Genomic DNA, 114954 nt, shown 5'->3' with positions numbered 1-114954 from the left:
CAGTCTTGGGTTTTTCTTGTGCTTTGCTCCTGGTACTCTTAGGGGAAAGGTGTCTCAAACTCTTTTCTTTCAGAATGAGAAATGCTTTAAAATCCAGAATAACTGCACTCACAGTTAGATTATACCCATCTGTTCTTTTGTTAGCATTTCCCTTAGCTGAAATAGCACTTTTAAAAAATATATTTATAGAATACAGTCATAACCCTCTCTTTGTTTAGCCTAACCATGCTGGCTCAGCTCTTTCTCTCCCCTGTAAGATTTCTCCAACCCTGGACATTTTCAGCACTTTTTTGCACCTGTTTCTGTTTGAATTAAGCTTTCTTAAGTTAACAGGTATTCCGGCTGTACTCAGTGTTCCTGACGAAGACTGTTAGCAACAATACTTCCAACAAAGTTTCTGGAAGTATCTTGACTGAGGCAGCCGGATACATTTAAGCCCATTTCTGTTAGATGTAATAAGTGGAAATTTCAGCAAGAGTCCCATTGACTTCAGTGGGTGAACTTGTTTCTCCTGAACAGTGAGTCAGCTTTCTTTTCTCCCCCCAGTGTCCAGATTTCATTCTGCAGTAAAAATATAATTTCCCCAACTAATAAAAATTTGGAAAATAACAAAAGCTAGCAATATGTATTTGCACATAATTATGAAATGAAAAATTGTAGTATTTATAACAGGTACTGGTAAGACAGTTTTCTGAGAACTTATATTAAACTACTTGAATGAAAAATACATCTTTTAAAATTGAGGAATAGATTCTTTGACCAGCTTTAATAACAATATACCCAAAAGATTTATCAGAAATGAGAATAAAAATTACTCTATTTCACATGAAAGAATTCAGATTTATCTGCTGCTGGATGCTGTATTTGGCATGAATTGCAAACTTGCAGAAGGACGGAGGAGTTGATCAAAAGATCCAGAAAATTTATGTGGGTAACTGAAGCCAATCTATTTGGCAAAACATACAGATAATGTTACTGTCATGTTTTGTTATTTTGGAAAACTTGCAATATCAAAGAATAAGTTTGTATTCAGTAAATTGGAAGCAGCAAGTCATAATAAAAAGGTATTCTCCCTAGGAAGAAATAAGCAGAGAAGATGCAGGATTTAAGGCTGCAGAGAATCTGCTTTACTACACTCACAGTACAAGTTCTGGAATTTAAAAATTGTGCATCCGTCTGCCACACTGGCACTTTCTCAAAAGTGACAGATGACACTTGGTAACAATTTGATAGACCTCAAATTAATATGTACCTTCTTGATTCTTTTGAATACTATGCTCTTTGGAGCATGTCCCTAAATGGAGGCATCTCAAAATGCCAATAACACCTGGAAGGCTGGTGAGTATGCTTGCTACTTTTGTTTAGAAGCAACTGTGTATTAATCAAACATAGTTTCCCAGTCAAGAACATTGAAAAGATAGTCCAGCTACAGAACACTAATAACAGGATGAATCAACGTCTATGGGAATTTTTCAATCAGCAGCAACATACATGGTTAAAACAGACTAAGTTCATGTTTAATATTTTTATGACCAAGTCATGCTTCTGCTTACTGCCACTAATCATACTGTAAATCAGAACTGGGCTTGGATATGCTTGCAAGGAGCTTTGAACACTTTTTAAAGACAGATACTTTAAATGAAAGTCTCCCATATTTCCTTCTCTGACAGTTATCCCATCTAATCAATAGACAGGATTAAAAGCATCACCATTTCTTCTAAACTCAAGCTGGTATATACAGTGCTGCAATTGCCAATACTAATTAACATTTCTGCCAGCTGTTTGCTGGCAGAATGAGTAGCATTTAACAGAGAACCAAATTATTCTCAGACCAAAAATTATGAACTAGGGTTTCCTTTTTGATGAAGAAAATTTCTTGTTGCCAGATGCTTCACGTCTGAAATAACTACTAAACACAGCCAAGATTTAAGTCATTAAGTCTTTTCTCATAACCTCTTCACAAAGCATTTTTAGTCAATGTCTTTTCCCTATTAAAACTTTACATGTAATTGGGACCCCAGACAGTTGAAGTTGGGTTATGGGGAAGTTGAAGCCAAACCAGAGCCACAACACTCAAGCTCTGGACTCTCTCAATGTATAGGTGTATATATGCATACAAGTACAAGATTTGGGGTTGGCACCCTCTTTTTCTTTTTTTTTTTTTAAAGAAGTCAGTTATCTTGCCTGTTTTATTTTATAGTTACTTTCCTCCTTTTACTTTTGTAGGCACAAGGTAAGCAAAAATGGAAAACACTATTCCTATAATGAAGGATACAATCAAACACTATCACGAGAAGAAAATGAAGAAACTGTTTCACCATGAGAAGCACATGGTGCATGGTTTTGTGGGAGTCTTTCAATAGCTGTCCACCTCATTTAACTAAGTAAATAAATCCTGTTTTACTTCCTTTCCCACTTATATTCTAACCATCACATTAGCTTCAACTTCATAGAGACACAAAGAGCTAAGCTAGTGTTGGTAACTACAGTCATCATTGCAGTAATAAAAGCAATGCTTATTATAGAGGTATTCACCAGAAAAAGAGAACATCTGAGCTCATATGGATTTAAGAACCACTAATTCAGGCTGTACAATTACCTGACCTGTGGCTTAAAAATGACAGAAAGAGAATCAAAAGCCACATGCCTTCAGTTTTTGGACAACCAGAAGGGATTACATATTTAATTTTAACTTATTTTTTGTTTGGGTCTAATGAGAAGGGCTTTCTGAATGTTTTTGAAAACACACTTTAAATCTTTAGTTTCTTTTATGTCTGAAACATTTTGAAACCAAGTGTTTCATTTACAAAACTTCGGACTATCATTTTTATGTTGCTTTTCTGCAATATTTACTTTGGCCAAAAACTTTGACCTATACAAGCACGTATTTATGAAATGTTTTCATTCAAAGTTTCTTGAACACAGTTCTGACCAAGATGTTTGTCCTAGTCTGTTTTAATTTCACTTATTCCTTTCTAGAGAAGAGCAGTGTCCAGGCATCAACATTCAGATCCACAAGCCATGCAAGAGCTCCAGAGATGAAAGGATTCTACTGAGTTGCTTGGCAAGTCACTCCCCTCTCCCAGTTTCTATCTAATGGCACAAATATTTGCTCTCTTGCATCATACCCAGGGCTTGAAAGAGCACTTTGGGTGTGCAGCACCAGACTGAGAAGGGAAAAAGCTGTCAGAGAAGCTGGCTGCCTTTGGCAGCTTTTAGTCTCTGCTCCCTGGAAAATCATGCATAGTGGTGGGAAACACTGAAAGAGAAATTTCAGAAGGCAGCAAGAAGACAAAGTTCCTGTGCATCATCTGTTCATTTAGAGAGACTACTTTGTTCACACCATGCCCTACCGCAATTTCTTATAGTGGAATTAAATAGTTAATTGAACAGTGTTTTTTTTAACTGTAATTATCTCAAAGCAAAAAAAAGCCAGCATAGAGTTACCACATGCTTTTTACTTTCTTGGACAGAACTGGTTTGTCTAGCAGAAAGACCCATGTGTATTCCTTTTCATTTCTTTCAATTAGCTGCTGTTTCTCTCCATGGCTACCAGCATTTAGCTGAATAGACATCATTCATTCAACTGACAGTGAAGTGAGAAATGCCATTTACTTTTGCTGTAACTGACATGATCCCTACTTAAAGCTACATCTTTTAAGGCATTCTGTCCTTCCTACTGAAGAGACAGCTTACACTCAGGCTCTAACTCTCACACAATAAAACTGAAGTGATAGATTTTTTTCCCATTAGGTAGGATGTTTAAACAGAACTTCACTACATATGGAGCACAAAACCCATTGACTTTTGGTGGCATTTGGACAGAAAGGCATTTCTGGGGAATTCCACCTATAATTATTTTTTTCTGCTATGCTACAGAATAATTATGAATCTTTGGGGGAAAAATACAAGCACTCAGGAAAACAAACAACTGAACAAGAGCCCCAGGAGATTTTTGAAAGAAAACAAGCTACTTTTGGAATAGGTGTTCTGAACAATTACTTCTCTATTTGAAAGCTTTCAAATACTTCATGACCTGTGATTTAAGGTGTCTCCCTCCAGTTCCAAAAGAACACACACCTGCATCACAACACCCAAGAGAATTAGCCCACCAGTGATGTCAGGTATCACAGGAGCAAAGACATTTCTCTTTCCTAGAGAGGCCACTGCACAACTAGGGAAACGGGCACAGAGAACATTCTTCCATGGCCTGCCTCTGCTGGCAGAAATGCCCACTGCTGCTCTCAGCTAAGGCTGCTTCTCCTGTAGCATAATGCCATAGCAATGCCTTACAACTATTGAAGCTTTCCAGGTAAGAATATTCTGTCAAATACGTCACCATGCCTACTTCAGTCTGTAATCAGTTTTCAGGCAAGTGACATGCCCTCATCCACTTGTTAAGAATTAAAAACAAATGAAAACCCTTAGAAATTAATTGCACTAGTATCACTTGCCATCCATGTTTGGTGGAGTTTTGATGCATCTTGCAAGTTGCACACCTTACACAGCTGCCTCAGCAGAGCATGAGGAAAAAAAATAAAATCACCTCTGGCTCGCTTAGCATTTTAATTCCTTTGTTAAAAAGGAGAATGATATTTATGCCCAAATTAGGGCATGGTGGAATCTGAAGATAACAGATGTGGGAAATGTAAGTGGCAAGTAGCATGTGTCTATCAGAGCATAAGTCACTCATAACAAATTTTGTTGGCAGGAGCTTAAACACATCATACATTTTAACAGAACACATATTTAAACATGGAATAAATTACTCTAAGCCACAATGTACACACACCACAGGCACAACAAATGGAATCTCCTTTGTATTCAGCAGGTCTAAGCCCCTTCTGCCCCCATTTGCACCATCATTTTCAATTAATTCAGTCTAAAGAATGCCTATGTGAGAAAACTATTGTTAAGTATGAGTACTACAGTACTCGATTCCATGTTTTACAGTACACATGGTTAGACTGTTGTATGTGTAAAGTTGCTGTGAATGAATGTTCATGTGTACAGTTTCTCAGAAGAGCAGGCTCTGACAGACACAGAACTTGCCGTCTTCCCCTCCACAAGTGGGAAAGAGCCACAAGATACCATTCAAGCAAAGCTGCTGGTCACAGGAAATCTAACCATAAAAAGCAAAGAGAATCCAAGCAAAGAAACTTGGCTTCCACTTCTTCCCCCAGATCTTCTAAAAACCAAAGCTTCCACTTGAGATCCAGCAACAGACCCAAAGGATTGTTTTGTTCCTATTTGAGATTGACATTGCTGATATGCAGGGGCTACACATCATCTAGTGATGAAGTTTCATCACCAGCCAGTATTTTACTACGAGAAATCCCTAAATGCTGTTACTCATCTTTATCTCCACCAGTAGCTATCAATAAGCTGCCTTTTCAGCTGAACTACGTCCTTCCTTTCACTCTTCCCTAACTGCAAAAAAAAAAGTGGCTGGGAAGTGGAGGTATTATTTCATTCCATAGCAGATCTCCTCAAGGAGAAGAGTTTAATTGCTATGTTCTTAGACATAGAGATTACTAAATCTGTCAAGATTTCAATTTTCCCAGGGGACAGACTGTTTCATACTACATTTTTTGTATAGGGCCAAGAAAAAAAAAAAAAAAAAAAAAAAAGAGGGCTTGATCTTGCTTAAGGCATCTAGGCATTGTTGTAGAATTAAAAACAAAATAAAATCTAAAGATCTCACTTCTACACATGTCCATTCTGAGGATGCTGCTATCGTGGAATTTTCTAGAGTAAGCAACAGCTGCGATGTATGATCACTGAGAGTGGTATATTTGGCTTTTTTAACAGCCAGTCAGAAAAGCCATCAAAACATGGGGATGAAAGAGCTACACCACCCTGTGCTGTTTACTGGACCAGCTGCTGTTTCTATGTGAGTAAGAGCAATGAGGCCAGCAAGCCCGGACCAGTGCCACATCCCTCCACCTTCCCCACTCAGGAGGAGAGGATAGAGCACTGTCAGAATGTAGATGGGAAAATATCTGCCGTATCACTAATTCTTTGTACCCGATATTCCCCACATACTGTATGTACAGGGACAACAAGACAGAAGAACATCCACAGCACCCTTATAAAAATCACTTACGTTTGTAACACAAGCAAAATTTTAAATCACAATGTTTAGCCCTAGGAGCTAAATAAACAATATTATATATCATTCAGTATTTATAATGATAAGTTTGAAAGATCTTTTCCTCCTCTCAACATCCTTTCAGTCTTATTTTAAAGATTTTTTTTGCCTACAGTTCTTGTGTTTGGTCTGTAGCCAGAAGAAAATATTTTGGGAAAGTGTGAGGCCACTTGGACAAGACATCCCTGGGAAACTGGACTGAAAAAAAGGAGGTGTTGTCACTTGTCACTTCAGAAAAAAATTGCTTTTCTTCTCCCTTTTCTTACACATAGGCATATCTTCAAAGTCTGAGTTGGCAGATAAACTCTAATAATAACTTTTTTTTTTCCCCACTATCTAGGAATCCACAGGATTTTCTCTCGTGAGGAAGCACAGCTTTTGAAGATAATCAAACAATCCAGACCATAACTTATCCATTACAAACAGCTTTGCACCTATCATGTCACTCTGGTATATATAATTTGATAGTAGCATTACGGCTGTTTTCATTCACAGGGGGTTTACTGCATACAGAAACAGCCTGCATGCACTAACATCCAGCTATCAAGAAGACAGAAGCTGCCCAGAGAAACAGACTTCTTCCACATCCATCACCATATTGAAAAATCTATCTCATGAGAAGGAATTTCTACAGTCTGACCAACACACTTGCAAAACATTTGCATGCCCCTGAAAAGCACTTGTGGTTCCCTGGACTGAACACACAGCTATTATAGTGCATCACTGCCCCAGGACACAAAGCACTGAGCCCCAGTTACAGTCACATACAATGTAATTCAAATTTACCTTGTTAAAGACAACAGCTTTCAAGAATCATCTAAAGGTGCCACTCAGTCCTCTCCAGTGTTTAAACACTGCCTGTTAGACCAACACAGAAAGAAAGGCAAAATCTTTCTACTTCTTGACCAAAATACACAGAGCAACTAGCAGGTCTTTCTGCAAGAAGGATAATCTTGAGACTTTCTTTTGGTGATACTTCTGGCATTCAGACACAGGAATAAAGTGGTATTTTCCCTCCAGCCATTTACAGCTATTTGTTGTACTGAGGCTAGGAAAATAACCCCACCACAGACAAGGGAATCAGGTTGGATTGCTATGCATAGAAGCAAAAGCATGTTCCACATCATAGTGTCCAAGCTGAAAAGAATTCACAGTGCATGGGCAAGGAAGCTGAAGGTACAAAACAGATTCAGGCATATGAACTTCTTATTCTTTGTAGCCTTTTTCCTATATATGGCAAATAGATAAAACAAAGACCAGTTCCAATTCCCTTGGAGAGGTTCTCTAGTTAGAGGCCTACACTTCGCATAGTGAAGGGACTCATAGGTGCCAAACTGATAAAGCCAACGCAGATGGGAAATAAGGGCAGGGAACAGCTGCCCCACTAGGCCTAGTCCCAGAGCAACTGGGACATATGGTTCTGTCCACAGCAAGGACAAGCAAGAAGGCAGGGTACACTCAGAAGCCTAAAGCACTGTTTATTTTGTAACTGCGCCACAATATTACATCAGTCTCCCTTACTAACAATATTATTTTGCCCCTGAATACCATTCCCTTACATGCTCAATTTTGTGGTTCAGACTCAACAGCAAGCATCCATATCTAGGTGTAGCTGCACTACAGCTGTGATAGGAACTCTGCAAACGCCTAAAACAGACAGAAGCCCATATGGTTTTCACTCTCACAAATACTTATTGACATAACTGTATTTGCAACATTTTCATTACTGTAACCATTCCTTAAACATATTTTTAAGATCCTTGCCAAGGCTTTTCTTACACTATGTGCTTGCTTGTGTGTATTTTTGTGTACACTTATTTTTATAATAAGTTTTCCAGTGTACAATTCCTTCTGCCTGCCTGATGGTCAGGAATGCCAGTGAGGTGTTTTTTCTTTTTAAAAAACTCTACAAGCCCTTTCAATAACATTCAAATTTAAATTTGGAGGAATTAATCAACTCATTGCTTGCTTCATCAGCTGGTACCCTGCTGTAACACAGCAGAAAGCACAACAATGACAGCAGAGCAGCAAGATCCCAGACTGCAGCAAGAGAGGATTTGCTCAAATGCAACAGCCATGGGCACAGAAATAAGGGAAAGAAGCTGCTAACCTTCAGCAGATCACAGGTATGCAGGGATCTCCAGAAAGATACCCTTGTCTCCAGTGCCAACCCTTACATGAGGTCTGGGAAGGGGTGGATCCTTCCTCCCCCTGCTTCTGGTCACTCATGTGCACTGCTTGCACCTGAGCTCCCCTGGGTTGGCCCTGCCTTCCTCCTAGGTACTCAGTCACTGGTTCAAGCCATGACTTAGCATTTCCACTACACCTGCCTTAAGTCAGGCCTCCTTACGCATCTCTGCATATAAGCAGAAACTTTGAGTTGAAGTCAGACTAGATGACACAGGCCATTTCAAAGGGTGGTAGTTATAGATGCTATCAGGCACTTTGTCTTTTGGTTCACAGACCAAGAGACTTCACCTAGATAGCGGTGGGCATCAGATGGGGCCCATATATTTTGTCTAGAAAAGAGAGAGCTGAGAGGGGGTATAGTGGAGGTCTATAAAATCATGACCATCACAGGAAAATTATGACTGCTCCTCATTGTCTCTTCCACGACAGAACTTTGAGGCATAGTGGTTCAAATTCAAATGCTTAAGGTGGTTCTGAGAGTAAGCATGTAAAGTTAAAAGCATTTAAAAAAATGAAAATCTATTTCAGAAGTACGTGTATGATGCGCTAGTAGCTCTCTGGGGTAAACTGAGCTCTGTGAGTCTTAACAGTATAAATGCTTTTTTACAGCTTTAATTTTTACTTAGGCAAACAAGGGGGATCCCAAACAACAGGTAGCATTGCAGAATTAGACGTCAGTCTGGAACAAGTGCAAACAGAGCTTGAGTTTCGAGGAGTTTTAGAATGTGTAATTAGGCACAGAAAAGTGTATGAGATTTATGAAAGCAAGTTGCAGGAAGCTAGCAGAATTTCAGTAGCTGTATTTGGGATCATTTGAAAACAAGATGGCAAAAAACTTTTATTGGCTAATTTACTTTTTGAAATTATTTAGACACAAATCATCAGATTCTGATGAGCAAGCATTTGATTCCTCAACAAAAAGTAAAAAAGCCCCATGATCCCAGATGTTCTGCTCACTGACAGAACAGATTGCCCAGTAGGATTTCTGGTAGGTCTTCACAAAAATTAGAGCTCCTTCATATACCTGTGCATATACAAGAAGATCTGGCCCACATCTACACAAAGGGAACTTCTAGTGAGAATTTATTTCATCTTTCTCCCCATTTGACCGCTATTTCAGACATCATAGTAGGTTAGTTTAGGTTGTACTCCACGATTATCCAAAAAATAATTCAAACACAATGTGAAACAAACAATAAAACAAACCTTAGAACATTCACGTCAGCCACTGGTGAGGGACTACTCAAAATACTTGAAAGTGGTCTGTGTCATAATGGGAAATGCAACTTTTTTTGTATTCTCAGATATATTTACAGGGTCAGACATCTTCATAGCGTACATGAGAGAGAAAGTGAGATCAAAATGGCAGAGGGAAAGAGGAAAGGAGGGAAGGAGAGACTGAGATAAAACAAATGGATGGGTGGACCATCGGAACTGCCAACCTTTCTCCCAACATTTCTTCTGTTCTCTCTTATCTACAGATTCCACTTCCAGTCTTTTGTGTTGCTATATTTCCCATCTTCTTATCCTTGTATTTTGAATGAAAATTTCTTCCACTCTGTGAAGAACTGTTTCTATTAAAGACATAAGCTGCCCTTCTAGCTTTTTATATAGATCTGTGACTTTCAGTTATGGTCTCCATTGCACGTTCATTGATAAGCTAGGTTTGTTCTTTCCCATTGCTAGTCCTAAAAAGCCTACAGCATGCACTGTTCACCCTTTGGTTCCCTTCAGTCCCTTGCAGAGGCATGTTCTGGGTGCTGCTGCACAGACTCAGTCCCACAGAACCAGCCATGCAACCCCCGTACAAACTGTGCACCTTCACTAGCCCATGAGAACTCTGCTGAGCTCCTGCAGTGTACCATCATCATAGGGAGAAAAGAGAACCCACGCATGGCTCAAATCACTCTGCTTGGTGATTGTGTTGTTTATTTAATGATATTTGTGCTAATTTCATTTGCTACCCATTTGCTTGTGAGTGGCTACCACCTCTCCTTAGTAAAATGGCAAAGAATCAGTTGAGTCAATAGAAAATTTAATTGCAAATACAACTGAAACTTAAAATACACTTTAAAATACCGTAGATTTAAATTGGGATGTATACCTCAGGTTCATGTCTAAATTTATGATATAAATAAATGTGCAACCATTTCTACTTTGTAAAAAAGATGCCAATATTTGCTAATATTTGAAAAAGAAAAACCACCAAATAATTCAACTGAAAAGAAAAATGGTCTAACTTGCATCGAACTGCTAAGAGATCTCTACAAGCTGTCACACACACATACAATAACTGTAGCTGCAGCAGCTTATCGTTTAAAAAATGACAAAGTACTGGATGTATTTCAGAGACAAATGCAGCAACTTTTGCTTTTATTTTTTAATTGCTTACTACCTTCTGATATTGATACCAAATTCCCACTTTACACTTGGACTCTTCACGACCCTAAATGTCATACATGAAAGCCCTAGCTTCACAGTATTCCCTTATCTAGTGAAAGTCATCACACTACTTACTTATGAAGATGCAGGACTCGTACACTAAGCAGGTTTTCTTCTCTAATTAGAAGCAGCAATATAACATCATTAGAATCAAATTTATTATCTAGAACTCTAGAAACTTTCTGTAGATACAGATCAGATTTTAGAGGGAGAGGGTGAGTTATGTCTATTGAAGTTGTTCCAGGAAAAGGAAGGAGGCTGACAGGTAGGAAAGAATTGTTTAAAGATTGCAGCAATATTTTGTTTGTTTCCCAGTTTTCTGGGACTTAGCTGACACTAAAAGATCATGTTAAAGTTTTTGAAATACATTAAGATATAATTTGGGAAAGATCTTACATTTTCTTTTTCTGAGCAACTCTTGTTAAAACTCCTTATTAACAACTCCATGAACAAGGAGTGAGAAATATGTAGACATGGAGACTGGGAACGTCAGCACAAAATAACCATTTATTTTTAAAAAAGATTAATGCAAGCTTGTACTAGTAGAGGAAATAATCTGAAACATAAGGATTGAATATAAGAGAAAACCTGGAAACAGTAATCCTGAATGATTCAGAAGTGAAAATAAATGCTGAATGATTCAGAAGTGAAAATAAATACTGAATGCGGCTGGACAGTGTATAGGAATAACTTAGCCTGTTTAAGGTCAGAATCAATCACTGAACAGACTTCAAGCATTCAGAATTATTCAAAATCACTGAACAGGCTTCGAACATTCAAAATTATTTAACTATTTTTTACGTGACCATACTCCACTTTATGGACTGCACACAATTTTTTTTTGCAGTTAATAAGGGCTTCAAGTACTTGCTATCCAGAGCATGTTATTCGTCATTTCAAGTGCTTGATACTGATTCACACACTGTCTGGATAACTCCCAGTGCAACACAGAAGTCTTTAAAGTTGGCTGCACAAATGTTCCAATGTAAATAAACAGACTAGTTGAGATCCTTCTTCAAATAGTAAAAAAAGAAAGATAGCAAACTGCTATTTGTTGCTCCAAATTTTGATTCTATTTATTTGTTTGCCTCTTCCTCTCTGCAATGCCCTTTTACATGCTTGTGAAGACTGTTAGTTAATGTTCCCCTAAATACTCTCCTTCAACCAAAAAGCCCAAACTCTCCTACTTCCTTGGAGGTCAGAAGCCACAGACCTCTGATTATTCTTCTTGCTGTGTTCTGAATTCTCTCCAATTAGCACACATCTTTCTAGAAGTGAGATGCCTGAAGTAGGACCTTCTCAGCACTGAGAAAAGTATGAATATTTGCTTGTGTAGGAGATGCAGATGCAGAAATTCAGATGCTCTTTATAACTCCCTGAAAGGAGGCTGTAATAAGGTGGGGGGTTGGCCTCTTCTCCCAGGTAATTAGTGATAGGATGAGAGGTAATGGCCTTAAGCTGAGCCAGGGGAGGTTCAGGTTGGATATGAGGAAACATTTCTTCTCAGAAAGAGTGGTCAGGTATTGGTATAGGCTGCCCAGAGAGGTCTATGCTGGTCTTCAAGAAACATGTAGATGTGGCACTGAGGGACATGGCTAGTGGGCATAGTAGTGATGGGTTGACAGTTGGACTAGATGATCTTAGTGGTCTTTTCCAACCTTAACAATTCTATGATTCTATGATTCTGTGCTCCACCTGTGATGGTGTGCTCCCCCAACCCTCCCATCTTCTTTCCTCACCTTCCTCCTTCAGACTGGCCTTACACACAAGGCCTTGCACAGGAAGACAATGATAAGCAATAGTACTGGTAACAACCACAGATCTGTCTCAAATGAGGGGATGCTAGAAGAACTGAAAGCAGACATTTGTTCAACAGTTGAGGACCAACTGAGTATGCATCTAAAAAACAACCTATGACTATGTGTCAAACGTCTTACCCCATAAATAGTGAGCAGCCCAAGAGCCCCCTGAGCTCTTCTGCATGGCAGCAGGCTGCCCAACAGGATCTCCCCTTGAGCAGGGATGCCTCTTGAGGTAATGCCTGTGAAGAGTTCACTTTGACATCACAATGCTTTGCTGATACAGATCCTCCATAATTAACTGTTGTTTTAGGCTTTGTTAGCTTTGCTAAGATCGTATCCTAGATGGATTGCAAGCTTTTTTAGCTTCACTAAGATTATATTTTAGATTGACTATGCACATATAATCCTCTCAACATAAACTGTTGACCAAGTCTGGGACAAAGTCTGGGATCCAGTCACACCTAGGCTCTGTAGTTCAATTTTAGGAAGCAAGGGTGTCCACTCTAAATGACGTGACTCAATGGAAGAGTCTCCTGTATGAGGGGGTTTGCCTTGCCCGCTATGCAGTAAATAATCAAGTGTATGTCACCATCTTAAATCTTGTTAAGTCACTGCCTTATTTACAATTAAGATCCGTTAAATCACTACATTGCTTACATATTATATCAGTAAATATTTTCTAGCTTCTCTCTTACAAGTGCAGTGTAATGTAGTTGTTTACATCCATGACACCATCTAAAAAATACCAGGAACACTAATGTAGGTAAAGGGGGAAGGTAGATTACCAGGAATTATGTGCCATCTCTCTAATAACTCACTACTAAGTCATTCTGCATCAACCCAGTATAGGACAGCTACATATGTTAATGCATACTTTTAAATACACACACTGCCTTTAAATAATTACATAAAAACAATACTCAAAAACTCATTTTCTTACAAAAAAAAGTCATAAATTCTTTCTTCATACATAATATAATTCATTCTCAGTTGTCTTTAGGAATGTGGAAGATGTTATGCCATGAAATGTTATTTGGGGGTACTGAGAAAGTTAAGTATTTATGTTCAGCAAATACCCTTGATCCTCCTTCTGTAGCCAGTATGGGTAGTGCAGATATTTTAAAATGGCATTTTTAAATATAACTGCTCTCCTATTTTACTTACAAACCAATCTACAGATCATGACTGGCTTCTGATTCTCGTTTTTAAGTAAATAAATTAATACACATTCTGGAAGTACCTCCACCAATCAGTCACACTTGGGATACACTGTTCTCTTTTCAACAGATTCAAAGTCAAGTCAAACAAGTAAAAAAATTTCTCAAGGACCCTCCTATTTCCTGTTTCTCACTAGTTTGGAGAAAAATATGCTGAAGTAACATCAGCTCAGATGGGCACATTAAGACTTCTGTTTTGACCAACAAAAAAAGATTATATGGATATAGTTGCTAGAGTTCCTTTTTTTTTTTTTTTTTTGACAGAAGTACTAATGTAAGTCTTACCCAGCCATTCTGATTGGATCATATCTACTTGCAGTGAATATATTGATAAGTTCTGTATGCTGCCTCTTCAAGATTGGCCTTTCTTTACTAGTTCTCTTTCTGTGGTTTTTTGTTTGTTTTTTACGTATGAGGGGAACATACATTTGTTAGCAAAGTTTACAAGTCATTTATCAAGCTTCAGTATCCAGCCTAACACTCATTGTAGGGACCTTATCTACAGAAGATGGGCTCACTGATTTTTTTTAAAAAAATTAAATCCAATATCTCCAAAGTACAGCTACATTTGAATCCTTAAGACAACTCAATACCAAAGTCAGCTGTCATCTTGAAAAGCTTTGAACTTTCGTAGTATTTTTTTCCTAACTTTTTTTTAATCAGCATATTTCTGGAGTGCAATCTGAAATCGGCTTTGTCTTTCTCTTTCTGTGGATTCTTTCACAAACAGAAGCTCTAATCAAGTCATCTTCTCAAGTTCTCATGAACTTCACCCTGAAATTTACCATTTCAGAATCATAAAGCTGGCCTACAAGGACATGGTTGGAAAGGCCTGACAGAAGCTGGACCTCACTACAATGAGGCCTTGAACTGAACACCAGAAAAATCAGAATAAAAGCATTTTTTTGCTAACAGGTTTCACACACTGGTGATGGTTACTGTACTACTTTACCACCTACATTAAAGATGGATGAAAAATTAATATGTTTTTGCTGGGCAGAGGAAATGAGGTTGAGGGTAAGATCAGCGTGTAAGGGGTCAGACAAAATCTGTAACAAATTTTAAAACAGCCTGAAAGAAAAATTGATCTCCTTTAAAAATAAATAAATAAATAAAATGCATTACCTAGCCTTTAAGTTGCCTGCAACTCATTCCAGTTTCATTTCTTTTATTCTCTGTAATTATGGGAATGCTAAAAAATTTCATTCGCTTCAGACAACCTTATGGAAATTTAAAAAAATATTTCCTAAGTCACCTGCATGGAAACAGTATGAGTGTATGTATACAGTATGTATAATCTTACAGCCATGCTGCTTATCTACAGACAAGCAAATATAAGAAAAGATTAGCAAAGGAATACTCTGCTGTGATTTTCTTGCTTCCATAAGACTAAGCAAAAAAATTTGAGTAATACGAAAATGTTCTTAAAGAAAAGTTACGTAGAAAACCAGCTGAAGATTCCAAATCATTAACAAAGTACATGTGACAATGCCCTTCTCATCCAAAACCACACATCACAAAAGCCTGAGAAAGGCTGTAGCCACGGTATTTCCTCTGCCACCAGAAAAGTAGAGAAGCTTGTGAGAAAGACTGTTCATCTGTTCTCATTGTTCCTGAATCAGATGGTATAAATAAGTATCTCCGACTTTGGCTGGTTATCCAAACCAGAAACTGGACAAGCACATACTCCTGGAATTTCTCTGGAATGGTTAGATAGTAGATTTATCATGTTAAGTGTGATAAACAATGGCACATACATGCAAATACAGGATAACAAGTTTGTCAGCATTTTACACCAAAGTCCTCTTCCCTGAACAGAACACTTTTCAGCTACCTCTGTTTTCTTGCATGTTAAGAACATGCAGGTAGGATTTGCCAAATAGCAGCTGACTTGCAGAACGGCCTACTTCTCTGCACAATCAATAGTGTATATCTGATAACTCACTTCTAATCATCTCTGGGAAGAATTGCTCTATAAGTGGTACTGAGAAGCCCAAAGGAGCTACGTGCAGCTGATTCCATTCATTTTTTTAAAAAATGCTTCTTTAGTTGGCATAAACTTCATCTGAGTTCTGTGGGACAAAATGCTTTTGGCTTTGTGCTTATTCAAATGTTAACAGTAACACATAAACATGAAACTGGTTGAGAAAAAGTAATGCTTGGACTCTCCATCCAGTCCAATATAAATAGAAATAAATGTTTTAAGATATGAAGTGCCTGTGCATCTGGATTGAACAGAAAGGCTTTCACAGAACATGCTATGCCTAGAGAAGCTTCCATAGTTGAGTCTGCCTTTTCTTGTTGCATCTGAGTGAGCGACAGATCCCAGCTAGAACAGTTCTTGTACTTTTCTAAATTAAGTCTGAACTGAGCACTCACAGAAATAAAACAATGTCAACCTCTCTATAAATTAAAAATATATATAATACTGAGCTCTGGCTTGGAAATTGGTACTAGAAGTAGTTTGATAAACAGTCTAAAAGTATGCTGGTATAAGAAAGCCCCACTGTTAGCTCAGTGACTTGTGGCAGAGGTCTATGAATCTCCCACAGGAGAATGTAGGGTCTGTACTCACGGTACCGCTCACCTACTTGCTGAGTAGTGGAAGCACGTTCCTGTTACAAAGCTATGACAGTTCTGGATGCTTTATCTCTCTGACTCTGTCTAGTCTGTTCTAGAAAAAGAATTATCTAATTAATCACATACAATATGTTTCTCTTTCACTAAAGCTCCACTTAATTTCTAGGCCAAAGGGAGATGAGAGAAGAGGAAAGCCCTTCTTGCAGGTTGTTGTGTTGCCACCGAAGTCTATCCAACAGGCATACACAAATGAAAACCAAGTTTACTATTATCGTCATAAATGCAAAAGGCCTTGGTTAAGTAGGTAGTGAGCTTACTCTCTTGTCACTTGTTTGTCTAGTGTAACTCACTGCATTACAGTGCACTAGCAAAAGGCTATTAAAGCTTAGAATGGAATTTAAAAAAGCCAACATTGATCTAAGTCCTCAAGTTTTAGTAGGAGCAGATGAACATACAGATAGTGAATCCATGATGTGAAAGGAGACAAGTTAATAAAACCAAGGAGATTATTATAAAATTTGAGGAGTTGTCTTAACAGAATTTCTACAGTTAGAAAAATGCCTTTGACTGTCCAGAACATAATACATAGAAATGATCATTTTGTAAACGTTCTTTCCCAGGAGTGTTTTGAATATTGAAAAGAGCGATGAAACACATCAAAAAAAAAAAGAGCAAAAGTGCCAAGTAGCATTTGGGAATGTATGCAAAAATGCCTATGTGTCTTGAAGTACTGATTCTATATTCCTTTCCTCCTCCTGAAGAATATACTGGCAAGAAAATTTTTACTCAGTGATACACTGATACTTTGAAAAAACTTACGGTTATTGAAATTTACTTGTGTTTGGTATCTCTGCACCAAGAGTGATGGAAAGGATTTCATTCATACTAGAACTTCTTTCAATCTAGTTGTTGCCCAGTGGTAATGATTTCAATGGTTTTCCATGACAAATCTGAGATATAAGCTGAACAGATCACTCAAATGTTGTCTTAATCATCATGTTAGTGCGAACTCAATACCTGCTTGCAGAGTTCATTGCACTTTTGGGTATTCATTAAAGTACTTTTGTCAACGGTTTATGGGCGTTCGGCCCAGTTCCGTGACGAAGGGAACGGGGGACCCACAGGCCCACACCCCGGGAAAAGGGAAGAAGGGTAAGGAGATGGCCCTGAGAGCAAAGAACAGTGGCAACAATCTGAGGAGAAACAAACTAATTTACTAAATAAGATATCGGAATGCAAAACAACACACTATAATACAATATAATTACAATTTAAGCTGATAAATCCAATACAGAGAGAGAGAATGTCCCAAAATCAAGGTAGGCCTTACTCTACTACCGATAATAAGATGGCTGGAGAGCGAGGTGCTGCCAAGATGAGAGATGGGCGGAAAAAGGGACAAGTTCTTGTGATCTGCAAGCTTTTATCTTTTCCCTCTGTCCAGAAATGGTAACAGAGGAGCAAAGTACCCTGGGAAATGTAGTAGTCCTTCTCTTCTGAGAACCAAGTACATTCACTACATGATGTTATGATGTGGAATACCAATAACCGAAAATCATAAAACCATGACAACTTTGTTGTGGGTTTGTTGTTTTTTAAACTTTTATGATTCCTGGGAACAAATTATCATGGTTTAATGTCCACATTAAAAAAGAGTAATGGAAGACTGCCTACAACTTTATATATAGTAAAAATAATGGAATTGATGAAATACTTGCAAATGGCATCAAGCTGACAGGCTGCCTTTGCTAGACACTTCATAGACCACACTCTGATCTATAACAGCAAAGCAAGAACCCTGAAAAAAAGACTGAAGGACTGAAATGCAAGTCCACTGAAATCTTATAAGCACCACCAGTCATATCTGTGTTCTCACTCCTGTTTTGCCATGGTACAACTGAGAGCGGAAGCTGACCTGCATCCTTGATGCAGTATTCTGTGGACAAATAATACTGTGTCTACTCCAACATTAAAATGTGATGTTATTTGAACAAAGTGTGTGTCATTATTATAATGTGCTTTTGGTGTTCTCTGAAAACTGTCCCCTTCCAGAACAATCAGGGCCACTTTAAGTCTCAAAAAATTTACAATTGGTCTTTGAAATTAATTTTGAAAATGACCAAATACACACTTTTTCAGAAAAAACTGTTAAGATGTTTGGGATCAGATTCCTACTGTTTAGTGGTAATAATGCTAGGCAGCTTTATGAAGATAAACAATTTAATTCTGTCTCAATAAGGAGGGTTTTTTTTGTTTGTTTGTTTTTTTGTGCAGAGGGGGAAAGAATTTACTAATGGTGTAATCAAGGTAGCAAAAAAATGTTTGTCATTTCAAAACTAATGAATTGTATAGAGACAAAGTAAGCAGTATCTATGAAATAAGGCTGTAGTAGAGCTGGAGTGGAAAACACCAACATTTAATTCAAATTCTGGTTCACTCCATTGTTAACCTCACTGTCAGTGGAGTAAATATTTCCTTTGATTAGAAATATGTTTTCTCAAGGATGCTATATTTCATTTGAAACAGAGCACAAATTAGCTTCCTAAAATAAAAAACACTCTATAAACTTTTGGCAAAGAGATTTAAAAGAATATATCTTACAGCCAAAACGTATGCCACTTGGCTTCATTAAATAAACTTTCAGGAAACATATTTAAAAGAAAAATACTCAAAATCTACACACAGAATGCATAATACTGCCACCAAGCACATTCTGGTGGAACTGAAGACAAGTCTTATTTAATCCCCAGTCATATGTTGAAAGTTAAGACCTTCATTTGTAATATGTTATTTTTCAGAAATGTACACACTCTTTATTTAAATACATGGACAATTTATCAACTTTGGTTATACTCTGGGCCGGTGCCTCAGACTCTTAAATGCAGGTGAACAGAAAATCAACTAATCTGAACATTTCCAAAGTATCAGGTGAGAAGTCTTGCTCAATATTATTGTCATATAGCATGGGATCATAGATTCATTTTGTTTGGAAAGGACCTCAGGAGGTTTCTAGTCCAATGCCCTCCCTGAGGGAGGGTCAGCAATGAGTTCAGAACAGGCTGCTCAGTGCTTTGTTCAGTCGGTTCTTGAAAACCTCCAAGGATGGAGCCTGCACAGCCTCACTGAGCAACCTGCTCTGTCTACTGTCTTCCCACCATGCATCACTGCAGCGAGCTCCACTCTACCATCTCAATAACCCTCCCATAGGTACTGGGGGGCTTCTGTTTGTTAAATCCTCTCCAAGCCAATTGTTGGCCAAGCTGAATAAGCCCTGCTTCTGCAGTCTCTTCTCACAGATCTAGTGCTCCAGCTCCCAGGACCACCTCAGTGGCCCTCCTCTGGACTTGCTCCAGTTCATTGATATCTTTCCTACACTGGAAGGCTCGAAATTAGACATAGTATTCTAAATGTAGTGTAGTAAGCACTGAGTACAAGGGGATAATCACTTTCCTTAAGCTACTGGCTGTGCTCCTACTCCTGTAGCTCAAAGTAGTGTTGGCCTTCTTTACTGCCAGGGCCCACTGCTGCCTCACATTCAGTTTTCTATCTATTTAGACTCTTCCATATTTTCAGCATCAGTGCAGCCCAGCCAGTGAGTTTCCAACCTTTATACATTCAATCTACCTTATGCTATATCATATACCTTCTAAAAAAGTCAGTCTAAGTAAACATTGCCAAGATAATAAAGCATATTTTTTTCTATTTTGATATGGTGAGCATGAAAATCAGCTAGTGCATCCCAGTGGAAGCCCCAGAGCTGACACTCAGACAAAGGAAGACAGTAAATATAGGACATGAATAATGAAAACAATTGTAAGGTGGATGGATTGATCTAATAATAGTGTTGGGCTGCATTCCCTTTTCAGTGGTGGACACAATACTAAACAGGTAAGACACATGCAGAATGACATCGGTTATGGTTATAGTGTGTTCTGTACCAACCCTTTCCAGTTTTTTCAATTCTGCCTCTATCACATTATGTGGTAAAGAATGAACTCTGTTGTATAGATGAAAACATTGGTTGAGTTTGGCAGGTGTTGCTTCCATACTCACGCTCAGGCCCTGCTACATACTTATCTAGAATGTAAGATCTGCACTTTCAAAATGTATCCTGATTTTGCATCCTACATTTGAATGCCATACAGCAGTTTGTAGCCAGACCACCTAAGCGACCCTAATCTATGGATACAAATTTGAAAGTGGAATTCAGACATTCTTCATGATGTGGAGAACATAAAATGAATTGAAAATTTTTTGCTTTCTCCTCATCCTCCTCTCTAAGTTTGTGAATCTTTACTGTGAAATAGACAATGCTCTAGAAAAACTGCAACTCATTTAACTTAATCACATGTAGCTCTCTAAATGGCAAATATGCTGGAAAGACTTTGGATAGATCTTACAATGATGGAAGCATGACAGAAGGCAGAACGTTTCCTGAAATCACAGGTTAATAAACAATACTGCTGGTCAAGTGGAGAAATCATTTATGTCTCAGGTCCTGCAGTCAAATTAAATAAAAAGAAGAATACATTTCCATGAGGTTAACAGAAATTTACCTGTGAGCTGGTCAGAATATTTTTCTACTAACTAATGTCACAAAAAAATCTTTGAAATGTCTTCCTCTTCTTTAAAGTTTAGGTGTTTTTAATATATAGGTGAAAGTTGTAAGAGTACCTAGAGTTCTATTGCTATATTATCCTGCTTTACATTAGGAGATCTCTCTATATCTATCTGGTTTGTGTTTGACAAAAGTGTTGAAAACTTTATCTCAGTAACTCATCTGCCATCACCATGCCATTTAACTAGATAGAGACCCTCCTCCTTTGACACAACCACTAAACAGCAAGGAGTCACCTACCTGAGCTGTTGCTGCAATACTACATAAATCATGATTTATGCACAATCAAACTCTCCATCCATTCACGTTCATTCTTTCTGCATCCACAGCCAACATATTCAACCACATTTATTTCAGTTGAGCAACACTGAAACTGAGAGTTAATCACTTGGTTCCTTAATTGGAATTAATGTAGGAATTTTGGCGTATCTACTTTTAAAAGACCTAGAATAAAATCTCTCTCACTTATACAGCTGTAGTTTTAACCACCTCTGTTAATAATTATTCCTTACCATACAGTTTGTGTGCCTGAACAAATTTAATTTAATAGAAGACTCTGACTGAAGAGCAAATATACTTAACGTGATTGCAGAAATATAGCAATTATGGTTATAGTTCTGTCCCCACTAGTGAGCTGTAACCTGTTTCATAATCGTAACATGCTACAGGGATACTGTTGGCTATACCAATATTGTAGGTAGTAATACTTCTACCATAAGACAGCTGCAAAGGCTGCCTGGGGGAACCTTGTTGTAGAACCATTGCCAAATCTGCTAAAAGGTAAGAAGGTGTCAGGGCACTCTAACACATCGTCGAAGAGTTCAGAGTTCCCAAATGAATCAAAGTGTATTTCAGGAGATTTTGCAGAGAGCTCTATGTGAAGCCAGAACAAAAATGTTAGCTGAACTATGCCAGATGGTCATCTTGCTCTCTGAACCACCACACAGTATTTCTTAGCTGAGCATGTACAGTTCCTAGAAGTGTGGTAAAATACTCTTTCCAAGTTTAAGGTACTTCCATGAAACTGATTCCTTTACTAAAAGTTCCATTTTGTACAAAAATAATGGACCTACTATCAAACAATGTGAGTACATTATATGGATTTTAGATGGTAGCACAGGCTACCCTGAACAATTCTTGAAAACAAACTAAACCAATCTGGACATTTTAGGGTAAGAATGGAGCAAAAGGACTACACCATTGAAAATACTCTTGGAAGGATAACTTTGTTTTTAAGAAGTAGATAGGGCCTAACAGCTTTAGAAAGTTTGGACATTGTTCTTGGTCTCAGGAACAAGACATGTATCCACACTGAAGTTACTGTCTAGCCTAGGCAACATGCTCTGAAATCTGCTTACTCATGAGACAAACTAAATCAAATTTCCCACAGAGATTTTGGTAAAGCTTTCATCTACTAAAAATCTCATTAGAGAAGACAAGCAATGCAGGGCAGTGACTAGATAATTACATGACTATACCTGACTAGCTCTAGTCTTATCAGGTAGTCTTCCGTATAATTACATCATGGTAGTGCTTTAACAATCATTAACACAGTCTGATAATTTTCATCTGTTTTTACTGAATATTTGTAAAGTGCTTTAAGGATGCCCGAAGGAAAGAACTAAAGAAAAACTTCTTTATTTCTTCTCTTCTAGAAGTACTAAAAGATAAGGTCACCCTTCAGTCTGCCATACAGTAGGACATGTAATCATCTGTGCACAACCAATGGTATTTGAGTTCACTTGAGTATTGACTCACTTCTGAAAAGTGGTACTTAGCACCTGAAGGTAAAGGTCAAAAGCTTAAAGAAAACCATTCTACCGACAGTCCTCTACATTTATGCTTTTGTTTCCAAGAAAAAAAAGTAGCTTGATCTTTAGAAAGTATTGAGCTTAAAAGAAGTATCTATTGATTCTAAAAGGGATATACACAAAGGCCAGCAATTTTCAGATAGTAACAGTCAGTAAATAAGGACATAGGTATCTATTTACTCTCTAATTTCTGAAAATCTTGACCTAGATTTCTGTTAGCACAAAACCAACCAGATGTTAGATAATTCCACTTTATGTGCATTATTTAATCTATCAAACCATCACAAATTGCCCATGCCTGAATTAATTATTGCATAGCCTTATTGCTGTAACTTGCATCCTTTACAACCCTATTCCTGTTATCATTACTTAATGTAGCTTTCCTAAAATCATACTGTAATCTCTTCAGAGAACTCATCTCTTCATAAGAATTGTAAAAATCCATTGAGTGCTGCAGGAATAACAAAATAACATGACTTTTGCTGGTAATTAGTTGCAGGAACATAGAAGTTGTCCTTTCCAACAGCAACCTGATACTTTAGAAACCTTAGCAACTTAGCCAGCCAGTTAACCTTTCAGTTTGACTGTTCTGTCTCAGTCTGCATCACCAAGGTTATGCAGCTATTTCTACCACCTAACACTGATATACAAGTGATTTATAGTTTGAAAAAAAACAAGTAGAATTGCATGCAACTAAAGTTCTCCTGGTCAACTCACTCTCTCTATACCTCTTTTTTCAAAAATGCTAATTATAATCAAGAGAAAAGGAGAAGAAAAATAATGAAGTGAATTTCACCCTGAGTCCATATTAAGAATTAATCTGCATTCTTAGCATAAATATATTAGGACTTGATACCTAGTTTGACTGATAATAACATATATAATCAGATCACAAAATATGGACACAAGTCCACCACTGAGAACAAATTCACAATATTGACACAAGTGCCAAGGTTCTATTAGTATCTCATAATTCTTCACCCAGTGACAACTTTGGCCCTTTAGTGCAAGAAGTGGCATATATTACACTTGATTGTCCATCACATTCTCTACAGTCTTGCTTATCTTAACTCTGTAAGTTCAGATTACCATTCATTTTTCTCCTGGTCTTGCCGAGACTTTAAAGCAGAATGTGCCTCTAGCCTCTCCCTTGATTTTACACCACTGTCCTTCTCTTCCTGATCTATCGTTCTGGCTTTCTCCACTCACACATGTTCCAACATGACACAGACATTACTCATGGATTATGGTAAATTATACCAATAGATGTCCAAATGTCTCATTCAGAAATTTGTGCATATACAGAATCAGTGTATTCCAAATGGGTACAACTGTCTGTTTCACCTCTGGGAGCCAGTGTCTGGACACCGTGCCACTCATTCTTCCATGCCCTGAAAGCAGTGAATGAGTTAAAATGAACAATGAATAATTTTATAAAGAAACCACCAGGAATGCGTATTCCTACTGGTTTGTCTTTTTGGCTACATTTGCCTTTTGAAAATACCAGTTGGGAAAATTGTTTAGAACTCAGACACCCGGAACAATAAAACCACTAAACTAAACTATTAGAAAGTTAGTGTGTAGATGGAACAAGTTACAGCTGCATCAAGGAAAAGCTGGGTAGAACAGCACAAGGGAAACTAAGGAGGGTTCCAGAGTCATGACTGAATAGATACTTGAATATAAAGCAAGCTGTTTATTCATAGTTATTCCTTTTTAGAAAGGGAAACACAAGTGTTTCTGATAACTACTTTGTGTTACTATCTGCTATTACTGTTGAGGTAAAAATCTTTCCGAAAGACTAAGTGAGACCTAGTAGCTTTATAACTGCAACCAGAAGAAAGCGCCAGATTCAGAGAAACAAATACAGTAGAAAATCTTTAGTTAACTAAATCATTTAAAAACAAACAAATAAATCCAACACTATTTCTCCTGTGAATGCCATTCAGCTTCCTTTTCCCCCCTCCTTCTGTCCCCAAAGAGCAAAATCCTACTGTGCAGTGCCTTCTGAAGGCTGGCTGCCTGCTGTCCTTACTGCCCACCTACCGTAGGGAGCAGCTCCTCCCACCTGCGCATAAAAGCCAAGTGCATGCTACCAGCAGCTGATCAGAGCACTTTCTCAGCCCTCCACTGTTTTGAACCAGTGATCTTCTCTCCTTGGATCTTGTACACTCAAGGTAAGATTACTGCTACTTCAGGTTTCTGTTCTAACCAGCTAACGTGAGGAAGTCTTAATGTGAACTCTAGCAATGCCTTGCTGGGTGGTGCTGGCAGGGTGCTTTGCTTTTTTTTTTTTTTTTTTTTTTTTTTTTTTTTAAGATGTAGTGTCATCTGACAGTTAAGTTAGTAACAATCTGTTGTTGTAGCAATGAAATAAAAACAGATCTTGCTGGGAAACACTTTGTGGCTGAAAAATGGTCTCCTCTCCCTTTCTGATAGATTTTTGAAGAGATTAGTATACCCAGACCACTTCTAACAATTTATTATCCCTCTTAGTAGTCTCAGTCCAGTCAAAGTTACAAAAAAAAAAGTACACTTCAGAGCTGCCTTAAGCTTGAAGGAAAAAAAAAGCTTAGTGATATCTCAAAGTGCTGACTCAAGAAAGGAACTTTTTATTATTATAACTGTTGTTATTTACAAGGCAGACGGAGCCAGTTCTGGGAATGACGTGCATCTTCACAGGTTTCACTGCCATTTAAAAAACATGTCATTGAACTTGTGCTCTCACGGGAGCACAGTAGTAAGGCTCATGGAGTTTGCTGTATGGTGTCAAATAAAGTACATGTTTCACAAGCAAAACTCTGCTTCTTGGGACAGACCTCTTATGCCTATGAAATCCATAAATCAGCTTGAATTATATTTTATCAAGTTTGCCTACATAGCTATTTCTAATGCCACAGGAAGGAATAGTTAACTATCTCATGCAGACAGCTGCTGAATAGTTGAAACAGGAAAATGTAAGTGCTTTCAAAACTGCATTTGCACTCCTCTCTGTTCATCTATCATCCTCACAGAGATGAACCTATTAGTGACTAGTACTCTCACGTTGTGCGTCAGTGCACTTTTAACACACAGAATCACCTGTTTAAAGAAATTCCATCACAGAAATCCTGATCATAGAATACCTCTCCAGTGCTCAGAAATGAGAGAGCACGAACTACTAAACACAAGCAGTGAATGCTAACTGTAAGTAGTTTGCTTATACTATATGTAATTCATTCTGTTGTTAGAGTGGTTTTCTTTTAGAAAGCCAAACAATTCTCTTCCTAAATTGACCCTTTGTTCTTTCCCCAAAGAAAAAAGTCTTTTCTAAGAATTATCTCCACGCATGGCTGTACTCACAGTAGCTGCAACTTTTTAAGCTACAGCTCTGTATAACATCAGTAGAATTCTGCTCAAAATGACTTTTCCTGAACACTGTAAGATTTTTCTCTTTATTTCACATGTTATTTGTTGTATCTAATGGAGAAAAGAAAACATTGCCTTCAGCTACTTGCCTGGAAGATTACATAAGTAACTTTTCTAAAAAAAAAAAAAAAGAAAAAAAAAGTAACTATTCAAAACAAAGTACAGTGCTTTCTACAGCAAGATTACTGTAAAACTGTATTTGCATCCAGGTAGTCCATGCAAATTGCCTATAGAAAACATGAGCAAAATCATTGGATTCTGTTCCTATAACAGGTATTCTGTCTCTAAGCTACAAAATTTTACTCCTTAGTTAACACTGGATTTTCATAGTAAACCCCGTTCCATCTCCAAAAATGCCCTTCTTGTAAAACATAGATATGTGGCTCTAAGTGCAAAGCATATAGAATTTACATCTAAAATCTGGCAGTAAAGCCTCATCTTTCATACAGAACTCTAACAGATAAATCAATTTCTATCAGAGCATTTTTCAATTAAAAAATTATTTTAAAATGCATTTGCCACAAGAAATGTGTATATAGCAAAATACCTTTTATTAAAGCCTGCTGTGAAATGTGATGTTTTGGCATTTCAAAAATGGATTGCAGGGCATATTAGGAAAACTCCACTGAAAGGAATGTATCTAATTTAGATCAGAATCTCCTCTGAGCAATTTCTCTCTTAGGCTGAATAGATCATTCAGCTGAGCATCACTTGGCAGGAGGGAATGATGGGGAAACTAAACAGCTCATCTCCCAGAGTACTGAGGTGTCTAGAAATGCCTTTATTGACTTATGTGCTTATCTGAAACTACTTTTTAGGACTGATAGTAAGATAAAAACAACATCACTTTAAAAATAATATTGTAACTATAATAAAAAAATAAAGAAAAAGTGAGTTAGAGGGGGGGAAAAAAAGGAATTCCAATTTTTTTGAGTAATGACCACAATATAAAAAAAAAAAAGTGAAGAAATTATATTAATTTTTCTATTACAGACCAGTCAAGCGTTAAGAAGGCATTCTCAGCCACTTCTCTTGGTGGTGGCATTTAAGGGTTTTTTAGGTGTTCATTTAGGGCACAAGTGCCCGGTGAAATTACTAGCATAATTCCTACTGCTGTTAAAAATGCTAGACTAGATACCTGAAAAAGGTATACCTGTGTAGGCTGAACTACTTAGTCAGTAGCTTGCCATTCCCAATGACTCTGAGACATTCATATCTACATTAATTTATTTTCACCGCCTCTTCATGAAGCAGAGATGTGTTTCCTCTGGCCATTCTGATACTCTGAGGGCTGCCCCAGAAGCAGTGCCTCCTATTTTATTATGTTGTCCATGACATCATAGGCAGATGTTGGTGGTATGGCAGTAGAGGCTGAACCTTTCCACCAGCGTTCCCTTATGTGTTCTTGCTGTGTGACAGATGGCAGCGGAGGGGCAGTCTGACAGAATGGCGTCTGACATGGGAGTGCAGGTGAAGCAAAGGTGTGTCATTAAATTCCTCCATGTGGAAAAAAATGGCAACCATTAACATTCATCAGTGCTTGCTGAACGTTTATGGAGACCAAACAGTGGATGTGAGCACAGTGAGGCAGTGGTATGTTTCAGCAGTGGCAACAGTGACAGTAGATCAACACCTCCACTGGTACAGATGGTTGAGTGTGGCATGCAGGCTCTTCGTCATTACTAGTGAAAACGCACAGCTAATGGTGGTAACTATTTTGAAAAATAGTGTTTTGTATCTGAGACTTTGCTCTGTCAAACAGTGTGATTGTGCTCTTTGTAACTGCTAGTTTCCATGGAAATAAATAGGCATCACTTTCAGGGCTATCTACATAAATACATGGACTGTTTGGCTCATGGTCACAGTGAAAATTCACTGCAGAGCAGAGAGTCAGATTTAGCTCTTCTGGGTTCCAGTCCAGCACTTTAATCCCAAATTTCATTTTGTATTCAGCCTTATAAAGTACACCCCTTTGCAGATGATCTGTCTTTGCATGCCTCCTTAGGGCTAAACAGCAGGGAGAATTTCAATGTCACTTCCTAAGAGAGGTAATTCAATCCTAACACTTTGGATCTTCCTTTGAAATCATTTACAACCCCCTTACTGGGATTTGAAAGTCATTCTTGGAGGGGAAGTAGATAAATAAATAAATAAATGACCTCTCCTTTCTTACCCTCTGTGGTTAGCTGAGACTAGCCCACTCTTGTAAGTATAAGCAAGCACAGACCCACTGCCATGGTCCAGAAAAGGCAGCAACACCGAACTATAGAAGTGCAGTCTTGGTAACACAAGATTGGTCTTCTGAATATTGCATTATCAATAAATAAACAAAATTAACACATACTTATGCTTGATTTCTGAAGTAATTGCCCTACTTGCTTCTGGAGGTCTTGTCTCTCATTCTTCTACATTGAAGATTACCAAAAAGCTTTCCCTGCTCACAGATAAAATAGTGAACGTGTGAGAGGCAACTGGAAAATTAGTAGGATAAAAAAAAAAAGATTAATTGACATACTGCTACCTGCGGTAGGACAGTTGTCATAAGTAAGTGAGAATTTGCAACACAGCATTTCCAGCCCGTTTGCTCTATGTCCTGTTATATATCTCAGGGGAGGAAGGATTACGTTTTATTGCTGAGCTTTAAATATATCCCCATATTTGCCCTTACACTTTTGGCCTTTCAATTATCCTAGCACATGGATTCCTTCCTTCTCCAGAGAGATAATTGTTTTTTTCACTGGTGTCATATTTCTAATAGAGCAATGGTTTTCAGTGGAGTCACTGTAGTGAGGAACAAAAAAAGACAAAAGCATAGCAGTGGCTTGTTCTGTCTTTGATTAAAACCAACAAATATCTGTATTTAACTGTACAGAAGTTTCTTACTTTTACCTCTTCACTGACACAAAATCCTAGCAAGCGTGTATGCTCTTTTTATGGCTTTCCCTCCAGAAGAAAGTGACTTCTTTTCTTTATGCTAAGAGAATTCTGCTTCAGCAAAAGTTGTGAGTTTAAAAAGATAATGTTGAGTCCTGGTTCTGAAGCCTTTTGTGGGTCTTGTGCAATAACTGTGCCTATTCTTTGTACACATCAGTAAGCAATTGTGCTTGGTCTCCCCATACTCCTGAAATGTTGGATGTGTTTCTGTAATTGTCTTGATTTGTAATGAATTTAATGTCTCATAATTGCACTGCAGGCGATTAATACCACTGTGCAATCTAGGGACATCTTTTGATTATTAAATCTTCATGCAAGCCCACATTTCATAGCAAAGGCAAGACAAATGTAAGTCTGTTGCTTCTTGGATGGCAGGTGAAACTGTTGAGGGATGACACATAATGGAGTGAGTGAGAATCAGTGCCCTCTTTTGGTTAGAAAAAAATATATAAAGGAGCCCTATGAGAGTGTTTATCAGTTCCCTCTGCTGGCTACAAAGCCCACAGCCAGATAGATGAGCAGCTGTGTTTGTGGAGGCGAAGGTCTTAAGTTCTATTCCCAGTGCTGTGTGCATGCGGTAAACTGATGACTGTAGTGTCTATGCGTGTATGTGGACATCATTCTTCATAGAATCTCATCAGAAACTATACTGAGTTCAACATGAGGGCACTCAAAAATAATACAGAGTTCCTGGGAGGTAAGAAATTTTCCACTTAGAATCTGAGAAGTGTGCTAGCAGCTACACCATTCATAACATTACACAATGAGAGCAAGAGCATCCTTCTGTTATGCATCATACTCTACATTCAGATTCACACCTTGCTTTTTCCACCTCTTCAAGACAAGCATGCCTGTGCTCATTCAGTTTAGAGATAGCTGGTCAGTTATTACACATATTCACAGCAAGAACACCATAATTACAAAAAAAAAAAGAAAAAAAAAAAAGAGGTATTAAGAAGACCACAAAAAAAGAAAAGAAAATCCGGCAAAAAAAAAAAACCTGCAAAAATAAGCTATATAGATCTTTTAGGGAAAGGCCTGTGTAATCTGGTTATGCAACTGGTAAAACAGGTTGTGTAATTTATGCAACTTCTCTGAAACAAAAATTGAAATTGAAAAACTAAAATATATTGCAAACCTAAGAGGGAGTTTTTATTTTAAATAAACATCTATACCACTAAAAATGAAAAGTTCCTGAGTCAGGTATCCAAGTTCACTTCAACTCTTGGAAATTTCTCACAGCAACATATAAAGATACGCAAATCTACCCTATTAAAGGCAGAATGAGTCAGAACTAGTAGTCTGACATACTAGAAAACAAATGGATATTAAAAGTCAGATTTCTGAAACATCCGCAGTATGTTTCCTGCTAACTAAAAAAGGAACCACTCTTTGTAGATCAAGATACTGCTGTATTCTTGTTTCAGAAGGGAAAGTAAGAAGTGGACAGATAGTACTCTGAAGAGTTGCACAGGGTCCTTCAAGCAAAGCATTTGACCGCTTCCAAAATTAAAATTCCAGAGAGCAAATCAAGGTTCTAACACAACCCCATGTTAAGAGGTGAAGCAACAACATACATACATATAATACAATACAGTCACTGAAATGGAGATGCGAGGTGCTTACATTGTTTTTCATTTACTTGATATAATTTTCAGCTGGACAGAATGATGATTGCACAGTCACAGGGACACTCAAACCAAATACGTACAACTTACCACTGAAGAAATCTAGCAGTCAAGTCTGTTTACGCCAGCAAAGGTCTTACCTCTGTTCTGTTCTTCCGTTCTTCCCACCATGTGTGGAGCTCCAGTGAATGTAGAATGTCAGAACAAGGATCTTTTATGTAGCTCAGAGACCAGAATTTTTCTTCCAGTTTGCCTTTAGAAAAAAAAAGAAAAAGGAGAAGAAAGTGTTCATATATTTCTCAGCAAATGAATAAGGTGAACTTAGTCCAACTCTTCGATGACGGACATTAATATAAAACACACAACTGGGACCTCTGTTGGCAAATCTCAGCAAAAAAAAAGTCAGAAAGTTGTTAATTTAGGTCAAAATTGAGAAATAAAAGCAGGCTTGGAAGAGAAATTTATGCTGCCAACACTGATATCTGTCACCTGTACTACGGATAAAGAGCAAATAAGCTAAGAGTAGTTAAGCAAATACACTCCACAAGCGCTAGCATTCACACAAAATGTATTTTAGAAAATGAAGGAAAAAAGACAACACTCAGTACTTATTTGCTTTCAGTCAGTGGCTTGAATTGAATTTACCATAGTAGCACATCACATTGTTCACTGCAGAAAAGTGCAAAGCTTAGGCCTTTAGGAGTAAGTCTCTTGTGCTTTACTGGTTCCAAAAATGTCAGTGCTTGTCAAAGTGTTTTTGAAATAAAACCAAAAGCATGTTAATAAAGTGAACTTTCCAAGACAATGCTGGCCAAAACCGATTCTTAGATTTCTTTTCAGTAACAAACTGCCTCTGCGGTTGCTGAACTGATAGGGAGGAGAATTTAAAGGGCCAAAGCCAAATTCAGGTCAGCTCAAAGAGGGTGAAAAAATAAAATAAAAAATAGAGCTCTCAAACGGAGCACAACCCTCCAATGAATCAAAAGATTTTTGCTGAGGGTGAGCAGAGCTTAGCAAAATCCAGCTGAGCTTTCAAAAACTTCTGTAATCATTGTTAGTCTCCTCTTGGAGGTATTTTGAGACTGGAATACTTGTCCAGTTGGAGAGGTGCTGCTGTAGGTTACTGGACAAGGCTTGGTACTTATGTAATTTGGGACTCACAAGCTGAACATCAGCTCACAAGATCTACCCCGCTTATTTATTAATTCCCTAAAAAAATTAACAAGGCAACAAATGGATTGTCCCATCCTACCCTGACCTTCCTGAAAAATAGCTCCAGAAATAGGCTCTGGTGAAGAATGAAGGTATTCACAATGAAACGAGTTCCTGCTGCGTGCACAAGCTGCCTGCAAGTCTGGATGGTGAGATCTCTCAATTGCTTGGCTGTATGCGCATCTGTAGCAGCAGCTTCTGTCTCCCACAGAAGAGTCCTACAGTAGCTGGATGCTCTGCGCCGCTTACAGGAATCCCTGCTGTCCCCCAGCCCCAACCAGTACAGCTGACATTAGGAGGCCTGTGCAGTACAGCTCAAGTCGACACTGCAGGGGTGATTTCTTAGTTCCTGCTCTCAGGAACTCCTACAGGCTACTATTATCTTTGGGGATCTAAGCATAACGCGTTACCTCAGGGAACACGGAAAGCATTTTAAGATTGCTCTCTAAGCTTGCATTACCAGCCACAGCTAAAATTTTGTTCATAATATCCTGGTAGTAAAAACATACATTAACATCCAAGCCTGATTCTTGATTGAAGATTCATTTTCCAGCAGTAAAGTTTTTATTTTTGTACTGGTATAAAATTATCAGATGACTTTAAAGCTTTAGTTTGAAGGAAATCCACTCTGCTTTGCTTTTTTAATGTCACGAGCACTGCCTTTTGGTTGCTTGAGAGCAATCTAAAACAAGTTGCAAACAGTATCTAAAATCTAACCTACTTGTTTGTTTTGGCACATGACTCTCAGGGCACATCTCTGTCCCACAGACAGGCCAAGATGGCTCTTAGATTCAAATTTCGAGCACAAAAACTGCCTTTCATTGAGTTTAGAATTAACTTGCAATGAATATTTTTTATTCTTCTTTTGAAACCCCCTATTTTCAACATCACATCTGTCACTCGTATGTCGAATGCTCTCAAGAACTCAATACAAAAGGTCTGTGAAACACAAGTTAAACAAATTTAATTTGCAACTGCTCAGAGACATTTTCTCTGCTACTCTTGCTTTTAACTTTCTATTAACTGTTCACGTCAGGAAAACAAGAGTCTGAAAAATAAACAAATGGAAGTCTGTTGTATTTTCAGCGTTCCATTCATCACACATATTGATAGCCAGAACTTTAGCGTGATGGATGCTCACAACATCCAGCCTTAACCCTCAGTAATAGTGACTGTCCTTCGAACACAGTGACCAGGTGTACGAGACCAGGAGCAGCTACTTCAGCCCCCTCTGAGGCTGACTGAGGAGGTTACCTGCTGCTCCACAGGGCACGCTGGGCTCGGGGGTTGCAGCCCTCCTTCCCTTTTGTGCATTCCCCTCCCTGCTGCCCAGCACCGTGGGGACAGGTATTTCAGCCTGCTCAAATATGAAACATCTTAGAGGCCTCCAAAAGGACACAAACTGTCATACCTGAAGCCCCAAAGCTCTCAAGGTGGTGTTTCGTGAAGCTGACTCAACCTGCTAGCCTGCACTTCAAAAAAACAAACAAACAGAAGGACCCAAATAATCCAAAACAACAACAAAAAACCTACTTTTGTCTGAAACACTGCGCCATGAGCGGCTGTAAAGTACCTGCCCCCCCACCCCCTCAGCAGCAGGATGTCCCCACTACCATTAATTGCCATTAACGGGCAGAGTGCGGCACCAGGGCATCCCGCCCTCAGCAGCCTGCGGGCAGGGCCTGGGCACCGGGCAGCCCCTGCCAGTCAGAGCAGACCCTGCGTGTTGTGTTCACGCCTTCTGTCTCCCGTTGTTGTGCTGCGGTGGGGTCAGTGCCACGTCTGCCCGCAGGCGGTCAGAAAAGTGATGTGGAGCCTGCCCTTCCCTTTCCCAAAAGGAGGGGCAAGGGTTGGGGAGCGCAGAAACTCCCTGCGGCCCAGTCAGCTGAGGAGTGTTTATGGAAACAATGCATTTGAGGTTTTTTGGGTTTGGGAGATACAGCTCAGGGCTTCGCTTCTGCGTGCCAGCCCTCGGTGCCCCTCGGTGAAGGATCTGGGCAGCATTAGCGCGCACAGATGCTGACAGTGCTGGAAGGCCAAAATGGGGGAGGAGAAGGAGGTAAAGCTCCTCTGTCAGCTGGAAAGAAAATGTCGCATCCTGTGAGAGGGCCGCTCCAGCACGCACAGCGGGAGGCACGGGGCCTTTCAGATTTCCCCCATCTGGAGGCAAAATTGAGGCCACTGTGAATTTGAAAGTAAACAAAAATTAAAATGTCCATTTCAAAGTCTAGGTTCTTTGGTGCAAAAACCAGAAAAACCCCAAAATAACACTGTATGTGGGTATGCACTCTGTAAGGAGAGCAGCCAATCTTTTAAAGTTGAAATCTGCAAACCCCAAAACTCCTACATGAACCACCAGACACTTTTTGTCTGGTGTGAGGATAGGAAACGATAAAACTGCTGTATTCAAAGGCAGGGAGGAGGGAAACAGCTGCATGGAACAGCTTTATCATTTCTTTCCAAAGAAAATTGCCCACCCTGTATTGCTTGACGCAAAGGTTTTTCAAGGTGCATCATTTTGATATATTTGTTACATCCCCTAGCATGGAGGAGTCCTGACTCACTCTTGGGAGTTTAAGGCAAATAAGGAGCAGCAGTTCCTGAACTTGACGGTCTGTAAATCTTGCATACAGTAAAGCTGATTCCTGGATCCTGCTCTATTCCCTTTAACAGGCTCCTTCTTACATAGATGATTGGTATGTCTGGAAAGATATGACACTACAAACACTTCACCTCCGTCTCCTGACTGCAGGAGCATCCAAGAACATCACCTACACTAGATTAATGAATTTATCCTTAAAAGCACCCTGGCAACGTCACTCTCATTTAAGAAGAAATTGAGGCACAGAGAAATTTGCTGGTGTAGCATTCCAAGGGACAAGCCAGATTCTCAAGTGTCTTCCCATCACGATGGGGGCTTGTGAGAGAGCTCGGTTCCTACAAGGGCACCTCAACGAGAACCAGATTTTCAGGAGTGTTCAGCACCCAGTAGCTCTCACAATGGCACTTGCAGCCAAATTTTCTGAAAAGTTCCTTTGATCATCTGGCCGCTGCCTCAGTGGAAGCAGAAAGCTTTTGAAAAACCTGATCCTGTTTGTGGGTGCTGAGCACTTTTCAAAATTCTTGCTTAAGTGACCCAGCCAAGGATGCAGACTAAAATTTGAACAGACCTCACTTTCCTTAATCCCCAGGCCAGTGAATTAACCACAGGCGTATCCTTCCATCCTCAGCAAAGAAAGAATAGGCACTAGTTGGGGCAGGAATCAAAATGCCAAATAGCTGCCAGTACCCATGCCTGCCAAGAAAAATGCCCAGATACCTGTGGGCAAACCAGACAGCCACATTTTGGTACCTTCCTGAGAAGGGATTATTCTTAATAGCACTGCCAGAGTCTGGCAACCTGAATTATGCTCTTTCCAGATGTACCTATTTCTTTCTGGGATAAAACTCTTGTGAACATGCCCTCACTCAGGCACACCCTCCCTGCTCTTCAGTAAAAACAGCAGCTATCCAAACACTCTGCTGTCTCCATTATTCGCAGAGAGCCAGGCACACTTGGGCAAGACACCAGTATTTTGTGTAATTATTAAGAAGCAGTGGTCGCGTCAGTGAAGATTCTTTTTTTCATTGAATATTTCATTCATTTCTGAGCATAAGCAACCACTTAGCTGCAGTTGTGCTAGATGCAGAGGAGGAAACACATGCTATTCTTGGCTGGACTGTACCTCTGTGGGAAGCAGCAGCAGCCTCCTTACAAGAGCCTCTGTTGACTGCATGATTTAGCTATACTTGTGACTGTCCCAAACTTCAAGTAAGGACGTGCCTCCACGTTCTGAGAACCATCAAATATGAATGTATACAAAACACCCAAAGCCAGTCTGGATCCTTCATCTTATACTCTGTTCAACTGAGGCCCATTTGCAAACAACACTCTCCAAAGCCATGAGTTCAAGGCTACTTTAGAAATTCCTCTCTGGGCTGACCACTTGAGATGCTGTCACTCAGCATCAGCTTATTGGGCTGAGTATCACAGGACCCCACCTTAGCGTCATGCTTTCATTAAGTGCTGCCTCATCCCTGGCCCAAGCTTTCAGACCACCTCCCAAGTCAGTCTCTAACCAGTCTGCTAATAAGAAGATAAGGCACTCAGTCTGTCGTGGTTTTAAGGAAGCAGAAATATCACATGCTGACTATTGAATGAAAACATTTACAGAGAAATAGTTTTGTAAAACAGCTCTGACTAAGCTGTTGCTTAGGATTGAACTCAAGCTATGTAAGCCAAAAAATGCAGCTGCATCTTTTCTAGCTGAACCTAGGAACAGCTACGTGTACTGGAAAAACCTTTGACTAAAGAAAAAAAAATTAAGGATACAGTCCTAATAAAGGACTATATCTTGAAGCAAGTGTGAGCATTTGTTTCCTGTTCTGTGGGGTCTTATACCTGCAGTGAAGAAAAAAAAGTGATGGCTGTGGTCTACACTTTAATTGCTAAATGACAGTGCTTTCACTTCATTCTGACATCTGTTGCAGTTACTATTGTAATAACAATTACAATCAGAAGCTGGACTTCAGAGCAATACCACAGGCAAATTTTACAGCCTCAAATTTACAAACAGAAAAACTGAGGTAGAAAGGGATGAGCTCATGCAGCATGTTTATGCAGGCAGTTAATTGTACATGTTTTACTGCAGAAAGTTTTAGGCAATACCACTGAAAGGACTTAGATTACAATTAGTAATTCTGTGGGCCTTCAATATTTGTCAGCAAATTTAAGACTAGAACTTGCCACTTTTTTCCTCTCCTTTTTTTATTTTTAAGTTGGTCTGTTTTGTTTTTAACTCTCTTGTCTCATCCTTGGAAGAAGCTGGGGCATTGCTGAGGTTTTATTTGTGAAGAAAACAAACAAACAAATGAACAGAAAACCTGGTGCCCATTGAGGGCCCAGGTCAAGAAGTCTGTCTTAGGTGTTATCTCCTCTGAACTCAAAAACTAGCAATGGTTCAAACAAGGTCTTAGTCCGGATACCAGCAAGGTGACCAGGTCACAGTCCACTTGTAAAAGGACTGGGGATTGTGACGCTAGTGCTGAGGTACCAAAAATGGCCTAGGGAGAAGGCCACTGTGTTTGACAGGCCAAGCCTGGTGAGCCTTTAAGCAGAGCGAGCAAATGTACCCACACTGGCAGGAAAGGGCACAAACGTCAGTGAAAGCTAATGAAGAATGACCCTACAGTTCGCCTGTACTGGAGCCAAGGACTTCTACTGCCAGGCTCTTGCATTTTCTTTACAGTTCCAGGCACTCTAGCACTGATTTTTCCACCTGGTCTTAAGGGCAGTTTGGGGCTTCTGTCTTTGGTATCAACAAAGCAGAATGGAGACTCAAAACTGGAGCACTCAACCTGCAGGTAATTGATCTCCTTGTGAGATACTGTTACTCGGGGAAAGTTATGTTTCTCTCTAATTTTGTCTAGAAATTCCCTCCAGGAAATGGAAACTACAACTAATACATCTGTTTTCAACAAAGAGCTGTAGTTTTGAATTGATGTATCTTGAGAAAAAAGTTTTGCTTTGAAATAACTGCTGATTTATTTGGGAAATAATTATAAACTATAACCACATAGAAGTGGAATAGCATTCTTTTTTTTTGTGCCCAGGAAGACTGTCACTTGAAACCAGTGCCTACTGATGCAGGTATTAAAAGAACTTGAGTCTCATTCTTAACCCAGAACAGCATTATAGAAAGCTGTACTTCTGTAAACTACACAGCTCGGCCTCCCTGAAGAGTTTGCCAGCCTTTACAGATTTACCCATGACAAAGCAAAACAATTGCCAAGCCCGGCTGAATTTATACAGCTAAATAAATCATTTTTCAAGTGTTTAAATATCATTGTGATTGTGAAAAGATGAAATGTGCTGTATATCATCTCTCCAAAACCAGAAGGAGTTATATTATAAATAAACAGAGTTTGCTTGGTATTAGGGACATAGGAAATTCCATTCAAGAACAGACAAATGGCACATCTTGTCTGGTATCCTGCATCTGGCACAGGCCTGTAGCAGATGCTTAAAATATTTGGCTCTCTTGGTTCCAGTCTCCTCCGTTCCACCTACCACCAATGTTATAAATCACACGGTTTTGCTAACCTCTGGTGAGAGTATTTTTCCTGCTCACTTGTATAATGTGGGAGTCGGAAGCACGGGCCAGATAATTACATATCTGCCCTGTGTGATAGTTGTTACTGTGGCCGGTGCTGAAACTTGGCTGAGCCCTGGTTCTGCCTTTTCCAGAACATATGTGGTGTTACTGCCTGCATTGCCTAAGTACTCAAACCAAGGAGTGCACAAGCAATGACTATGCTTGGCTCCAGAGACTGGGGGAGGCGATCCTCTCTCTTATCTGCCCATAGCCAGCAAGCATACTCATCACTTCTAGGCTGTCATTAATCACCTGCCCTCTTACTGTAAGGGCATTGCCACCAAACTGCTCCTCACTACTAATGACAAATATCCTGGCATGACCTTCTTAGCAGCTTTTATAATGTAAGGCATGATGACCAAAAATTAAATTAGTTTATTGTCTATCCAGCAGATTTTGCTTTTGTTCCATCTTTATTGCATTGGTTTTCAAAATATGGTTCACCCAACCGCATCTCACCTAACACAGGCTCCTCTCTTTAGAAGCCTGGTTCTTCTGATTGTTGTCACTGATATATGTGTACACCTGAAAAAAAAGCTTGTGGAACTCATCCTTGCCACAAATATGCTTACCAAAATTTCCCTTTATTTTCTACAATCTTCTTCATAACCAACATGAATTCAATGGCACAGTCTGTTAAAGATCTCTGAAAAAAAAAAAAGAAAAGAAAAAAAAAGAAAAAAAAAGCCAAACCTTTCCATTTGAAAAATTTTGTGTTTTTTTTTTTAAATTCTGTTAATTTCATTGCACCCACTTTGTGTTCCCATGTGAGATAAAGAAGGGTTTTAAAAAAAGGCTAAATAGAATTTATGACTATGTGTAACTCCCAGGTGAAGTTCTCTCATGACATCTTACAAAAGCAACAGGAAGAGAGTGGCAGCTCTAGAAATTATAGCCTAATGTCTAGGCTATATTGTTCAAAAATAGAAATTATAAGTGTCACTGAGTTTGAGGGTATTGTCTCCACAGTTACTGAGCACTGCTGTTCTTAAGGAATATCATAAGAAATCTTTACATCTTAATAAGGGAAAATTTAATCCTGATGGTGGACCCAGACTGTTGGGTATCATTTCAGATGCTGGCTTTCTCCAAGCTCAAAGATTATCTGATTTTGGCTTCATCCTACCAAACATAACTTTCAGTGTTAAAGGTGTAAATCTAGACCAGACCTTTGATCCAGCAACCCCAAATGTGTGCCTGTCTCAGCCACAAACCACGGACTTTGCACTGCCAATCTTCCTGAAAGAACTGAACACATTAAAGCTATCAAGCAGAAGTTTGCATCCTTTAACATGCTCCAAATCAAATATGCATTTGGAAACAGCTGGGCTCAATACTAGCAGGAGCTCCGTGACTTTCTGCACTTCTCCTGTTGTACAATAAGAGTGACTTCTAGAATATCTGTCTTGCTTCACTCAGGAACAGAAGTAGAGTTTTTTAAGGCAGACGAATGAGTCAGCCACTTGCTCCAAATAAACGGTAATGGTGTTCCAAGTTTCCTAGACAGCTTCAAAAACTACATAGAGCAATTCAGCTGCTTCATATATTGGGTTATGCGCCTCAAATTTAAGACAACACAAAATCACATGCCTTTTAATCCAAGTAAAAGTTGCATTACCCACAGCAGTCCAAAGCCACCTCATTTTGTCTCTGTCCTCTACTTACATGCTACTCATCTTGCTTCTGCCATTTTCAGGAGCAAAAGCAGCACCCATTATAGTAAAGAAAAGCAGCTGAGACTCCCAGCCTGCCACAGCTATGCTAAATAATACTAAGAATATTAGTGATTGTGATTGCATATGTCCATTTGTATAACAAGAATGTTAATATTTTGCTTTCTGAAGAGATGTCAACCTTAACTAACGTAACAGTGACATACAGGGCATGAATTAAAGCTTTAACAGTGCAGTAAAATAGAGTATCAATTTGGATAAATAACTGTAAGGAGATATATAAAACTACAAAAATAATTTCTTTACCTCAAAATTTGCCTTAACAAGAAACATAACTCCTTCCTGCCTCAAGAAAGCTGAATACACTGACTCATGTCTTCAAGTGTTATGGCAAATTTGTTCTTTTATAATGTGCAGTAGTCTAGCTTTGAACTTTTGATTTTTGGAAAAGGCAGAGCGGAAAAATGTTTTCATGGGAGAGGAGTGCACATTCCAGAACTGTCAACTGTTATTCGTTGAGGGGGGAGAAAAAAAATCTGCTTAGGTTTTAGGGTTTGGTTGATGCAATTTGTTGTTTTCTGTTGTTGGTTTTGTGTCCCTCTACAGTGAAAAATTTCAGTTTTCACCCTCATTTTTCCAGCTTCCACTTCTTCAAATCTTTGAATAGTTATTATTTGTAGTATACAAAGTAGTCCACTGAGAAAATAACTTACAGCTTGCTGTGAGTTACAGAGCTATGCACAAGCATCATGTGGGAATGAAGACAAATTTTACTCATAAAAATGAAATAAAAGAAAATGTGAGCCGTTCATGGTGTCTTTGTAACCTGAGCAACAGTTTTAAACACAATTTTCTCTGCTGTCTCCTGTTTAACTTTTGATTACTTCAAAAATATTAAAATAGAAAAATAAAATAAACTTTCTGTAGTTTATTTATTCAACTACAGTAAAAAATATTTCTCTGATGTTCTGAATATTTTGAAAATTATTAATGTACATTCTTTCTTTCCTTCCTTTCCAGAAACAGAAGAAAGTGCAGACAGTCAGAGCCCTTCTCATTTGATACTCAGCACTACTATGTTCTCTTCATTACCGGATGTCAAGTCTCAATATCAGAACAGCTACAGTGAAGTACTCTCCTATTAAGCCGAGGTAATTTTCTTCCTAACAATTTTTTTTTAAGCATCACGGAAGTCTTCTGTTCCCTGCCAACAACATTTTTTCTGGGGAGAGCATTTTGCTGTGAAGTGTAGCATCAGTCAACCTAAAAGACTGAAACACTGACACTTTCACTACCAGGCAGGCAGATTTAAGCCCCACTTGTTATTACAAATTTAGCAATAGTGCATTATGAGCACATGGATTTGGGTTTGGAAACCAATTGAAAGTGTCCATTCCTTTCCCTTCATAAATAGAATATTGACATGATAGATGCAACATTCTGGATTCATGGCCTGTCAGAAGACTACTGTATAACCACTATGGATATGTCAGAGACTACGTTTCGTGTTGCACTGGCATTAAGAGCTAAAGTCACTGAGGAGAGAGAGAAAAATTAATGAAGAACTCTAATACTGGAACAATTAATAAGTCTTTCAGAGTTTCATTTCCTGGGGAAAATTATTGGCTTTTTTTGAAAAGCCAATTTTATTTCTATTATTGAAAGAATCAGTCTTGTCAGAAGTTCTGAGACAGAAGGAAGAAGCTACATGAAAATACCAGTCCTAAGCCAGATGAGGAGAAAAATCCTCCATGTCCAAAGCCAGCTGTCAGGGTATTCTTTGGGGAGAGAGATCACCTGGTTCTCAGGCACTTGCACACTGAGATAAGGTTCTGCTTAGTGGGATGGACATTCCTACTTCAGGTTATTTTATAACTATTGTTCACTCAGCATGAAAAACTGCATTCATGAGAGCTTACCAGGCCCTGGCCGGCAGCATCAAGTTTCCTCCCAAGAACAGAATCGTGCAGTGTGGGGCCAATGTGATCAAAGTCAGCAACACAACATGCAACTAGAAGGCATCAGTTTACTAAACTGTATTCCAAAAATAAGAGGTGGCTTCTGTTGAAACTTGTCTAAGAATGCAGAGATGCAGTTAGTGTTGGAACTAGACTACACAGCAAACATTTTCAGAAAGATTTACACCTTCACACAGCTTCACTGTTTCCCCTCCTTTCCTTGTACATCAGTAGTCAAGACACTGGCAGTGTTCTCTCTGTTGCCCTAGTAGAAATGTGCATCTTTCACAATGTAAGATTGTGAAAAAGTTTCTAGAAATGCACACCAATGTAGCTGAATCAGAAAAACAAGTGGTAAACTGAATCAGAAAAACAAAACAAATCAATAGTTTAAATAATTAATTGTTTTAGGTGAGGGTCAAGTAAATGTGATACTATATAAACATCAGTGCAGAAAAGGGAAAAAGAGAAAAATACAAATGTAGGTGCGTAGGGAGATTCTTATTAGTATCTCTAACAAAGTTGCCTCTACATTTGCTTTCGAAGCAATGAAATTCTATTATAGGGCAGTAACCAACGTGGCACATAATTTTTTGAGGTCATTTAAAGCTTGCCTGTTAAGCAAACATTACTCTGAATTTTCGTCCAAGGATTCATATTTCCTGTATACTTGCAGCAATTTTTTGTCCTATCTGTCTCCTAAACCATCATTTTCAACCACTGACAAATTGTTTGCCTAAAACCAGAACTCTCCTTGCATTGCCTTTCTGTTATTAATATTCTTTAAGCTACTTTTCAGCTTCCACTCAAGACTTGCTGCAGTAGTTTTTCTTTTTGTGGAAGTCCGCTGTACTTTACCACGGATCTCAACTGAACTAGAATGCACATAATGTCACGTGAACTCTAAAAAGACAGTATAGTTTAATGTACCCAAAATAGGTTGAATCAGGAGTTTTAAGAGTAATCAAAATCATATTTTTACTAGCTAGTAGAGCCAATAAGCCACTGAAGCTCTATATACTTTCCCACATAGCACAGAATACACCAATTTCAGTATCCATAGCAAACTGTAAAAGCATCCCAGTAAAACAACATGCATTTTCAGACTTTTATCAATTTTTATGACCTTCTTAGCACATAGTAGAAATCTTGAAGGACCTCCTACTGGGCAGTATTATGTATGGGAGAAGTATTTATTGCCCATATTCTTTAGGTGAAACACATGCACTTGCATGCTGATATGTATTTATGTATTAAATCATGTAAGTTTTTAGTAAAGTTTGATGCTAAATATTTTAGACCAACTTACAGTCTTTGGTAATGCCAGTAGAAAGGCAAGTTATTCCACATGCATGAATATAACTGATAAGTGCAATAGGAAGTTTCTTATAATGTTAACTGTGCACATATGTCTTTACAGAACTTGTATTTAGAACCAGTCTGTATTGAAACTGCGGTCCCTGACAGCAGAATATAAATCTTTGTCTTTTTTTTTTTTTTTTTTTTTTTTGTTACTGGCTTTCTTTTCACTGCTGACTACAAAGGCTTCTGTATCGATATAACTGGAAGTTTTCTGAATGGCAGCCAATGTATAAGCAGAGTCAACAGCAATGATTCAAGGCATTCTTTTTTTAAGCATTACTATATTAAGTATTCAAAGGCCATACAGGCAAGAAATTAGTCCCCATCCTGTGAGATGGAAATATTGCTCACCTCTTTGCAAAACTGCAGGCACATGAAATCCAAGTGACTGAACCAAAGCTAAATGCTTTCCTCATCTCAGAAAGGTGGCACCATGCAGTTCAGCTGAGTTGTGGCTACCTGAAAAAGGGAAGGATTTGGCCACCTATGCCTGAAATGAGACATTTTAAACTTCTTCTAACCACAGCATAGGTTCTGTGAAGCTGAATGATTTCACAATGCTGAGTTATTTCCCACGTTTCTTTGTTGCTCCAGTAAAGTAAAAAAATGCAGGAACTGCAAAGTCATATGATCCATGGAAGAGAGAACAATGTGGTTTCTAAGAAAAATATTTATTACCAAGCAAGCTGTATTGATTTATTAAATGACAGCTTCTCATCAGAGTGTTTGTTTATGTGGTGCTTGAAACCACAATGGTTATATAAAGCCAGGACATTATTTGTTTAAAGCCATCCACTTGTGTTTTTCGTAATAGAAATATCAGTGCATGACAATGCCAGGTTTGCAGAAGCTCATCCAGGAATAAACTCCTGAAAAACTATTTTTTTCCTAGAGCATCCGCTAAGCCAGTGCAGGCGCTGCATCTCACTGCTAGTCTTCTAACGTTAGATTTATAGGATGTTATAATTAACAACAGGTGGCAGGGAGCACTGTGTACACGGCGAACAAACTGAAAAGACTAGCAGCAAAGGAGACACTTATGAATCATCAAAACTTTTTCCTGGATAAACTCAAGTAGTAATCCTGGTAGGTTTTATAGCTTTTTATTTTTTTTCAGTTCCTCACTCCTCACCCCATTTCCCTTTTTTATGTCAGAGGTTAAGGCCAACTCTATATCCTACAGCATTTCTCTTTACATCACTTATCTTTTCCACTTCTACATTTACCTATCCATCAACTCAGATGAGTTACACTTCCCTATCACTGAGCACATCTTGGAGAACTACAGACAAGTCCATACACAAAATTTTTAAATGATGCAGATTTTTTGTGTCTCCAGTTTTCCAGCTCTCTCAAACTCATATTCTGCACACAAAAAAAAAGAAACAAAACAAAACAAAACAAAACAACAAAACAACAAAATAACACAGGAAAATAGAAGGTTCAATTAAAGATACACACAGCCTCCACATCAGTTTCAAGAAACTGGATCTTCAGCTTAGGACTGAAAAGGGAGGGAGAAAAATACTGAGATGTGTGAGTGGGCAAAATAAAAATATATCCTAAATTAGTTTTCATCTGTGTAGTTAAACAAATGCCATTCTTTTTACATAGTTATTTCTGATGCGAGAATGTAAGTGAAGGATGGTGTGCTGGGAAAGGCTTTATTGACTCAATCAGAGGAGGACTCATATCTCAAATCTACCAATTGATCCAACTTTCATGAGTCATTTCCAACGTACTAACCTGGGGTGAACAAGACTTTCACAAGATAGTCACATGTTGTAATATAATGATTATAAGAAGGTGCTTGTATTCGGCTTTTATTTTTTTAAACGGGAAAAACAGTATTTTGGATAATTGGCTATATATCCTCACTGAGTAGAAAATACTTTATATGCATTAAGTCATATGAAAATACAAATAGAAATGTTCAAACAGGAAAAAAAAGAAACAGTATTTGTAGTATAGAAGGGATTTGAGATTTTTACTGAGACATTCCACATTCTTGCCAATATAGTTCCCTGAGTTCCTCTACAAATAACTCTGATGCATGAGATTAGTTTCTACTAAAGCCTTTTTAGGGTGTTTCTTCCCTTCCCTTACCTCCTGTCCCCACCCCTCCAAGTACACTCGAGTCGTTAACCTTAGAGTTCTTAGCATGACTGCATTAGAGAGTAATGACAATTATTCTTGCTTTTTGCTACCAGGCTGCCAACATGAACACAGAGTGGTAAAAGTCTGAGTTCTTTACAGTGTAGGGAGCTAAAACTCTCAGAGAACTATTCACATTGAATTCAGAAGAACACATTCATTTTTTCTGAACATATGGGACCATTTTAGCCAAGGGCTGAGTATTAGTACCTGGGAGAATCTAGGCTGTGACAATGCTACATAGGTGTGCATTTACTAACACATTTACGTACACCTCCATAATGGAAATCAATCAGTTTTAGTGGGTATGCTTTATAATTCTACAAGTGGACTACTTCTCTCAAATCCACCAGCAGATATTAAGTTGTGTGCTTATTCAGTGCAGCCCAAACTGGCAGCAGTGTTTTGGATAAAACATTGCCAATTGGGAGTCTCAATTGACTTTTGCAGAACTGCTTTAATGCCTAGCAGTGATTGTTGTAAAGATGAAGTTATCCCGCTAGTCGCAGACTTTGCATTGGATTAAAATTCACATAGCAGTATTAATCTATAGCTGAGACACTAGTTGCCCAAGGGATAACTTGTTACTCTGGATAATTAATCAGAGGTGATGGGAAATTTTTCTTAATGTTCTTGATAATCTCCAGGGCATCATCCATGAGTGAAATGTTGGCCTCACTGAAGTGGAAAGCAAGTTTCATCAGTAAGGAGGGGAGGCCAAGAGTTTTCTCACAAAGCACTTAACGACCTGGTGTCATCTGGCAAAGTTTCTCTGCTCCGTCCTTTTTTCGACTTGGAGAAATAGCTCATTTCTATTACATATTTCATATGCATACATACCAAGACCCCTGTTTTGGTAACCATAGACATTTTAAGGAAGGTTCTACACATTCTTTAGGGTAAATAGTTTGTAAAGGGCTTGGATCTATATCCAAATAAAGTCTGTCAGTTCTGTGTGCTTGAAATCACATCCTCAATAGGAAAACATTTCTGCAGAGGCAGAAGGAAGGTAAATAAGACTGTCTAGAATGCTTGGAGATTCAAGCACTTCACTTAAAACAGCCCAAAGACTATTGCTCTGTAGAGTGAAGCTAGCCTCAGAGATAATTTTTATTTATTTTTTAAACAAATAAAACCTTCCCTCTCTTTATCAGATATCCAAAGTTAGAGATTGAATTACTGGGTTATTCAAAATAATCACTTTTTAAAAAATATTTTTTTTCTTTTATTATTTCTTCCAGAAACATTTTATTTTTGAGACTAGCCATAGATTTTAGAACTTATGTATGTAGAGACCAAAATGAGGTGTGTTTTTCTTATTGATGTGCTTCAGTACAGTTAAACTTTTGCTGGATGGCAGTAGAAGAAATTTAAAAAAAAAACTGAAAGTATTTTCAATTCAAAAGAAGAATCCTCCCCAGTCCAAGGCTGTCAGATTTTTGTTTTAAACTCTTCAGTGATTTAGACAAATGCTAAATCCGATTGAAACTGACTTGGCAATTTATTTCCTCTAGTCAGCTCTTTCAGGTGTGGTTTATTTATCCTAAATCTGAGAGATGAATTAGCACTTGGCATTTTTATTAGCTATTCATTGGTTTAGCCATCCTTGCTCTAAAACCAGTATTTTTCTCAGCTGTATCTATTTAAAATAGAGGTATTTTAAGAAATGTAAAATAAATACATAAAATAATGGAATCATGGAAGTTATATACTAGACAGAAGTAAAATTCTCAGCTATAGTTTGACTGATTTTTCATTTGTATGTTGTAAAAACATACAAAATGTTTTCAAATGAGTAACTGCTGAACACAGCCAGATATTGATGTATAGATTTTGCCAAGCTCATGAAGAGAGCTATAAGCTTTGCATTCATTCTTTGATTGTCCCCTGGTTCAGTAAATTTGACTCAGATAAGAGCACACCATGTTACTGCTGAATGCTCTCATTTTGAGCGCTTCATGACAGTTTCAATGTAGCAGGAACTAACCAAATGCTTATTTTTTCATATTGCTTAGCAGCACCATGAATTCTAGTATGGACATTTCAACAGGCTTATTTCTCATTATGACTAACTCAAGTTCTCTATAAAAAGTTCTCAAAGGTATGAGCACTTATGAATACAGCAAAAGTAGCTGGATTTCTGCATTAACTGCTGCCGTGAAAGTCTATAATTCACTGTAATATCTCCAGTCGGGAAGAGAGATATTGCAGGTGGGTACCTAGGTAGATGTGTTTGTTAACACTGTTTCTTTCTTCCAAATGGAAATTAGAACTGGTATTTTGCTTTTACAATGAGCTGTTTCCTAAATTACTCACTAAGGAAGATAAGACGTTTTCGGGGTAAGGTTAACACATGTGGCAATGTCTACATTTCTACACAGGACTTGGATATAGGATCTGTATCTGTATTATTCAGGCACTTAACTTCCACTGAGCAGGAGTCAGGCCACCCACAGCTTGTGTAAGTCTTACAAGTTCTTTTCATATGCCTTAGTTTCCCATTTGTCAAAACACATTTACAGCACGCCCTTTAACATCGGGGTTAGGATGGTAAACTGATTATAGTTCGTAGAGTAATGACATGCTGAAGGCTGTTCACTAATACTAAATGAATGCAAGGATAGAACTATATGATTTCTGCCATAAAGAACTTGCAGTCATACTACTAAATTGCAAGAGACTTTTACACTGCCTACCTGAGCTGTTTACATGTCCCATGATCCTGATCCAAAACAGCCATGCGTACTCCAGCCAGTGGAGTCACTGTTGCTGGCATGAATCTTTCATTTGAATTCTTTTAAACTGGGATAGAACTATCTGCTGGTATTTAACCTTTAATTTGTTGAACTGAATCTTTTACTTATGGAAATGTGCACATGTGCCTGCACACATGATAACACATAAAAAAAGTTTTTTTGGGGAAAAGGCACAATAAAACATCTCAAGTAAAATAAAAGACGATATTGAAACAATACAATCTATGCTGTATTTTTTCTATAAGAATAAGAGATAGGAAAGATGAAGGCTCTTTGCAAGAGTGAATTATCATAAACCTTGTAGTGAATGGCACAACACTAAAACCACCCAGCAAAAATATCCTCTGTGCTTCTGTTCCCTTATTAAATGAATGTGAACTAAATCAGCTAAAGACCATACTGGTGGTGTATGCTTGCCTTAAAATAAACCCTGCTCACACCAGCTCAAATCCATATAGACATTTTCACTTACTGACATTACTTCAAGAAAAATCTGTCATGGCAAAGGAGTGAAGGAGAAAACCAGTAACATATTGAAGACATTTAAATTCTGTAAAGTACCGGTGAAAAGTCACTTTACTGTGATCTTCACATTCCACAGCAATTTTGGCTTGCTTATGTGTCAGCCAAATAATTTGGCTTGAACAGAAGCTACAGTTTTATTCTTTTCAAATACTATACTCTGGTAATGTATTTATTTCCTTTCAATCTTGCCACTATATTTCCACAACACGTACTTCATAGGCAAATTTTATAAAAGGCATCACACAAGTTTACAAATGAATAAACAAGGAAGACAGATACTTCCTACTCTAACTTCTTTTGATTTTCAAACCAAATTTTTTTCTCATTATCAGAAGCCAATGTGCATTGCCTTGAAACATTCTACTCTTGTGAAATCAGAGATGCCCTTTGTGTTGGTCTACAGAGATTGTGTCGGCATTTTCTAGAAAATTAATATTTATGATGAATTATGTATTTCACTTAAAAAAAATAAAAAACCATTCTGTTTAAAGGCCAGGCAACTCAGCAACTTCCCTTTATGCTAAATGTTGTTATGGAATATTGAGCAGCAGTTATTTTTTACAAACTTACTGCTTCTTGCAAAAGATATAAACATTTCCATGAAATCAGTAAAATATCCACAAAACCAGGAAACAACCCATTAGCCTTCCCTTTAATGAGAACATGTAACTGGTCACCATCTCTTGGGACTTTGGTTGTACGAGAGTTTCTCTAGAATGTATTTGAATAGCACTTCTTTGGACACAACTTCCATAGACATACTATGTTGCCATTTACTCTAAGGTGTGAAATTTAAGAACTGGACAAAAGAAATCAATCACACTCACTCATCAGGATAATTTGAATTCAGTGGTGCGTTATAATCAGCCCATCTTCTACTTTTGGCAGAGCTCCAATAATAGTTTTCTGGGACATGACAGCAGGACCATCAGATAAATGCCAAGCCTTCACAGCAGGAACCCGTCCATATTATTTCTCTCAAACTCGCTGAGGTCTTCTTGCTCAGGACTGATTGCAAACAACACAAACCCACCAATCCTCCTCTCTGTTTGGCGTATCAGAGTATTGGCAGTTCTCATCTTTCAAATGTAGGAAAACATAACACTGTTTTGTGAGTCATAAGACAAAAAGATTTTGGTAGTTATCTACTGATGTTCAAACCATTGGGCTGATATTTTACAAGCTTTAGTCCATGTTTTATTTCAAAATGAAAGCCATAGTTCTCACAGGATCTGAACTTATATTAAATTTTCACCATTTAAGGCTTGGCAGCATTGGCACAGTTGCCTTTAAAAAACTCTTATTTAAAGTACAGACCAGAACAAGCAATGAACAGATCTGCTCATGTAATGAATGCAGTCAGGAGAAGTAATTCACACTCAGAAGTTCAGACTGAGACTTCAGTTACAAAGTCCTACTGCCCCCAAAACTCTGCAGGTGTACGCTGCAGGTGTCTGTTGCATAAACCAGCTGTAACTTTTGATACTACACTTAGCAGATCTGGTAAGCAGAGTAAGTTACACGAAAGGTTAGCATTTGATGAGCCTTGGGACTGATGGATCAAAAATAATTCTCTTTTAAAAGAAATAATTCCCAGTTTACAATATTTTGGAAATAAGTGGGAAAAAAAAAAGCATCTACACAGATCTGGATTATTTTCAGACAAGTTAAAGATGGAAAATAATTAGATCATGCAGCCCATTTCCCTGCCAATGCAATATTGTTCTCTGCAGTACATATTCTAGTGCTTAGGTTTTGTTGTTGTCTGAAGTCCCTTGGAAAGGGAGATTCCAGCATTTCCTTTGGACACATGCTGGCACATTACCAGGGAGGCTTTTCCTTTCCTGTTTAGCCAAGCATTCCCTGTTCCTTCATTTTGCCCTCCTTATTTCTTCTTCCACTAATGAACTCTTTTTCCTCCTTGGTACCAACACCCTTCAGGAATCCAGAGAGGATGCTTTGCCAACAGGAATACAAGTTCCCGAAAAAAGGATATTCCATATTATGGAACTCCATCACAAATGATTTTAGGAGAACATTCCTGTAGCCTCCTTTTGTTTACTTCCAGATGGGAAGAACACATCTGGAAAGTGCTTCAGCACCTTTCAACATCTTTAATGCAATAATTCTTCAGTATAAACTTCAGGGAGAGTATTTGTTAAACCCAAAGCTTGATCATCTCAGATCAAGTTAGGATTGCTGGAAGTGAGTCCCACTCTGAGATGTAACTTCACATACACCACATAACTTGCAATTTGTCCTTTTAAATAAGTGGCCTGTAGAAAGAGCAGAAAAATACAGAGATGTTCTTGGACGAGTGGGGACAGAATACAAAGTCAGCTATCTGTGCTGTATGAATGTACTCAGGACAGCAGTGTAGAACATTCACATGGAACAATTACAATCATGCTATACATGCAGTAGCTAATGCATACTCATTCCAGGCAGTTCTGTTATTAACAGAGGGAAAACTTACTACCATTCAGCAGCCTGTTTGCAAGCTAAGTAACCCTTATGTATGTTTGTGAAGAGCTCCTTCTGTAGTTCCCACAAAAGCTGTGGCTCACAAGGAACCACAGGCCAAAGACGGCCTGCTTATTTTCAGACATTTAAAGAGTCAGGTCAAGGCAGGAATTTAACTGTGGTTTGCTAAATGGAAGCATCTTCTTGTTAAAGTTGTCAGATTGAGTTACACAGCCTTCTAACATAAGCAGTCCAAGTCTGCTACCTTGACGAAACACTGTAGTATAGGTCATAATAAATGTCATTCCTGAGCAACAAGTTTAATTTTGCCTTCTACAGGCCTAGCCAGAGGACTCGGGAATATTTTCTTAGAAGAACAACAAATGTTAAATATTTTTGTGTTCAGATTTGAGCAGGTGGATTTCTTAGTTGTTGGCTATGCAAAACAATTTGCACAACAGAAGAAATAGGTAAGTTTCCATTACCTAATTCAAAAGACAGGACAAATATAAATGAAAAATGAAAAAATTTGATTGTAAATCTGTCCGCCTCCTTGAAGGAATAGAAATATTCTTGGACGTGTCCTCTCTTTTGACGCATTTAAACTGATTACAAATAGAAGGGCAAAAGTGGAGCATTAGTTCCTCCAAACTGCCTCAGTCCCCAAGGAACTTTCTCTTAAGTTCCCCAGACCACACTGCTGAGCATGGTGAAAGACTGTAAACATGTTCTTGGGACTGTATATCTAACATCTCCTAAAAGAGACCATTAGTGCTAAAGCAGAAGTGATTTGTGCAAGGTAACACTGTCAGAGGGTACCTACCTTCAGGTGGATAAAACTTGTCACCAGCACCAATAGAATCCCTCCTGCCAAGGCCTTGACTGGATGAGAGCAGCCATATAATGCAACAGCTCCATGCAGTGCTCCCTCTGGCAGCCCATTCCCTGGGGACAGGCAGAGGAGGCCCGTAGGGCACATTGTGGCTCCTCTGCTTAGCAGTAAGTTTAGGTTCTCCATTTGGTGGGAGAGAGCCCTTTCCCACTGAACAGTAAAAAGAGAGAGTCTGGGAAGGCACTGGAAAACTTGTCCCAGTTGCTCTGTGAAAGAGCAAGCTTCTTCCATTCCACAAAGCACTTCTGATAACAAACGATAAAGCAGCCTAAGTTAAATTTTATCTATGCTCTGACAACCAGTCAAGTGAAGATCAACCATATACTTTACTTGAAAGTCATTTATGGATGGGGTTACACTTTGGGCAAGCCCTGTTAGGGTTCAAGTTAGCTTCAGAGTAAAGATGGCACAGTATTGCCTCAGAGTCTTTAGGATCTACCCAGTATTCTCTATCAGCAGTGTTTTGTCCTAAGCTCAAAAGAAAAAAAAATCTTTCTGTTGAATCAACAGTCACAGCAACCAGCAAAAATAATATATATTAAAAAAAAATACCTTCTTCATTAGAGTAATGCATGTAAATTAACTCCTGTAATACTTCTTACCTATTCTGTTAAATGCATAGTCAAACAGAAAACGTACTAATAGAAGCGCAATTCGCCTCAAAATTCAGAGAGGGAGGAGAAATCAGATTTGAGAATTTCTACACTCTATGAACACCAGAATGGTCAGATATTTGTTGTAACTTGTGCAAGGTGCATAAAATTGGGAGGAGTTTTTTTAGGCATTTGCATCACTTTCACTCCAATCCAAAAAAAGTGAAAGCTCCTTTTTCCTCGATCTAGACTCTTACACTCACACAAATCAAAGAAAAGAAAATAAAAAGCAACAACACCCCTCCCCACCCCCCCCCCCACACACACCAAATACACTGCAACCAAAGAATTTGGCAAGAAAAAAACACAAAGATATGGATGAGTAACATTAAACTAGCCAATTTGCATCCTAGCACATCCGAGCTAGACAGAGCTCTTTTAAAGAGCCAAGCTCTTTTCCTCCTCCTACAAGGAAAGAACATTTTCTTGTGTTACATTTCCTGTTTTCCTTTCATTGTTCTAGATAGGGATGGTTCTTCTTCTAGTCAGGGCAGATTATTCCACAGCCTATGGTACTGCTTTGATAAATGCAGAGGAAGAGAAAGCTTCCGAAGTCCAAATTCCCACGAATAAGCATAGCAGGCATCTTAGGCATACCTTGTAACAGTTTCCAAGTTCATTGATAACATTGCCTTTAAACAGTCCAGCCAAAAGGATGAAACTGTAAATACAGTGGAGTGTAATTAACTTTTTAATTTTGCAATGTCTAAAGTAACTTCTCTATAATGCAATTATGTTGTTCTTGGAAAGACCTACTGCAGAGCCAGATTACGCTCTATTTCATTCCCTTTCCAGTCAGAAGAAGAATCCCTATTCCTCAGCCAGAACACTTGCCTTTTAACTTCAGGAACTTCATGGCTCAATATTCACATGTGTGAAAACCACCTTCCTTAATAAGCCTTGAGGGGTTTACATTCAACAGAACAACTGAAAACCTCTGTGGCTCAGCAGTTGTTAGCCTGTGTCTGCCAACAGAAGCCAGCTTGACATAAACCATTTCCATTTCAGCTTCATTTGCTATTTCTTACAGTTTGTCTCTCAGCCGCAACCTCATCCCAGTTCTGTTAGTTGCTCCACATCATGGAGGCCAACTCACTGGAAATGCAGCACCTGGCAGGCAGGTAGTGCTATGAATGCTGACAAAAACTCACCATCACTCATGCTGTGCACTGGTTCGGGGCAAACTGCTTCCTCTGGTATTACAGTAACACCACTGAAACCACAGCTTGCCCACCTCTGTACACACCAGCACAGACCTTTGAGTGTAAAACAACAGATGATGGCACCCATCTGTGAGGGACAGAGGACAAGTTCTGTTCGTGGAGGTCATAGCCAAGTCTTCCAACAAGAAACATAAATGAATTTTTAACTCCCTGCAAAGCAAACATGGTCTTAGTCACTGATGACATTCGGCCTCTCCTCTGTCAAATCTGATGTTTAGTCTCTGCAAGCTGCATAACAACTGCTAATATAAATATGCAGCCCCACTAGTGAGTCCTCTGCTTCCACTTCTGCTCCCCTCCCCATTCATGCTCTCAAGAGAGTTTCTCCAAAATAAAGAAAGAAAGAAACATAGCAGCTTTTTTGATATGTACAAAAGGGACCTCCGTTTTGTATCTTCTTTCATTAATTTACCAAAGCTCATTCAATATGTAATAATACCATCCAATGATTTTAGTGTGAATGGTAGTATTTAGCATGACACAATCAGTCTCTGCAGAAGAAAGTAACTTCCTCAGACCGGAGAATGGCTAATTGCATAGTGCTCTGACCCCTTCTTTGTGTTGTCTGATAAGGGCACTCCACCAGAGTCTTCCACAGAAGGATGTATCTTCCAAGCAGTTTGCTTTCTCTTCTTTAAGAGGGTTTTGAGAAACCAAATAACTGAAGAGAATAAATGAGCAGAAGCATAAAGGCCTGAACTCCAAATCATAGAATCACGGAATCATGGAATCATGGAATCATGGAATCATGGAATCATAGAATCATAGAATCATAGAATGGCTTGGGTTGGAAGGGACCTGAAAGACCATCCAGTTCCAACCCCCCTGCTGTGAGCAGGGTTGCCAACCACCAGATCAGGCAGCCCAGGAACCCAACAAGCCTGGCCTTGAACTCCTCCAGGGATGGGGCACCTACAACTTCTCTGGGCAGCCTGTGCCAGTTCCTTATCACTCTCTGAGTGAAGAATTTCTTCCTAATTTCTTTCAAACCTTTTTTCACAGTAGTAAATTGTCACCTGTCTAATTATTATTATTATTATTATTATTATTATTATTATTATTATTATTATTATTATTATCTACATGTCAAAATTATATATGTAGTTGAGTATTTTGTAGATAAGGTATATGGCTTCTTAGAACAACTTTACTATGGTAAGATCTGCCGAGCATTTCAAATGAAATGCTTCCTCTAAACTATGTCTAAATTCTTCTATTACAGTCTACATTTATTTTATTAGTTTGGTAGGGGAACCAAGTTTCTGCTTTTCTTACGAGCATCTCATGGAAAGAGTCCAATGCAGTAAGAAACATATCAAAATCATCAACAAGAAGGCTTTATTATTTTGTAATTTATTTCCTGCAGTTAATTCCTTAGCTGATTTATCTGATTTCTGACTGATTTCACAGGTCACTCGACTTGCCAACACATTTTTGCTTTAAGTCACTTCCTTGCCAGTCCAAATGGAGAAATAAAAGGTCTTCATAAAGAGAACAAGCCTATCTTTCAGTCTTCCTGCCTCCACTGCTGAATACAAGACAGGATAGGAAAAGAAACTATTACAGGCAGTAAAAGGGGCATGCATACTTCTTATACATATGCACGCATTCTCTGTAGTCCATGAAGGAGACAGTTTAATGAGTAGAATTCTAGGAAATATTTCAAAACCAGTAATACTGGACTCTTTGTCCATGGATCAGGACTTATTTGTAGTACTCGAAATACATACAAGAAGATAGCCCCTGAACTAAAAGGCTATATTTTCTGAACTAGATCTTCCATTTCTCCTCTTTCAGTTCTCCTCTTTTGCCAGTGTGCTTTACAAACCCATCAACACTAAAACCCATGCAGGAAAATAAGGACAAGTCTTCTCGTATTTAAAACAAAATACTCTGTTACTAGATACTTGGGTTATTTCTCATTATAAATGTAGCCAAAAAGACAAAAGTGCAGATCCCACCACAAGCGCTCCCTGAGACAAGGAAGCTTCTTAATAATGTGATAGGTGCAGATGAGACAATGCCTTTCAATTCCTTTGCTGAGACACCATTCTACAATCAACAACCTTAGAAAAATTTAGCATTTATTTATTTCTGCCTTGATGTAATTTTGCTTTGCTCACAAAATAGTCTGCTTTATTTGCATCCCTAAGATCTTACATTTAATAAAGGATAAATCAATGGTAATTTTAAATATTAACTCAATTAGGGTGTTTATATGGGGTCTTTGCACAATGTTTATAAGATAAAGTTTGAAGTAAAACTCAGACATGTTCTGTTTCTGATTTGTACCACAAAACTTGCAGTGCAGCTAGGAAACATACTTCAGTGAGTCACATCTTGGAAAAGAAACAGATAAATGGCTAAAAATGCAATAATGGTAGGCTATCAGGAAATAAACAGTAACTGAGCTAATAGACTTGTTTGTCATCCTGCTCACGACCACTTCTAGTCCATGTTTAGTACGAGACTTCAACCATCCCACTAAAGAAAGCCAGTTATTACTCTTGATGATATGACACCCATAACAAAGGCAGAAAAAGAACTGGAATAAAAGTTCTGCCAAGTAAGGGTATAAAGGCTGAGATTCTAGAAAGACGGGAATGTATAATTTCAGCCTTTAGCTCATCAATTACCTTTAACATTTTCTTTCACATCTCAGAGTTCCCTGCAAACATAATGAACACCTACCAGTGCTTTAGTCTCCTAAAATAGGTGGCATTATACCAGTTTCCCTGTGTGAAACTGAAATTGAAAGGGTGTAATTCCCTACAAACATAGAAGAGCAAAAGTGGAGATGATAAGTGCTAACAACTCTGCTGGTATCATTATACTTTTAGAGCCGCCTTCTTTTTCTAGGTGTAAGCATTATACATTCACATATAAATGCCAAAGAAAAGAAGAGGTCACACTAAGTAATGAAATATAACTTATTTGTCAAAATGAAATTCCTTACCGTGTTCAAAAAAATATTTCCCTTTAACTTTCCATCTCATCCTTACTTTTCAGCTAGGATCAGAACAGTGGAGGAAGTTATAGTCCAGTTCCTCTGTAAAGCAAAGGCGTAGGTTAAGTCCTGTGAGCAAAACACTGGCAGCATTTGCCTCTGAACTTTTCCTGTTCCTTTAAATTTTAAACTCATTCCCACAGCTGGAAAGCTTTTGAGTTAGGGCTTCAGCTTTTGTCAGGAGAAATATTGCCTTTATTCATCTGTGTTACCTCAAGACGGGGTTTCCCACCTTGTAGAGGCTGGATCAGGAGCAGGACCAAAATAATTCTTACCTGAAGCAACCTCTTAAAATATATTAAAAAAAACAGCTGTTCAATTCTTCCATTATATTTGCAAGTTTTTTTTTTACTCGGGTACAATACTGACATCTCTTCAGTGTTGCTAGAAATTTATTTTGAAGCAGAAACAAAAGGATAGATGTCCAATGGGCCATTTGATTTATTGCAGTAACCCTCTTTTAAATGCAGTGTTAAACTGATCATGTGTATAAAATTTAAATATTTTGATTCTGTGGAAAGGTTTAAAGGAATAAGTGATACACATTTGCTTTTCTAATTACAACTCTATGTTTTAAAAGAATAAGTTGTTTTTAAAAAATGCTGTATCTCTGTATAGTATGTGCAAGCTATACTAAGAGTTTACTTCGGAGAGAAGAGTGAGAAGACATACCCTCCAGGCTAGATAGCAAAAGCTTTGGCATCTCTAAAGTGGATCCGGAATGTTTCTACACATAGGTGTGATTCAAAACAGTATACACACATTTCCAACAGCAAGATTTGTGATTCCTCACCATCCTACCAAAAATGCTAAAGGAGTCTGATAGCTTGTACACTATCTTGGCTGAGCCTGTGTTCACTGATGCCAGATGTTATTCCTAGTGTACTCAGCCTCTTACATGGATTTCAGGACTTTGTATCCAAGAAGTCCCTAATGCTTTTGTGGAAAGTGTTATTCTTGAGGAGTACTGCATGCAAGGCTTACATTTCATTTTATGATCTTTTATAGAAAGCAAAGTTTATCTCAGTATGCTGTTTCTTTGCCAATCCATCTATTTATGTACTCCTTCCACCCCAAAATAATATTCAAGTTCACAGGGCAATACAAGTTTCAAACTGAGAGAGGTCTAAAAGACAATTCTATCCTTGCACAAGTTCCTGAAAATCAGTGGGTGAGCAGTGGGTAGAGAAAACTTGGCAACATGACCACAGAGGGAAAGACAGATGAGATTCATCTGTTAGTCATTCAGTTTGGCCTCAGGAAAGTAAAGAATGTAAATCCAGAAGAAAACAGAATTCATTGGTTTTGCTGCTGACATAGAACTTTGGACAATCCAGTTGTGTGATACAGTAAAGGAACCATTTGGGATCCAAATGTTTTACCCATCCTCACCATAGCACATCAGGAACACATGTTGCCTGGGTACAAGTCAGATGTTAAGACAAGCACAGAATTTGTGGAAGAACAGTCTCATCATTTGTCTTTCCCACTGCACTTTTGGTTTTCTCCCTCTTCCTAAAATCCCATTTAGTAACATATAGTAATCTGTGAGATAACTTAAAGCATCTTGGATGTAAAATGAACCAGTTGACAGAAAAACAGGGAAACTATGCTTCTAGGCTACCCATATCCCATTGAAATTAAAATGGATGCTAGTATAATGCTATTGTCTGGCAAGATGACTGTGTGCTAAATTTACTCAAGGGAAAAGGTGAAGGAATCACTGCTCTCTTGCCAAAGAAATATTTGACAAACAGAAAAATGCTATACAGGTAGTAGGAATCTGAAAGTTCGCCATGCAGTTTACTATATTTACTATCATTAAAATATCTGATTCTATTACACAATTTTTTATTTACTTCCACTCATACAGCTTAAAGATTAAGCAAAATGAATAACAGAATGCCTTACAAAATAATAGAACATTCTTTAAAATGTTGAAGTTTACCAGTTTGGAAATAAACAATTGTCAGAGTTTTGCCAGACTACAGGAAAAAGATGTTACCAAGTGGTCTCCACACTGTCATCATCTCTTTGTAGCAATATGTACCTTCCCCTTTAGCACAAACCCAGAGTCCCCTCTGTTTTGCCTTTGTCATTCGGAATCTACATCCACTGTAGACACGTTTCAGGCTTTGTAATTTTCAAACAATTGTATTAAGTCCTCACACTTTTAATAAAATATGAAAGCCACCCTCATGGGACTCAGCTTTTCCCCTCTGCCCTCAGCCAACACTCCTACTTTAAAAGAGAGCTTTGCTTAAGGTGGACATTCAGGCACAGGCACCCTTCACAGTATCCACAAGTGCTTTTCCCAAGAATGCAATTTCATTTCAGGAAACAATATTGAGAAGCGGGGAACTATGCTTTTTAAACTCTCTCTTTAAAAAATAGAAACATCATAATTACAAATGTTAAAAATGAATTTGTTGTTATTAAACCCAAAGGAGAAGAGGAAAGGAAGAGATACAACAAATCAAGGCATGTCAAGAGTCCTTGGTGCAACATGTCTCTGTGTTTTGTAAATGCACCTCTATAACACAGAAAAACACGGGAAACACCCAGCAGGTTACTTGGCCTGTAGGAACTGACATTAGGGACTCCTCAGAGTAGGAACACAGCATGTTCTCAGCCCCAAAATAAACAGAGCAAGTAAGCATAAGAGCAAGTTTACTGTGCTCTGTATTCTGCAGCCATCTGCTGAGCTGACACTGGTAATGTTTGTGAAGTTGGTATGCCATCAAAATCTATAAAGCTCTTAACCAACATCAAAGCTGTTTCTTCTATCTTTTCAAAAACTATTGCATTTGGGTTACACTTAGTTCATATCGTTCAGATTTATTTCCAGACTTCCTGAAACATGAGGGTCATAAGCAGATTTACTAATCTGATCCACTGATCCCAAGAGATGAGGATCTAAGTATTACTTTTGTGACACCTCTGCCTTGATTTTATTTGGATACGAGATGGGGAAAAAATGTATGTATATATCCATGTTACATGGTACAGAGAACCAAACGGCTGGCTAATGATTTTGGAAATGGTTAAATAAGTGCAACACCCCCCAAAAAATCCAGAACTTTTTAAGGGGCCTAGAGATACACAAAAAGCAGGGGCATAGGGTCATCTGTCAACATTTTTACAAACAGAAAATAATTTCCGATAACTTGGAATACATTTTACACACAAGAAATTATTTGGCTTTCCATTCCTGTTTATTCATACACATTTAAGTTACTAGTAACTAAAGAAGTTCATTTCATAGGCACAGAGTTACAGCATACATCTCTAAGTATTAAAAGAAAAATGATTCCTCAATGAGGTCTGTTCGCTTGTTTGATTTATTGTTTTTCCAAATTGTATGGCATAAAATGTTATTAGCACAAATCTTTATAACAATATATACATGTATATGTATGCACTTGCTATTACTTTCCCCTGTGAAGGATTATAATTAAACAACAATGCAAACCCACCTCAAAAGACTCAGTATTCCTTCTAGTTCAGAAACTTATTCTGCCTCTTTGAGAGTGGCAGGAAGGAAAAAAAGTATGAAAAAAAATGTACCATGAATCCAGAATACCAGACAGGAGAAGCAAGTACAATAAAGCTGCAGCCAGCTCCAGAATAGCCCCCCTAGGGCTGTAGCTGCTTTGTTCTACCAGTAATGAAGAGAAAACAACAACAAAAAAGCATAGTGGGGGGAAAAAGTCTTCTTGTCACAGTCTTTCCAGCTCCTTAGCCATTTGGTATTTTTCATTATGCATTACATGTCCTCAAGAGAATATTTGATTTTGCAGTTCTTACTTAGAAACAGAAAAGTGCACATGTAGACTTTTTCTACAATGACAAATGTACATACTGCATCATAAAGTCTCAGAAACCAGAGTAAACAAGAAGAACCCAAATCTCCTAGATAAAAACATACATTTACATACAAATACAAGCACAAATTGTCAAAAAAATCCTTTGGCTTCTAGCATCTGAATCATTTGCAATGATAGGGAGATGGCAATAATCAATCATAGAAAAACAGTTGAGAGAAAGGTTAAGTGAGACAAGGTTGCATGTTATTTGAGAGGCTTAGGTTTGTAAGAGAGGAATTAGCAAGCGTTTTCTATCACTGCAATACCTCTTTGAGATTTCTATGATGTGCAACTTTCTTCCTGCGTCTTTGGTTTTCACAGCTTGTTTTTGTTATTACATTCACTATCAAGAACAATTTTTGCTTTTTTTTTGAAGGCAAACTTTGAAATTTGAACAAAGTAATGGATTAGTGCTGTATTTTCGCATCCCACATTCCTGTGTTAAGAATGTGCTTGAATCCAGGAAGCTAGTCACGTTCACATGAACTCCACTGACTGGAGAAGAGCTGGTCCCAATACATATGGGTATTAATTATTTTCTTAGCACCTACATTTTCTTCTGAAGCCAGACTGACTGAAAAATACCTGCAAGATAGATTAGTATTATCCGCGCATGGTTATTACCGTTCATGAAGTATTACTGTCCATGTTATCTTAGTAATAATGAATATATGCTAAAAATTCAGCTTACTTGTTTGCATATGATAGAAAATCTATAGCTAGGCATTATAACATCTAGTTCCTAACCCCAATACATAAATACTGAGTGCCTAAACTAACATATTCAAATCCATACAAGACCACAAAATGCTGAGAAACAAATCTTTCTCAAGTCTCTAGAAAGTTTCTGATGCTCAGAGCTTCTGAAAAGAAGATTGCTTACTAGAGGCCAAGTTTTAGGCATTGACATTTGGAAAATGTTGGCCAAAGCTGCTTGGTTAAGCTCCAGGGATCTTGTTGAAGGAGTTCATAAACATGAAGCAAACAAGCAGTCATTGTGTGGGCTGAAGAACACTCTTTGAGATGCACACAAAAGGACTATTTTGATTAAAGGATGTGATACCAAGTCAACATTAGCTTGAGGTTGCCAAGAGGAGGCCACCAGATGACTGACAAATGCAAATGCACCCTTAGCAGATGTTTCTCATTTCTGTGTATTATTCTTCAAGCATCACAAGTTTTGTTTCTCCCACTACATGGGTTAAATGCCCAAAGTCCTTTATAACATACTTCAGGACTCAATTTAGACATTCTTAGAAGAATTTTTAGAAAAGGCCCAGATGCTCTGTGTTCTGCTTAACTGTTATTTGACCCTTTTCTTTTTCTTTTGTAGCAAATCATTCTTCCCTTCTAAATTTTTCAGGCAGTATTCTTGCAAAAGCAGAGATTTCCCATTACTCATCATAGCTTTTACCCTTTTTTTTTTAACTGAAGACACTATTTCTCTGTTGTCTAATCCCCATAATTCAAGACCACTTGCCATTTTAGCTACGATCTTGATAACAGTGATAATAAAATTGATGCAGTTGTTAAACACGGGATTATGATTACAGAATTCTTCAACAATCTTTAGTTTAGTTATATCTTACTTTTCACTTGAACAATCACTGCTAAGTTATAAAGCTGATTTCCATTTTCGTTCTTGCAGTCAGTTGTTCACTGTTTGTGGGCACATTTGTTTAACTGCTTCAAGTTCCACATAGATCAGGTGACTAAAGTTCAAGGAGTGTTTAGACATGGCTCTCAGATATAGGGTTTGAATTTTGGGTGGTCCTTTATCTAGCCAGGAGTTGGACTCAATGATCCTTTTAGGCCCCTTCCAACTCAGCATATTCTATGATTCTGTGATTCCGTGAAGAAGTATTTTCAAAGGAGACAGTGATTCTGGATATTTGGTTTTCCACAGGTGCCCAACTGCAGACTATGCAGCAAGGCCAGCCCTTCACCAACTGCTGAACACTCATTTCTGAGAATAAGATTGCTTTAAAGTGTCTCAAACTGAGCATTAATCTGTTTTCAAAACTTACATAGGCAAAAGACATCATCATCTGTGTGAGGTATAATACTAGGGTTTGTATTAAAAACCTTAGAGAAGCTGAGACCAAAATGTTCACTGCTTTGGAAAACCAAGTTGCAATTTTCTGTTTGTGACAGCATCATCAATTGCTTTGGAAGTTATGGCATTCTAGAACCAGTAATGAAAAGCTGAAATTATAATCATACAAATCCCTTTTTTCTGTTGATCTAAGCTGGAGGAAGAGGAATAGAAGAAATCTACAACATGTGAGCAAAATTATCTCTAAATGGAGTGTTCAAAAATGTTTCCATCAGGCATCAGCAGATGGGTCTTTAACTGAAAGCCAAGTATTAAATGGCATCTATTTTAAGTTTTGCATTCCAAGAAAGAAAGTATGAGCCAGATAAGTTAGTCTGTGTTGACATGTAAAGTACATCACACCCATTAGAAGGGCAGACATGGATCTCAATGACCCAAAAGATTCTCTGTGACTCAACTGAATACCAGAGAAAAGAAGCATAAATGAATTTGACCATTGGTAATTCAGTTGTAGCCATTGCACCTCTGAATCCGCCTGTATGTAAACTTCCACTAGACAGAAAACACCTGGAAAAGTTCTCCTAAGAGGGCTTGCTTCTTTGACAGCTTTGGATGACAGCCCGCATAAACAAAGAAGCAAGAAAGAGACATTGTCCTTTTCTTTTTTTCTCTCTCTTTTTTTTTAACTACAGCATTGTTTTTATGATGACTTCCAAAAGGCCAAATGTACAGTTCCAGAGCTTTTTCTACAGGCAGAGCATATACGTACAGGCTTGGAGTTTTCAATATATGCTTGATATTTTCAGCATTCTTCACTGTAACTCATGATGTTTTTCCTTCAGAGTTTATATCTAATTTTCCCCTGAAAGCTCTAAAATTGAAATTTTTGTGCACATAAAAACTTCACTCCTCAACTATTAGTCTCATGTATGATATCACTTCCTTTTTTTGTTTATAACCAAGAAGAAATTTCCCAGAGCTGTGTATTCTCAGTGAATTAAAAATATTAATTTAATCTTTATTTATACAAAATAATTAGAAAATCAACATGACGTCAAACTGAGACTAGTTCCAGTAGTAATGATGATAACTGATTAACTTCAGTCTACTTAACAACATTGTTTAAATTCTTCCTGCCTCCCCCTAAGTCAATTATTTTAAAACTCAGGGGATTTCTTTTATGCACATCTGCGAATTCAATGTCAGTTCCAGACTCACATTCTGGTGGTGAATCAAGCTGGCCTCAGTTCACCCAACAAGAGGCCAGCTTTTACCAGACAAACAAACTGAGGTGACTTAATACTTGTGGGGTTTCACTGACTGATATCTGGCATATTTACTTGCTTTCACCATCCTTTTTCCACCTCTAATGAATCAAACATATTACTACATTCTGTTGACAAATTGAAGATGATAGGAGAGAGCAGATGAGATAGACATTAACAATTTTAAAGCAAGGACACATGGCTTAACTCCCTAATATCTGACACCACCAGCCCTTCAAAGGGAGGCTTTCATTTCTGGGAAAGGATTGAGAAATAGAACTAAAGTTTAAGGGTTTTCTTATCATTTAAATAAAATTATTGGGAAACTAGGAAAGGAATAACAATTCCAAATTACTGCACCATCAACAGTGAATGTCCTACATAGTATATATAGCATTACTTAGTGAAATGGATTATAATATATAGTATCTTCTTATAAACGTTGGGAAACTGATGTATATTATTGTAGTCATTTACCCACACTTTATATTAAAATAGTTTGATTCAGCTTTTTAGTACAGATTTGAATGATACCAAAGTGGGAATTTGTTACTTAGTGTCTCAACATGAACTAAGCCAAGTTGCAAAATTAAATATGAAATGATATGATTTGGTCTTTTCCACCAAGGGGGAACGATGTTGGGCTCTTAACATGCCTGAGAAAAGAGACATTTGCCTCCACACAGAGCTATGCAAAATAAGTCATGAGACCAAAAGCCTGGCACTGCCAATGACTTCCTGGGAACCTTTAGGCAAATTATTTTCTGTCTTCCTTTGTTTTCCTGTTTTTCCTGGTAATAACAAAATTTATTCATATTTACCCTAGAAATTCTCATGGCTGTAAACTATTGGTTCTTGAGCATTGTAGTGCCATGCTCTTGAGCAGCATTAGTACAAAACTGGCTGTCATAAGCACATCATTTTGTTGAGAACAGGGACATCATTTCATTTTTTCCAGCTGTAGTTTTTTGGCATGCTCCCATGTAGCACTGCTACTACTCCTTCCAGGGTGCTATTTTCGCCTTTAGATAACTTTGTTTCAGTGCTATCTGCTCACAGTCTTTCAGGCCTGATCTTGTGGCTCTTGCTCACACAGGCTCTTGCTCACTCCTGAAGTTCTTTCGTAAGAGTCACTGAGACTAATTGCTCAGGCTGAGAGAAGCCATGTGTCAGGTACAGAAATGCAACACACCTAAGATCACCTAGGCCAAACAGGGATAATATCCCCATGTCAGTAATAGTCAATAGTTTTCAAGGAAGCTGCTCTTCCCACCTTCAGATGTGAGACTTCCAGTCTTTTCCTTGAGAGATTCCAAATTTTCTCATCTTGTCTGATCACTCTGTGCCCTTCTTTTCATTTCCTCTAAGGCAAGTACTGTTTTTGCAGCACTCTTCTCTCCATTGCTTCATAGCCAACTGTCTTTTACCGTCTATTGGAATTTTTTGGCTTGGTAAGTGTCCTTGCTCATCCTTTGCTCTCTGTGGATCTACCTTCACTTACAATGCATAGGCCACAAAATCCTTAAGGTGTGCCTGCCTTTACTACACAGCAACCGTAGTGCCCTTCTCCTTGGCAATCTGACAGCTTGTTCTTGCAACACAACCAGATGCTGGAGAGAAGTGGAAGAACAGACTACATCATATTCCCCTACAAGACAGATATCTTGCAAGCTGTCAAATGCGGTGTACATACCCTTTAAGCCTCCTGACCAAATTTCCTGAAGATGTGTTTTTGGAAAAAGTGCAGTGTCATTGCTACTAAGAGCTAATGCCAAAGCAAGCTAGTTCAAAGAAATATCTCGGAAGATTAGCAGTAGATGCTAGGATTTCTAATCCCAATTATTATCATAGCATGGGAAAATCAATAGATTTTCTCAGTAGCTTCTTAAGAGACGGCCCTTCTAGAAGACCTGTTTAACAAAGATTTTCAACTTAGTAGGCTGAGTTCAATGTAAATCCTGGTATCTGCTATAAAAATAGAGCGTCAGTAATATTGATAACTTTCTACCGTAAAGAGAGACTTGAAATATCATAGAGTGCTTTCTTGGTCGCATAGAGCACTACTGATTTGAAAAAAGCCAGCGGACTGTTTCAAACTGAATCACAAGCATTTCTGCTGAGAAAGCAGCAGCTGCCTCAGAGCCATTAACAATGAGGTCTGCTTTGAAGAGGTGGCGCTAGTTTATTTGCTCTGCAACAGAGTAAACCTTCAGTTCTGATTTTTTTGAAACATTCTTTCAATAGTTTAGCCCGGGTTTTGAGCAACCTTTTCAGAATTAAGCACCCTACTAGACTGCGGCCAACAAAGGTTGGTTCATTCCTCAGTAAAGTGGAAGTCTTGTTATTTAAATAAAGTAGCTACTGTAGTAGATTTGCAGATATGTTAAGAGTATTACAGGATCTAGAGGTAGATTTAGGAAGAAAATACTATAAAGCAGGAAAAAAATTAAACAGTGTACTTATTGAAACTTAAAAGATATTATGACATGTGACATGATTGCATCAGATAACGAGCAGGTGGAACTGTGCTACCTGTATGTGTAATGCAATGGGTGTCACAAAGTGACACCTGTTTATAGTTACACTTTTCCTTTACAACACAGTCAACTTTTAAAACCTATGCACCACCATCCACTACACTAGGGGAGAGGTACAGAAGCTACTGGATCCATCTGTCCCTTTTTATGAACTGCAAAACACCATACTGTGTTTTCCTATGCACAGGCAGATTGTCCACAGTCTTTTTTCATCAGCACCTGAAGCTGGAGCGGTGCATGCACATGCCACACATTCACTGTGACGGGATGGTAGCTTCTGGTTTTCCTGAGGAATCACTGCAGCAAAGACCACAGACCAGGGAAGGTCTTCTCTGTGGTTCAAGTATAGTTCCAAGGGATGTGATCTACAGCAGGTACTGATTAGTACACATAAAACAGTAAAAAAAAAATCCTAATGAGCATGATCAGAATGACAAAGCTCACTTGACGCACAGCCACCCTAAATAAAATATCTGCGAACTATCACTGGTAATCACCAAACTGCAGTTGTATATGGAGACTGAACAGCCGTCATAAGTGCCCCTAAATATCCAAGTCCTGCTTATTCCTGTGCAGTACTACCCACATGAGGTCTACATGCAGTGAGTTTCAGGACTCTCTCACCTGAACCTTTCCGGCTTGCATTCTTAAGGGCAGACCATTATGTTTTGCCAAGATAAAAGTTACACCACACCAGGGTAACCAGAGAGTCGTATTCAGGCAGCAGAGGTAGGAACAGTTCAGTAGTGCTTTCTCAATGGTTTTCTTGTCCGAGGTTCATAGTATGTTAGGGTTGGATTAACTGCCTGATGCTGCAGGTCAGTGGCTCACTGTGAGCAGTATGAAACAAGGTATCAGGCTCTTGCCCAGGCTTGGCATAAAAGCCTCGTGTGTCTGTAAGTAGAACTAGTGATATACGCTCTGGAAGCACACCACCAGTCTGAACTTTTTCAACTAGCGAAAGTTCATCTGTCAGACCAGCCTCTAGAACAAGCACCCTGGAATTTTACTGGGAAAAAAATATTTCAGCAGAAACATTCTTATATTCAAAAACCTGCATGCAAATTTTCTCCCTTTAGAGAACAAGCTGGGATGTTTTAGCAGACTCGGCTGCAAATATTTTATTGGCAGGTGATTAAAAGCTTCAGTTTTTGATAAAATTTCAAGAAAAAAAATACAGATGGTTACAGGAGACTGGCAATACAAAAACAAGAGGAAGAAAGCGACACTGGGAAAAATGCATAAGCAAAAAACAGAGCCAGATCTCCTCAGAGCTTGCTTAGGATAAATTATTAGTGATCTCAATTGAAGGCCATCGATTTGCACGAATTTAAAGAAGAGTTGGGCAACTTGTTTTCTGTGCATAGTGAATGTATAGGAATCCTTTCTCGGCCTCAGAATCTTGGAAAGTGTCCTACTACTAGAAGTTACGAACCATCTAAGCACTGAAATGTGGGAAGACATTAAACTCTGGAATCAATTAATTCTTAGCCCAAGCTGTGATCAATCTTATTTTTTCAACTAGGTATTTATTACGTCAATTATATTCCTTCAGCATCTCAGCATTCCATTAGGTGTCCAGGGAGAGCTGCCTGTATTTAAAGTTTTCATAAACTACCCAAAATCTTTTAGATACACTTACAAATCATTAATCATTGTAGGGGAGTTTCTGGCCTGTTTAAAGTCAACAGCAAACCTTCCCTTGACTTCAATAAGGATTGAATTTCACCTCACTCCATGTGTCTAGCAGGTGCCATTGCCTTTAATGCCAGTTACTATCAGGTGTCTTTGCTGGCAGTTCCAAGTACATAATTTTCTTTATTATCCAGTATATTAAAAACTTGTTTTCTGCCGGCTCATACTGATCTTTCAGTTCAAGGTGGAGGTTGTGACATCTACCCAAATGAGGTTGCACACTGCTGGAATGAGTTCCTTGCTCCTTTCCAGGCTCTCGCTCTCTCTCTCTTAGTGGCTTTGGAGCTAACCAAGTAATAAATCAAAGCTGATTTGTAGTTTATATGGCCTAAGGGTTGCAACAAAACCTTGGTGGATCTACCAAAGCATCTGCTAATTAGAACTATTCGTTATGCCACTCATCTTCTCATTTGGTGGGCTGCCCAGTGCTATGTTGCATGCGATCACATCGTAGGCTGGCATGTTGCAAATCCGAGCAAATCATCTAGGTATAGAATTAATAATGCTAACAAGCATTTTGGACTCCTAGTTCAGCTTCCAACCCTAGAGCTGTAGATAACTACACATTAATTAATTTCTTCCAGCTTCCACCATGAGGTATTATCCTTTAGCAGATGGAGAAACATTAGCAAAAAGCTGCTAAAACGCTTGCTCACCTGCTTATACAATATCTGTGGAAGGTGGATCCTTCCTCTAATTATTAGTTTTCATGTGTTATTAAACTGTTAACTCCACATGTTTGCCCAATTTGCCCCTTTTTTCAGTCTCGGAATAGGATCTATCATATAGGTGAAAAATTAATTCTAAAAACCATCCTGTTTCACATCCTCTGCTAGAGAGAATTGTGCTCACTGAACTGGTGACCCACACAAGAATTCATATATCTAAGTAATGAAGACTTCATCTTTGGGGAAAAGCAACCCACAGTGTTGTCTTTCTATCTTTCTCCATATAACAAAAAAATTGTCTTCTCTTGTCATTTTTGGGAGTCAAAACCTATCTAATTATCCCCATCCTTTGTCAGACTCATCTCATTACATTCAGAAATTTTAAGCTTCTTTCCCCCCTAAAAGTTCACTTGGAAATACTGATATACAAACAGGATGTTAATAGATGTGTAATTCTGTTATTAGCTTTGATCTCTAGCACAGTTACACCCATCAGCCAGATTTGCAATTTGGCCCATCTTCCTCCATCAGACCTCATCCTATTTAAGTCAAATTTTAAATTAAAACAACCACATATTTTGTTTTATTGCTTCATAACCAAATGTTTTAAACTCTCAGGTATCTAATCAACCAGCCAGCTATCCTGCTAAAATTTGAAATATTTTTAAAAATATTTGCCAGACAAAACTTATCCTTGTCAGCCTTGTACTGTTATTGGCTAAGAAACTAAAGGCATTAACCAGCTGCTGTGGAAGATAAGCTGTTTTACATTTTCATTTGCATCCATCAGTTCTTGAAGGAAGAAAGGGCTGGTATTTTTCCAGTTTCCAAAAGGCAAATATTTTAATTCTGTGCTCCCATGTAGGTTTATTCTACCACTTTCAAACATGGTATCCATATATGGTCATTCCATATAAAATACATAACAGTAGTTAAGTCCCTCGGAATTGTCTACCTCCCAATGATTTGGATACCAGTGAAGGTACCAGTCTGTTAAATTTTCAATAGTTTAAGGCATGGAAAAAGAGGACAGTTATTTTCTACAACATAGAATCACAGAATCATAGAATCACCAAGATTGGAAAAGACCTGCAAGATTATCCAGTCCAGCCACCCACCTACCACCAACATTTCCCCACTAAACCATGTCCCTTAGTACCACATCTAAACATTTCTTGAACACCTCCAGGGACAGTGACTCAACCATGCCCCTGAGCAGCTCATTCTAGTACCTGACCGCTCTTTCAGAGAAGAAATTTTTCTCAACATCCAGTCTGAATCTCCCTGCTACAACTTGAGGCTACTCCCTCCAGTCCTGTCACTACTTACTCAGGAGAAGAGGCTGACACCCACCTCGCCACAACTTCCTTTTGGATAGTTGTAGAGAGCGATAAGGTCTCCCCTGAGCCTCCTCTTCTCCAGACTAAATAATCCCAGTTCCCTCAGCCAGTCCCCATAAGATTTGTGCTTCAGACCCTTTACTAGTTTCATTGCCCTTCTCTGGACACAATCCAGGGTCTTGATGTCTTTCTTGTAGTGAGGGGCCCAAAACTGAACACAGTACTCGAGGTGCAGCCTTGTCAGTGCCAAGTACAGAGGGACGATAGCCTCCCTGCTCCTGCTAGCAACACTATTTCTGATACAAGCCAGGATGCCATTGGCCTTCTTGGCCACCTGGGCACACTGCTGGCTCATGTTCAGCCGAGCATCAACTAACAATCCCAGGTCCATTTTTTCCACACACTCTTCCAGCCACTCTTCCCCAAGCCTGTAGCACTGCCTGGGGTTGTTGTTGCCAAAGTGCAGGACCCAGCACTTTGTCTTGTTGAACGTCATCCCACTGGACTCAGCCCAACTACCCAGCCTGTCCAGATTGCTCTGCAGAGCCTTCCTATCCCCAAGCAGATCAATACTTCCTCCAAGCTTGGTGTCATCTGCAAACTTACTGAGGGTGCACTCAATCCCCTCATCCAGGTCATCAATGAAGATATTAAAGAGGAGAATGTAACATGTAACACCTAAATTATTTTCTACCATACGTGCCATATCAATTATCTACAGGTAATAGTAAAACCATTCTGGAAGTAATATGTATATAGATCACTTTGACTCTCAGGCCATCTTAAAGAAAGGTGGAACTTATCTGAAAATGGTTTTATAACCCATATAGCACACAATTTCAAGTGAATTCAGAATAAAATACCATGGATAAAAGAATGAAGGGTTAACTGCTGGAGTTGCTTCCCCATGTGCAAGCAAATTTGATTTTAGTTCTGTCTGCTGTGCAAACTTCAGAGCAGTGAAGTTCTATTGCCATATTTGGATAGCTCCAGTACGGGAATATTTTGGGCATAACCAGCTCATCCCACTCCACTGAAATCCTTCTTACCACCTCCAGAAAAGGCCAACATCAAACTCCATTCTATAAGGGCTGCTCTAAAAGCAATGCTTCCTATTTTATTACGTTGGCCCACGACATCAGAGGTGGATGTTGGTAGTAGGGCAGTAGAGGTGGAACCTTTCCACCAGTAGTCCCTTACACGTTGTTGCCCTGTGACAGACGGCAGCAGAGAGGCAGTCTGACAGAATGGCATCTGACATGGAAATGCGGATGAAGCGAAGGGGTGGACCTGAATCCCTTCATGCAGAAAAAACAGCACCCACTGACATTTCTCAACGATTGCTGGACATCTGTTGAGACCAAACAGTGGATGTGAGCCTAGTGAGGTGTTGGGTGGTACATTTCAGCAGTGGCAACAGCAACATGAATGACAAGCCATGTTTTGGATGGCCATGCAGATTTTTAGGAGCGCAGCATGCAGGCGCTTGTTCATCGCTGGTGAAAATGCACAACTAATGGTGGTGCCTATGCTGAAAATAGTGTTTTGTAGATGAGACTTTGCTCTATCAAATAGTGTTATTGTGCTCTTTGTGTCTGTTGTAGTTTCCACGGAAAAAAATAGGAGGCATTACTTTCAGAGCAACCTACATACATTTATGAAAATTTTAAATGAAATCAGTGATCTACCATCATAATGAACTTGTTCTCAATTAATTTAAAGTGATATATCTGATTTATACTTGAGAAGATTATTTCTAGTGTGCTGGTCAGACCATTGCCCAGATTTTACAATCTACCTGTTTTCAAGATCTATACTTTCCACACTCTTCATCATTCCAGAATCAGAAGAGATATTTTCACTTAGAATTAGCATTAACACATCTTTTTATTCTCTATAGAATGGTCTCAGGAATCCATCCACACCTGAACTTCTGTTGCTGTATAGAGCTGACTTGTTTCCAGAATATCTGCTTAGATATATTTCCACAGAAGTGTTCTTTCTGTTCCTACACTATGTGTGGGAGTTCATCTAAGTCAAAGTACTCATATTTTGTGGTGCTTGTGCTGTCTCTTCTTGTGTAAATACTTGAGGAAATCCTTCAATACTTTCTTAAATTCATTAGTGAATGCTCTCATTTTTATCAGCCCATTGTATTAATTAAATACATTTAATAGTATTTGAAATGTTTATTTCAGTACTCATGCATGACAGATCTGCGCACCATTTCTGACTTGTCGCACATTTGACCTTGTAACTGCTGTGTCACTACAGTCCTGAATTTACACTGCATAGCAGCTGGGAGTCTAGTACATTCTCAACAAGAAACACCACCTCTATAAATACGTGATGAAATTTTGAGAGAGAAACTCCAGGCATGGTAGAAGCACAGTGTGTACTGTAAGCTTTAATTACCTAATGACAATCTGAAGATAAAAATTATTCTGCGCTTGAAAAAATGCAGACCATGTTTTTGGGGCTAGGGAGGCAAGGGTCCAGGGGACATGAGATCTGGCTGGGATGGCAGAACACACCTCAGCTAGAACACAATTCAGGAGTTGGGATGTGTCGCAGATTGCTCATACAGAGGCAATGTTTTTGCTGCTGGTTCTGGATAAGGATTCATACTGCCACAGAAAGGTGGTTGACCACTGACACAGGCAGGGAACGCCTCTTTCACCTGCCCTATGTCTTTAACACTCCTCCAGATCAGTATTGGACAGAGGATTTGGCATGTCTGTTCTTCAGGTACCAGCAAACAGAAAGCAGGGGCCCTTCCTATCTCACAAGGTACTGTGAAGACAAATATCTGAATATTTAGGTACTACTGTGATAGTGATCAAATAAGCCACTGGCATGCGCTTATCCTGTACTATATTAGCACAGAGAAGAATTCTCCTGCTTGCCTGTAATGGGAAACTCCTAAAATCTGGCCTTAAAAGGAGTGAACAACAAACAGCACAAATCCCTGAGGGGGATGAAAAGGACATCATACATTGCAGTCCGCAAAGGCATTTTACTTACAAGGGTGGCATTTTAAATATATTCTCAGTACTCTTTCCTCTATGAGTCTGAAAGCATCTCACTTTATGATGAAATACACAAATACAACATTTCTACTTTTTTATTAATAATACTAATACGTTCCTTTTCATTTTCTCATCCCGACCTGAATAGAAAATACACATCTGTTTAAGAAATGCTTTATTGTTTTGATTTTACTCGAGAGAAAGAATGATGATGAACAAAGTAAAAATATGCTTTTCTGTAACTGATATTTTGCTCTCTGCTAAGTATGGGGACATTTCCACCAGCTTAGGGCCCTGATTCACCAAAGGAGCTAATCATGCACATAACACGATGTACATGAGCAATCCAGTTTAGTTTCTCTCAAAAATAAATGAGATGCATGTTTTGCTCCTTTATCAAATCAGCCCTCTAGAGAGTTGAAATGGAAAAGTTTTCCTTTACTTTATGATGTGAGATTCTATAAGACTAGCATAGCAATTGTTTGGAAAGCTCATCTCCTTCAAGCCTTACCTTGTGGTAGGACAAGGAAAAATGGTTTCAAACTAAAAGAGAGGAGATTCAGACTGGAAATAAGGAAAACATTTTTTACAGTAAGGGTGGTGAGGTACTGGAACAGGTTGCCCAGAGAGGTCCTGGATGCCCCATCCCTGGAAACTTTCAAGGTCAGGCTGGATGGGGCTCTGAGCACCTGACCTAGCTGTAGGTGTCCCTGTTCATTGCAGGAGAGTTGGACCATTTGCAGGGGAGATGGCCTTTAAGGGTCCCTTCCAAATCAAACGATTCTATGATTCTGTAACTGTTTGCCAAAGGTCAAAGATGCAGCGTCCAGTATTCACTTACCTGGGTACCAGCAATGGAGGACAGAATTTACTTTTTTGTTTGTTTATTTTTCTGCCCATACAGAGCATTCAGATGACAGCTAAGGCTGTTCTCTGCTCTGATATTTCATAGTGATTAGATTTAAGATATTTGGGAGAATTTTTCCAAATATACTACTTGGAAGTTAGCACAGACCTTACAGCAGCAGCTCAGCCTTTTATGGTAGATTACATGAAAGGATATGGTGTGATTCAGGGGGCTCTGCCAAGCAAATGAACAAAGCAACAAGAACTGGCTAATGCAATCAGGGCAAGGAAAACTACCTACTGCTGTGGTGAGTAAAGCACATCTGTTGTTATCCCCACACACATCAGTCATTGCACTCCATACTAGCAAGTTATGTGTTCTGACTTTTTATTATATTATATCAAAAAAGTGCATTTCACTTCATTTTTCTGTATAACATGAGACTAAACTGATAAAAATTCCAGGATGGATAAAGAATTGGTTTGTTAAGATTGGCAGCAGCAACAACTAGAAAGTTTACTTTTCTGATTTTTTTTTTTTATTATTTTTAAAAGAGGCGTGCATAAATAACCTGACTAAAATTACACAATGGCCTTTATACCTTCCGTTTCCTTTTACAGGTACCTCTCCCAGAATAGCTGATCTTGGCTGGCAGGAGCAAATCTTTGCATGTATTTTTTAAAATCAGAAAAAAAAAATCAAAAAAGAAATTCAGTAGTCTTAACAGAGCTTAGATTTCATCATAAATTTGAAATTCTGTCCAAGTCCATGGTGTAGAAACATACCAGAGAGAAACACACTGTGATACTTAATTCTGCCCTGGAGGCCTGGCAAAATTTCAGTCTGGGCCAATAATATCTCCCTATAATCTCCCTGGCACTTTCCACCTACTCTATAATAGTAGTTCAGCATGCTCATACAAACCTTTTCTGGGGAGGCGGTTTTGTAGGAATTACTTTGGCTGAAAAGCCTGAGAAACTTATCACTGTTACAAACCGCTACTAACCAAAAGCACGTCTTGTGATACTCCCAATAGCAGTAAAGAAATCACCTGCCATAACCCAGTATCTACCTTGACCTCAGTGCAAATAGCTCACACCACCTGGCAAGCAGAAACTGAAACACTGTTTTTTCATGGACTAAACAAAAGTGCAACATCTATACCTATTTGTATGCAAGTTGTAATCATACCCCAATAGCCTCTAATAGTTTAATCGCAAAGAATCAAGTTACCGACATTCAACAATAGAAATGTGTTCCATATCAGAACGAATCTGAAATAGGGCATTAATTAAGAAGGTAGAAAAATTCCTTAGACAAATTAAAGTTGGAGAAAACGGAGACCGTGATTTCATTGGCTTAAGGTAGTACTTCTGCAGCTAGAGATTCAAAGCACTGTGCTGGTTCCTAATTATACGGCCATGTATTTCTTCCCATAGAGTCCACAGGAATTGTCTGGATAAGACCACCCATTTAGTTCTTAAATTCTAATCCTTAATCTTTCATGTTGATTTTCCACAAATTGTGTGTTCAGTTTCCGTACTTAAGCTCTCCCACACAGCAGGAGAAGGCGGCATGAAAGTGGCCCGGCCCAGCCCAGGTATGCACCGTGAGCAGCTCCTTGTGTTATCTCATAGAGGGCAGGCAGAGCCGGGCAGCACTGGATAGGCACAAGGCCCCAAAGCAGTTGGAAGAGCAAACAAACGGCACAAACAGAGCTTGCACTCACCTACCCCAGTCACTTTCAGGATGAGAAACACAGCCCAGCTCCAGTCCTACAGAGTAATTCATTTTACAAAGCTTACAGCACACGAACAGTGGCACTGAAGCTATCACAGTCAGAGAAATACAAGCTGTGATGCGCATGCTTGGATCCCCCCATGCCAAAGTATTTTTTGGTTTGGGGCATGGCAGTCCAAAGCCTCTGTCATTTCCCACCTGAAGTCCTTGCTGTGCACCTCAGGGAGGTGTCTGGGCAGAGGGGACACTGCAAGGAGCAGGTCCTTCCCAAGGCTAGAGGATGCTGGAGAGCCCACTCAGAACAGGAAATACTTCTCCAAAAGAGTGGTCAGGCGCTGGAACAGGCTGCCCAGGGAGGTGGTGGAGTCACCGACCTTGGAGGTGTTCAAGGAATGTTTAGACGATGTACTGAGGGATGTGGTTTAGTGGGAAATATTGGTGATAGGAGGATGGTTGGACTGGATGATCTTGTAGGTCTTTTCCAACCTTGGTGATTCTATGATTCTATTCTGTGATTCTATGAACACCAGCATCCTGCTGCCTTCAGCTGCCCACGAGTACCAGGTCAGAAAGAGGGAATGAAGGAGGAGCTTTTAAGAACAGAAGACTTGGTTCACCTAGTGGTGACTCAAATTACAGACAAAATCACCTGATCACTTCAGATGCGGTGATCCATGTTTCTTCTTAAGTCTAATAGCCAGTGGAAAGTACTGAGAATGTACCCTATCTACCATCTTCTAAGTAGGAAGCAAGATCGTGCCCCATACCCAGCCTAAATCAGCCACGTGCATTGTAGTAGGAAAGTCGCGGGAAAAGGCAATTAGAACAATCCTTTTCCAAGAACAGAACAGCCAAGATTTTTCTAACAGCACAGAAGTCTGATAAACCCAACAGGAGTTAGGATGACAAAAGTGATTCAAGAGAGCAGATGCCATGACATTCCACTTTTTGTTTTTATAATCAGTCACTGGTAGAAATTTGGCATCTCGTTTCTGAAGCAGTTGTGGCAAACACAATATTTTTTCTTCACTGGAGAAATATAAAAATATTTTTACCTCAGTGTTGCTTAAAATCTTGGTTTTGATTCAAGCATCTCAAAATATTGAGAATAATTGCAACATTGTGTGCCGCCAGCATCTGCAGTACAAAACTCTTTGTGTTTTTCTCACACTTTATGTGAAAAAAGAACATTTTGCACCTCAGTAGATGGCTGTGGTTTTGGATCACAAAACACCAAAGGTTTTGATCTGTTCTGATTCCTACCCTTGTGTCTCATTTTTCTCATGGCTTAGAACAAAATATTAATGTGACTCATCTGTCATAAGTAATTCTCATATCCTCAACTGTACATTAGTGCGTGTCTAGAGGAAAGCTCTGGTTTTGTAAAAGTGTTTGTGTACTTTGAATAAGGGAGGATGGAATCAAAGGTGTTTTAAACAAAACAAACAAAAAAAGAACAATGGCAGCAGAAAACGGTGAATTATAAATAAAAGCAACTTTTATGTACTGTAATTAAACATAGTAAATACTTTAAAACACACTATTTCAATTTAGTACTTCCCAGCTTTAAAAATCACAGCTGTCGGTCCCTGGAGCACTGGAAAAGGAAACAATAAATGGCAAAACAATATACATGTAGACTTTGTGCACTGGCGTGTCCAAAGTGAGTCCCAAATGTGATACTGAAACATTTACAAGGACACTAATTATGCCTGGAAAGCTGCTATTTGAAATTGCAAATGTCAGTTCCAGGATGTCAACATTTTCTGGTACTGTTTAGGAAATCTTGCGTAGTGTGCTACTTTCAGAAGCCATAATTATGTGTACACATTCCTGTGACTTTGCTCCAGACCCAGCCTTCTATTCCACGATAGTTCTCTCTCACAAAAATTTTAAAAATTCAGTAGAAAATACCCCAAACAATGAGTACAGCTGCAATTCTGCTACAGAAGCATTTGCAGCAATTGACCAGATTCCTCTTTCTTTCACCAAACCAGACCGAAATACTTTACTAAATAGATCCAGTTCATTGCAAACCTCATTCCACAAAAGTCATTTGCATTTGGGCTGAATATTGAATCAGAGGAACCAGGTCTACGCTTAAAATAGAGTTTGTATTTATATAACTGAACTAGGGGTCATGCTGTTTTTGTGTTAAAGAGATTACAATGATGTTCTACCTTTCTACTGTTGCCTTTCTGCACTTGCGTTGAAAACACAAATGCTGTTTTCCACACGTGGCTAAGACCTGCGGCCAACAAAGTGGGAGAGAAAGGAGAATGCATGCCATCTCCTATATTTAAAGATTTTGTATGCTGGAAACAAATCCTCCACTCTCCTTTCAGCTACAGATTAGTACTAAAGGGTTCTTAGCAGAGCGATGAAATGCAGCTGTACCAATCAGGAAATCTAATGCTTAAGTTTCCTCTTAGGCATGATTTCTCTCATTCTTTTCATATTCCCTTCTCCTCTTGCTTCTCCAGGAAGCCCTAACAGGCCCTCTTTTCTCCAGATCAAAAATGACTGCCTCGTGTTGCTTTACTCTCTCCAACACTGGCTTTCTACTTGTAACATCTCCATGCAGCCCTAGTCTATATATCAGGATCTCCACATGACTGAATAACAGAGGGGAGACAGGGCATGCAGTAGACCTTTCATGAGATTAATTCTCTGGGTTAAAAAATACTCATTGCATCATAATAAGCTTTCAGTTCTGAAAGAAGTTAAGTAGAAGAATGCACGTGTAGTCATTGGTCTCAGGACATGAAGAGCTGGATAATAATAATATTGGAAGAGTTCATAGAGAACAATACCTCGAAGAGGCCAGAAGTTTCTCTCAGAAAAAACAGCAAGAGCCAGAATTTGGCTTTTTGTTGGTTACGCAAAATCCAACTGCTTGCACTGGCCAAGGATGTCCCTGGAGCAGACAAGAAAGGCAAGGGCAGCAGTGGTGGCATGGAATGAAGAAAGGCACGTGAGAGGGAAAGGTGGGGACTATCAGTGATGTTACAAGGGCTTTTTGAGGACCAAGGGTGGACACTGTGTGAGGAAGATGTGAGAGGGTAGGACACTTCTTCTGCTCCCAGAGTTGCTTTTTATCCTGGGGACCACTTCTTCCTTCTCCTCCTGGATGGGACCCAGAGACCCTCCCCTCACTCCTGCTCTCTCCACCATCACCTCCTATGCATTCTTCTGTAGCTTCTTGATTGTCAAGGAGGGGTTGGTACAGGTTTGGAGGAATTAGGATGGGAGCAAGGCAGAAAGCCAGAGAAATCCTGCCTCTCCTGGAGGCAGAAAGGGCAGGTGTGACTGCTACTGTACTGGGACCCGCTGGTACACGCTGGCACTCCTTCAGCCGCCCTCTAATCCCACAAAGGCAGTAACAGCAACATGGATGGTACAAATTGCAAGCAGGAATGAGCTGCTCGGCTGAAACGCCTAATCCCTCTCTCCTCAGGCACAGGCAAAGTAACTTGCCATCCCCTCCAGTCTGGCAGCTCTCCACTTTGTTAACTATTAAAAGCTGCCTCCGAATTCATGACTTTCCTTCATCCATGCAAGAAGCTGAGCCAAAGCCCTAAATCTAAACACCTGCAAGCTGTGGAGAAGTTCATATCCAGAGCCGAACTTTGGAGCACAGAGTCATCTCTGAAAGTGATGAATGGCTATAGATGTGGTCTGGGTTACCGAATCATTGCTTAAAGGAGAAGGCCTGTTTGGCAAGATAAACTATTAAAAGTTACTGTTCATAAAACTAGGAAGCAAATGGCAATGAAACTGGCAATTTCTGCTCTCCAGGCTGTAGAATTCTCTCAGGAAAGATGCCAGATGCACATTTCTTCATCCAGGTCAACGGGGGTGGAATAAATCTGAGGTAAAGCAGTTGAGCTACCTGCAGGTTTCCCTTGTAAATTCAGTGTTGCTTCTTGACTGTCTTCCCTTGCCAGATGCTCTCTCCTTCTAAGGTTAACACAGGTTGGTGGTGGCTGGGCCACCTGTGTAGTAGTCGGCGACCGAAAGTACGGGATGTGACATGTTAGGACCTCCCCTGCCTAGCACCTGTGGGCGTAGACGAAGCTAACAAGGTGATAAGGAGCATATATAAGACATTGTAACGACGCAATAAACGCCATTTTGCCACTCATCATATTGATGTGTGCATGCGTCAAGATGGTCGGGGACTAGGAGTAGTCCTTTCAAACAGGGTGACAGTTCACGAACGGAATATCCGATGTGGTGAACGCCACACACCTGGGGCTCAACTCCTGGAGCACACCAAGTCCTGGGGCGGGCAGCACTATGGGAGTTCAGCTGCAGAAAGATTAAGAGCTTCTACTCTTGAGTTTTCATTTTGTCCTGGATGATAAAATGCTTCAAGTAAATTGAGAGAGACCTTTGGATATGTGGCTCTCTGGAGCTACTCTGACTACTAGGGAAACCAGTGACATCGGAGAGGCAAAACACAGGCCAGGAAGATCTTAGGCCAAATACCTAAAATTTCAACCACAAGGCCAATCAGCATGTGAAAAGCACTACCCTGCTTATCAAAGAGCTCTTTTTCTAGTTGTCTGGGTGTTAGCGCATGATGGACATTGAGTGGCAAAAGGAGCATGCTGTCAGGAGCACAGGGCAGGACTACATGAACAAGCACTGGGCTCTCTCTAGTCCTGATCCAGCAAAGCACTCATGTACGTACTCAAACACCAGTAGAAGCACACCATCTCCAGAATTCGTGCTTCAGACCAAATCCTGGTGGTGGCGGTGGAGGCTGAGTCCATCAAATCATTGTCTTCCCAGCCATGCCACCAGGATGTGGTTGGGTGAAGTACCTATGACTTGGTAGTGGTTGTGTGAGAGTGATTAGTCTATAAAACAATAGGCATTATTTATATTTATGTAGGGTGCTAGCATTGCCTGTGGCTCCTCCTGTTAACACCTTCACATTGTGAGTACAGTGATGCTTAGGAGTGTGTATGGCAGTTCCAAGCACTTCCTATCAGTCCAAGCCTCTCAGGGACCAGTGATTGCAAGACGCTATTTGTATGTACATTTTTTGTGGGAGAAACGCACATGGAGAAAGATGAGAATAAGTAAATGTTTTTCAGCAGTCCTTCAAACGGATAATTTTGTACCTAATAATCTGAAAAGGTACATGGTATCTCTCCAGAAGGGTGGAAACTAGACTCAAGGAACTTTTCCTGAAATCCAGACCCAAGCTTTGATTTATTACAGGATTGCCAACAAAAATATCAAACATTAGGATTTTCATTCTATATTCAAATTGCTACATCAGTTTTTGCAAGCATTTAAAAGATTGCTAAAGTGAATGAGCTGCCAGGTTGTCATACTTCTGAACAGCAGATCTTGAATAAGAAGTCTGAATATGGAATTAAGAGACCATGTTAAGCCGCTGTGTGTAAAATCTCAGGCTAAATTCCTCAATATTTCTGCAAAAGAAGGCCAGTGTGCTCCTACATTTCTTATAAGCTTTCTTTTCCCTCTAGGGACCATCCCAAAATCAACAAAATAACAACGGGCCTTACACAAACAGGAAATCTAGGTCTCATACAGTGAAAAGCAAACAACCTGTCCTTCTGCCCTTTCCTGAAATCTGAATGTAAGTATATCCAGCTTTGAAATGCTGAATGAGTTATGCATAATGCCAAAACCAAAGTGCAAAGGCTTAAAACTGAAGTTGTCTTAAAGCTAGCATGAAGTAGGATTTGATAAATTGCTCAAATGTTTGCTGTAAACCAAAGGTTTTGAATTTTAAGTAGAAAAATATATGGTACGCATATTTTGGTGATTATCCTCAGCAGCATATTTTTTTTTAGATAATTAAAAGACCTACTCTTTCAGACATTCTCTGAAGTTTAATAGGAAAGAACATGTAATTTTGGCATTTTGTGTTTAAAGAACTTTGTTTAAAATCTATTTTACAGTCAGTTTAAGATTAAGGATGGGTTTAATTAAAAGATGATGGCAAAAAACATTCCGTCCCGGGAACAGAGTGAACTATGCTACTGGTGTACTTTTTATATCCAAAATACGTACATACACGTGTCTGCAACCATACGTATGTGTATGTGAAGACTAACAGCAGTAACATTCATTTGGAAATCCATGTTTAATACAATGTGTAGTTTAGCTCAGTAATGGGAGGAATATGTTAAACATCATTTTAAGCCCTAATGGAAAAGTTTCTGACAACTAGACATTAGCTCATAGTATCCACAGTCATCTTAAGCCTATGACTATTGTTTGTTATCAAGTGTGACTTCTGGAAGAAAAAATGCATTATTGCTTAACAAGCTACATTGCAGTAGTGTCCTGCACTCTGTTTTGGTTTCTAGATGGCTAATTAAAAGCATCCAAATGTTAAGAATTAATCACAAAAGTTACTCAGACTTTCTGAATGCCTCTTTGGGAAGATGAGCGCCTCGTTCCATCGTGTGTCTATCTTGCAGAGGAATCTTGCAGGACATGTCTGAAAGGAAACGCCTGGGTCCATACAAACACTGCCTCTCCAGGCACTGGGGTGGGCTGGCCCAGGGCCAGGTCATACGATGCCCGGTGCCTGCCAGGTCTTGGAGCAGGCCATGGGACCCACACCATGTGGTGAGGATGCTGGGACCAGCCCTAGGCAAGGTGCTAAACTGGTGTAACACATAAAAAAAGAAAAAAGAAGAAAAAAAAGAAATCATACAGCCCAAAGCCCCAGCCCACAAATGTTAAAGAGTATAAAATACTTTCCTGCTAGTATTTAAATTGTCCCAGAGCATCTATAAGAAAGTTTTAGAGTCCAATCCACCTAGCAATAAAACATCCATCCAAGAACAGCGCTAGATTTTGATAACTTGGTGAGGGTTATACAGCAGCTGATTAAAACATTCTGTGAGAACACTGCTTTTTATTAGTAATTACTTCAAAGCTTTTGAGAGAGATTATCCAGCATTATATTATAATATTGATCACTTTTAAAAATGTATCATTTGTTCACTACGTCAGAGTCTTCCACCTACAGCTGGTGAAATAGGAATACGGGCTACTAAATATATGTACCAGGCAGTAAAAAGCAATGGTTAATTTGGTCATTGCAAATCAGTACCTTCTACTTTTCATGCACGGCAAAATTGGTTTCAGAAAAAGAAAATACTGTCCTCTACAACACAGAAATATCAAGGCACAGAGAATTAAGAAAAACAAATGAGAGAGAGAGAACTAGAGAAAGGTTGAAAGTTCTGGAAAACGTTATTTCCTTCTTTTTTCTTTTTAATCTATTCCAGTGAATAGAGAAGAATTTCAGCAAAACATTCAGATCTGGATAGAAATATCCCTCAAATTAAAAGGAAACAAAGCCCCAGATCTGTAGCGAGAATACAGAAAATTTTCAAACTTGAGCATCAACTGGCAATTAGACTTGAAAGGCATTTGGGTCCAATAGAAGTCCTGAGCTCCTACCAAAATCAACAGTCTAATTGTCTCAGCTGAAACTGGGGCTTAGCTTTCGGGTTTCCTGTAACTAAACCCTGCCACAAACAGCTCTGCTAAGTTTTTCCTCCAATAAAATAAAATACAGCAAAATTAAGATGAATACAAGAGACAATGAAGATGAGTACATAGTTCCCAATGTAAGGCAGGGAGCAGATGTTAGAGAAAGCTTGTGAACATATCAAACTAGGGCTCATCAGTTCTGAATGGTTGATATGATAGTTCTTCAAAAATAAACAATCAGACATCTGAAAGTAATTGCTAGACTAAGGGATTTAAGTTTATTTTATTTAAGCAATAAGGTATTTTAAAAATGTACTCAGAATGTCTAGCTCACTTCAAATTGCTTTGGTTTTCTACACAGTGTCATGGTAGTCACTATCCATCCAAATGCGGTATTTGTGAATAATATTTTTAAATTGAAAAAAGACAACTGAAATGAAGAAAATGAAACTATTCTGAAAGGTTACCAGAATGCATAGTTTAGTTGAACTTCAGACACTTTATAATCTGATCAAGAAGGAGAATGAAGAAATGTATTATGCTGAATTTGTAGGCACTGAGTCAGGTGATGAAGTTATTCAATTTTATGTGGTCTTACTGAGGTCTGATCTTGAAATCAAAGGAAAATCTGAGTGATTGAAAGTCATATCTCAGTTTGTATATTTTGATATCTTTTCCCTCTGTCCTTTCTCCTGTTGCCTTTTATGCTTCTGTGTTTAAATCTTATGAACATTGTATTCTTCTCCGTCCTCAGATTTCTCCTCATTTTCTTGTGCCCTACGTTCCTCCATGCAATCTCCACATATGTGCTAAGAGGGATTAGTTTGCTAATCATTCTTTTCCCTGTCTGACTTGGAGAGTTGGAAGTCCTAGAGAGTTTCAAGGAATTTAAACCTCAAATCGTTCATGAAAATGTTATCTTACATTTCCAGGTCCAATGATTTTTCAACAGAAGTCAGTGGCCCAACTCCTTTAGTCACTCTGGAAAACCTAGCTTCAGATTCCTCCCAGCAGTTCTGAAGGGAGGAAATTAAATGGGAATTGCAAAAGAAAAACTCCCTTCCAAGCACAGCAGTGTTATTCAATAGCTTTGAAATTTACTTCTCTTTTCCTATTGGCAAATGTGGTTTCTTTAACTAATCCGAACATTATTGTGCATATACCCAAGGGTTGCTTTTGTCTGCGTTTTGAAGAAGAGGGGCTTCTTTTGGGCTTTAGCAGTGATAACTGACACAAAAAGCTCTGGTACTGTGAACACAGAAAAATGACGAGATGAACTTGCCTCCACAAATTATTCCATTTGGGGCTATTCCGCAGATACCTCCTGCTTGCTGTTAGCAACCATGATGACATGTTTATGACCCCAGGCTGTGCAAAGCAGAGCCCCACAGGACCTGCTGCTCTGAAAATTCCCTGCTGCTCCAGTCCCTGGCTCCCCAGCCCACCTCACACGTGCAAACATGGACAAGCTCACTTCTGTTCTGCGGAGATGAGCTTGCCATTAGCGTTTTGTAGCCTCTTTGCAATGTGAGGAGATTCGGGCAAATCAATGGGCTTAGGCTGAAAAAAGGCAGATTTTTATCCTGATAACAGTGAGTTACAGAAGGCAACATGTCTGTCTGATTTGGGAAACAGCAAGTCTTTTAACGGGCTTTGCAGCAAGCATAAATCCTGGCTATGTGCTGAAGTGTGTGGTTTGATAACAGATAGTTCAGCAATGGCAACATATAGAACACATAGCTGCAGTCATCACGTTGCAAATGTATTCCACATGTTTTCCCATAGCCTCTATGTCCAGAGATAAGTAGCACTAAGCATATCTCCTTCTTTCAAAAGCCTCATTAGCATGATTTGTCAATGCAACAATTCCTTGTGGACTCACTGAGTTTCTTTAGGAAACACCAATGCATTTTCTGTGCAGGAGTCTCTCCAGAAATGTCACATTTTTGTCCTGTTTTCTAGACCCAGAGGGTTCAGATGTAAGAATTTTGTCTTGCAAAGTTCAGAGAATGCTACCACAGTACAAAGTAAAACTTGAAATACAGCTGGAAGGATTATTCAGTCAGTAGTTAGCTCACAAATATATCAGGTTGGTAAGTGAACCTTCAGCTAAAATACTTGCTATACACTTCAACTTTCTCTTTAGTTTCAAAGGAGTTCAAAGCAGCTGTTGGGTTTTATTTAAGTAATAGGTTAAGGATATCTTTATCTCTTCTAAATTGCAATACATAAACAGTGTCCAATATTATAGTTCATAGCAGTACTCCATATGAACACTTTCTACTTTATACAGCTAAAATCCCTCCTGTACTTGCTCCCTGCAGCAGTCTAGCTCATGCTTTACCAGGAGTGGAGGAATACAAGAGCACAATGCTGAAATCACGGATATTTTAGTTGAGAAGCTGACGCAGGAGTTTACTGAACACATTTCTGGACCATTTACTCCTTAGTAGCTTGAGTACTTCTGGCATAAATGGGAGACGGTGTAAATGGGGCCAGCTAGGCAGCACCATGGCATCAGCACACAACGTGGGAATGTGAGCCATGCCAGCTGATGGCTGCAGAATACTTGCTCTCATGTTTCATGCAGCTTTGCTTGCACTACAGGTATTTTTAAGCCATTCACAGTACAGAGATTTAGTATTTTGAACCTGCAGAGGATTTGGAATGTGCTCAGGCTCCCCCTCCTGCCCAGTGCCTGTGAAGCTGTCTCCCAGTGCACGATAAACTGGGAAGACGAAGAAAAAGCAGCAGCATGGAGACAGTGTTGACAGAGTAAATAGAAATTTGAGTTCATCGGACAAAGTTTGCAGTTTGCAGTGGAAGGTCATAAGGATTTCAGGCATTTGTGGTATTTTGTCTCTGCTGTCTGTATCAAGCAAATAAAAAGAAAAAACCATCCTGATAGACGGCTTCCAGTTCTGTATACTTGGCATCTCAGCTCAGCCCGAAAGAACATGGGAAGCTTTGTCTACAATTATCTGAGGACATGCAACCCTAGTAAAGCATTAACACTAACTCATTCCCAGATTCCCTGGTATTTTTTTCATGTGACATTAAAAGGCTTACCCTGCTTCAGCTAATCCAAGTGGCCTGCAGTTTTGTTGCTGAAAATGCAGTATCGAATTTAGTTTGGGGAGGAAGAGTCTGAAAATATTAACTCTTAAAAGGCGATATTCCTCTTCTTTCATCCAGTGCATGGTCACATTACGATGTCAAATGCTTCAGTGAGAAACCTTCTGCAGTCCGTAGCTGAACCAAAGGAGACTTGGAGGGGTCCCATGTTTTTTATAATTTTTGCCCGAATTCACTCTCCTTTGCCTTTTATTACATATAACGTCTCCTCTAGGAAAGGCTGAACTCTGGCCTGTGAAATACCGATGATGACATTTTTATTTCCTGGTCTTGATTAAATTTAAATGAAGTGGAGACGGTTTTACTCCAAGTATGTAACCTCAGAAAACTAAAGACGAGTTTTACTAGCTCTGTAGCTAGGACGTGAGTGCAATCACTGCTTTTTGTGGAATTGCTGCTTCCAATATTTCAGGCCTGTGTTGCTGAAGCAGCAAATAAGAAAAAAAAATATGTTCATCTCATCTTTGAGTTCATCTTGGGCAATGGAATATCCAGAGATATCTTAGGGGTGTGAATAGGATTAAATAGTAAAAATAGGACAGTAGGTGATTGAGGTATTGGCTCAATTTTTTGTACAGTATGTTCATTCAATCTTACAAAGAGACTTTTACTTTGTGTCCCTATCTTTGCAACCCCATACGCATCTTAGCAATCATACAGTGAGGTGCTGTTGTGCATGTTACAAGTGCCAACCACTCGAGCGTGTGCTGTGCCTACAGGTGCAGAGAGGCACATGGGGGTTTCCCTGCCATTGCTGACAGCATCACGAGAGATCTGCTTCCAGCCTCAGCTGCCTGGGTGCTCTGGGAACATTTTCCTGCAAGCTCAGGAGAAACTCTTCTAGCTGCTACTAAATCCAGTCCAGACCATACTTTGTTGACTTCCTTCACTGGATTTTCTTCACTGCACTTGCCATTTCTTCCACCTGGCTTAGAAGAGCAGTAGCTGCCCACACAAGTGCTCAGTGGCTGTGAGGAGCTAAATGCAGAAGATCTCTCCAGGCTTTTCTCCTTTGACTTCCCCTTCTTTTTTATTTCCTCTCCCCACTCACTCTCTGCCTACAGATGGAGGATTTTGCCATTAGATTTAGTAATACTGAATGGAGCAGAATAAACACCTAAACACAGAGCATAACGTTACCACCTTCTACCATGGTCAAGTGCAGGATACAAACATCCTTTTATGTGTGCTTAAACTAGACAGGAATGAATCTAACACCTAAATAGGAAGTATAACTGCAAAAGAACTGCAGAGATTCACAGAATTCATTTTCTTTCTTTACTAAATATGAAAAGATTAAGATCAAAGGGCTGCTGTTCAACACTTTCTTCCAGCTCAAAGCAGAGCACATTCCGCCACAATCCACTTCTGGGTTAGACAGAAAACAAAGCCCCTTTTCCTGCTGATGAACAAGAGATAGTGTCTGAAAAACTAAACAAAGATTAAAACACAGAAAGCCAGAAAGGACTGAAAGGGAAAAATGAGTCCACCATTTTTTCAGGTGACAAGTGATAGGATGTAAGGAAGCGACCTCAGGTTGCCACAGGGGAGGTTTAGATGGGACATTAGGAAGAATTTCTTTATGGAAAGGGTGATCAGGCATTGGCAAGGGCTGCCCAAGGGAAGTGGTGGAATCACCATGCCTGGAGGTATTTAAGAGACATGTGGATGTGGCACAAAGGGACACGGTTTAGTGACGGGCTTGGTAATGTTATGTTGGTGGTTTGACTTGATGATCTTGAGGATCTTTTCCAACCTAAATGATACTATGACCCTATATTTGTTAAGGCTCAGCTTGTATCAGATTTGCCCTGGCGAATGCCAGGAATATGCTGTTTTTAAGTAGCTGTCTCTCATTAATTATAACATGATAGTTCTGGCTTGAAGGCAGTATAACACAGCTGCATCCCAGCAAACACTATGTGAAGGTGTAGCCATGACACCAGTAGCACCCAATAAAGGACAATTATGAGGACATGTCTTTATTATTTTGCTTTAAAAATAATTTCAAGCAACTGTCAGGGCTGTACCTGCGCTCCAGTGGATCACTCACGCCACCAAGGGGCAGCTTCAGTAAGGAGCCGACTGCGCTCCCAAAGCTTTGACTTCCCAGGAAAAGCTGTTACGTTTCCGATACTGCTCAAAGCTTCCTCCAACAAAGATTTGAATTGGCTGTCGTACACATCAGTAGCTAAATAGGTACGCACTGATTAGAAACATTTGACCTTCAGATGCACTGCTAAAGCATTTGAGATTCGCTGCACTTGATTTTATAAACGTATTTGTTAACTATCCATTTTTTATCTTGGTTACAAATAAGGATTCAAAAACATCTGATTCTCTGTTTGATTACTGCCACAAATTAGTTATGGTGCCTGTATGTAGACTTGCATTAGAGAAATGATAGAAAATGAGTTTCAAACATCAATTAAATTTCATCTTCTAAAGATTGCCACAGGGAATCAAACAGAACTCGATGCAAGGCTTATGAAGACAACATTGCTCACACCAGCTGACTGACACTGAGCTGCTCCATACGGTGTTGTTTTGAGCCTCGATGTACACCAGCCTGTGGCTGTCGTGCCAAAGAGAAAAATGTGTCAAATTACAGCTGTAGACACAGTACCTTGTCTTTAGGAAAAACAGCATACCCTTTGTACAACTGTTCAAGTGCCAACCTTTCCGCTGCATTCCGAGGCCCCTTTCCACCATCCCTTTTAGCTCTTTTTTCACTGTTTCACTTTCATTAGCACTACCTAGCCCTTAATTCATAGTGAACTCCAAAAATAGGGCACAGCCCAAGCAGCTGAGCTTTAAGGTGGGGGCAGCCGGATGGGACTCAGGCATTTCTGGAAAAAGACCAACTGGCGCATTTCTACTAAAAAAAAATTAAAACCTTGCTTTGGTGGTTTTAAAGCCAGAGTTAATAGTTAATGGACAAAAGCAAGACAATTTCAGGCGGCTCCAGAACATACAAAACAGCAATCCGACCCAGGAGAAATGATAACACGGAGACAAAGAAATACGTCCCTTTAAGACAGCAAAGGCAAATGATCCTGAAAACTACTGTAAATAAAGGCACAAGAGGAGCGCTCGTGGTGAGGGGTGGGAGCATAACAACAGTTTATTGCATTTACCCAGACTGAGCAAGGAGTGCAGAAGCAGCAATAGCATATAGAACCTGTGCAATGCAGTGAGGATTTAAGGAATACTCTGACTAGCACCTGCAGGTCCAGACTGACTGCAAATACAGTTTCCAATTTGCATGAACCAAATAGAATATGCAACATGACAATATGGCATATATAGTAGTAAGGCTGGGGAAAGAAAGGCAGCAAAAATGCAGCATCTAGAATGAAATAAAATTAAATTTAAAAAGCAGCTCCAGTCCTGGGATACGAGAGACAAATCCATCTGACTTTGCTTAAGCAAGCCATATGGGCGGAATGTCCTGTTTTAATTTCTCTTTTGGCCTCTACTACACTGTTTATCTTGAGCGCTCATCTTCTTGACAAATATATTTTGAGGACTTTATTCTTTCGGGTCTCATAGCCCTAAAGAGAACCTGCATAAATGTGTCTGCTCATCAAGTGTGGCTTGTGGTCTCTGTGCAGTTTTATTTCAAGTCAGAAGTTCACAGAGACCAAGAAACAATGTAGTATACGAAGGAGCTTACCGCCAGCACAAGTTTCTTCTCTCCATAAATGTGTTCGACACAGACAAGCAAATGAATGATAAGACTGATTACTCACTCCAGCCCAGCCCTCATTAAAATGCTTTTCAGAGCTAAGTAAAGAGTGTCAGAACCATTTTGCAAACGAGGAACAGGAGGAGAATGGTGATGTGTGGCAATTCCCATACCATGGTCCAGAAGGACCTGCAGCATATTGCAGAGATATCAAAGCTTAACTCCAACTCTAAACCAAGCATAGCATGGGTACCACCAGGCAGCCAGGTTGCAGCACTCCGATGCTCAGTACAGGTTGGTTTGCCATGTTAATGCTGTTTACATCTGATCTCCTTACATGTCCTAAATGAGATGTGTGAGCTGAGGGACCTTATGGCACTACAATAAGCTCCAGTGGCTTGCTTCTTTCCTTCTCCAATACAAACTGTAATGCTCAGGAGGGAAGAAAATTGTGAGCAGGGGTTGGTGCATGCAAAAAAGTTGGAGCTTGGGAGAAATACCAGGCAACGTATTTACACACGCAGACAGAGCGGAGGCTGGTGGATCAGGCCTGCCTTTTCCATAATTAAATTTAAAAATGGTACTCTAAGCAACTTGCCACAGATCAGAGAGGTAGATTTGAACAACATTACACATGTGCTTAAAGTCCTCTAGCTCTTTTAAAGTCTGAGTCAGCAGCTTAAGCGATGGTGTCTGGACAGACCAGCCTGGGGCTCACAGCCAGAGTTTTGCCACCCACGCCATCGTGCTGTGATGTGACCAAGCAAACAGGAGTCAAGTCCTGCATAGCCATTTTTCCCAGAGGCAGGGGTCAATCTATTCTCTAACTCAGTGATATCAGACTGTTTATAATCTGCCTTTGGTCTTTTCCAGAGATTCTGGCACGCCTAAGTCTGTCCTTAGGTGTTCATAGGGAAAAAATATCAGCCAGGTATTTCCTTACTTTTCAAGGGGCAGTTTTTCCTATTAGGAGGCAGGAACAGTATTTCACAAATATCATTTTCTAATCCCTTCCCTTCCAGCACTGTTGGAAAGAAAGAACAGAAGATTCAGCATGTGCTTGTTTCACCATTTTGATTCAGAGCACCAGCCTCGCATTCGAGGATACCAGCTGTGTTATACTTGAAGTAAAAAAAAAAAGTCCAGAACAAATTGGCTTTTCAGGACTTGGACTCTGCCACCTCAGCTCATTTCTATGGATGTGCTTTGGCAGCACACAGCTGAGCAAGGCCATAGACGTGTGTTTTAGAACATGGTAGCCTTCTAACTTCATTAAGAATCAGCTACATTATATTACAAGGGAAAAGTCTCAATTTAGGACCATTGCTTTCAGTCAGTGAGGCATCATCACCAAGACTGAACAAGACTAAACAGTGAGTAAGTTTGAAGTGTCTCTGTAATGAGTTTAACACATTTCGAAGATCTGGGTCCCCTCATGCACCAATTTTCTTGGGTTGGACAATGATCAGACACAATACTGTGTGTAGCCAGCACACAATATACGTGATCACTTTGGTTAAATTATAAAAAAAAGACTAACATCTAACTTGTCCTAGTCATGTTATTTGGCAAAACTAATGATATAATTAAATGGGTCCAAATATCAAAACCATATGTATCTGCTTACATTTATACTTCTTTTCCATTTACAAAATAATGCTTTCATTAGAGAATGAGCTTCATATGTACTGGTGGAGTCCCGCAACTCAATAATTTCTTCATCACAACGGCAAAAGAAATTCCAGCACAAATAATCTAGATTTATAGAGCTGATTGCAGTGTTGACACTTGGCCTGCAGAGCTCTCTAGCCGGCCAAAGAGAAGCAGTCCTTTCCGCAGGTATGAAGTGGGCTGGCTGATAGCATCAGCAAAGCCATGGTGAGTGATATGGGCAGAACATTTACAGCCCTGCTCCTCGCTAAACTAGAAATCTTTGAAGTACGATGCGTCAGTTCCATGAGTGCTTTAAGCAAACTCCTGCAGGAAATGGGATCCGTGTACTTGTTTTTTAGGGAGTTCCTTGTAAAACAATAGTCAAGTCTGAACATAAGTAGGTATTTTAATTTAATTTATAGTTTACTTTACATTTTGTTCCCTCCTTCTCCCACTGCCTGTAGGATTGTACATCAACAGACATTCAAAGTCTGCTTTCATTTAATTAAATGGGATCTTTATTGCCAGTCAAAAAAAAGATACCAGATATGTGAAATAATGTCTGTTCTCATGACATTTCAGCCCTGTTTCCAGGAAGGTTTTGGGATAGTTTTGAATAGATGAAACAAATGATAAGAAGTAAAAAACACTTCCTTTAAAAAAAAAAAAAAGAAAGAAAAAAAGAAAAAAAATCAAAGGAAAGGCTTTCCCCCACTTATCTTCCAACTCTTCTGTCTTTGGGGGTTTTTCTTTTAGCTCAGAGGCACTAGGCAAATAACATCGTTCATCTGTGACATCCAGTTAAGTATCATAATTGGCACAATATTACCATTATCAACAAATTCAGCTATGGAAATATCTGGACACAGTGATGTTGGTTATTCTGCATATACGCAGGAATTACCTCCACTGCAATCAACATGCTATCATAAACCAAGGGAAGAATCTGGGCCAGCAGTGGATACCTGTTCACTGAGCTCCACAACAGCAGGCCAGGGTCTGGGTGTCCGTAAGCTAATACAAACCAGAGCGATTCCTATTTTACTGCCTGAAAGTGGGAATTTTGTAGATCTAATTTGACATTCGTTCCTTGCCAAAATATTTTGCACTGGCACTTACTGTTGGAAAGGCCAGATTTTGCCTACTGCCAAGAATTTAGTAAAACAGCCAAATTCTTCAGTTCCTAATTGAGCAAATTTCTCATTGTAGTTTTGCTTGCTCAAGAAAGACAGGCCATGGTCAAATGCATGGCTAACTGCCTGGGTACGTAAGTGTATCGTTTGAGAGCCATATAAAAATATATAGCAACTATGGAGTTTTATACAGGTTATAGTTCTCATTAAAAAAAATAATGGGGTTGTCTATAAATGTCAACTTGCCAGTCTGCACAAGTGACCAGTTCCCTGGCTGCTGAATTTCACAAGCTTCTAATGTTGCTAGCTGCCACATGGAAGTGATTAATCAAGTCACTTGAGAAAAATCTGTTACAGATCATATGGGGTTTTCTTTACTGTTGTGGAGGCCTAAGTTACTGAACTCTAGGAAATCTTCTTCCTCTTCTTTTTTTTTTAACACACATACACATGTATTTATGTACATATATTTACCAATGTACTTGACGCATGGGAACTGATAAGACACAAGTTTCCTTCTAGCCAGGAAAATTCTTCAATAATATTGTGTTAATAAGCTTGCATTTCCAAAGGAAAGATAAGTAGGTTTATCTTCTCTTCTGCCAGTTATCAGTACACTGTGAATGTAAAATAGTGTTGTGTGGTCTCAGTACACTGATTACTGCAAGTGGAAGGAAGAGGAGAACAGCACAAATCTTACTCTGGATCATTTATCATGTTTCAGTCCTTTGAAGAAAAGTTTATTATAAGCGTCAAATTTAATAAAGATAAGGACTTTGTTACAAACTAAAGGCCTAACAGCACCTAATCATTAATATAGTATCAAAAAAGATTTTAAAAAATAATTTTTGACTGACTAGTGTTAAGAGACTCTGCCTCCTTTGGGGAATAAATACAAGTACAAGGCAGGATAAAACAAGGTATAGCTATTAGTCATAGATAAAAGAGAGATAAAATAAGGAATTCAGGAAAAGGAGAGGCAGGGGAGAAGTTAACAGCAGTTCTCAAAGGTGATTTACGAGTTTTGTACTAGCGCACATTAGGAGAAAATCAAATCCAGAGTCTAAACAGGCAAAAAAAAACTGCCAGAAAATATGAGATACTGCATGTCGGGTTTTTACTCTCTTGGCAGTTTTGATTACTGGTGCTCCTTTTGAGGTAAAAAGAAGAAAAAGAGGAGCACATTTTTTTCTACGGATACCTTTTAGAACTAATCCTTCCAAATCTGCATTTAAAAGCAACAGCATTGCCTTTTGTCAGTAGTTTGTAGATTTTGCATACGTTTTAGGAGAAGAGATGAAAAACTCCATAATTTTGCCTTCCTTCCCCTCTCTGAAACATTACTTTCAAAAACCTCTGATGAAAACAACAACTTTCATCCCCACACAATGTTAAGGGTTGCTCGTATGGCTCCTCCTCAGCTAGAAGCATTTTGTCATCCAGTATTACTTTAGCAACAAAGTGATGCTGTTCTACACATAGGCCAGATTTCGTTCTGCTCAAGTACTGCTGCTTGCCAATGGTTTTTGGGATTCACAAAGCTGCAAATACATCTTTGGGAAACATCAGTACCTGGATGACTATTAGCACAACTCGTGAGTACGGTTCTGAAGAGAACTCACTCCTGTAAGATCTAACCAGCCTGTCAATTCTCATATTGAACTTTTTCGAAAATTTGCAAGTTTGATAAAAAGCTCAGCCCTAAGGAATCAGCTCTCTAAACAAACTCCGAGCCTGTGGACTACAATTATGTACTCTATAGTACCTATTGCTCTGGTACGGTTAAACGAGTCTTCCACAGAGCACCTTAGAAGCATTTCTATTAATGATTTCTTCTAACATCTGAAAATCTGAGCAAGTTTCTCAACCTAGCAAAAAAACCAACTTCGACTGGGTACCCCACGCCACAGTCAAAGACAAACCAACTGTCCCTGTAAGACTATTGACAGCCACACTCTGTTGTTTGGAGAAACAACGCTGTCTCCCTGCAAGTGAAATATTTGCCTAGTGGACTTATTTTGGATTTGGTTAAGCCATGGCCTGGAGGTTGCCATCAATCTTTTGCTCCAGTGCTCAGCAGTAAGAATCTGGTGGAAAAAGTCTGTGGGGAAGAATATGATTTTACTGAGGTGCGATGATTTCTGTAACTGCAGATCTTCTAGTCAGTCTTTGTTGTCTTAACCGCATCACCCCGGGAACAGCTAGCACATGCTTTAACCGCTCCTTTGAATAGATACAAGAAGAATTAAAGAAATACGTATCTGCCTCAAAAAAAAAAATCCAGATTTTAAAACAAAAGGAGGACCAGGCAGGGAAAACAGGGGCCTTAGCTGATTGACAATATGGGATTTAAAATCTTTCAGATCGCAATCCATGAAGGGATGTTTGCATCTGGCCCCATAATGGAGTCCACATGCCCGAATTAGATGCCTGGACTCCATGCATGTGTGAAAGGGAGTAAAGTGCCTCAGAGGGGGATTCACAAAAGCCACTGTTTGAGGAGCTGCCTAAGCCAGCCAAATAGGAAAAGCTGAAGATTGCACTTCATCCTAAATCCTAGCTCTCTCATGGTTTTAAGAGTCTTCTGGTGAACGAGGCACACAGGCTCAAGACTCTCCATATGCAGCTCATAGCCCATAATCCTCTTTCAAAAGCGGGAGCCAAATTTTTCCTTCAAACCGTGAGGTGCCATCAGCAGCTCAAGCACACGCTTGCTCAGGCTGTAGAAGAGGGGTTTAATCCCTTCTTTCAACAAAGGGCACCGACACGCCCATTCTCTACCCTGAGGCACAACCCAGCCAGCCGGCTGCAGGTGATGGTGAGCTGGAACGGTGTCCAGCAGGCCAAGCAGGACCAAAGCCTCAAGACAGTTCATCTCGAAGCATTGGCAACAGCTGATCAGTCCCTGATCGGGGATGTGAATTTCATCTATGGACTAAAGTGCTTTAATTTCTCCCTTCAATCCTATTTTCCTGCCTAGTTCCAACCCCGCCTCTGCTCTGCAATGCTGTCAGCAACCAACATGAGGCTGGTGCCCCCACTGGCTCCAGAGGAGAAGCCTGGTAGCGTCAGGTTCTTCAGCCTACCGGCACTGGTGCAGTCCTCCATCCTGGCCATGGTACTCATGGAACACCAGTGCCAGTTCCCACTGCAGACATTTTTAAGGCCCTTTATTTTCACTAGTATCACAGTTACTGATCATGGGTCCAAACAGTTATGCTGAACATTTTGTATTGTTTCTCTTGGAGCAGAGTTGTGAGATTTAAGCAAGTGATAGTATTTAGTCTCCAGTGCTTGGCTTTGATTTCCTTTGGCTCTTGGTTGGGTTATTCCAAGGTGATAGATATAGTAATTTCAAGTCCTTTGAACCACAGCACATTGGATTGCATATAGGAAATATATACCGTCTTGTAGCATCTTAGAGGTCTCATCCAAAGTGATTTAAGTCGAGGGTACACAACGTATCTGTTTCTCTGAGAAGTGAATCTGGCTCTAAGTCAATTAAATTTTTATTTTGCATAAATATTTATAAGACAGTATATTTTCATGGATCCAGGATAAGTTTGTCAGGGGTGAAGGAGAGCTCTGCATGTGTGTGTGTTTTTCAGAACTGTTATTTTTCTTTTGAGAGACTTGACAAACATTTACTGTCAGTATTCACTGAATCAAACCTATGCTGAGTGTTTCAAAACTAGTTGAAAGTTTTTTGATGGTGGTCCTTATGGGCAGATCTGTTTGGAGTGGTATAGGGAAATATAGAATCACAGAATCATTAAGGTTGTAAGAGACCACTAAGATCACCTAGTCCAACCATCAGCCCGTCCCCACCATGCCCACTAAGCATGTCCCTCAGTGCCACATCCACACAGCTCTTGAACACCTCCAGGGACAGTGACTCCACCACCTCCCTGGCAGCCTATTCCAATGCCTCACCATTCTCTCTAAGAAATTTTTCCTAACATCCAATCTGAACCTCCCCTGGTACAACACAAGGCCAGTGTGCAGTTCAGCCATGACGGCAGTGCAGATATGTATATTAGAGCTTTTGACAGTGCTGGCACCCGGAGAACCAAGCTAGGAAGAAATATGTACCGGTAGACCCACTGTCAACCATCCAGCAGCTTCCAGTTTTATGTTTGCCCACACATTTGGCCCAGAAAACAAAGGGTGTTTTTTTTTTTAAAAAAAAAAAAAACAAAACAGCCCAGTTTTTACAGCATTTTAACTGAATGAGTGCTTAGCTGTGGTTATTGTCATCTTAGTCCTCATCTAGACATATAAGAATGAAAATAAGACTTGCCCATTTAGGGAGTAAGATTATGGAAGAACATCTGTTTGATTTGTGGGAATGGAGCAGTGTCAGGTCATGACTAAGATCAGCATGTCCTAACAAATATGACAATATCTGCAGCATTTGACAATAAAACAGGAAAATTTCTGTTGCTAAATAATTTTAAAACATCCTTCACTGATTTCTATCTGAGTGGCACAGTCATGTATGCTTAACCTTCTAAGGCAAGATAATTTCTTCCACTGTTTGAGCAAGGGTAGGGAAAGTAGGCAAAGGGCAGGAATCTTTCAATGGCAAATACCCTCCACGTAGAAATGCTCTAACAGACGGGAGGCTTTTTTCAAGAAAAATATTTTACAGACATTTGTTATTATCTTCATATCTCTCATGGACTGGGACTTCGGGGTTCTGAAGAGCTGTAAAGTCAGAACACAAAAAAAAAAAAAAAAAAGGGAGAGAAGAGCTGATCTTTCCCTTGACAGGCTCATCAAAGCAGAGCAAAGGGACATACTGCAAGTGGTAACAATTGGTCTCCAAACTGGAGCCTCCAAAGCCTTTTGCTTCTATTTAGAAAGAAAAAAAATTATGAAAAAGCGTGAGGGCAAGAGCTAAGAAAACACATTTTGTATACTATCAATGTGGGAAAATGAATGGGTAATGCTGTGCTTTGTTAGTTTCAGAAAGAGGCAGTCAAGCAAATTTTATGGCAAGAAGGCAGCGTAAGGCCACAGGATTGCAATGGGAGTCACAGAGAACAATAAATTGCTTCAAATGAATCAAGCCAAATACTTCAGTCCCGCACAGACTTCTGACTTTAGAGTTCAAGAACTCCAGGACTGTTAAAGTAAATGCAAGCTGCAAAGGCTACACTACGATCAGTGGGAAGGAACACATAAAATGAAGTTTCTCTGTAACAAAGGCTTCAGTCAAAGAAGCTGGTACCCAGAATTGACACTCAGTGAGATTTCATGATGTTGATACCTTTTTAGGGGTTAATGGCTCCCATTTGGACCCCTGGAAAACACTCAAACTTAATCAGCATCCATGTGCAATGCCAAAAAGGGGAAGGGAGGAAAGCTACAGGTCTAAACTTCTAAGAAGGCCCTGTTTCATCACTGCTAACAGAGACTAAACCACACACCTTTTTTCACACATACAGATAAGCTTTCCTAAATGCACTGAGAGCTACCGGCTCATAACAGGCTCCCCCTCTAAGCAGTCTTCTCAGAGTCACGAGAGAAAATATTAAACCAGACTATCTTATATATACATGTGTCCTGAGCTGAGCCTTCTTTGCCCCTTTAGGAATCAATGCACCTTCACAAAGAATATGTTTTGATTTTCCTACTTTGAGTACAATACTACCATTCATCAATGAGCAACTAAAAGTTCTCTGAGAGTAAAACCAGCAGATAACCCTGAGAAGACTCTTTGCCAGTTATGTTTGGATTCAGGTCACATTTAGTTCAATTTAACTGCCAGAGCCTGGAGGAGCCTCTTGCCTCCCTCTGCCTACTTGCATACCTGATGCAACGGGGCATTCCACCCATTCACTTCAGAGCCAACCTCCAGCACACTTCTGGCATCAGATCCACAGTCAGCTCAGCTGGGGCACCTGTCGGAGCCCCTATCAGCTGCAGCTGACTGAACAGAAAGGCACCAAACTGGAAAACTCTTTCACTTCTTACCAGCGAGTACAATTTACAGCAGGACTGCTAGAGGAATTGTCTTGTATTAAAATACTGAAATACTGAGAAACACCTTGCAGATCGCTACAATTTGGGGGGCTTTTCCTGCATGCTACCAGCACAACCTCATGAGGGGTGGAGTAAGACCAGCAGCGAGGGGGCAGCTGAAAAGGGAGGCTGCTTTGTAGCCAGTAATGCTGTGAGATTCAGCCAGTGTTGGGCAGCGCACCAGGAGGGTGACCAGAGCTGATAAGCAGGCAAGCAGCACCAGGATTTGATCACTCTGTGTGTGTGTGTGTGTGTGTGTGGCTGCTTTATGGGGCAGTGGCGCGGCCAGTGGTGGAGCGTCTCCATCGAAACTGTCTGCCACCAAGTCTGCAGGCAAATGGCCCAGAAGAGAGCTTTAGGCAGAGGATTCAAGCACATGATGCACGGCAGGAAAATGTATTCAAAGGCAGGTCTTTGCTAAATCCAACCCATAATTAATTCTAATCCCATAATTACAGTCACATGCTTTTCTGCAAACATTCCTCTAAGCTGGCCCTCCCTCCAGGTGCACAGAGAAGACTGAGGACAGCACAGTTAATTCTACAGTGGCCTCACTTCCCCTTCCTATCTGCTGCTTCCAATCACAGGACGTGTTTTCACACACATGAACACACAAATATCTGCACGCAGAGAAATACTATATATGTAGCTACAGACACGCACACACAAATGTAAGTTGTTTGAAAGTAGGAAAGGGGGCAGTTAGAGGGTGCCATTTCCATGCAGATAGCTGGCTCACAACCCAGCCTGAGCACACGCACAAATCTGCTTGGAAGAAGATTGGAGCAGAATGGTTGCTTCATCTTTGGAAATGGATTTACAAATGAATAAATGGAAATATCCCCAGGCACTGAGAGAAAAGATCATGTAATTACCATGAAGCAAAAGGCGGCTTATAGATGATTATCTGTTATTAAGATTAAGCCATTTATCGAGATGTTTTCACGCTTCTCTAGGAAGGCAACTTTAGGCATCATTCTGAGTTAAAAAGACAGAAATAGCATCCACCACCTATTGAGTATTCCCCACGAGCAGCAGGTTTATGCATGTGTGCATTTAAAAATGTTTATTCTGACAATCCACGGTATGACTGTCTTAGATTTACTAAATACCAGATGGTAATCAGATGCAGTTGGTAGACCTTCAGCAAAATGGTTTAATTTATTTTTAACGTTCTGAACAATAGCTATTTCTTAGTTACCCAAACAGAGCACAAACACTCACCACTACTTTGATTTCTTCAAGAGGGCAGAGAAAAGGAGGGAGGCAAAAAATAAACAAACCTGATCTTTGTGGGAGAATCTCACAGGAGACAAGAATGCAGGACTGCATTCAACAAACCCCAGTTTGCCATGATCGGTCCTCCCTGCTGAGTACGCAAGCCCTTCGGCAAGGTAAACTCTTCACCCACAAGAACCAGGCATTGTCGTCCCCAGTAACACCAGGCACTGTCAGAAGCACAGTGTTGAAGAGCACTCCAAGCCTGGCATGAAAGAGCCATTTCCTCCCGGCAGCGCAATGGAGGCCCTGGACGGGGTCACTCCCCCACCTCCTTCATGCTCTCTATTGCCAAAAATAAGGTTTAAGATTAAACTGGTAGAGCGAATCTTAATTTGTGTTCTGGAAATTTGAGGGGAATTTTGTGCCGAGCTGCATTTTGTTGCCCTTACTTCCTGTTTATATGTGGGTTGTGACTGAATGTACAAAAAGAAACTCTAAATTAGGGGTTTAATTAGCTTGATTGCGAATGTGAAAACATCTGTCCAAATGACATAAAACATTGTTTGGCACAGAAAAGCAGAAGAGTGCTTCACCTTCAAGTGGTAAAGCATGTATTAAATGGCATCCTAAGCAGTAAGCAAACAAAATTGTTTGGCAAGCAGAAGGCTGTCAGTTTTTCCTGCCCCTGAAAATACGAATTGCCACTAAAATTCAATCCCTGTGCAGTACAGCGCATCCCCAAATCCCTTCAGAAAGTATTCAGTGATGGACAAATTACTCCTCAAAGAACTAATGATGCAGAGATTAATTTTTGCTGAGATTAAGTGTTGAAATCAAGTCTGAAAACTGCAGGCAACAATGTCCTAGGAAGGATACCGCTCAAGTCATTACACACTGCCATGATGCTTCCAAGAAGGAGGGCCCCATTTACTCAACTCTTCACAAATAAAGGCATTTCCCAGGGGCAGTCACCCCAGCCACTCTCTGGTGATGATCTAAAGCTTTGGTGGCTGCTCTTGCCATTTTGTGATACATTTCTCAGAAGAAAACTAGCTAGGTGGAGGTATCCACATGCTTGCAGGTGTAACACAGAAGTTTAAGGAACAAAGTCACGCGACATGGTAGCAGTATAGGTTATTTGTTACCAATGTAACACCAGAAATGAAAACAGAGCCAATCGCTACCACCTCTTGTGAGCCTCTTTTGGGCTCAGCACCACCTACCTCTGTCTGTAAGCTGGGAGCCAGGGGAGTCCCCGCAGAAGGCTGCTGTGCCTCTGAACCTGCCAGCGCTCTGCCACACAGCTGTGCTACTCCTCACTCTGAAGCATGTTATTGGCTGCTTCCACGGCTTTCTGCTGTCCCTGTGTTCCCCTGTAGACAGGGAGACTCGAGTGAGGTCCCAGGTGGGATTGGAATCCCCAGTTCCCAAGACAGGAGCCACCCCTGAGTACACCACTGTAAATACTCGGTAATGTGATCAGTTATCAAGGATACTCCTGAAGGAGCTAAAAGTTCCTAACCACTCTTGGTCTTATGCCAAAAACATTGTGGAGAACGTAGCTTTCTGGCACCAAACATTTTTAATTGCGCTCCTCTGGGTGCAAACCATCCAGAGACATCAAGACGTCTGCTTTGGGAGTTTTCCAGCAGTCATGCCCACATTGCAATCTGAGCACTGGCCAGCCCACGCCCTTGGTGTAGTGGGGAGCAGGTCCCCACAGCTCCCTCATGGAATGGACCCCAGGGCAGAAGAGTTCAGGTCACTGCGATACACTCCTCATGCCTCGTGCAGTTTTGAGAAACACAGCAGTTCAAAAGCAACATCTTGGCAATTTAAGCCAGCAGAACTAGTCTTGGGGCAAATGTCTTACAGGTCCTGAGACACTGGTAAATTATATGTAACCCAAAAATTGATTGCAAAGCAGTCATTTCCCCGTAACAACTGATAAATCAAGGTCTGGTTTCCACCCTTTGCAAGACCACCTATGATTTCAAGTCTAGACCAGCATCACTCTTTCCATACATTCTTCACCCAATTAGACTAAACAGCCATTATTTCTTCACACTAATATAAGAATTATGAGTGCTGGTACATTTTGTTTTGTCTTCAGTTTCTGCTGACAAACACAAACAGCCCAAGGGAAGCCCCTAGCTTTCTTAGGAGAAAAGCTCTACCGAAGAGATTATTGAGAAATGTTCTCACTTGAGCTTTGCCCATAAAAATGCATTTTTTTTCCATGGACTCTCTCTCACCCACAAAGAGATCCACATGCATTCACACACAAGCAGTTAAACACTGGGGCTTGCAATAATTTTCCTTTGCCTTCCAGTTGCTTGCCCCACCCTAGGTAAAGCAAAATATTTACTATGATCAAAATGATGTACCACACTGCATCTGATAGAGCGGGAGAGACATATGCTTGGCTGTGGGTTGGGACACAGCAGCTTTTCCTCCCTCTTTCTTCAGACATTCAAACAGTTTAGGTAAATTTTTGCTTGCTTCAAGTCTTTGGCTTCTCCAACGGTACATGCACACATGGATTCACCTGTCATAAACATGTAGACACATTCTTGTTTCTTTCTGACAGAAGCCCAGGAAAATCCCATTCCAAAGTCAGCTTATCACTCCACTGACAGATACCTCTGAAAGCACATTGGATCATACTGTGTTTGGAGGTCATCCCAAAATTGCTGAGATACGGGTGAAGAGTGTGGAGAGTCTTACACTTTGGCTGTATCTTCAGCATGTATTTTTCTCTTCCTGTCTCTAGTATTGTCCTTAAACTTTGCCACTGCTGTCAAAATCCGCTTTTGCTATTCATAAGCTCAAATGGACCTAACCAACAGTTAGGATCTACACACTTATCGGAAAACCCAGACCAAGGTCTTTAGCAGCTAAAAGGCATTAAAGATGTTGATAGCTTCCTAGCAACTAAGAGGCTCTGAGCAGTAGCAGCCGAACACATGACTTCACCGTGCTCATCAAGGTTAATTTTGCCTGACCCCTTGTCCTCTGGGAGCTGCATGGCCACCACCCAACGTGGCCCCTTCCCAGGTTCCTGCAGTGGATCCAAGACCCCGACAGCATGCATGAGGCCGCCAGGGAGACACTGACCTCCTTCCACAGCGATGTCAGCCAAGGCCCATTGAGCCCAAGGTCGCTCAGTAAATACACCCCCCACCTTCAACTCCACAGCCACCGGCCCCAGCCAAAGTCAATAGATTAGAAGCAATTTGTCATTTCCAGGCCACGCTGTTTTGGTTATGATGAGTCAAAAAGACTTGAAAGGAAACACAGATGTAGTGAGGTCACCTCATTTCTGGAGCCTTCCTATCTCTCAAAGCCCTTGCTGGATCGCCCTCAGAATTTCCACACATGTGGGCACATAAAAACACCTCATGTGTGCACAGTCATGCCTGCAGGTGCACTGCAAGAGGTATGGTGGGGCCGGGGCTCGGTGGCAAGCACAGAGAGGCTCAGTTCCCTCTGCACCGCGGACAGACTGGTGTCTCCCCAGAAGAATTTACTTCAATTGCTTCAAATAGCTCCCACTTACACACAAAAACCACATCTTGCAATAAAAACAAAAAGAAAAATTAAGTCCAAAGGAATTTTACCTATTTCCCTCTCCACTAATTCCACCGAAGCGATCTTTTTTTGAAAGAAAAAATAAAAAACTGGCCACCAGAACAGCAAAATAGCCAAAATACTAATTTAATAACCTCATTCTTCTAAATCCACCCTGCCCTTCATACTTCTGGTTTCAACAACAGTCTCAAATTATCCCGCACCTTGTACTGCTTTTCTTCAAAAGGTTCCACTGCGATTTTCCCATCACAAGAGCAGTGCTTCTCGTCCAGAGCAGCATGCTCTCCAGCAGCAGGGACGCTCCCTGCACACTGAGGCCGGCGTTACCCCACCAGCTGCAGGCAGATGGAGAAGAGTTACCAGCTATGGTACGGAAAGGAACAGAAAGGGCAACAGAAGAGACCCCCAGGAAGGTCTCTCTGGGCCATCGGTGCAGCTCAAGCTACCAGATGAGCCCCAGCTGCTGCCCCGGTGCAGGCCTCAGGCTGGCCTTGCACGCGGCCTAAGGCCGACGGCCTCAGCCCTCAGCTGCCGGCACAGCGCCTGGGACTGAGCCGCACCACAGCCCCGGAGCCTCCGGACTCCGCTTTCCTCGCCACGCGGCTGCTGCGGCGCGGGAAGGAGCGCGGAGGGCAGCTGCGGGGCGTCCGCTCCACCTAGCGTCAGTTCGCCTGCACTTCAATTCTTCTTCGGCTTGCCTGGCCGCAGTTAGCCCTCCGTTCTGACATCTGTGGTTAGCTTGTCTGTTTAGGATCGTTACTGGAAATACTAACGTTTCCGCTGGTTGTTTTAATGACAACAGTGACAACATCGACTGAGAGAAAAACCTTCTGAAAAGCGGAAATATGGAAATGGAAGAATCGCAGAATCACAAATCACAGTCATAGGGGGTTGGAAGGGTCCTCTAGAGGTCATTGAGTCCAACCCCCCTGCTAAAGCAGGTTCCCTACATCAGGTTGCACAGGCAGGCATCCAGACAGGTCTTGAATATCTCCAGAGGAGACTCCACCACCTCTCTGGGCAGCCGGTGCCAGTGCTCCACCACCCTCACAGTATAGAATTTCTTCCTGGTGTTTGTATGGAACTTCCTGTGTTCGAGGTTGCACCCATTGCCCCTTGTCCTGTCACTGGGCATCACTGAAAAGAGCCTGGCACCATCCATTTGACTTCTGCACTTTAGATGTTTATAAACAGTAATGAGATTCCCTCTCAGCCTTCTCCAGATAGAAGAGTCCCAGGTCTCTCAGCTTTTCCTCATATGGGAGATGCTCCAGGCTCCTCATCATCTTTGTTACCCTCCACTGGACTCTTTCTAGGAGATCCCTGTCCTTCTTGAAATGGGGAGCCCAGAACTGAACACAGTACTCTAGGATGTGGCCTCACCAGGGCAAATTAGAGGGGTAAGATCACCTCCTTTGACCTTCTGGCCACGCTCATTTAATGCACCCCAGGATCCCATTGGCCTTCTTGGCCACAAGGGCACACTGCTGGCTCATGGTCAACCTGTTCTCTATCAGGACCCCCAGGTCCTTCTCTGCAGAGCTCCTCTCCAGCAGATCAGCCCCTAACCTGTACTGATGCACGCGGTTATTCCTCCCCAGGTGCAAGACTCTACACTTGCTCTTGTTAAACTTCATCAGGTTCCTCCCTGCCCAACTCTCCAGTCTGCCCAGGTCTTGTTGAATAGCAGCACAGCCTTCCAGTGTGCCAGACAATCCTCCCAGCTTTGTGTCACCAGCAAACTTGCTCAGGGTGGACTCTATCCCTTCATCCAGGTCATTGATGAAGATGTTGAACAAGACCGGGCCCAGCACCAACCACTGGGGAACTCTTAAGTTACAGGCCTCCGACCAGACTCTGAGCCACTGATGACAGCCCTCTGAGCTCTGCCAGTCAGCTGGTTCTCAATCCACCTCACGGTCCACTCATCGATCCCTCACTTTCTAAGTTTCATTACAAAGATGTTGTAGGAAACAGTGTCAAACCTTGCTGAAGTCAAGGTACACAACATCCACAGCTCTCCCCTCATCTACCCAACTGGTGATTACCTCCTTGTTTCCAACACAGTTTTAAATTACCCTTCCTCCATAATAATGACATACTAATTACCACTGAGAGATTAGGTTTCAGAGGAAGTGAGGGACAGTGTTCTATGAGAAGAGCAGACCCTTCTCCAAATGCAAAATAACAGGGAACTCAGAGCAGGAGCAAAACACAAGAATTAAGCAGGATGTCACTACATGGTCCAAAGCCTTCATAACAGCAGAAAACAACCTCTGCCAACTGTGATTTTTTCTGTTTTCCCACAGGTGATGGCTGTGCTGCTCATTCCCACACAGCTGTTGGCAGTGGCTGTTGCCATTTCCCTGCAGCTGGTGAGGTCCACTCAGGGTGGTGTCTACTATGGAATCAAGCAGCTGCCACCCCAGGTGCCCCAGTACCAAGCCCTCGGACAACAAGTACCTCACATGCCGCTGGGCAAGGAAGGCATCCCGATGCAGCACATGGGCAAGGAGATGCCGCACATGCAGTATGGCAAGGAGTATCCCCATTTGCCTCAGTACATGAAGGAGGTTCCACAGGTGCCAATGCTTGGCAAGGACAGGGCTCCCAAGAAAGAAAAAGGTAGGCATGTCCCTCGCCAGCCTGGCCCTGTCACACTCCGCACAGCAGTGCTTGCCCCTGGGTAAGCGGGCTGCTGTCAGCTGGATGTGGGGTAGATTTGCTTTTCTGACTCTATAAGTCATCTTTCTGTTGATTATCTATGGGACTGAGATGTTGAACACGCAGGAATTACTGCACAACTCTGCACCTACAAGCACTTTTAGTATTCAGTATTCAGTAAAGAAAGCTTGGAAAACATTAGAATATTTAAGAAAGCAACAAAAAACATCCAGACCAGAAATGCCCACACAACCCTTCTGGGGACAGCATGTGTCTGTGTGACCTCAGCTGGTTAATGTGTTTAAGTGTTTTAAAAGTTCAGAGTAACCACAGTCTCCACTGGCTTCAGTGGGAAAGGGAGGATTTCAGGGTCTATTTCTAGAGTATCTAAACAAGAATAACTCTCTGCAGTAAAACCAACCCATCTTGTGAGTAAAGGAGTTTTTCTACATGCATAGAACACAAAACATGCAGAGAGAGGGTATCCACCTCCCAAAGAACAATCAAATCTCTCACCCTGAAACCTCTTCTCTCCTTCCATCAAACCCCAATCCTCTCACCTCTTCCATTATAGAACAAAAAAGCAACCAGACCCCAGCACAATCACTCCCAGGTGGCACCATCTTCACCTGAAATGCTGCATGATCACATACACTAATAAAAATGTGGTTTGGGATAATGAAAAGCATTTTGTGAAGTGTTTAGAGAGAGCTCTAATTAGCCATGCCTATGCCAAAAACTTTTGAGAGCTTAGCAACACTGAGTGAGGCTGCAGGTTTCCAGTAACATCTTAAAGGAAGCTAAAGCCTTGGTGAAAACGCAGTAATACCAACACATAATTTTCTTACCAATACAGCCTTATTTTATTGATCTTGCTAATGTAAGCCCCTCAAGAAACAATACTCTTATGCCATAGCTACTCCTTCCACATGATCACACCACGCAGCTTCTGCACTGTTCTGAAACTTACAGGTTAGTCTACAGTAACACAGGAGAAAAGTCAGATTTCACTGCTTAATATTGTACACACAGAAAATGCTATTAAACAGCTTTTATGTGAAAAAAAACCCACCAAAACATAGAGAGGATGCAAAACAATTCTTTCATATAAACAGAAACACACACAAGTTGGAAGTATGCAAAACAGCAAGAACATCCTCTTAATTGCAAACATCAGTCAGTAATTTTCTGGACTTTTCCAGCTACCACAAAACCAAGAGGTACCATATGAAGCACGCTCAGTTCTAAACTGCCTTTGTGTTTTTCAAGAGATGTGATTACATTCACACCCCTACCTTTTCCTTTTTCTTTCTTCCCCTACCCAGAAATACCCATGCGCAGCTTGAGGGGCGAGCAAGGTCCCCCTGGTGAGCCTGGACCAAGAGGACCACCAGGACCACCAGGATTACCAGGTCATGGTGTGCCAGGAGCAAAAGGAAAACCGGGTCCACAAGGATATCCAGGAATTGGAAAGCCGGGTTTGCCAGGCATGCCTGGAAAACCGGGGGTGATGGGGCCTCCTGGGCCGAGAGGGGAGATGGGGCCGAAGGGAGAGGTTGGGCCCATGGGGATACCAGGGCCACAGGGACCACCAGGACCTCATGGACTCCCAGGAATAGGGAAAGCGGGTGCTCCGGGGCTGCAGGGACAGCCAGGACCAAAGGGTGAACCTGGGATGAAAGGGCCCCCAGGGGTCCCTGGGATCCCTGGTCCAAAAGGGGAGAAGGGTGTTGGTATCCCAGGTTTGCCAGGGCTGAAGGGCCCACCTGGGCTGCCCGGCCCTCCCGGCCCTGTGGGTTTGCCAGGGGTGGGGAAGCCAGGTATGGTGGGGTTCCCTGGCCCGCAAGGCCCTGTGGGCAAGCCTGGTCCCCCAGGTGAGCTGGGGCTGCAAGGGCCCCCGGGTGTCCCTGGGTTGCAAGGACCTCCTGGCCTGCCTGGTGTTGGCAAACCCGGCCAAGACGGCATCCCTGGTCAGCCAGGCTTCCCAGGTGGCAAAGGGGAGCAAGGCTTGCCAGGCTTGCCAGGCCCTCCTGGTCTCCCTGGGGTTGGTAAGCCAGGCTTCCCTGGCCCAAAAGGTGAGCGTGGGGTAGGTGGCCTTCCTGGTCCCCTGGGGCCCAAGGGGGAGAAAGGCCATGCAGGGCCGCCTGGCATGGGGGGGCCGCCAGGGGAGCCAGGACAACCAGGCCTGCCAGGCATCATGGGCCCCCCAGGTGCCGTTGGCTTCCCAGGGCCCAAAGGAGAAGGTGGCGCTGTGGGGCCACCAGGACCGGTGGGCCCCAAAGGCGAACCAGGCCTGCAGGGGTTCCCAGGGAAGCCAGGCTTTCCTGGGGAAGTGGGAGCCCCCGGGCTGAGGGGGCTGCCAGGCCCCACTGGGCCCAAGGGAGAAGCAGGGCACAAGGGCTTGCCAGGGCTGCCGGGTGTCCCGGGGCTTGTGGGGCCAAAGGGTGAGCCAGGGTTGCCTGGCGCCCAGGGCCTTCAGGGCCCCTCAGGCATCCCAGGCATCGCAGGGCCCAGTGGTCCTATTGGCCCCCCAGGGCTGCCAGGGGCCAAGGGGGAGCCTGGCCAACCCGGTCCTCCTGGTTTCCCTGGCGTGGGAAAACCTGGGGCTGCAGGGCTGCAGGGCCCTCCAGGGAAGCCTGGAGCACTCGGTCCCCCTGGCCAGCCAGGCCTCCAGGGGCCTCCCGGTCCTCCTGGGCCACCTGGACCCCCAGTAATCATCCCCCCGACTCCGCCGGCCGCGGGACAGTACCTGCCCGAGGTGGGGCCAGGAATAGATGGCCTCAAGCCCCCCTACGGCTATGCAGGCAAGAAGGGCAAGGCCGGCGGCGCTGTCTACGAGATGCCCGCGTTCACAGCGGAGCTCCTCACCCCCTTCCCCCGGGTCGGTGTGCCTGTGAAGTTCGACAAGCTCCTCTACAACGGCCGGCAGAACTACAACCCCGCAACAGGGATCTTCACCTGCGAGATCCCCGGGATCTACTACTTTGCCTACCATGTTCACTGTAAAGGTGCTAGCGTCTGGGTGGCTTTGTTCAAGAACAACGAGCCACTGATGTACACCTACGATGAGTACAAGAAGGGCTTCCTGGACCAAGCTTCTGGGAGTGCTGTCGTTCAGCTGATGCCTGGAGACAAGGTTTACGTTCAAATGCCATCCGAGCAGGCAGCAGGACTCTATGCCGGGCAATACGTTCACTCATCTTTTTCAGGATATTTATTGTATCCCATGTAAAACAAAAACCAGGCACACACACAAATCTAAACCTTTCTTCTCCGCTTCAAAATCTTATACCACAAAAGATGCATTTAATGACCGTTTTGGACCATCTTGTTAAAAAAAAAAATACAAAGTTTAACATGCACAGCTAGATATTAAAAAAAAAAAAACGTGTGGTGAATATATTTAAAGGTGTGTATCAGGTTCATAAACAGTTGTTTCGCACCCAAGGGGAACATATTAGCTGTACATTATATATTTCTGTGATGCCATGCTTCATTTCATCACAATAATGCAGTACTAAGGTTCAGATCAATTTATGTCAGTCACTCCTGTTGCGTATTTGACTGATGCATTTGATCATAGTTATGAGATGAAAAACAGTGACAGAAAAGAGTAGGTCAGTCTCCAATTACATGGAAAAAAAATGAGTGGCTTTTTATTTGTTTCAGGGGGTTGTGGTGGTGGTGGTGGGGTTTTTTTGACAGCAGGGCTGCCTGACAAGCAGAGGTTCTCTTACTGGAGAGCTTTACTTGTCTTCCCTCTATGTAAGATATTACTGCAGGTTTGTTGTTGCTTTTCCTGAGCAATTTGTTTATTATGGAAAAGGAACACTGACAGCAGAACCATTCCCTGAGAGCTTTCTCCATGGGTCTTTGGACTCAGCACGCCACTTGACTCCAGCAGGCACTGGGTTCACCTCCAAATGCCACAGCACCCAAAAAGCCTCCATCTCTACTCGCACTGTTGAAGCAGATGCGGTAGATCAGAGAAAATTGAAGGACTTCACTATTTGCATTATGCCGTGTGATTAAAACATCTTGGCTGACACGTGGCAGTGCAGCAGGGTGGTATAAATTAGAATGGATTCCTGTATTCATGCTAAAAACCTGCAGCCTGTCCGGCTTGCAAAAGGACACACATATTCTGCCACTTAGCCAAAACAGAATCAGTTTACTCTTCCATGACTAGGCAAAGCAGAAGTAGCTCTGTTTGCTAATTAACTAACTCATCGCCTGAGATCAACCAATAACCTTATCCACAATACCGATCACACAAATTTATCCAAGAACTTTGTTTTATCTAACAGCTAATTTCCAATCCTTATTTATATGTTACCAACTGTCTAGGAGAATCTGCAGGCCTCAATCTTTTCTGTATCTGGGAAAAGCAACTTTTATGCAAGAACTGTCTGTTCATCAATGGTGCTAATCTCACCTCAAGAGTATTAATTTAAAAATGACAGTGTCCTTCTCTGTGTTTCCCTGTACAGTGCTGCACATCACACACTTACGTTAGTCAAAAGAGTTAACTGCTCCTCACTTCTTCCATGTCTTAGCTAACGCTACTGCTTTTGATTCAAAAATGAACTAGATTTTTCATGCAGAACTAAAATTGGATTTAACTGGCATTACTGTTATTTAAATACAGAGTTTAATGCAGTCTGACATTGACTAAGGACTCCAGTGATATAATGTGGTGCTTTATCTCAGAAATTTTATGGAACGTTGGCAGGAACAGACGGACAGCTTACCAGCCACTGGTGACTTTGGTGTGTTTCCAGAATATATGAGATATGTCAAAAGCAAATAATTTTGTATTTAAAATTTTTGTACTGATTTGAAAAAAAAATATCTTATTAAATATCTTTAAAAAAAAGAACACAAAGGGATCCTCTCTTCATTAAGCAAGGTTGTTAGAGGGAACGTTCAACCCACCACCATCATGTATCATGCCACAAGGACTGATTTTCCTCTAGGTCCCCCCTGGTGGCATGGCTTGCTCAGCACACAGCGGGGTTAGGGCTGGGACAGCACTGCACAGGACTGCAGCCGAAAAAGGCATGGGGGTACGAGAGGAGGGGAGCGGAGAGGATTGGATGTCCGTGAGATGTGCTGGTAGGTGGCTGTACTCGGCCAAAAAACCAAAGTTGGCTGTAGGACGCCAGGCTAGGAGACGCATGCTACATCCCTACAATGTGAAAACAACTTTTGTTTCCACAACCTCCCACTCCCCACCTCCCCACACCCTCTTTTTCCACCCATGACAAAAAGCTGGTGTGAAAGTGGCAACTAATTTGTCACTGATCTAGGTCAGTGATAAACTGTAGCTCCACTGCAGAGAGTAAGTTACAGCCCAGGGTGTGCCTCCCCTGACCTCACCTCAACGATGAGCATTTCCTCCACGCTGGTGAACTGAAAGGGCACTACCAAAATGAATACACTGAATACCCACCACTTGTGGCAGGAAACTGCTTTTTGAACCGCCCTGAAGCTGCTGGCAAAGCAGGAGAGGAATGAGAGAAAATGAGTGGAATATTGCAACCAGTACCCACCTCCTCCCATCTAAAGTCTTTCACCACACACCACCTTCTTTGTTAAACATTGTTCATTTTAGCACTCTCCTGAAAGAAGCAAGTAAGGTAAGATTAGAAAGCCATGAAACAGTCTCAAGAGGATGTTTCTCTTGATCTTACCCACGTATATTGTGTCCAGTTTTGCTGTATTTCTACCTGCAGCACAGCCTGGTGTAACCAAAGCTCAAACATTTTAAGACCTGTTTGCCCTACTAACCACAAAGGCTTGTTCTGAAACGTGACACCACATCTGACAACACTGTATTTACTTTACACAGCGCTAATAATGGGATCGGGCACACACAGCACTGACCTTGCAAAAAAAAGCTTGAAGGTAGCATCTTTAACATCATTTAACATCATTTATTCACAGAAAAATAATCACTTTCCATTTGTAGCATTCAAAATTTCACTTGAAACATCTGTAAGAAAGTCTTCAAAATATAACTGACACTTTAAAAGCACATAAACTTAAGACAGGCGGCAAATAAAATAATGAAGTACTAATCTATATCAGAAACAGATGTTGAGATTTGCATGTTCTTAAGATTAGGCTCCACTTAAAAGTGACAGTATTTTATTACTTGCCGGGGCACTACTAAAAAAAGAATCACGGCACAGGAAACGAGAAGTACCACACACTGATCAGTAAACACCAAAGCTGTGATTCTGTATTATTCTCAACGTGGAGTCGTGAGAAATGTGATTTAGTTGAATCTGTTAGGCACTCTCCAGTTCATATTTAGTGCAATAATTTGTGACCTTCCTTATCTCGTGTCTCAGTATTTCCCTTAATTATTACAGTAAAAATACTGTCAAAAGCAAACAGGTACCCTAAGGGTTTGGGCCAAACAGAACTTGGGCTGATAGATGCTGTCCAGCTTACTGCTTTTGTGCACTTCGGTTCTTTAGAGCGAGGTCTTCCTAACGGTGCAGTGTTTTGTAGGGAGTGGCAGATAAAACACAGGAGCATCTTTGCTGCAAGATGCTTCAGTCCACTGCTGGGGAAGAGGAAGAGAGGAAGCAGCGGTGGAACCATCCGGCTTCGCAATAGATACAGAAAGAAACTTCACAGGATATCTGGTACCTACACAGTCACACTGCCACAGAGATGAAAATAGGGATTGAGCACCTTGGGATTCACAATTTGACAGCTTCTCCACTGATGATGTGATCAATGTAATGGGCAGCTTTCAAAGGAAAATTTCAGTGCAGAAACCTTACCTTCAGGAAAGGCAAGAAATAAGGTATTCGAGATATGCATTAGTGTCGTTTCACTTTTTATAATAAAATTCAAAAGCCCTGAGGCTAATCTTTGATATTACACACTACCGTTGAAAACATGGACCCGGATATAATAGGCACCATGATCAGCAGACATTACTGACAAAGTAAATACATTAATTCCTGCCCTCCAGAAGTCCACATAGAAGTGTTGTCTGTTCTCAAGGCAGAACAGCAGAAATGGGCACGTGAGATGGGGTGACACTGATAAAGCAGGGCCAGAATACACAGAACCCTACCAAAACATGTTAAGGGAGGAAAACAGTGAATCACATAGCTCACCGCTTATTGCTGAAGATAAAAGCTGCTGGAGTGCATGCTGTGCTTTCAAAAAACAGTGCCCTACTGTTTATCAATACTATCAAACTTTGCCTGAGTCCTGAGCAAACAGGTCTGGCTCAGAACTTCACTGAGAGTCCCCCTGCCATGACAGCAGCCTCAGTCCATGCAGACTCAGTGTTCCTGCGGGAGAGACAGACGTGGGGAGAAAGCATGCACAGAAGTACTGCTTAATTATGTAAAGGAGAAAGTCATAAGTGAGTCATGGGAAGACTCACTGAGGAGAAACAAAAAAAAAAAAAAAAAAAAAAAACCAGCAGCTGATAGGGATAAATGCCTGCAGGCAGGATACTGAGCACACTGACAATATCAAATGTCAGAAAAGAACCTTAGAGAGACCATAATGCTGATGTGATTAAAAATTAGAATGAAGGAGACTACTGTAAGTAAAAAAGGAATTTGGGGACACCATCTGTTTGCCATGAAGTCCTTTTTCCAGTTATTTTGTCTGTGGGCACCAAGGGGAGATAGAGCCTCCCCCCCACCCTCCACATAGTGAGACTCCCCCAGGAAAGGGGGGGGCTTGGCTTTTTGTTTTCTTGTGGACCTGCTGCTGTCAGTAGTCTGAATCAGTGCAGGGCTGGTACTGTACAGTCGTGCACAAACCTTTTTAAATGCCTGAGGTAATCATGAGACATAAATGCTGATATAGCTAAAAGCAGCATCACTGTTTTCTGGCACAGAACTCCACATATTTCTGTTCAGGTTTTTAAGTAAGACTCCTTCTGCCACTTCATCATAGAATCATAGAACAGCCCGGGTTGAAAAGGACCTCAAAGATCGTCGAGTTTCAACCCCCTGCTGTGTGCATGGTCACCAACCACTAGACCAGGCTGCCCAGAGCCACGTCCAGCCTGGCCTTGAATACCTCCAGGGATGGGGCATCCACAACCTCCTTGGGCAACCTGTTCCAGCACATCACCACCCTCTGAGTGAAAAAATTCCTCCTAATATCTAACCCAAATCTCCCCTGTCTTAATTTAAAACCATTCCCCCTTACCATCCTATCACTATCAACCCATGCAAACAGTCATTCTCCCTCTTGTTTATACAAACCCTTCAAGTACTAGGAGCACCATGGTGGCTGAACTGCCACCTCCCTGTACCATGCTGGGATGCACATTTTTATGACATCTGCAGTTATTTAAAATATGTCCCATTTGCTTGAAACTGAACAGAAGCCAGGAGTCACTGGTAAAAACACTGTACAATAGCACAAACCACCTCTTCTTTGGCAGTGGCTTGCCTCCAAAGTC

The 114954-nt window shown here is 40.4% G+C and overlaps 1 protein-coding gene and 1 long non-coding RNA gene across 4 annotated transcripts; both read left to right on the top strand.

The window, feature by feature from the left end:
• Positions 4131-7500, top strand: LOC110400261. Its single transcript, XR_002439724.1, has 3 exons — positions 4131-4312; positions 5812-5893; positions 6492-7500. It is a non-coding gene; the product is annotated as an uncharacterized LOC110400261 (long non-coding RNA).
• COL8A1 (collagen type VIII alpha 1 chain) lies at positions 24857-109904 on the top strand. 3 transcript variants are annotated; one of them, XM_021399847.1, is made up of 5 exons: positions 24857-24988; positions 40881-41011; positions 81401-81513; positions 106148-106463; positions 107828-109904. In XM_021399847.1, the coding sequence occupies exons 4-5, from the start codon at positions 106151-106153 to the stop codon at positions 109732-109734; spliced, it is 2220 nt and encodes a 739-aa protein (XP_021255522.1). In that variant the 5' UTR covers positions 24857-24988; positions 40881-41011; positions 81401-81513; positions 106148-106150; the 3' UTR covers positions 109735-109904. The 3 variants fall into 3 exon arrangements, with proteins under 3 accessions (XP_021255522.1, XP_021255539.1, XP_021255528.1); XM_021399853.1 differs by lacking the exon at positions 24857-24988 and adding an exon at positions 37093-37396; XM_021399864.1 differs by lacking the exon at positions 81401-81513.

This window comes from Numida meleagris, chromosome 1, assembly GCF_002078875.1.
Source record: "Numida meleagris isolate 19003 breed g44 Domestic line chromosome 1, NumMel1.0, whole genome shotgun sequence".
In the NCBI taxonomy this organism is placed as follows: Eukaryota; Metazoa; Chordata; class Aves; order Galliformes; family Numididae; genus Numida; species Numida meleagris.
The sequence above is the reverse complement of the archived record's forward strand: the minus strand, read 5'-3'. Positions and strand labels throughout refer to the sequence as shown.

What these genes read in the sequence shown, in the direction of transcription:
- COL8A1 (XM_021399864.1), top strand. Translation starts at nt 106,151, where the DNA reads ATGGCTGTGCTGCTCATTCCCACACAGCTGTTGGCAGTGGCTGTTGCC. An exon ending in GGCTCCCAAGAAAGAAAAAG is followed by an intron (nt 106,464 to 107,827) that starts GTAGGCATGTCC and finishes TCCCCTACCCAG; the next exon opens with AAATACCCATGCGCAGCTTG.